We start from the raw sequence: 144,179 nt of genomic DNA on the forward strand, positions 1-144,179 counted from the left end.
GTGGTGCATGGGCTTAGCTGTTCTGTGGCATGTGGGATCTTCCTGGACCGAGGATCAAACCTGTATCTCCTACACTGGTAGGCAGATTCTTTACCACTGAGCCACCAGGGAGCTAGTCTTTACCACTGAGCCACCGGGGAGCTACTCTTTACCACTGAGCCACCAGGGAGCTAATAGCCCCAAACTGTGATCATCCCAGATGTCCTTCAACAGGTGAATGGTTAAATAGATTGTGGAACATCCAATCATGGAATGCTACCTGGCAATAAAAAGGAATGTACCATTGATACATGTGACAGCTTGGATGAATTTGTTTTGCAAAATGTTACCACTGTGTGTGACATACCACTGTGCATTACCAGTGTGTGTGACATAATAAGAAATATATATTTGGTGTCTGCTTTCCTCACTTCCTCTTTTCCTGGCACACAGCTCTTAAAAGCCTTGTAATCTCTGAAGTGGTAAGTGTATTTTTGTATGTTAATGAGATGACTTGTGGCTGGAGGCACCTAAAAAGCTCTTAAGGATGGGGGACTGGTTTCCTCTTGGAAAATCAACCATGTGATAAGAGGGTTGGGTTTGAGCTCCACTCTCCTAACACCCTGGGAAGGGACAAGAAGCTGGAGGTTGGGCTAATCATTAGTGGTCAATAATTTAATCAATCATATTTACATAGAAAAGCCTCTATCAAAAACCCTAGCCAAAGCATTCACAGAAGCTGCTGAACACATCAAGGTGCCAGGAGGCTGATGGTCCTGGAGGGGCCATGGAAGCTCCGTGTCTCTTCCCACACATCGTGCCCCATGTATCTCTTCTGTCTGGCTGCTCCTGAGTTGTATCCTTTAATAATCAGTCAGTAATGTAGTAGATAAAGTATTTTCTGAGTTCTGCGAGCTGCTTTATCAGATTATCCAACTCAAGAAGGGGGTCATGGGAACCCCTCCTTTACAACTGTTTGGTCAGAAATACAGAAGGCCTCAACTCCGGACTGGCATCTGAAGTGGGACCAGTTTTATGGGACTATGCTCTTATGCTAATTCTAATTTCAGGTAGAGAGTGTCAGAATGGAATTGAATTGTAGATAATCAATAGGTGTCAAGTGTTCAGAATAAGTAGCAGTCTAGAAAAAAAAGAGGGATTTTTTTTTTCCAATTTAGAGAGAAATGGAGCAAAGCATACAAGAGAACTCTGCATTATTTCTTACTACTGCATATGAATCTACAGTTATCTCAATAAAGATTTCAATTAAAATACATGCAATATAGTAAGCCTCAATATAGTAGTATGGAAAGTAAAATCTAAGTCTGTTTTCCATACCTTACCCTAATTCCATTTTTTGGAGAGAACATTAACACTATAATGTATAACTTTCCAGACATTTTTCTATACTTACACATTTCTCTAAATACAAACGGCACTGTACAATTTGTTTAAGTAAGCAGCTTATTTTGTTTACTTAAAAAACAGACATCATTTCATGGCACTTAGGGTTGCCAGATGGAGCAAATAAAAATACAAAATGCTCAGTTAAATTTGAATTCTGGATAAATAATGGATTCTTTAAAGTGTAAATATGTCTCCAGTATGTTGCAATTTTATCTAGTGACCCTAATGGCAATATACTTACCGAATTCTTTTGAAAAACTGGTTACATAGTATCCCACTAATACTTTGCCTATTGAGGAAGGTGCTCTTTAGGTCAGAGTGTTCATTATCATTCTCAGTAATTAATAAAGTCTCCTGTATTTGTATGGCACCTGCTGTTCAAACTTTTCTCAGATTTCATTCAGCAAAAATTAACTGAGAATTATAGCCGAAAAATCCTGGGCTTTGGATTCCTGACTCTTTCTTATCAGATATCTAAACTTCTTGAACCTTAGTGTCCTCATTTGTAAAATGGGAATAAGAATACCTATTCTGTAGGATTGGGCTTCCCTGGTGGCTCAGAGGGTAAAACATCTGCCTATAATGTGAGACACTTGGGTTCGATCCCTGGGTCGGGAAGATCCCCTGGAGAAGGAAATGGCAACCCACTCCAGTACTCTTGCCTGGAAAATCCCATGGTCTGAGAAGCCTGGTAGGCTACAGTCCATGGGGTCGCAAAGAGTCGGACACAACTGAGCGACTTCACTTCATAACTTCATTTCATTCTGCAGGATTAGAAATAATGTATATACAACCTATAGTACACAGTCTAGCAGAGAATGGAATTCAAGAGCTAAAAACATTGTAGGGACTTCCTTGGTAGTCCAGTGGTTAAGAATTCGCCTGCCAATGCAGGGGACACAAGTTTGATCCCCGGTCCAGGAAGATCCCACATGCCACAAAGCAACTAAGCCCATGCACCACAGCTACTGAAGCCTGTGCTTTAGAGCTCGGGTTCTACAAGAGAAGCCACCCCATTGAGAAGCTGGAGCACCACAAAGAAGAGTAACTCCCACTTGCTGCAACTAGAGAAAGCCTATGTGCAGCAATGGAGACCTAATGCAGCCAAATCAATCAATCAATATATACATTAAATCTTTTTTTAATATTAAAAGAAAGTGATAAAACATTTTTAATTACAGTAATTTTAAGACCCTGTGGTAAGTGCTAAGGGATAAACAGAATTAAGAAACATATTCCTGGGATTTCCCTGGTGGTCCAGTGGCTAAGACCCTGTGCTGCCAATGCAGGGGGGGCCCATGTTTGATCCTTGGTCAGGAAACTATATCCTATACGCTGCAACTAAGAGTTTGCATGCTGTGACTAAAGATCCTGCATGCCAACTAAAAGATCCTGCATGGAAAAAAAAAAATCCTGAATGTTGCAGATGAAGATTGAAGATCTGGAGTGCTGCAACTAGGACCTGGTGCAGCCAAATAAATAAATATATAATAAGAAAAAAAAGAAGCATTGTTGACATTTTGGGGTTACTTATAATTTTGAAATAATTTCAAAGTTATTAGAAAGTTGCAAGAATAGAACAGAGCAAGGAATTCCCATATACCCTCTCCCCAGATTCACTAATTCTACATTTTATCCTGTCACCACCATCATCTTCCCACCATGCTTTCCTATGAACAAAGACATTCTCATACACACCCACAATTTATCAAAATTAGGAAATTTAACAAACTCCCAAAGTAGTTTTCACATTCAAATTCCTGAAGTATTTTTAATAGGTTTTTTGGAGCTATTTCCTCTTCCAGCAGAACGATGGCCCCAAACTGAATTTTGTGTGGTTTCCCATTTTCTCTTGGATTGGATATAAGAATCAAGGCATGACTTGTAGCCTGAGGTGTGCTAACCTCAACCACTTCAGAAGAGAAACAGCACTGTAATGAATGGACCTTTGCTTCCATTGAAGTCCCCACTGATGACTCAGCCACAAATGGTGCTGACAATCAGGCATTCATTCCACCACCAGGGAAGCACAGCTCTTGCCGTGCCTCCAGGCACGGATACTCTAATGTGGGCAGAGTGGCTGCCTAGGCTTTCTCTGAAATGTACAACTGCTCATCTCTCTTTCCTGGTTAGCACCCCTCCGGACTCAAGCATGGCACACAAGGCTGGCCCTTCACCAAGAGTTCCCTGATTACTGGCTCTTCCTCTCCTGCCACACCCGTTTCCTGTACTCCATCCAACATAACTTTCTTCCAGGAGACTTGTGTTTTCTTGCCTCTGTGCTTCTGCACACAGAATTCCCCACCTGGGGAATACTCTTCCCTCCTCAAAGTTTTCTATTTTTTCCCCCAAGGCCTAACTCCAGTACAAAATATTTCAGTCCCTTGGTTAGAAATAATTGCTCCCCATTTTGAGTTTGAACCAGCATGAATGAGTGCACTTGTATTAATAGTTAGTGCTTCTGTCTGGTCCTTTGGTTGCTCTATGGATCTGGCAATTCTGAGTTTGAGCTTCCTTGTGCAGAAGCCATCTGTCTTTTCTTCTTTCCTCAGGCATTGCCCTGAACAGGGTGAGGCATAGGGCAGACTCTGGTGACTGATTATAGAATGAACAGCATGAATTACCCTATGTGGGAGGGACAGGCATTTGGCTATAGAGATGATGCATATACATGCATATTAATCATTCAAAAAATTGTAGAGGGTTTTATTATTGCTGCTAATGGTATTATTATTGGTAGAGATGTTATACTCCAAATAGCCTGACCCACCCATTTAGTGGCTCAAGAAACAAGGAGCAGCAAAATCATATCCGATCTCCTTACTGTCCATTTGAGGAAACAGGTTGACAGAGGGGCAGGCACTTCTTTCAGGCCAGGTCCCACAGCTCAGGCCCTGCCTCCCTGCACCGAACCCTTTCCTCTTGCAGCATAATTACTCTCCTTAATTCAGCAACACTCAAATGCTTTTGAATATGTACACTCAATATGATTTTGAAAAACTTTTAAGTAGTTATCTAATTTTTCACACCATACTTTTAATTATAACCTCCTTTACTTATGTAGAATTTTAAGTTAAAAATGGTTATTTTCCTTAGTACTCGTAACCATATGACGCAGACAGGCTAGACTATATTAACCCCATTTTACAGTTAAGAATGGGAACATTCTCATATTTAGTATAAGATCCAGGATATAAACCCTGGACTTTCACACGCGCAACTGCTCTTTTCCCATGACTTTTTGATACATCATTTTTAAAGTAATCTGATTTCACAATGCTTCACAGTATAAGAGTAACATCTATAACATGTAATCCTGGCAGGTTAACTCTTGGGGCAACCAACATAATTACCTCATAATCGGACACATTTTAAGGCACTGTTAATACCTCCAACCTTTGTTTCCTGACCAGGCCCACCTGTGAACAACTAACACAGCCCCTCTGGAGGCTGATGGAAACCCAGAAATACTTGACTTTACTCCCTCGCCTATCAGTATAAAAGAAACCGAATTCTAACTCAGGCAAGACAATTTTTTGGGGGTACAAGCTCACCATCTTCTTGGTTTATTGGCTTTCTGAATAAAGTCCCCATTCCTTGTCCCAGCAACTCATCTCTCCATTTATTGACTTATCAAGGTAGCTAGCAGTATGACTTTGTACTAACACGTTTGAGCGCTCCATGAACCCAAACTGCAGCAGAGCTAATCTTAAAGGACCAGGGGACACAGTAGTTAAGCATGTTTTTAGCTCTTAAGCTTGGCCTGGCACACCCTTGCCACCTACTTAGATGGCAAGTTGAAGCAACTGAGTGACAGGAAAAGAGGCAAGGCCCGTTTAGGGATGGACACCAATGACAAACACAAGCTCATTTAGACCCCCTTTTTAGGTCTAACATCTCTAGGAGTGTTGGTCAACCTGCAGGGTAGAGGGCAATACTTCTGGATTCTAGAATATACAAGAAAAGGGTCCAGTTGTGTTGCTTGTCTGGTGGCTGAAAGACCAAATGGTGCTAATTTCATCCATGCCAAACCAAGAAAATGACTCACTCTTTCCTGACTTGGGTTTTAACAAACCATCAGGAAAACCAGAAAATTCCATCTTGAAGCCCAGCAGAACTAAATGATGGGCATTTCCCTGAGTCATAGATGGCACAGGGACTCAGTAATCTACCATGGCCTTCTTATAGGTTCAAGTACGCTCCCCGGGGTTGGTCCACTGCTGTCTTGTATTCATGCTTAGGTATTCATTCATTAACCCCAGGACAGAAGATGTGACAAAGCATCCCTCCTCCATGGAATGAGTCTTTGGCTGGTCTCAGAGGTGGAAAGTGACTAACTCAGAAAACACACAGGAATTTTCCCTTGGAACTGTGGTGCCAATATCATCTTTTCCCTGAACTTTCCCCTTCCAGTTTCTGAAGATAGAGGAGAAAATAAACTCTGAAGATATTGGGTAACAATTTCAGAAAACAAAAACACATGCTTCCAAATGCACTGTGCTTTCAGATATTCTGGGTTTAGTTCAGCTGCTGGTTCAGCTGACTGATGTGTTCACTTCCATAGATGAGTTTCCGAACAGACTTCAGATTTAGATCTCCCCAGGTCACATGAGATTCCACAATAGGAAGTATTTTTATGGTTTGAGGGGTTACTTTCACAAAGACATCACTGAAAATCTTATTCAGGCTGTCTTGCAATGGTCCAGTGCCACCAGTAAACTCACCCCATTAATCCTCTAGATGACTACAACAAAGGCCAAAGAATGTTTACCTGGCACTTTCAAGCCAAGAGGTTGCACTTTCAAGCCAAGTGGTTTCACTTTCAGTTGTCTGTGGTCGGTGCACCTGGTCACACAGTTTTCGGCTAGGAATCATGCAGGAACCATTTTAGTCGCTAAAATTTGACCTCTTTCCCATTCCTCTGTTCCTTCTTTTGCAAAAGCTTTGCCTGGATGGCTCCGAGGACCTGATAAAACTTCCACTTTTTCAGGAGGTTCTCTAGAACCACAGGGATCTTCTCTCTTAGCTCCTCCTCCGCCATCTTGCCGAGTCTACGACTACTGCTCATGCGCAGGTGGGGAAGCGAGGAACCGCTCTATGTTTACTGGACCATAGAAATGTCTGTTCTGGCTCTTGGCTGGATGACCAGGACCGTCCGTGTCCTCTTAGCAGCACTGAATCACTGCGATCTTGCTAACCCTAATTCCCGGCGAAAGTTGCATAAAGCTGCCTTTACAAGGCTTCCAAACTTTTTAGAGCTGTGTCATCTTTAAAACCTAGCCCTTTAGGTTTCAACTGTGTTGTCATAATGGCTGGGGCGAGGCTGTAAACCCCGAAAAGCGCATGCTCTCCTCATGATTTTGCATAGTCCACAAAAATTTTAATTTTTGGATTAATTGTATTTATGTATTTTAGAACAACTGTTCACTGTAAACCTCAGAAAGTGAAGCAGTAACTCCTTTGAAGATATCCAAGATTGGAAATACCAGATTATTTGATACATACTATTATTTAAAAAAATAAACAAAATATATGATTTCTTTTTTAACTTGCTTAATTTCCCTCTTTTCCCTTTAACTCATATTTCAGTTCCATACATGTTATCTTAGTGTATTTTTTTTTTTTTTTGGCTTGAAAATCCTTTACTGTAATATGCTGTGCTGTTAGTCGCTCCGTGTCCGACTCTTTGTGACCCTGTGGACTGCAGCCCACCAGGCTCCTCTGTCCATGGGATTTGGCAAGCAAGAATACTGCAGTGGGTTGCCATACCCTCCTCCAGGGGATCTTTCCAACCCAGGGATCGAACCCAGGTCTCCCGCATTGCGGACGGATTCTTTGCCGTCTGAGCCACTAGGGAAACCCCTAAAAACATGTGTGTAAATTTATACTTAATACTTTTTCTTTCCTCTTGCTATAATTTTTTTTAATGTCAGGATCGAGTTATCATTACAATTGTAATTCATACATCGGGTGAAAGTCACATAAATAATGAACAAACGGTAAAACGTATTAGAAGGACTTTACAGTGATGCTAGGTTGGTGTTTCTGGTACCTTGAGTTATCTAATGGCTCCTGGGGATTTCATTCTTCGTGACAACACAGTTTATAGTAAGACGTGGAGAGGGCAGAGGTATACTTGTTTTTCGCTGGATGACAGAAGGGCCATGAGGCAAGAGGAGGACGAAAATGAGAACCTTCACTACTAGTGACTTCTCTGCAGATTAATTTTAGGAAAGAGAACTTAAGAAAGTTTAAATATGTGGAAACTCTGTACGTCCACGCCACCAGGCAAATCTTCCCGTGCCCTCAGTCACACTCCAGGTTGACTACCGAGACTTGAAATCCCCTCTCGGCCCGCGAACGACCCCGCCCCTCCTCGCAGGGACCGCACCGTCCCCGATGAGCCCCGCCCCCGCCGCACCCCCGCCCCTTCCGGCGCGCGAGGTTTGATTCCCTTGGCGGGCGGAAGCGGCCAGAACCTGACCATCCCAAAATTCTTAGGAACTTTCTGCACTCGTCGCTTTCTTCGGGATTGCAGTCCAGTGCGTCTGTCTTTCTGCCTGGTTCAGTCCCTCCCAGCCCTCCGCCCTCAGGTCAGTCTGTCCCGCGTGGGTGAGGGCCGAAGTCCCGGCAGTGCGCAGTGCGGGGGACAGCGGCTTGGGCCCAGTGTGCTGCTGGCTCACCGGAGTTTTGCGGAACTTCCTGGAGCCCCCGCCTTACGAGTTCGGCTCCCTGGATGAGATAATTAGCCTTTCCGACTCCCGTTTTTCTCCTCTGTAAGTGGGGATAGTGATCGTACCCGCCTCCGGGTTATCGATGAGGTGTGCAGTGGAAGCGCTTGCCACCTAGGAGGCTGGGATAGATGTGAATTCCCATTTCACGTTTGCACGACCTTGACGGTCTCCGAGAAACACATTCAAGGAAGGATTTCAAGTTGTTTCTGTTCGTACAACTCAATTTACTGGGGCAGTTCAGTGAAAAAGGAAATGTGTTATGTCTTATCACCCCTCTTTCAGAGTCCGAAGGCTTCCTCTTCCTTCACCTTCTCAAAGTAGTGGCTTGAGAGACTTACACTAAAAGGGGAGTATACACCGAATGCTATAGCAGTAAAAGAAGTGGCCCTCACCGAAAGACCAGTAGGGAAAGGGAGACTTCAACGGAGGGCGTCCCAGGGGAGTGATCCGGCCTCTCTCATTCCTAGGATGAGTAACTATTGAGCTTCACCATCGCTATTTCTCTTTGGTAAGGGAAAGAGGGAAGGTAGGGCAGCATCACAGGTGCCTGGAGTTTTGCTAAGAGACTAGTGTTCCTCACTTTTTTGTTCATATTTTGGTTTCTATTTCTGTGCTGTGTGGGATAAATCAGAAACGCCCTTACTGCACCTTCATGGGCTTGTCTCACCAGTGAATCTATCCTTTCAGTATATCTACTGTGGACCAAAGAGATGATCAGATCAATCTCTTACTGCCTTTGGGAATGAATGTCTCTCTGTTGGTGCTCCCAGAAGCCTCTGCAAGGGAGCAGAACTGGATGTTAATTAAATGTATTACAAGGTCACATTGTAAGACATTCTGTATGCTGCTTCTCATTTGAAATATCCTCAGCATCAGTGTCTTACCAAGCTCACTAGATAACGTAAATGTACTACACAGCAGGAAATAGCATTGCCCAAAGAAGACTATGTTGGTAAGAAAATGCCCCCAATTTGTTGCTATCCTATAAAATTTACTGATAAACTTCCTCCCACTATCTAGGCAATTCCTTGTTTCCTCAGAAAAGTTCAGGACCACAGTTTGATATAGCTCCAGTTCTATTTAGTCACTTTCTGAAGGACAATCAGATGTCTGATTGGAAGGACAATCAGGTGTCTGATTGGGGTCTAGTTTCCTTCTTCTTTATCCACAGATGGGAGGTTCCCTTCCACATTTAACTAATCATATACCTCCTTTAGCAGCAGCTGGATAACTCCAGTCACATGTCCTTATTCTATATTTCCAGACTCTAGAGGATAAACAGGAGACTTAAGAATATTTAGAACCAATTCTACTTCCACAAGCCAAGTAAAATCTGCTATCATTATAGCAGTTTGCAGTATAAATACTAGTTTTCTTATACAGTAGAAAAAATAATGTTACCTGGATTAAATAGATATAATTTAGGCCCACATTAGTTTTACTTCTCTGAAGACATGGTATGTTTAGAGGGAAGGGAGTAGATAAGAAAATGGAAGGAAGAAAAAAAGGGGAGGTATGTGATTCAGTCTTACACTGATGCAGGTCTCTGCTAGTTGACTGGAGGCCATAACCTGAAAGTTCAAAACTCATTTGGGAAAAATCCATCAAGACATTGATTAAGATGCTCTTACATCCCTTATCTGGGAAAATCAATTCCAACATCATACCAATTGCTTTCTTTTTCTGAGTGTGGCAATTTAAAATAGCCCAGTCTTTGGTATGGGATTTAGGCATGTGCATGGTGGCAATTAGAGTCTTATATTTCCTAAGACCTGTTTCTTTTCCTTTGTCTATTTTCATCACATGGTCTTTTGTTAGTCTGTTTTTTGGCTGGGCCACGTGGCTTGCAGGATCTCAGTTGCCCATCAGAGATTGAACCTGGTCCACAGCAGTGGAAGGTTGGAATCCTTACCACTAGGCCACTGGGGAACTTTTTCCATTTCATGGTTTTTAAGCTTCATAATATCTGTTGGTGTTTCCTCTTTAACCCCTGAGTTCTGAATACCCCAATATTGCATTAGTTGGGGCTCTGCTCTGTAAGGAATGTGATAGCCTACTTTTATATCAGACAACTTTCTAAACGGATTTATAGCCTGACATCCTTCCATTTCCAATATCCTGCTCACTCTCTTCTCCCTCATTAGGATCCCAAAGATTTCTTAGCCTTGTATTGACCTCTATATTTTACTGCTATTTTAACCTGTTTTAAAAATTCTTAGTCCTGTAATTCCTGTCTTTGGGGGTGTGGTTCCACTTTATTCCCAGTTTGCTCCAGTGACAAATGCCCTTTAAAAGGCTTCTAAATTAGTACTGCTGTTAAGGATATTTCTCATCCTGTATCTCAGGTGCCCAGGAAGAATAAATATGTCCTCTATACTGTCTCCTTGCCTAGAACAACTTTTGCCACTCAAATGGAAGCGGAAATATTTCATTTTATGTCACCAGCTTTCTATTAGCATCAGGACCTGACTTTCCTTCTTTTGTTTGCCTACGCTATTCGTGCAGATTCAGCTAGATTAAAAGTTCAGCCTGCTTATTAAGTTGGTCCAGTGCCAGTTCTTCCTAGAAAATGACTAATATTGTTTATTGGATCTTGGTCTTTTTTCCATTATCTTTATCTTTCTTGCTATTTTAACTTTGACATTGCTACTAAAACCATTTTTTAAGCTGATTGTGTTCTTGAGTTTTGATATTTTTCCCTCCAAAACTTCCACTCTAGGGTTCATTTCACTGACCACATTTTTTAAGGCTTTTTACTTGCTAAATAACCTACCTTTTATCTCCAAGTAAAATGACTCATGGTACTCTTTCTACCCCCTTGTGATGTCTATGTCAGAAGCTTTCTCTATCTCCTTTATACTTTAATAAAACTTTATTACACAAAAGCTCTGAGCGATCAAGCCTCGTCTCTGGCCCTGGATTGAATTCTTCTCCTCCAGAGGCCAAGAATCCCGGCGTCTTTGCATGGTTCAGCAACAACCTTTCATCTTGGGGGCTTGTCCAGGATTCTTCAGGACAAGGTGGGAGCTAACAATTCCAGCCTCACTCCTTTGAACTATATCCTGAAAAACTGGGATAGATTTGATCCCCAGGGCTTAAAGAATACACACATGGTCTTCCTATGTGATACTGCATGGCCATGGTATCCATTGGAAGATGGCGAACGGTGGCCGGTTGGAGGGTTTCTTAAGTATAATACTGTATACAATTAGACCGGTTCTGTAGAAAACAAGGGAAATGGGTAGAAGTAGGCTTCCCTGGTGGCTCAGAGGTTAAAGCATCTGCCTGCAGTGTGGAAGACCTGGGTTCGATCCCTGGGTTGGGAAGATCCCCTGGTGAAGGAAATGGCAACCCACTCCAGTATTCTTGCCTGGAGAATCCCATGGATGGAGGAGCCTGGTAGGCTACAGTCCACAGGGTCACAAAGAGTCGGACATGACTGAGCTACTTAACTAACTTTTTGAACCACAAATCATTAGGAACACATCTGTAATTTAAAAACATTAGGTGTCCTTAGCTTGCTGCAGCAAGAGGAACCCTGCTCCCTAGGGTCTTGGGCATCTCAATAAGAGGCAGTTGAAATGGGCTTATATGGTTTGGGCTTTGTGCTGGGGAAACTACCACTTTTGGAATGGATTCTATCAAAGCAGGAGCATTTCAACTTTTGTCTATCTGAGGAAGAAGAAAGTGGGAGCAATGAGGTAGCACTAAGGGTGTCATTGGTGAGAAAGCAGCAGTCTATCAAATAAAAGAACATTATCGTTTTAACTGCTTCAGGGACTTCGCTGGTGGTCCAGTGGTTAAGACTGTGCTGCCAACGCAGGGGGCCTGGGTTTGATCCCTGGTCAGGAAACTAGATCCCACATGCTGCAACTAAGAATTGACATGCTGCAACAACTGAAGATCCTGCAAGCAACTAAGACCCAGAGCAGCCAAATAAATAAATAAAAATTAATGTTAAAAGAAAATAATTTTAACTGCTTCACATAGAAACATTCCTTACATGGTTATGGACAGGCCCCGTGGGAAACATTGTTCCAGTTTTGATGAGAACATCCTAGTCTGATTATTTTTATGATTAATGGTTTCTTTGTCTATTTAAAGGACCCTTCTCTATCCTGAAATGATAACAATATTCTATTAAAAGTTTTTAAAGATTTACCTTTCAAATCTTTCAAATAAAGATTTGTCTTTATTTGATCTGGAATTGATTCTTATGTATGGAGTGAGAGGAAGCTAGTTTTGTCTTGTCTTGTTTTTTCCTATGGCTAATCAGTTTTCTCAATATGATTTATATGCCTGAGATTTATTTGTATTTGTAGTTAAAAGAGTGAAGGAGATAATCTCTTAGTAGTTCCTTTTTTGATTGTGTACTGTTTTTTGTCTTACAGGTTCTTTTTATAGTTTTGAGTAAACTTCCAGGAGGACTATGAAAGATTATGATGAACTTCTCAAATACTATGAATTATATGAAACTATTGGGACAGGTAATTAATTTTTTCTTGAAATGAATAGGTCAGCCATTTGAGAGTAGAGTGAAATGGGGCAGCCATGAGCTATTCTTCTTTTTTTAGAATTTACTTATTTTTAAGGAATCTCCATACCGTCTTCCATAATGGCTATATCAATTTATATTCCCACCAGCAGTGCAAGAGTGTTCCTTTTTCTCCACACCCTCTCCAGCAAACAACAAAATTCTGTAAAACAATTATCCTTCAATAAAAAATAAAACAGAAGCAATATCTTATAAAAAATTCAGTAAAGACTCTAAAAATGAAAAAAAAAATTTACTTATTTTTGGTTGAAGGATAATTGCTTTACAATATTGTGTTGGTTTCTGCCAAACCATGAGCTTTTTAGCCTAACTTATATAGTTTTAAAATTTTTGAAGGGATTTTAGTAAGAAAAAGTGGAGCAAGAGAGAGTGAGTTGTAGGAAAGGTCTTATAGTTCATTTTATTAAGAATAAAAGTCACTAGAGAGTTTTGAGCCAAGGAGTGATCTGACCTTTTGGTTTTAAGGATCACTCTGGCTACTTGATTGTGAAAAAAATGGTTGGGAGAGGGCAAAGGCAGAAGCAGATAGATGTTAGGAAGTTACTGCAGTAATTTAGGTGAGTGATCCTGGAGATGATGGTGACATGGATGGAGATAGAATTGAAGGCAGTGGGCTTCTGTATACAGACACACATATATGTACATATAAATGTAATTAATTGAGGCATAATACATAGTAAAATAAGCAAAGTGTAATACATTTGGTGGCCTTTTGGCTCACATATGCCCATATGTTCAGATCAGGACATAGAATGATTCCGTTCAGTGCCTGCCTCCTTTCCCCCAAGATAAACATTGATAAAATTTTTGAAGATGAAGCCAATGGGCTATGTTGATGGTTTGGGTATGGGGTGTGAGACAAAAAGGAAGGGCTAAAGATGGCTTCCAGGCTTTTGGCCTGATCTGGGAAGATGAGTTTGCCATTTACTGAGATGGGGAACACCATGGGAGGGACTTCTGGGAACTTCTTTTTAGAGGTACTAAGTTTGTTACTTTCAGATACCTGAATGTGGATATTTACCCAGGTTTTGAGCCAATTTTGAAACATAATTGCTTATTTTTTCAGTTTTAAAACTGAATGGAAGTTTCATATTATTTGTCTTTTGTCTCTGCAACTTTATATTGTCTTTTGACGATGCTAATTAAAAGGTTTAATTGCAATGTTAATTATAAAACAAATTTCTAAAGAATTATAAAATAAATTTCTACTTCTTCCTAATTGCAAAATTAAAGATATCCTATAATGGCAAAAGGGAATCTTTAGCCAGTCATTGGATAAGGAGAGGTTGGGATCATGGCTAATGCTTTGGAAGCAATATGAAAAAAAAGGGCCACAAATTTCAGGAAAATATAGCTCAAGAGAGCTTTATAAAGTACTTGGAAAGGTATTTGTGCTTGAGTTCTCAGTTTGCTCTGCTGATGATATTTAAGTTAGTTTGCTTGTCTCTTTATAATACATTTTCCTATACTTAGGTGGCTTTGCAAAGGTCAAACTTGCCTGCCATATCCTCACTGGAGAAATGGTAGCTATAAAAATCATGGATAAAAATGCACTAGGGGTAAGTTTAACATTATTTTAAAAATATTTATAGATCAGTTTTGTGAATTATAATCTGAATTTTTTCTAATGTTCTAGTTATTGCTCTTTTATTAAAATAACATTTCCACAGCCAGTTATGTATAAATCTGTGGTTTTAAAAGGACTTCCCTGGTGGCTCCACTGAGATAAAGAATATCTCAGATAAAGAATATTGGCAGGCAGATAATCTGCCTGCCAATGCAGGAGACCCAGGAGATGCAAGTTCCATCCCTGGGTTGGGAAGATCCCCTGGAGAAGGAAATGGCAACCCACTCCAGTACTCTTGCCTGAAAAATTCCATGGATAGAGGAGCCTGGCAGAGTTTAATATGACTTGTTACTTTATTTTTAAGGATGTAAGTGCTGATTAACATATATAAATAAGTTGAAGAGAATGTTGTGTTACGGTTGGAGAAGGAAATGGCAACCTACTCCAGTGTTCTTGCCTAGAGAATCCCAGGGACGGGGGAGCCTGGTGGGCTGCCGTCTCAGAGGTCGCACAGAGTTGGACACGACTGAAGCAACTTAGCAGCAGCAGCAGCAGCAGTATCACTCAATTCTGTGAACTCCTTCTGAAATATATGCCAAAATCACAAAGTGATCTGTATCAGAATTATTTTTAAATAACCTGTCAACTGATGATTCAGCTCTCCCTCAATATTTTTGTTTTCAGTGCTCAGTATTATGTTCATTAAACTAATAAAAAGATATTAAGAATGATTTTTCCTGATCATTTAAACATTGGTTACAAAATTGATTAATTTAATTCCCTTAAGCAATTTAAACTTCAGTTATAACTTTAGTGTACCTTATTTACTTAACCCAGCAAATACCTTAATAGCAGATAAAATGTGAATTGTTATTATAAGATGTAACATACTAGTACTCAAAACTTATTCTAAAGCATCAATATGATGATATTAATTCATTACTTCTAAACTGGTTTTTATATTTCCTATTGTTATTATGCTTATTTTAGTTACTTCCTAGGACTTTAAAAACATTTTGATTACTTTCAGGGTTTTAATCATCAGATTCCCACATCCACCCAAAAAAGAAGAAAAAAAGATCATCATGTCAGAATAGTTAAAGTTACAACTTCTTGGTTAAGATCTAATATCAGGTTGCATGGCCCTAAGTTAATTGGATCTTAAACCACTGATCATTAGACTGAGTCCCTTTTTATAATAAAATATTACTTGTTTACTACATGGATATCTGGATTTTTATCTTTACTGTGAACTTTAAAGGTTTTTCAACTTGGCTATCCTCCTCCCAGCCAACGTCTTATTTTGAAAAATTTCAAGCTCCTTGAAAAGTTGGAAGACTGAGATAGTGAATACCTTTTACTACATTCACCAATTTTTAGCTCAGCAGGCTTCTTTTTTAGAAAATTAATTTTTGATTGAAGGATAATTGCTTTACAGTATTGCATTGGTTTCTATCAAACATTAACATGGATCAGCCATAGGTTTCATCATGCTTCTTAATGGACATTGCAGAGACTGAAGAGGTAGCCTAGACATGCACGCTGGATAGTGTTCCTATCAGTTTCCTTGTTTGGAATGCTAACCTTCTAAAGGGAGTGAGATTATTTTATTTTTTCTGGATGTTGTACTCTTGCCTCAGATTGGACTTTTCTTTTGTAAAATCCTCAGGGCTTTTTGAAAATGTACACAGAAATAAGTTTCTGTTCTCTATTTCTGTATTGTTGAGCAAATTGTTTTGAGGCCATTGACTGCTTTTGCTACTTAGTATTAGAGTTGTTAATATTGGGGCTTGGAATATTTTCCAAATAAGTTTATTGCTCATTTAATAAAATGTTTTGTCACAGAGTGATTTGCCTCGGGTCAAAACAGAAATTGATGCCTTGAAGAACCTGAGACATCAGCATATATGTCAACTCTACCATGTGATAGAGACAGCCAACAAAATATTCATGGTTCTCGAGGTCAGTAGTAAGTTCCAGAGACCTAAAGTTATTTGTCACTGTCTTAGTCTGTTTGGGCTCCTGTAACAAGTATCACAGACTGAGTAGCTTATGAACAACAGCAACTTACTTCTTACAGTTCTGGAGGCTGGGAATCCCAAGATCAAGGCACCAGCATGGTCGGGTGAGGGTCCTCTTTCTGGTTCATAGCTGATACCTTATTGCTGTGTGCTTACATGATGGAAAAGGCTAGGGATCTCTCTAGCCTCTTTTATGAGAGCACTGATTTCATTCACGAGGACTCTGCCCTCATGTCCTAATCACCTCCCAAAGGTTCCACCTTCTAAAATCACCATCTTCAGGGCTTAGAGTTTCCACGTAGGAATTTTTTGGGGGACACAAACGTTTATTCAGGCAATTCTCTTTCATTTTATGATAGTTATTGGAGAGGTATTAAATTCGTTTCACTTGCAAGATTAAATGCTAAGTGGCTTACCTGTTTAAGTTCGATCTGTAACAATGTAGACCAAGTAGACGTGTATAATAAACTGAAGACACATTGTAAATATATCCTTTGTAATACCCTCCTCATGTGATGGTGTGCTTTAGTGGACAGAAGAGGTTAGAATTTGTTCCTGGAGAAAACCTGTGTGAAGCAACAAAGACCCAGTGCAACTAAAAAACAATAAATAAATAAATTAAAAAAAAAATAGTTCAAGGCCAAAAGTATTCCAAAAGCTGAAATACTGAGAGTGTATTTTTGAATATACCTAAATTAGTTCATTCCTTTGCTTATAAATTGAATTAACACATCTCTAAGTTAAGTATGATTTTTTATTTTAAACTCCTCTGATTTTTGCAAGTAATAATGATATTTATGTGACTCTGCTGCTCTTGCAGTATTGCCCTGGAGGAGAGCTGTTTGACTACATAATTTCCCACGATCGCCTGTCAGAGGAGGAGACCCGCGTTGTCTTCCGTCAGATAGTGTCTGCAGTTGCTTATGTGCACAGCCAGGGCTACGCTCACAGGGACCTCAAACCAGTAAGTGCCTGCATTACGGGTGCTCACCTGAGAACTTGACATCACTTACCTGTCATCACTCAGTTTCCAAATGTTCTTTCTGTTTAGAATTTATCTGGGCTTTTGCTTATTTTTTTGTTCCATTCCTAATGTATCTTTCTTTTTCCGTTTTGACTTTTGACTCCTGCTGGGCTCTTCTGGATGGACTTGTTATTGGCATTCTATTTCTTTGTCAATTTTGTGTGACATTATAAATGTCTTTGTAATCAGCTGCAGAATATAAACCTCAGGTTTTATTCCTAGGAAAGAAGAGTTTTGAGTGTTTTCTTTGAGAATATTGTCTTTGAGTATCTTCCTCTTGATACTCTTTTCCTGACATCATCTTCCTTTAATTTTAATTCCATTATGCTTCAGAAGTGAACAGTTCAATGAAATGGGCAGACTGTGCTTTTCAAGGGCAGAATAAAAATTTGATACTCTTAAGTATGTAAGGTTTGGCTAATATGCATGCTGGTGAACATGAATTTCAATGTAATTTGGTACTAGGGTTTGAGATCTAGAATTGCCCTAACAAGATATGGAGGTTTCTGTCCTTTTCCCTTTGTTTTTATCCAACTCTTTGATTCGCGTTCACTCTTTCTGTTCAAACTTGCCTTTGGCACATATCAAAGCGCTTGTAGTTGAACCTCAGAGTACCAAGGAGAAATTGGTTTATGCTAATGTGACTTGAGGGGAAGCAGGATAGTTATCAACATTCCTCTCCTCTTCTCTTTCCTTCCATTCTTGTCACTTCATTCTTTTTTTTTTTTCAATTGATTTTTTTACCCTGTACCCAACCTTAAAGTGCTTTTAGGAATAGCTAGAGGTGGGATGTAATATAAGGAAGACTGTATATAGTTATGAAAATGTCTTTTTTTTTTTTCAGGAAAATTTGTTGTTTGATGAATATCATAAATTAAAGCTGATTGACTTTGGTCTCTGTGCAAAACCCAAGGTAAGTGCAGAGATAAAAATGAGTTTATTTCCTTTGCCAGTGCACCTCTTGCCTGTTATCTTATGCTAACTTCCATTTAGTATTTAGTGAGCCTGGTTGCATCCCTTGAGAAGAATGCTAAATTTCACGCTTTTTATAAGTTCTCTTGATGATTTTAACATGTAGTCAAGGTTGAAAACCACTGCTCTAGGTCCAGGGTTGGTCCTGCTGAAAACCCCATGGGTATGCTGTGAGGGAATTTGCAGGACTGGAGTGTCAGGAAGCCATCACAGTATGAATGCTGAATTGACCACGTGTTTGCAGTTGGAGTATGTTCCTGTTAGATGATGCCTTTCTTTGTTTAGATATGCATTTCAGGGAATCTAGTGAAAATCTCTTCTTTATTATAAATGGTTATATAACTAACAATTCGTTACATTTTGAGAGAGAGTCCCCTTTCCTTATAAAAGAAGAAGGAAAAAGTCCATATGTACTTTAAAACTTATACCGTGAATTATTTCCTTAATTTGCACTCCATAGTTAAGTACTGGTGTTCTCCAGCATTCCTTCTCTTTGAGGTGACTTTGAACCTTCTCCTGTGTGGCTGCTGTTGGAGGCTTCCTCTTGAGTCCTCTAATGATGGTACTTACAGTCTCTAAAATGAACTGTCTACCCTCATTAAGAATGTTGAAATTTCAGACTTGTCTCAGCCCCTTGGAGTCCCATGATTATTTCCTGCCCCAATCAGAATTACCTGGGTGCAGAGGGAGGCAGATTTTGCCCCTTTGGCTGAATGTCTGATTCTTTCTGATTTTCCTGTCCTTCCCTTGGCTCTTCAGAGATTGTCAGTCGAGTCTTGTGTCTGGGAACCAAATGCAAGAAGGCATTTTTCTGATCGACAAGCAATAAAGATAAAGCTTACTTTGAGCCGTTAAGCTGGTTTAAGTCATGTTCATCACAGGAGGCAGTGGAGAATGTTTGTGACAGACTCTGGCAGCCTTTATTTATGGCTGCCACGGATTCAACCCACACAGACTCCATCTCACAAAGCAAAACTTGACTGGGAGAAGGTGGCCTCAGCTTTCTGCTGAGGAGCTAACGTCTGGGTGTGCTGTTACAGTTGTAAATGAAATCTTACAATTTCATAAGTCATTTGCCATTTGTGGAACTCTGTGGAAGTGTTAGGTGGTGATATCATTTGCATTATGTCTCCATATTGCTGTGGGAAACCAGAGGATCCTTATTTGAACAGATCTGGAGGCTGAGGTCATGATCTGTGTTATAACCAAGTCTAGAAAACAGACTCCCAAGGGTTTGTTTTGTGTAGTGTTTGCTCTCTTCCATCTTGGGGAAAAGAAACTTATGTATTTGTAAAGATTTGCTATTGGAGACAGGAACCTATAGAGAAATAATCCTTTTTTCTTGAGTATTTGGGAGTGGGAGGACTTGAGTGCTTGGATGTATGCTAAACTGATTATTCTGCAAATGGATGCCTAGGGAAGTATGAACTTGACTTGACTGAGCTAAGGGGAGAAGGGTTTTTTTCATGCCAGGTCTTGGTGGTGTTGGAAATCCAGAGACGAGGAAGCCACACGTGCACACACGCACATGTGCAGAGTATTGAGTTGGCGGCAGAATGTCTCTTATCATTTGGGGTAACTCTTATCTAGCATCTCTTTGCTTATATTGGAAGAATATTTATCAGGGTTTTAATTCTCTTAAGGGCTGTAGTTAATAAGTGTTTCATTTTTATCTTATTGGCAGGGTAACAAGGATTATCACCTGCAGACCTGCTGTGGGAGTCTTGCTTATGCAGCACCTGAATTAATACAAGGCAAATCATATCTGGGATCAGAGGTAATTATTCAGTGATTAATTCAATATATGGTCAATATATGTTTACTGGTGATGTGTAGTGAGTCAGGCACTGTGTGGTGAGGATGTAACGAGGTAAGAAATAAACTTGTTAATCAAAGAGTTGTCTAGTCAGAGAGTGAGATATGTACAGTAATAAGGGAAATGAACAGCTTGCAATAAATATAATAATACATAGTATTCTTGTGAAACAAAGATGTATTTCTGGTGTTTTGTGTTTAAAAGTGCCATAATTTAGACTGATTAGTCCAGGCAGGTAGAGTATGAAGCCAGGATTATAGGCTTAGTTTGCAGAGAGGGTGTTTAGCACAGAGAAGACCTCGGATAGCTGGCTGTACTTTATCCACAGCCAGCTATCCGAGGCCTGCAGTCCTGTGTAAGAGGCCCAGGCTCAGAAAGCCCTGGGCATAGCCGCTTAACTACTGGCTACTGCATGCTAGTTAGCCCCTTACACCCTTTGGAGTACTGATTTTGCTGATATTGTTGTAAAATGGAAAAGGTTTAGTTGTCAAAAGCTCTGGAAATACTGGGTTAAACAGTTTTCTTTAGTTCAGGATGTTTCTGAATCTTAATATGTTCCTGCACAATGTCCTCTGGGAAGAGACCATCACAGAGAGCATCTGGTCTCAGTTTCATGCGCCTACAGAATCCACTTTTTATGTAGAGCATCTTTTGGAACTGGTGTTATGTGGGAGAAACTTTGAGATATGCCAGTTTACTTAATTTGTAACATGAGAAGATGAGGACCAACTTGTTTTTGGTGACCTTTTATTTGGATATTCTCAAACTTACAGAATAGTTACAAATATGGAATGAGAAACTTCTATATATATTTTGCCAAGTTTACAACTGTTTACATTTTCCCCTATTTTAGTATTCTCTGTGTTTATATACATGTGAATTATGTTTTGAACCAATTGAGAGTAAGTTGGAGATATCATACCCCTTTATCATTAAATGCTATGTATATATTTCCTAAAAGCAAGGGCTCTCTTATTTATTTATTATTTTTTTGGCCATGCTGCGTGGCTTGTGGGATGATCTTAGTTCACTCACCAGGGATTGATTGAACCTGGGCTGCAGTAGTGAAAGCGCTGAATCCTAACCACTGGACTGCTGGGAAATTCCCAAGGTGTTCCTCTTTTAGTTATCAAAATAAATTCACCTTAGTTATCAAAATCAGAGAGTTTAACATTGGTACAATTTATTTAACCCACGATTCATGTTCAGATGGTGTTGATTGTACCAGTCATGTCTTTTACAGCTGTATTTTCCCTCCAGTCCAGGGTTCCATTCAGGACCATGCGTTGCGCTGTTGCGTTTCTTTGTTCTTTAATCTGGAAGACTTCCTTAGGCTTTCTTCATCTTCATGACCTTGAAATTTTGGGGGAAGCCAGTTATTTTATAAAATGGCCATCAATTTGAATTTGTTTGATTAGTTTTGGGTTATGCATTTTTGGCAGAAATACCACAGAGGTGATACTGTGGCCTTCTCAGGGCATCATAAGGAAATGGACAGACTGTTACTGAAGATTTGTCATAGTCCTGGAATCATGCTAGATCTTTTTTTTTTTTTTTCTTTCAATTGTGGTAAAATACACATGACATAATAGTTGCCATCTTAACCATTTATAAGGATACAGTTCCTATTGAAACTATTTTTCAATGTGCAGTTCAGTAGTGTTAGATACATTCATATTATTGTGCAGTCAATCTCCAGAGCTCTTTTAATCTTGCAAAACTAAGACTATACCTATTAAATAGTAACTCCATTCCCCACTCCCTGCTCCCCTGGCAGCTATCCTTTTACTTTCTATCTGTGTGAGTTTGACTAGGCTAGGTCTTGTATTATGGACTCATACAATATTTGTTTTTTTGTGTGACTGCTTTATTTTATTAGTGTAATATCTTCAAGGTTCATCCATATTGTGGAGCATGTATCAGAATTTCCGTCCTTTTTAAGTCTGAGTAATATACCATTGCATGTATACACCATATTTTATTTATGCATTTATCCATAGACGCTAGGATTACTTTTATCTTTTGGTTATTGTGAATAATGCTGGTAGACACAAATATCTCTTTGAGACCTTGCTTTCAGTTCTTTCGGATATATACCCTAATGTGGACTTGCTAGATCATATGGTAGTTCTATTTTAATTTTTTGAGGAACTGCCATACCATTTTCTGTAGTGGCAGCAGCATCTTACATTCCTGTAATAATGCACAAGGATTCCACATGGTAGATCCTTTTTATAATTTTCATTTAATCTGCACAAAAATCCCTTGGAGTGAATACTGTTACTCTGTTTCATAAGATAAAGATGATGAAGATACTGGGGCTCAGAAATTAAGTGCCTTTGCAGGATCACAACTAGCAACTGTGGGTCAAGATTTGAGCTGAGTGAGGCTTTACCGCGCACCTGTACTCTTTCTAGTCTCCTAGAAGGAGTGGTAATCACATGCCTGACGCTCACAAGATTCCTAGAGGTCTGGTGATGAGGCTCTGCTGGTTTGAATGCATCAAGGTTTTCCCATAGAATCTTGTTTTCTTATCCATTTTAATTCAGTTTTCCATCCTTCTAGGATAATTTCTCGGAGAAGGCAATGGCACCCCACTCCAGTACTCTTGCCTAGAAAATCCCATGGATGGAGGAGCCTGGTAGGCTGCAGTCCATGGGGTTGCTAGAGTCGGACACGACTGAGTGGCTTCACTTTCACTTTTCTCTTTCATGCATTGGAGAAGGAAATGGCATCCCACTCCAGTGTTCTTGCCTGGAGAATCCCAGGGATGGCGGAGCCTGGTGGGCTGCCATCTATGGGGTCGCACAGAGTCGGACACAACTGAAGCGATGCAGCAGCAGCAGGATAATTTCTTAAGGACAGTGTACCAAGGCATTGTCTGGGGGCACTTGTTAAAATATGCAGAACTCAGGGCAGTATATTTAGAGATTTTAGTTTTGTTTTCTAAGGTAGGGGTTTAGGAATCTTCTTTCTTAAATAAGTAATTTAGATTATTCTGTTGCTCATAGTTCAGATCATGCTTTATGGAATGTTCCATGATAAACATCTCTAATTCCTTTTGTAATTTCTTAGAGGAAGTCTCTCTGTTGACCTCTTCTTATGGCATTTGACGAGGCCATATTAGCCCACTCTTTCCTGTGTAGCCTCTTTCTTTGTGTTTAGTCTTTGTTAGATTAGTATGTGCCTTGGTGTGTTTCTCCTTGGGTTTATCGTGTATGGGACTCTTTGCACCTCTTGGACTTGACTGACTATTTCCTTTTCCATGCTGGGGAAATTTTCAACTATAATCTGTTCAAAAAATTTCTCATACCCTTTCTTTTTCTCTTCTTCTTCTGGGACCCCTATAATTCAAATGTTGGTGCATTTGATATTGTCACAGAGGTCTCTGAGACTATCCTCAGTTCTTTTCTTTCTTTTTACTTTATTCTGCTCTTCAGAAGTTATTTCCACCATTTTGTCTTCCAGTTCACTGATTCATTCTTTTGCTTCAGATATTCTGCTATTGATTCCTTCTAGGAGAAGGAAATGGCAACCCACTCCAGTGTTCTTGCCTGGAGAATCCCAGGGACTGGGGAGCCTGGTGGGCTGCCGTCTATGGGGTCGCACAGAGTCGGACACGACTGAAGTGACTTAGCATAGTATAGAGTATTTTTAATTATAGTAATTGTGTTGTTTGTCTCTGTATGTTTTTTCTTTAACTCTTCTAGGTCTTGGTTGATTGAGTCTTGCATTTTCTCCATTTTGTTTTCAAGGTTTTTGATCATCTTTACTATCATTCTGAATTCTTTTTCAGGGAATTTGCCTAGTTCCTCTTCATTTATTTGGACTTACATGTTTCTGGTTTGTTCCTTCATTTGTATAGTATTTATCTGCCTTTTCATTATTTATTTGAACCTACTGTGTTTGAGGTCTCCTTTTCCCAGGCTTCGAGGTTGAATTCTTTCTTCCTTTTGGTTTCTGCCCTCCTAAGGTTGGTCCACTGGTTTGTGTAAGCTTCGTATAGGGTGAGATTTGTGCTGAGTTTTTTCATTTGTTTTTTCTCTGATGGGCAAGGCTGAGTGAGGTGGTAATCCTGTCTGCTGATGACTGGGTTTGTATTTTTGTTTTGTTTGTTGTTTAGATGTGCTACTGGCGGTTGGGTGATGCCAAGTTTTGTATTCTTATATTCAAGTGGTTTCCTTTGTGTGAGTTCTCACTATTTGATACTCCCAAGGGTTAGTTCTCTGGTAGTCTAAGGTCTTGGGGTCAGTGCTCCCACTCCAAAGGCTCAGGGCTTGATCTCTTCCTTTCCTTTTTCTTTCTTGCTGGTCACTCTGCTCCAGCCCCACTGGCCTCTGCTGTTCCACCTCTATGCCTGTTGCTCCCTCTGCCACAGGGAAGAATCTTCTTTCCTGTCCTCTTAGCTTGCTTGATTTTTCTCCTTAGCACTGTTACCACCCGGCAGAACAGCTGTCTCTTTCCCGCTCCCCATCCCAGTAGAGCTTCAGCGCTTTCTCCACTTCTGCTCATAGTATGGTACCTAATACAGTTTTCCCACCCGTGTCTCTCCTGCATAGCCTCTTTACCTTAACTTTAACATCCCAGTCAGGCATGCCATGCCACCAAGACTCAATTTATAGATGAAGCATTTGACATCTTTCAGGCATAAATGGTTAATTTTTGACCTCCTACAACTTGGAAGAAGAATCAGTTGTTCACTTGAAAGTAAACTGTTCACCCAGGGTTTCCTTGTTGAGTCCTAATAATATGATGTGATTTGGTAGGCAGGACTAGGTGTGAGATTGGTGTTATTTAGTATAAAAATTAAAGTTTTTCCAAGGCTCAAATGAGGGTGGGAACTGTGACTTCTCAGCCAGTGGTCGAATGGCTATCTTATGTAACGGTTAACTCATTTCTGGGATTTTGAGATTTGTAGGGCTATTTGTACTGGCAGGCTAATTTCTAGCCTTGATCCTTGAAAAGTCACTCGTTGAACTTGACTAAGGTTTCTCTACATAGAGAGGACTTTACAGTGCAGCTTAGTCACATTTGCAGGTTCTCAGTAGTAAATTTTAAAACTTGCTTTGATTTTCTCATGCATGTTTACATAATCCTCATATGTAATAAACCCTCTCTTTCAGAATCAGAGACTTAGCCTCATCTTCTTCCTTATCATGCCCAATCCAGCCAACTGGAAAAGATTTTCTATTAAGCATTGGCAGGGAGTGCACTGAACTGGAAGTCAAGAGACCTGCCTGGGTGGCCTGCCGTTGGCTGGGTGACTTTGGATGAGCCTTCCTTTTCTGGGCTTCACACTGTAGAATGAGCTGGTTGAACTGGATGATCTCTGAGTTCTTTTCCAGCTCTGTAAAGATTCTGTGTACTGCTATTTTGAAATGTGTTCTGATTTTTTGTCTTTTGATTTTTTTCTCCTCAGGCAGATGTTTGGAGCATGGGCATACTCTTATATGTACTTATGTGTGGCTTTTTACCATTTGATGATGATAATGTCATGGCTTTGTACAAAAAGATTATGGTGAGTATTACAAGGCATAGAATTTCATTGTGAGAGTTTATTATACTGCAAAGTATATGCTTCTATTTATAAAAGTACAGAAACAGGCAGAAGTAATCTATGCTGTTAGAAATAAGGATAGTGGTTATTCTTTGGAGGTGGATAGTGACGGAGAAGGCAATGGCACCCCACTCCAGTACTCTTGCCTGGAAAATCCCATGGACGGAGGAGCCTGGTGGGCTGCTGTCTATGGGATCGCACAGAGTTGGACACAACTGAGCGACTTCACTTTCACTTTTCCCTTTCATGCATTGGAGAAGGAAATGGCAACCCACTCCAGTGTTCTTGCCTGGAGAATCCCAGGGACGGGGGAGCCTGGTGGGCTGCCCTCTATGGGGTCGCAAAGAGTCGGACACGACTGAAGCGACTTAGCAGCAGCAGCAGCAGCAGCAGCAGTGACCGAGAGACATGTTTGGTTTTTGATCTGAATGCTGATTATACTTATGTATTCAGTTTTTGAAAACTTATCAAGATATATCCTATGATAGATGTCCTTTTCTATATGTATATTATACTTCTTCAGTAAGAAGCTTAACAAAACAAAAACAAATGGGAAAGTAATCATGTAAGCTGATTTTCCTGGTAAGAATTTTTATTTTGTATCCTGAAATGATGCCTTAGTAAGTTGCTGTGTTAAATCACATTTTTCTTTTGAGTTATGTTAAAACGAGAGAAGCCTTTTTTTTGAAGGTAAAATTGGCTTTAAGGTATAATACAACCACAATGAGAAGTGTTGTAAGTTTTGTTAAAATCATATATGTTAGAGATAGTAGATCTGAGATTATGGGGCAGTGGAGGGTGACTACTTAAGGGTAAAGGGTTTCTTTTTGGGTTGATGAAAACATTATAGAATTAAACAGTGGTGATGATTACACAACTTGGTGAATTATTAAGGACCACCAAAGTGTATACGTTAAAAGTGAATTTTATGTTATATGAACTATATTCAATTAAAAAAATAAGAAATCACATGGGAAGGAAAGTAGTAGAATTCTTTTTTAATGAGTTATATTCAAAGCACACTAACAAAAGAAGACATGTAAAGAGGAAGAGCACCACATTGTGTCCATAGCAAACCAAGGTCAGACCAGCAGAGCAGCTTCTCAGTGCAGCTGGAATTCCGTTCTGTTTAACAAATATTTCCTGATGGTCTTCTTTGAGATACTGAAAAGCATGAGCAAAGATCTATGAAACTTGGTCATTTTCCCCCAGGGCCAGATTTCTTGCTGAGACAGATATATGGCTATCTAAAAAGGGGAAAAGCATACATATACATGTATCCATTTTCCCTTCAAACCCCTTCCATCCAGGCTGCCACATAACATTGAGCAGAATTCCCTGTGCTGTACAGTAGGCCCTTGTTGGTTATCCATTTTAAATATAGCAGGGTGTACATGACCATCCCAAACTCCTTAACATGTGTATGTGTGGCTGAGTCCCTTCACCGTTCACCTGAATCTGTCACAACGTTGTTAATCGGCTATACCCCAATGCAAAATAAAACATTCAAAAGAAAAAAGTGAAAATAAAAAGGGGAAAGGGTGAGGGATGCCATTTTATAACAGGTATAAGTGAAGTTAATGCAGGAGTGGATGTGGGATTTGGGAGAACATCTTACAGGAAGTGAGGTTTGAGCTGGGCTTTGAAAGGTAAGAAGCACTTGAGAAAGGCATGTGGGAGAGAGTGTGTCTGGTGGACAGTATCAGCAAAGGCATAATGGGAGTAGCATGGGCAGAAATGATCAGAAGTTTTCTGTGTATGAACCATTAGGTCTGTAACTCCCTTTTGTAGGGAGGCTGCCTACATCAGCTCCTGTGTCTGGGAAGTAGCACACAGGGTTGAAAGTGGCAGAGGCAGTTGGCTCATTGCCTGCTCTATAGAACAACCAAGGCTAAGGGCACAAAGTCCAATCACAGAGTTATTTATTTGACTTAATAGTTTTTCCTGTATCCCACCCTGGAAAACGCTTTAAAAATCAGTGCCAAAACTACAAGAGTAGTTTTGGGAAGTGATGGAGTTGTAGTAGTTCCGGTTTCTTGAAGGCTAAGGAGCTCTGATTCTGCAGGATTAAAGAGAAGCGGTGTTAGCAGTAGCTGCTGCTCATGTTTTGGGGAAGTGTGAGCACGTGTGCTTCTCCCTGGAGAGGGGGTTGGATGGGGCAATGGGCTGGAGCCTGCCAGGGTAGCCAAGACAACACCTGTTTCTCCCCATCCCTTCTCACGAAGCCGCCTCTAAACTTTGCGGGGTAGCAGTTACTGCCTTGTCTCTACTAGCAATGCTGCCTGGGACAGCAGTCCCTGGCCTCACAGAGCCACAGCCCCCTGGTTAACAGCAGGATACAAGGAGAACAGTGTTAGATCCCTTTGTAGCTTCAGCTTTAGTTAACACATGTGGGAAGGCTTGGTCTTTGGGCAGCTCATGGACAATTTCCCAGTTATACTTTTGAAAAATATTTGGTTGACCTCTTGAGTTATTCCCATTTTTTGCTACTTTTTATTTAAAGTAGCACTCTGTTTTTTGTTCTGAACATAACTTTAGTATTATAAGCTGCTAATATGTTTTAGCATACTCTTTTTAGGGGTTGGGGGTACTCCATGCTAAAGAAATAAACTGACAGACAAATTTCTCCAAACATGAAGAAAAATGGATCTGTTAGGTGTTAATAGAATGAAATCTTAAACCTTCTAGAATTTTAGAAAGCCAGTGTGGGGACACAGGGTCCTAGAGTTCTCCTCTCTGCTTCTTGTTTCATATTTATTTATTTATTTTACACAAAATTCACATTTTATTTAGGTTGAAATAAACTATACAAAATTGATTTTCTTCACCAAAAATAACAGCAATATTTTCTTGTTTCATATTTAAATTTTCACTAAAACATCTCTCTCTCTGGCTATGTCCACATAATCACTCTCAGGGTGGGAGAAGCCTTAGCTATGGACTTAGTGCACTGGTTTACAACCCTGGTAGCATAACAGCATCACTTGGGGTGCTTTAAAAAACATCAAGTCCAACCCCCAGAGAAGTTAAATCAGAATCTCATTGATATTTTAAAAATCTAGGATCTCTACTTTCTGCCTATGGACTTCGGCAAATTACTCAGCCTCTCTGTATGTCAGCTTCTTCATCTGTAAAATAGGGGATAGTATTCACAGCACAGGGTTGTCAGGATTAAATGTGTTAGTTCATTTAGTGTAATGCTCAATAAATCTTAGCTATTATGACTGATATACATTTCTAAATTTGGTTTGCCAATATTTTGTCTAGGACTTAAAATTTGTTCAGGAGTGAATAGGTAGTTTTCCTTTCTAGAACTCTTTTGGGTTTTTTTGGCTTCAAGATTTTACTAGCCACATAAAGTTAATTGGGGACTATTCTTCTTTTACTGTTTGTGTGTGTGTGTGTGAGTGTGGAGAGGCAGTTTAAGCTTGGAATTTTTGGGTGTTACGGAATATGCTTGAAAATCCATCTCCAACAGTGACTTCTTTATGGGAAGATTTTAAAATAGTGAGATCCCATTACTTCACTGAAAGCTCTCCAGTGGCTTCTTTCCTGTTTTACTCAAGCCAGAGTGGAAGCTGTAGGCATCATCCTAGGTGAATTGGCTTTCCATTATCTCAGCGTCCTCACTGCTTACTCATCTTAGGATGAAATTCTTAAATCTTAAACAGTTTCTGAACACCTATCTGTGCCAGGCACTTTTCTAGATGCTTGGGATATGTCATTTGGTTCGGTTCAGTCGCTCAGTCATGTCTGACTCTTTGCGACCCCATGAATCACAGCACGCCAGGCCTCCCTGTCCATCACCAACTCCTGGAGTTCACTCAGGCTCACGTCCATGGAGTCAGTGGTGCCATCCAGCCATCTCATCCTCTGGTGTCCCCTTCTCCTCCTGCCCCCAATCCCTCCCAGCATCAGAGTCTTTTCCAATGAGTCAACTCTTTGCATGAGGTGGCCAAAGTACTGGAGTTTCAGCTTTAGCATCATTCCTTCCAAAGAAATCCCAGGGCTGATCTCCTTCAGAATGGACTGGTTGGATCTCCTTGCAGTCCCAGGGACTCTCAAGAGTCTTCTCCAACACCACAGTTCAAAAGCATTAATTCTTCGGCGCTCAGCCTTGGGTATGTCATTATCTGTGAGTAAAACAGATGGAAGGTCCCTGCCCCCATGGAGTTTATAGTACAGTGGCAGGGAAAAAAATACTGATAGTGGTAGAAAGAGATAATAGGTATAATAAATAAGTTATATTAAAAGATGATCGACTTCCCTGGTGGCTCAGACAGTAAAAGCGTCTGCCTACAATGCAGGAGACCCAGGTTCAATCCCTGGGGCGAGACAATCCCCTGGAGAAGGAAATAGCAACCCACTCCAGTACTCTTGCCTGGAAAATCCCATGGACGGAGAAGCCTGGTAGGCTACAGTCCATGGGGTAGCAAAGAGTCGGACACGACTGAGCCACTTCACTTTCCCTTTGATGTGCTTTAGAAAAAAGAAAAAATTGAGCAGGGTAAAGAGGAATCAGGAGAATAGAAAGAGAGATGTGAAGGGAAAAAGAAGGGCTGGTTGCATTCAGTTCAGTTCAGTTGCTCAGTCGTGTCTGACTCTTTGCGACCCCATGAACCACAGCACGCCAGACCTCCCTGTCCATCACCAACTGCCGGAGTCTACCCAAACCCATATCCATTGAGTTGGTGATGCTATCCAACCATCTCATCCTCTGTCATCCCCTTTTCCTCCTGCCCTCAATCTTTCCCAGCATCAGGGTCTTTTCAAATGAGTCGGCTCTTTGCATCAGGTGGCCAAAGTATTGGAGTTTCAGCTTCAACATGAGTCCTTCCAATGAACACCCAGGACTGATTTCCTTTAGGATGGACTGGTTGGATCTCCTTGCAGTCCCAGGGACTCTCAAGAGTCTTCTCCAACACCACAGTTCAAAAGCATCAATTCTTCTGCACTCACCTTTCTTTATAGTCCAACTCTCACATCCATCCGTGACTACTGGAAAAACCATAGCCTTGACTAGACGCACTGGTCATAACAAACACCCTCTTCCAACAACACAAGAGAAGACTCTATACATGGACATCACCAGATGGTCAACACCGAAATCAGATTGATTATATTCTTTGCAGCCAAAAATGGAGAAGCTCTATACAGTCAGTAAAAACAAGACCAGGAACTGACTGTGGCTCAGACCATGAACTTCTTATTGCCAAACTCAGACTTAAATTCAAGAAAGTAGGGAAAACCACTAGACCATTCAGGTATGACCTAAATCAAATCCCTTATGATTATACAGTGGAAGTGAGAAATAGATTTAAGGGCCTAGATCTGATAGATAGAGTGCTGATGAACTATGGAATGAGGTTCGTGACATTGTACAGGAGACAGGGATCAAGACCATCCCATGGAAAAGAAATGCAAAAAAGCAAAATGGCTGTCTGGGGAGGCCTTACAAATAGCTGTGAAAAGAAGAGAAGCAAAAAGCAAAGGAGAAAAGGAAAGATACAAACATCTGCATGCAGAGTTCCAAAGAATAGCAAGAAGAGATAAGAAAGCCTTCTTCAGTGATCAATGCAAAGAAATAGAGGAAAACAACAGAATGGGAAAGACTAGAGATCTCTTCAAGAAAATCAGAGATACCAAAGGAACATTTCATGCAAAGATGGGCTCGATAAAGGACAGAAATGGTATGGACCTAACAGAAGCAGAAGATATTAAGAAGAGATGGCAAGAATACACAGAAGAACTGTACAAAAAAGATCTTCATGACCCAGATAATCAAGAGGGTGTGATCACTGACCTAGAGCCAGACATCCTGGAATGTGAAGTCAAGTGGGCCTTAGAAAGCATCACTACGAACAAAGCTAGTGGAGGTGATAGAATTCCAGTTGAGCTATTCCAAATCCTGAAAGATGATGCTGTGAAAGTGCTGCACTCAATATGCCAGCAAATTTGGAAAACTCAGCAGTGGCCACAGAACTGGAAAAGGTCAGTTTTCATTCCAATCCCAAAGAAAGGCAATGCCAAAGAATGCTCAAACTACCGCACGATTGCACTCATCTCACACGCTAGTAAAGTAATGCTCAAAATTCTCCAAGCCAGGCTTCAGCAATATGTGAACTGTGAACTTCCAGATGTTCAAGCTGGTTTTAGAAAAGGCAGAGGAACCAGAAATCAAATTGCCAAAATCTTCTGGATCATGGAAAAAGCAAGAGAGTTCCAGAAAAGCATCGATTTCTGCTTTATTAACTATGCCAAAGCCTTTGACTGTGTGGATCACAATAAACTGTGGAAAATTCTGAAAGAGATGGGAACACCAGACCACCTGACATGCCTCTTGAGAAATCTGTCTGCAGGTCAGGAAGCAACAGTTAGAACTGGACATGGAACAACAGACTGGTTCCAAATAGGAAAAGGAGTTCGTCAAGGCTGTATATTGTCACCCTGTTTATTTAACTTATATGCAGAGTACATTATAAGAAATGCTGGACTGGAAGAAACACAAGCTGGAATCAAGATTGCCAGGAGAAATATCAATAACCTCAGATATGCAGATGACACCACCCTTATGGCAGAAAGTGAAGAGGAACTCAAAAGCCTCTTGATGAAAGTGAAAGTGGAGAGTGAAAAAGTTGGCTTAAAGCTCAACATTCATAAAACAAAGATCATGGCATCCGGTCCCATCACTTCATGGGAAATAGATGGGGAAACAGTGGAAACAGTGTCAGACTTTATTTTTCTGGGCTCCAAAATCACTGCCGATGGTGACTGCAGCCATGAAATTAAAAGACGCTTACTCCTTGGAAGGAAAGTTAATGACCAACGTAGATAGCATATTCAAAAGCAGAGACATTACTTTGCCAACAAAGGTCCGTCTAGTCAAGGCTATGGTTTTTCCAGTGGTCATGTATGGATGTGAGAGTTGGACTGTGAAGAAGGCTGAGTGCCGAAGAATTGATGCTTTTGAACTGTGGTGTTGGAGAAGACTTGAGAGTCCCTTGGACTGCAAGGAGATCCAACCAGTCCATTCTGAAGGAGATCAGCCCTGGGATTTCTTTGGAAGGAATGATGCTAAAGCTGAAACTCCAGTACTTTGGCCACCTGAAGAGTTGACTCATTGGAAAAGACTCTGATGCTAGGAGGGATTGGGGGCAAGAGGAGAAGGGGACGCCAGAAGATGAGATGGCTGGATGGCATCACTGACTCAGTGCACGTGAGCCTGAGTGAACTCCGGGAGTTCGTGATGGACAGGGAGGCCTGGCGTGCTGCGATTCATGGGATCCCAAAGAGTCGGACACGACTGAGCGACTGATCTGATCTGATCTGATCTGACTACACAGACCTTTGTGGACAAAGTAATGTCTCTGGTTTTTAATATGCTGTCTAGGTTGGTCAGAACTTTCCTTCCAAGGAGTAAGCGTCTTTTAATTTCATGGCTGCAATTACCATCTGCAGTGATTTTGGAACCCCAAAAAATAAAGTCAGCCACTGTTTCCATTGTTTCCCCATCTATTTGCCATGAAGTGATGGGACCGGATGCCATGATCCTGGTTGCATTATTAAATATTAAATAAGGTAGTCAGAGGTGAGATTAATCAAGGTTTGGTTAGAAGGAGGTGAGAATGTTAGTCAAATGGTCATCAGGCAGAGAATATTTCAGGCGAGAAAGCAGAGCAAAGGCTAGTAGGTAGAAGGATGCCTTGGGGAGTCAAGGGAGAGCAGAGGGCCCGTGCCACGGGAGTGGAGTAAAGTAGGAGAGCCACAGAAACGAAGTCTCAGAGGCTTGGAGCTCCAACTGCCTTGGGCTCTGTAGCTTTCAAAGATTCTGGCTTTTTCTCTTAAGTGAAATAGGGAACCACCAGAGGGTTCTGAGCAGAAAACAGACATGGTCTTGTTCAGATTTTATCAAGACCACAGTGGCTACTGTGTGGAGATAGGCTATAAGGAGCAAAGAGAAGAGCCAGGGAGATGGGTGAGGGGAAATGTGGTAGTGATTTTCAGATGAGATGGTAGCCATTGAGGTAGTGAGAAGTGGTTGGATTCTAGGTGTCTTTTCTTGTTTAATTATTTTTAAATGAACACAGAGTAAAACAAAAATTTTATGTGTAAGAATTCTACAGATTTTAACACAGAGAGATTCATGTAGCCACCTCCATAGTCAGGATATATGTTTAAACTAATCTGTTGTCTTTTGAAGGTATTGCTGTGTAATTTGCTGATGGATGGGATGAGGGGAGTAACCTGAGCAACTAGAAAGTTGGAATTGCCATCAACTGAGATGGAGAAGATTCCTGGTAGAGCACGGATGATAAGGAGTTCAGTTTTGAGCATAACGAATGTGTCTATTTTGTCTAAATTTTTTAGTTTATTGGCATAATGTTGTTTATTTAACCCCTTACAAAGTGTATATCAGATTTTTATGTATTTTTTATAGATTATACTATACAAGGAATCTTTTTTTTTATATCTTTATGCTACCCCTTTCCCAGTTTTGTCATACAGATGGTAGCATACCACAAACACTGTTCTCTAGCTTGTCTTCTAATGCTATGTGGTGGAAATCATACCATTTCATACCCAGCTCAGAACTTTTCATAGAATTTTTTTTTCTTTTTAAAAAAATTTTTAATTGGAGGCTAATTACTTTACAATATTGTGGTGGTTTTTGCCATACATTCACATGAATCAGCCATGGGTGTACATGTGTTCCCCATCCTGACCCACCCTCCCACCTCCCTCCCCATCCCATCTCTCAGAGTCATCCCAGTGCACCAGCCCTGAGCACCCTGTCTCATGCATTGAACCTGGGCTGGCTATCTATTTCACATATGATAATATACATGTGTCAACAATTCATGTTTCAAATCATCCCACCCTCACCTTCTCCCACAGAGTCCAAAATTACGTTCTTTACATCTGTGTCTCTTTTGCTGTCTCTCATATAGGGTCATCGTTACCATATTTCTAAATTCCATATATTCATAGAATTCACTTCATAGAATTTCAGTGTATTGTACTTTATCTAAACCAGCCTTAATTTATGTACCTTAATTTAAATTATGTACTTTAATTTATCTGAAATAAAAATTAAAAAATTTTAAAGATAAATTATATACCTTAATTTATCTAAACAATCCTAGATTAATGGGTATTTAAGTAGTTTCTAAGTAGTCATTTTGTACATTGTGCATATATCTATAAGAAAATTCCTTAAAGAGTTAGGGGTCAGTTGTTGTTCAGTCGCTCAGTCGTGTCTCACTCTTTGCGACCCCATGGACTACAGCATGCCAGGCTTCTCTGTCCTTTACCAACTCCCAAAGTTTGCTCAAACTCACGTCCATTGCAGTCGGTGATGCCATCCAACCATCTCATCCTCTGTCATCCCCTTCTCCTCCTGCCCTCAATCTTTCCCAGCATCAGGGTCTTTTCCAGTGAGTCAGCTCTTTGCATCAGGTGGCCAGAGTATTGCAGTTTCAGCTTCAACATCGGTCCTTCCAATGAATATTCAGGGTTGATTTCCTTTAGGATTGACTGGTTTAATCTCCTTGCAGTCCAAGGGACTCTTAAGAGTCTTCTCCAGCACCACAGTTCGAAGGTATCAGTTCTTTGGTGCTAAGCCTTTTTTGTTGTCCAGCTCTCACATCCGTACATGACTACTGGAAAAACCATAGCTTTGACTATACAGACCTTTGTTGGGGAAGTAATGTCTCTGTTTTTTAATACTCTGTCTAGGTTTGTCATTGCTTTTCTTCCAAGGAGCAGGCTTTTTTTAATTTCATAGGTGCAGTCACCATCCACAGTAATTGTGGAGCCCAAGAAAATAAAAGTCCATCACTGTTTCCATTGTTTCCCCATCTATTTGCCATGAAGTGATGGGACCAGATCCCATGATCTTAGTTTTTTTGAAGGTTGAGTTTTATTTTAAGCCAGTGTTTTTGCTCTCCTCTTTCATCAAGAGGCTCTTTAGTTCCTCTTTGCTTTCTGACATAAGTGTGGTGTCATCTGCATATCTGAGGTTATTGAAATATCTCCCTGCAATCTTGATTCCAGCTTGTGCTTCATCCAGCCTGGCATTTCACATGATGTAGTCTGCATATAAGTTAAATAAGTAAAGTGACAATATACAGCCTTTACATACTCCTTTCCCAATTTTGAACCAGTTTGTTGTTCCATATCCAGTTCTAACTGTTGCTTCTTGACCTGCATACAGGTTTTACAGGAGGCAGGTCAGGTGGTCTGATATTCCCATCTCTTTAGGAATTTTCAATAGTTTTTTGTGATCCACACAGTCAAAACTTGGATCTAACAAACCTACAAATTTAGTACTAACATACAAATTTCAATGTTCTCTACTTTTATTTATTTATTGAATGCAGTAGTGGATTCTGGGTGAATCCTTTGGGAGAGAGGACTTACCTTAAGATAACATAAAAGTGTTATATCCTAATAGTAGATGTTAGATCCAAGTTTTGATATTTGGGGTAAATCAAATATTTCTGCCATGCAATGAGTAGAAAATATCTAATTCTTCTTGTTCAGTAGAGATTTAGCCTTCCTAATTAATATTATTTACTAATATGAATATTTAAATTAATACCAATACTAATATTTAAATTAATATTATTTACTAATACTGTATATTCTTTGTTTCTCTTACTCTGAATTTCATTTTTTAGTTTTTCATGTATTTGCAAGTTGAAAATTGATTCAAATTAGGACTTTTATGCATTATTGTGGAATTTAATTTCACACATTATAGATTTTGAAATTTATTGTAATCTTGGCTCAGAACTATTGTTCCGAGTCACAGTGTAATACAGTCTGCTGGTTGAATCTAATTAAGGTGTCGTATCACTTGCATGCAGTATGTATCTTTGCCTAGAATGTTCTAAAATTCCTCAGTTGGGAATAGCACTTCCCTCAGTCCTTGGTTTGATTGAAAAAACCCAGCAGTATTTGACACACTGTATGTAACTCTTGTTTAAAAGGCAGACTTTGTTTAGCTTTTGTGTTTTTTGACTATTCTAACCAAAATGCTAAACTGCAGTTTCCAGCATGGTTACTAATAGACTGAGTATTAATCTTATTAATGTCACCTCTCTTCATTCCCTATCACTGCATTCAAAGACAAGCATGACTGTACTCCAGGTCTGGGTACACAAACATTAAGGAAATATAACTAATTTAGTAAATGAAAGTTGAGTAGCTTGAAAGTAAAATTGCTTTCTAACAAGTATGGTTTATAATTTTAAAGGAAATGAGCAAGTTATCTCTTTATGAGATAATACTTTAGAATTATAGAGCTGACTCCAGGACTATTATGTGTTGGAGAGATCGCCTGCCTTTCTTAGTACTGTAAGGAAAATGAACGATGCCAAGCTCACCGATATTCCCAGGATTATCTTGCTTACTAGCACACAAATCTTTTTTCTTTCCTCCCAATTGGTTTCACCCTCTATTACCTGTTTCTTGCTCTCATTTGCAAGGTCAGCTCTTCAGTAAACAAGAATTCTCCAAAGACTGGATATAAACCAGGGTTAAGGGGCACAGGCTTGGTTGACACAGGGCCTTTTGTGGAGGTGCTCTTCCCCAGCAAAATTGTTCCTCTAAGGCCTTTGCTGTTTGATCATTTATAGATACATACTTTCAGTACTTAAAGATGGAACCTTTCTCCCTAGATTTCTCCCTTAGATTTTCCAGCACAGTACTGTACAATAAGTATTAAATCTTTGTTTACTATCTCTGCCCCTTTATTGCTCTGTCACAGTGTTTCTCAACTTTGGCACCACTGACATTTTGAACTGTATAATTCTTTGTAGTGGGGGACTGTCCTGTGCATTGTGGGGTGTTTAGCAGTATCCCTGGCCTTTACCCACTAGATGCCAGGAGCGGCCTCCAAATCATGACAATCAAAAATGTCTCCTGACACTGCCAGATGTCCCCTGGGGGACAAAATCACCCTCGGTTGAGAACCAGTGCCTTATAACATTGAGTAGGTATTTCATCTCCCTGGCTGAGACGTAGTTTCCTCACCTGTGTGATGTGGTTGGTAATCCCTGCCCACTGCATGGAGTCAAATATGTATACAAGTGCTGTGTGTGTTTTTGAGTACTGTGTACAAATGAATGGTTGGGGTAAGCCTGGGAGCAGAACTCAGCTCTGGACTCTATTTCAGTGTAGAGGATGAAGCTGAGAATGTTAGGTCATGGTGCTGGGGCACCGGCTTCATGCTTCCTTTGTTGATGGTGCTCTACAGAGCTGTTCTGTCCAAATAAGGAAAGTGGGTGGGTGATGTGAGCAGGACTTGAGTAGTTGATTTGTTCTTACCAAGTAATCCTGAGATCCTGAGGCAGCTGTGATGGGGCAAAGCACTATTGAGAGGGCAGGTGCATCCTCAGAATGACTCTAGCCGTTTTTACGGTACTGAATATTTAGCACCCTGGCATGTATGGCTTTGGCCGCCATGCCATCTTTGGTCTGCTCTATTTCTCTGCACTTTGTAGCCCTATCTCCCACTTATTTTTATTTCAGATTGAATAAACATTTATTGCCTCTTGTGCAAGCCACTTTGCCAAGTGCTTTCCCATACATTCTCTTTTATTCCTTTTAGTGGAATAACCCCACATACAGTAATGCCCTGTAAGTAGCATCACTGTACTTGTTTCACAGACAGTAATAGTAGTAGCAGTAATAGTAGTGAAGGCAGCCTTAATAGTACAAGCTAGAAGGCAGTGGCACCCCACTCCTGTACTCTTGCCTGGAAAATCCCATGGACGGAGGAGCCTGGTAGGCTGCAGTCCATGGGGTCGCTAAGAGTCAGACAGGACTGAGCGACTTCACTTTCACTTTTCACTATCATGCACTGGAGAAGGAAATGGCAACCCACTCCAGTGTTCTTGCCTGGAGAATCCCAGGGATGGGGGAGTCTGGTGGGCTGCCGTCTATGGGGTCGCACAGAGTCAGACACGACTGAAGCGACTTAGCAGCAGCAGCAGCAGATACTGAGTTCTTAATTCTGTGCCTAACCCTGTGCTAAGTGCTTTTTATGTATTAAATCATTGAATGCTAGCAGCAGTTTATGGAGTTGATACTATTATTGTATTTCTTTTCCAGATGAGGAAACTGAGGCACAGCGAAGTTACATAGCCCACCCACACAGCTAGTAAGTGGTAGGTCCTACATTTGGATATAGACAGTTTGTCTCCAGAGCTTACTCTTAGGAAACAGGGTCAGAAAAATGACATAACTTGTACAGGTTCAAGGAGCAGATAAGACGCAGACTGGGATTCAAACGCAGAGTATGACTCCAGGCTCTGCCTGTTTCCAGTGCACCAAGCACCATACATCTCATTCACTTGTCCTCCCTGCCTACCTGTGGGTAGTATTGCTTCTATAAGTACTAGCTTATAGCACAGCACAGGGGATCTATTAAAAGAGACTTCATGAATTCAAGTTAGGTTGATCAAAGGGATGAGAAATAAGAGGCAAAGGGAAACTTGGAATCAGCCTGGTGGCTCTTGTTATTCAGTTCTTTGGTCTGAAAATTCATTTTTATATCTGATTTATGTAGAATTCTGTTATTTTTAGTTAAGAGTACTTGTGTTTTGGATGGTAGTTTTGGGATTTAATGGCATAACATTTATTATCATAGTTCTAGTTAGGAACTGTTATTTGTGTGTTGGAACAGACCAGAAAGTGCTGGAATCTGGAACCAGAATTGTCCTTGGGTGGGTAGGTGATGCTAGGAGAGAGGTAATGCAAGTAAGTTAAACCCTTATGGTCTGTTAGTTTTCTATAGTTGTTGTCACAAAGTACTACAAGGTGGTGGCTTAAAATGGCAGATATTTATTCTTTCAGTTCTGGAGACTAGAAGTCTAAAACCAAGGTGTCAGCAGGCCACGGTGTCTCTGAAGGATCTGGAGAAACTCCTCTTTTGCCTCTCGCTGGCTTCTTGTGTTTGCCTGCAATCCTTGGCAGTCCTTGGTTTACAGGCGTGTCACTCCAGTCTCTGCCTCTGTTTTCATGTGGCCTTCTCTCCTGTGTGTTTGTGTCTCTGTGTCCAAGTGCCCCCTTCTTATAAGAATACCCCCCAGTTATTTTGGATTTAGGGCCCAGCCTAGCCCAGTACATCTTAACTTGATTACTTCTGCAAAAGCCCCTCTTTCCAAATAAGGGTGCGTTCACAGATTTCAGGTGGACTTAAGTTTTGGGGGGACATTGTTCAACCCTGTGCAGTTGGTATCCAGAGAGTAAGCAGTAGATGATTCTGCATCCAGTCAGCATGAGCAGAGACCCTCTGGAGTACATGGAGGTTCTGACCCGTGAGCAAGACAAAGGACACTTGAGGCTGTGCAGGTTGTGATTGGAGACTCAGATCATGACTCTCTGTGATCAGTGTAAGTAGATAGTAGAGTCCTAACCCCAGGGTGTGTCTATTTTCTACGGGACCCTGGTAAGAGTAAGCTATGGTATTTAAGCTACCAGGCAAATGATCAGTTTGCCAAGAAAGAGAACGTGTCAGGTACCCAGGGTTTGAATCATGAGAGACATCTGGATGCAGGAATAAGGAAAAGCTGAGATAAGAGAGTGGGGCCAGCCAAGTCACGGCCTGTCCTGTGTGACTTGATGCTGAGTCCCAGCAAGGTGGCTGAAGCATCTGCAAATCCCCCCTTCCCAGGAATAAGCCTGAGCCTAGGCAGCACTGAGCCTTCAGTGCTTGGTGGATGAAGGGTGGTAAGGAAAAATGAATTAGAGGCTTCTCATTACAATTCAGAAACAAACTGTCAGCACCTGACATTGGCATGTGTTTAGGTGCCCTGGCAAGGCATAAATAGGCATGGGATCTCCGGGTAGTAGTGAGTTCTTTAGATAAAGGAGAATGAAAAATTTAATAACATTAAATGTCATTTGTAAAATGAAAGCTCAATGCCCTTCCTAGGAAACACTTTGTAGGTCAACCTGTCTGTTCTCATCAGAGAGGCTGAGTAAGAGGTTGAGTTGCTTTAACATTAGCACCTTTTCTTTTTAAATAAATTGCTTGATAACATTTCTTTGAAACTTTGACTGTTTCTTTAACATAATCAAAGTCCAGCCTGTCATGTAGGTCTCAGATTCTGAGTGATCTGTACTGTCCATTTCTCCCCTCACCTTTAAGCTGGACTGATTCCTGTGAGAATTGTGTCCTAGACAGTTCATAAGGACAGAGAATGCAGTGCTGCTGCTAGTTAATGGCTTCTCCACCTACCTGCCTCTACCGTTCCAGCCTGGTTCAGTTATTGCTGGGTGTGTGCGTGTGTGCGCATGTGCATGTACGTACATGCCTGCGCATGTGTGCGCATGCCCTTGTCCGGGGAGTTTGTAATTTCCTTGGTTCTGTCTCACTGCAGCAAAAATTTGAAGCAACGGAGGGACCAGTGTTACAGCTCAGTTTTATTTGGCAAGCAAAGGAAAATACATCCTCGAGGCATGAGGGCTGCTGCTGCTGCTGCTAAGTCGCTTCAGTCGTGTCTGACTCTGTGCGACCCCATAGACGGCAGCCCACCAGGCTCCCCCGTCCCTGGGATTCTCCAGGCAAGAACACTGGAGTGGGTTGCCATTTCCTTCTCCAGTGCATGAAAGTGAAACGTGAAAGTGAAATCACTCAGTCGTGCCTGACTCGTAGCGACCCCATGGACTGGAGCCTACGAGGCTCCTCCATCCATGGGATTTTCCAGACATGAGGGTGGGCCGACCCAAAAGATGCGAAGAGAAGAGAGGCCAGCGCGGCTTAATTTTGGCTCCTCTTTTTCAATGTTTTTTCTCTTCCCCCTGAGCCTGCCCTGTGTAAATTGGGCCAGCCTGGAGGGCTGTTTGTTTCACCTGTTTGTTTCTCCCGTCCTTGGACCTTCCTTTGTTCTGTTTTCCCGGGCTTTTCCCTTCTTTGTCCTTTGGCCACCACCGTCCTGGACTACTTTTTCCTATTCTAACTACCTAACACCCGCATCTCCCTGGACCTGTAATAGATTTCTAATTCAGGATCCTTATTCAGGTAATTTTGTCTTTGGTTAGTTTTGGGGACCCTCTGGATTCTCTCAGACTATGTTCCTTAGTCCCCCATAGTTATCACAAACAATTGTGTGATGAATATTACTATTCATAACAGTAATAACTTTTTTATGCCAAATTATTTGCTTAGGATAAATTGCTAGGAGTGTAATTGCTGGATCAAAGATATTTGATCTTGAATGCTTTTTATACGTATTTCCACAGTACTCTTCAGAAATGTTTATACTCTCATTGTATATATAAGTACTCTTGCCCCTAAACTCTAACATTGGATAATTTTTTTTGAAGTTTATCCATTTAGATCATATTTTTGTTTAAATTAATTACTTTTTATTACTAGATTAGTTGAACATGTTATCATGTTTATTGACCATTTAAAAGCTCTTGTTTCTGGAATTATGAATATTCTTTGTCCATTTTCTTTTGGAGTATATGCTTTTATCCTATTTCTTCATTTATTCAACAAATATTAATTGAGCACCTTTTATGTTAGGGCGAGACAATGTTCTAGGTCAACAGTATAGACAAAATCCCTGTGATTTTTTAAAGAGTTTATATTCTAATGTAAATAGAATACATTAGAATATTTTCTAATGTATAAACAAATGTATGACATATTTATAAACAAATAAATATGTGTTTATAAACAAATAAACATGTAGTATGACATTTAAACAATGAATATGCTGGGTGTGTGTGTGTGTGCACAAAATAAATAAATATGTAGTATGACATATAAACAAATAAATATGTAGAAAATAAGCAAATATGTAGTATGACAAGTGGAGATAAGGACTGTACAGAAGGTGCCTTGAAAGGGCGGTAGAGATGATGGTGCATGAGGATGCTATTTATATAAGGATGGTTTGGGGAGACCTCATTGATACCACTGGTATTTAAGGGGAGACCTGAAGAAGGTTAAGGTACAAGCTCTGCTGATATTGAGGAAAGCATGATAGTGGCGGGAACAAAGTGTGCAAAGGACCTAAGGCAGGCCTGTGTTTGACTTGTGGCATGATCATAGTTTGATGAGTGAGGGAGAGAGTGAGGAGGTGAATTTGAGAGGTAGCAAGGAGTTGGGCCTGGAGCCAGAGTAAGGAATTTGGATTTCATTCTGAGTGAGATAGAGAGCCTTTGAAGAGTTTTGGATAGTGAAGTGACATGACCTGACCAAATGTTTTGAAAGAACATTGGTGCTGATAAGTAGAAACTAGACTGTGGGGAGCAGTGAAGGGCTCTGGAATACTATCTGGGAGCCTCTTGCAGTATATCAGATGAAAGAGCCTGGAGGTGTGGGGCAGGTAGTCAGGGGTTTCTGGATAAAATAGAGAACCAGTAGATTTGCTGATGGTTTGGATGTGAAGTGTGAAGGAAAGAGGTGCTAAAGATGGTCCAAGGTTTCTTCTTGTTTTTGTAAAATATTTGTTTATTTATTTGTCTGTGCTGGGTCTTAGCTGCCACACTCAGGATCTTTGATCTTCACTGTGGCATTGAAGTTCTTTAGTTGCAGCCAGCAGGATCTTTAGTAGTGGCGTGCAAACTCTTAATTGCAGCCTGTGGGATCTAGTTCCCTGATGGGGATTGAACCCAGGCCTCTTGCATTGGGAGTGTGAAGTCTTAGCCACTGGACCCCCAAGGAAGCCTATGATCCAAGGTTTCTGACCTGAGGAGTTGCCATTTGCTGTGAAGGGGAAATGTTGGAAGAAGAGGATTGGTGGTGATCTGTGAGAGCTCTTTACATGATAAAGTGGGTTAGTCTTTTGTCATTTAGGTGGAAAGGCTTTTTCCCTACTCAATTTGTTGTTAATTAACTTTGTTAGTTGTGTTTTGCTGTACAGAAATGTCAGCTTTTAATTTTGTCATCTGTTAATCTTTATAGTTTTTGGTATTGCTGTCATGTCTAGACAGGTTCTAAAAACGAATCACCGATGCTTTCAGTATTCTCATGGTTTTGTATTTGCATTTAACTCTTTAATCTGGGTGGAATTAATTTTGATGTAGATTGTGAATTACAGTTCAATCTTAATTTTCTCATACAATTAACCTGTTGTCCTAGCATCATTAAACAGTTTGTTCTCTGCTAAGAGAGATGATTCTGTCATTTCCTTTGAATTGGGAAAGGGGGGTGTGTGAAAGGCTGTGTGAAGAGGTACTGTTCTACATGTATTAGTGTTTAGCAAGCCCCAGTCTTGTTTTGGTTGATGACTTAGTGACTGTAATGTCTAACAGGTTATAAACATTTGTCTCCTGAGTCTCTTCCATTCCCTAAACGGGTGGCTTTATGCAGTGGTAGTTCTTCAGTGATAGTGAATTCTGCCTCGTAGATGATATGTGACCTGTTTGTAACCACAGCCTGTGTCCAATTACCAAATATGCTTTTCTGTGACCTAATTTTGTCAACTGACAATTCTTCTGGGATTATAAACTAAAATTTGCTTTAGCAATATGAACATTGACTACAGTGTATACTTCTGGTCACTAATAATACTGTGGATTCCAAAGGCCTGTAAGATATATGTTTGCCATGTCTTAAAGTTGGGTGAAGTCTTCAAGCTTGGAAGTAAATCTCTAGCATGTTGTTAACTGTAGAAATTTTTGTTAAGGCTGATTGAACCTAAGTCTCTTTAATGCTTTTCTTGTTTTTTGTAGAAAGGGAAATATGACGTTCCAAAGTGGCTCTCTCCCAGTAGTGTTCTACTTCTTCAGCAAATGCTACAGGTAATCTTTGTTATTTATTTTTAAATAATAGAAGTCTATTGCAGCTATTTGATTTTAAGATGTCTGTGGTGCTACTACATTTGTACATCACCTTTAAAAAATTCTATTCATTATATCTATTCTGCAGATATTCTCTACTAGTGCTTTCTTTGCAAATGCAAATTTTTTTTTTTTTTTTTGGCCATACCATGTGGCATGTGGGATCTTCCCTGATTAGGGATCGAAGCCCCATCCCCTGTAGTAGAAGTGTGGAGTTTTAACCCCTGGACCTCCAGGGAAGACCTACATTTTTTTTTTAAAGACAGCTAATATATGTCTTTGGTGATTTGGTTTTTCTTCCCTTTTCTTGAGAATTGTCAGTTTAATTAGCTCTTGCTCCACTGTTTTCTGAGTTCTTGCTCCATTCTTTGTATGCTAGATATATAGTGGATATGGAATAAATGCTTGAATGAGCTGATGTACAACTGAGTGGGCCCTTGATCTAGTGCTGTGGTTCACAAACTTTAGCATGTACCAGAATTGCCAGATGGGCTTATTAAAACCCAGACTGCTGGGCTTCAAATGGAAAGTGTCTGATTCTATAGATCTGGGGTAGGACTAAGAGTTTGCATTTCTAACAAGCTCCCAGATGACACTGATGCTGCTGGTTTGGGGGGGCCACATTTAAGAATCACTGATTTGGTGTAATGATCTCCGAAGGTGAAAGATGGGAGTGCTGAAGGCTAGTTATCCTCCCTACCGATCAATAGGTATGCCACCTAACCTGGTTCTGACCTGAAAATGGGGATTCTGAGCTTGTCCTCACTGCTACATAGTGTTATGTGGATAAAATGAGATTAATAGGAAACACTTTGAAAATATGAGTACCTTATTAGTGCAGTATGTTTTTCATTATTATGTATTTCAGTTTTCCATCTATTAAGCCATCTCTGCTTTTTATTCAAAATTTACTTCAAGCTCACCCACCTTGATTAAGTAGGCCAGACCACCAAATCTCCATAATGAGATTGAAAACACCTCATCCTTTCTTCTAAGCTCCCCAAAACTTAATCTGTGTTGATTAATTTTCCTTTCCTCACATTTGAAAATTACAAATGGAAAAGAAAGGTATGCTTTTCAACTTGTTCTATGTGATTGTAAGCTCACCAGAGGTAGAGATTGCATATTCAGTGTGAATGCCCTGCATTGTGGCTGCTTGAATATTAAATTGGTGAATATTTCCTGTGAATAGGTTTTCCAGCAAAAGACTATTACATCATACAATAGATTGACTGAACTTCATGAATAATGTCCATACCAATGAAGTTCATGTTTGTTAAACATTTATCTTCTAAGCCGTGTTGGTTGCTATAGTTCTCTTGCTTCTATTCCCTTTTTAAAAGAATTTATTCCAAGGCCATTTTAAGGTCTTTGACAGCATTTTTGTGATGATAAAAGTTTACATCTGTTCTGATGAATTTTGAGTTCTCAGGAGAAAAAGGTGTTCTATGCTCTCTATTTGAAATGTTAATCTCCAGCTACCTCTCAATGGCCACTAGGTGGACCCAAAGAAACGGATTGCTATGAGAAATCTCTTGAACCACCCCTGGATCATGCACGATTACAACTGTCCTGTTGAGTGGCAAAGCAAGGCTCCTGTAAGTAGAATTAAAAAACAAACAAACAAAAAACTTTGTGTGGATTCAGGATGTACAGTGATGTGTTCTAAGTATAAAAGAAAATATATTTTGTAGGCTTATTCGTCAGATTGCTGTTTGGGAGACTGTAACTGAATTATACATTCACCTGTTAATCTCTCGGACAGTGATGCCTAACCAGGCCGGCACATGAGAATCACAAGGACCTTAAAAGTGCCTGTGCCCCCTCCCACAACGATCAGTGGATATTTAAAAAAGCTCCCAGGTGTCTCTCACATAGTCAGGATTGTGAACAGTGCTCTGAGAATCTTGGGCGGGTTACTTAACTTTTCCAAACCTGTATATTCGTCTGTAAAAAGTAGGTTAAACCTGTTCTTTGTCTACTTCCCAGAGTAGTTACGAGGTTGCAGTGGTTCTCATACTTTTAAGTCTGAGGCCCCCTTTATGCTCTTAATATTAATGTATTAAAATATTTATTTGATTCACTTAAAAGTAACAGTACTATACCTGTTACAGTTTATCACAGATAAATATTTTTATGAAAAATGACTATTTAAAAAATAAATGTGGTGGGAAGAATAGCATTGTTTTACATCTTTGCAAATTTCTTTAAAGTTTAGCTTAAATGAAGGCACTTGGATCTCACCTGCTTCTGCATTGTCTGTTTTGTTATGTTGTTTTGATTGGAGATCCTCCAGGGTCTGTAGACCACACCACACCCCGAGAACTGGTTTAATATATATATAGGAAAGAGCTTTAACACAGAGTGCTATGCAAGTTTAAGCAATTATATTAACAAATATTCCTACATTACTGTTTTAAAAATATTTTTTAACAAATGGAAGTTTAAACTTGATAAAAATGTGAGCTTTACTAAAGAATATGTGTAATTGAAAAAATTATAGTTAATTTAAAATATTGTTAGTTTTAGATATACAGCAAAGTGATTCAGTTATGCATCTATATATATTTAAAATTATTTTCCATTATAGGTTATTATAAGATATTGACTGATAGTTCCCTGTATTACAGAGTAAATCTTTACAGTTTATTTTATGTAAGGGATAGCCACATTTTGTATATTAATGAACTATTGCTACATTAAAAAAAAAACAAATTTAGTGATTTAAAACAATAATAATTTACATTTTCTGTGGATCGGTAATTCGGGGCTCAGCTGGGCTGTTCTTGTGTGGGTCTTACCTGAGGTCACTCGTGTGGCTGCAGTCAACTGGCGACTCTAACATGGCTGGATTGTGTAAGATTCACTCAAAAGACCAGCTGTTGGGACTCCCCTGGTGCTTCAGTGGTTAAGACTCCATGCTTCTATTGCAGGAAGCATGGTTTTGATCCCTGGTCAAGGAACTAAGATCCCACATGTGACATAGCATGGCCAAAAAAACCCCCAGCTGTTTATGCTGGTTATTTGTTGGTCACATTGTGTCCGCAGGCTGCTCTGGGCTTCTTGATATGGTGGCTGGATTCCAAAAGAAGCAAGAAAGTGGGCAAGCCCTAACACTCAAGCATTTTTCAAGCCTCTGCTTTCATTGTACTTACTAATGTTTGGCCAAAGCAAGCAACAAGGCAAAACCCAGAGCCAGTATGAAAGGCGTAGGCATCAAAGTTGGTACAATTCTTATCCCCTTTTCATAGACAAGGAAATCAATAAGTTAAACATAACTATTTAAGAAATATAGTGAGAAGAGCAGCACTGCTTTATGTCTTTGAAAATTTCTTTAAAGTCTAGCTTAATAGAAGATACTTGGGTATTCATCTGCTTCTACACTCTGTTTTGATACATTGTTTTGGTTAAAGCATATGAGGAAAAGGTAGCCTCACACAGGTGTGTGGTTAGAAAAACATTTTAATGCTTTAAGGAGACGTGTTTTAATAGCCTTATCAGATAATTAGGGATGTTTTTGGTAATCTGAAATGTCTACAGTGAAGTGGAGTTTGTGCCTGGGTCAACAGAATAGTTTGGAGACACGCCACATTGTAGACCTGATACAGCTGTAGGGTATTTGCTTTCTGGAAGAATCACACCAATAAATATAAATACTTGGAAAAATAGGCTGTTTGTTTTTAACCCCTTCTCACTAGTCTATCCCCTATTAGGACCACACAGCCTGATCTGAAATCCCTCCTGATTCTCCTGTGATTGTCAGTCTCTGAAATTTCTCTTCTCCCTTTTTCCTTTCACCCTTTAAGACATCTTCAGTATCTACTGAGCAAACACAATTAGAGCAGCAGCTTAATGCTAATAACTGAGAGCCTACAAACAGCAGAACGTATGCTCTCCTAGCAGTGTGGCAGCAGGGCCGGGGGGCTATGCTGTGCCCCTTGTGGGATGGTGACCATGTGTGGTGCCAATGCCTGTGTTCAGCCATTGGGGGTCATCATTTCTCCATGTGTGGGAGGGCTCTACATGTCTTCTCGGCCGTGATCCTTAACAGGGGAGGATATGCTACTGTTTGCAATAGAATAGATGCCAAAATGAAGAAAATCTCTAATTTCAACAGCACGAAGATTATTTTAAATTGGGGCATTGTATAAAGTAAGATACATAGTTTTGAGGTTTTGAGTGTTCTGAAAATGTATATGATTTCCCTTACATATTAGTATAATAATTGCTCATATATATTGAATACCTACTATAATAGAAAAGTGTGCTGTTATAGTACTATAGTATAATAATAGAGCCCTTAGGATACTACCCTTAAGGGCTTTATGTTTTTAACTCTTTTAATTCATTTAACCCTCATACAAACCCTCTGAAGTGGGTACTGTTATTGTCCCCATTTGCAAATGAAGCAGTTGAACACAGAATCATGAGATAACTTGCCCAACATCAAATAACTAGTAAGTGTAGAACCAGGATCTTAACCCAAACAGAAGGGCTCCAGAACATAATGGATCTGACAGGTCAACAGTTGAAACTCAGGTCCTGTATTCTGTGTAGCCGTAGCCTCTGTGATGAGCGTTACTTGTCTGGTTTCTGTTGGAATAGCTATTGGAACAGAGTCTCAGAGAGGTGGCATTGTGGTGTGGTAGGAAGAACCCTAGGCTAAGGGTGAAAAATGCCCATCTTGGGCAAATGGCATAAATTTTTCTGAGTCTGCATTTTCTCACCTCTAATGTGGGTATTCTAATGTCAGTCTCTTCTGTATGTTTGGATTATGTTTTGTCATTTATAGAGAGCTTTAAATGTAATGTCATTCATCTGTTACATCTGCCTTACTGAGCTATTGCAGGGATCAAATGAGTTATATACAGGAGAGCTATAAGGGATTATTGCTTTTTGAAGTATTCTCTTGTCTGCCTCAATATTGTCTTTCATCAAGGGTGAGCTATAAAAAATAATTCAGATTTACTTGGATATTTAAGGTAGAGATGCTGTTCTGTAACTGTATGCATGTTCTCCTATCATTTTCACACGTAGCTGTAGTACTCAAGTATTGTATCAAATAGAAGTTATATTCAGTTCCATTTTCTGCCCTACTGAACAGGAAATGTAGTAGGCACGGATAATCCAAAATAATTGGCTAGCTTTTGGTACACATTTTTGTACTTAGTTTAACTGGAGCGTGTGTGGCTGAGAATTCAGAGTACTTAAAGTAGTGAACCTTTTTGAAAAACCCAGCTTGAGAAACCATATTTTTCAGACTTTGGTGTCTTGTCCCACTCTTTTCATTCTTTCCAGTTCAAGAGCCTAGCAAAGAAGATCGCATCTCCTTCCTACTCTTCCTTCCTTTCCTCCACATACCCTGTGGTAAAAGTACAGAGCAAGAGGCTATGGGGGAGAGGTTTTTGTTTTTATGAGAGTAACTTAAGATCATGGTGGGAACCCCAGAAATCCTGTCTTTCATGCTTAAGCAGTGGTATCAACAAGAAGATACCCAGCTGAGTTGTAAAGTGTCCCAGCTTCTGAGTCTGAGTTCTTCCTGAAGTGGGAATCTACAGTTAGGGGAACTGCTAAGGTCAAAGCATCACAAGGAAAACTTACTTATGGCATTGTTGACTTTCCTAGAACCATCAGTATGAACCTTTGTGGTTGACTTTCCTAGAACCATCAGTATAAACCCTTGTGGTCTCTGCGTTCTCCATGGCCCGTGAGGTACAGCCAGTCATACAGTCGTTGTTTGTGCCGCCCCTGTAGTTTCATGGTGGCAGCATGGTTTTCCCTTGAGTCTGTTCTGACACCTGTGGTGTCCAGAACAAGGAGGGTCATGATAGTGCTCTGCCTTCTGCTGGGCAAACCTCTCCTGGATCTTGAGGGTCAGTGACAGCTTGAACTATATGATCAAAAGAAAGGACCAAAATGGTTGGGAGGAGTTAATCATTGAAACAGTTGTTAAGGGGACTGGAAAAGAGAATGCTTGGAGAAGAAAGTTGTTGATAATAGGAATATTCAAATTTATGAAAGGCTTTTATACCAAAGAGGAAATAAAATTAAGACTGTTAGTAAAAATAGTTAGCCATTTTTTGAGGGCCTCTTTGTGTAGTATTCCACATAGCTTGCATGTGTTACATGGCAGGTGCCATCTCTATTTTACAGGTGATGAAACTGAGACTAAGGGTGGTGTAATAACATGCTCAAGATCACACAGTTCTTTTGTGATATAATGATTAAAACCAAGGTCGTCTACTTCTAAAGCCTGTCAGCTGTTGGACTGTAGCGATTCACAGTGGGTAGGAATCAGAAGGAGACAAATCTTAGGCGACGAGGAAGAAGCTAACCATCCCAGCTATTCTAGAGATGAAGACTAAGTAGAAAGTGAAACCTCACTTACTGGGGCTGTTGTGAAGTGAATTCTTACACTGGAAATGTGACTTTATAATTACATTCCTTATAATTCTCTTCCTGTGTGATTTTCTGAACTCCTGTTGCAGGGACAGGCCAGACCCTACCTGCCTTTTCATTCTCAATGATCCTTGTTTGGTTCTGAGAACCTATTTCTGGTCCCATCTCTGGTGAGGTCTCATTCTGCAGGGGTCAGACTACTTGGATCATTTCTGTCCTTAATCAAAATAATGTTTAGAGGCAGTATTACTTCTTCCTTTTAACAATTGTGCTTTGCCAGTACCTTCATCATAATGATGATTGTGCAGCATCTGTGGCACCATCAGAAGGGCTCCTTGGATTGTGCTAAACCCAGACATAACCTGGGAAACTATATGCTACAAGTCTGACCCACTCTTTACCCAGTCTCTTGTGCAGCCCCTAGTTTTCGATGCCTAGATGACTGCTCTTTGATGCAAATGTTGGTCCCTGTCTTGCAGTAGGGGAGGAGAATAGAGTCCCTGGGCTGCACAGCAGAATTGTAGCAGTCGATCAGATGATGATGGGGACATGAAAAGCTAGGAAAGAGAGCTCATCACCTTCTTGAACTACTTATTGTTATCTGCTTATATCTCTAAAAATTGTGGAGGATGTTTATTCTTACCTAAGAGTTTGACAAACTCATGTTGTTTTTACATGTTGGTGTTTGATTTTATAAGGTAATTATGATAATTTAAAGGTTTCAAAACCATATATATTTTATTAATGTTAATAAAATCGATAAAATTTTTTTCTAGCTTATTCACCTTGATGAAGATTGTGTAACAGAACTTTCTGTACATCACAGAAACAACAGGCAAACTATGGAGGATTTAATTTCACTGGTAAGAAATACAGCATGAATTTGAAAGTATTATCTTTTGTTTCATCTTTTTTTGTTGTTTTATCAGTACATTAAAAATAGCATAGCATTTTTCAGGCCTAAGATTTTATCTTGGGTGAAAATACTGTATTGTACTTAGTTTATGTTTGTGTATATTTTCAACTCTTTTCTGATATCTGCTAGATATCCTCTTTAGAAATGAGGTTGAACAAAGAGAATTACGGTGGGAAAAAAAATTAAGAAACAGATCAAACGAATCCAGAGAATTTTCAGAGTTCCAATTCTGACAACTTTAAATTCTTTAACACAGAAGTGTGATTCTGCTGTAGCAATGAGATAAACACAAAGCAGTTTTCATTTTACCTGAAAGCATCCCATTAGCATGACATCATCCCCAACATTATGGATCAGATACATGTGATTTCTGGTGTTGGGTCATTTTTAGCCATTTTAGATGCTTAATCACTAGATCCTGTAAGTAGTTTCTCCTGGAAACAGAGGCTGTCTCTGAGTACAGTCTGACATGATGGCAGGGATCACACCCAGCTTACCTCCTGGTTCACTACCATGTCTTTCATCACCTATGAGTTGTGTTTGCTTTTTCCTCTTTTCTAACTTGAAAGGTAAAGACCTTAAGCAGATTTTTTTTTTAAAGAACTAACCAAAGCTTTGCTAAGCCACAATTTTTTTCAGTGAGGAGATACGAAAGAATTCTTTTGAATGACACAGTAAGTCTTTTGAAAGACAATTTCAGACAAATGGAACATATCTGGAAAACAGAGTGATAATTTACTTTTTCAGTGGAATGAAAGGAAATGGCAAGAATTGGGAACTGCTGCTGGGTATGTCAGTTCCTTCTTTTTTTTTAAGTGTGTGTTTATTTGGCTACACCAGGTCTTAGTTGCAGCATGTGGACTCTTAGTTGTGGCATGTGGGATCCAGTTCCCTGACCAGGAATTGAACCCAGGCCCCCTGCATTAGGAGCAGGAGTCTAGCCACTGGACCACCAGGGAAGTCCCAGGGCCTTCGTCTTTTACAGTGAAAATTTGAAGTTTTCACATAGACGAGTTTCATATAATCAAGACTTTTTCTTTGGGATGATCTTTAATAGAAAGCTATATTTTGGATTCAAGAAATTGCTTTTTCAACTGTTATTATAGAAATTTTCAAATATCTATAGAGGGACTAGTATAATAACAATGATTTTCCATGTACTCATCTTCTAGCTTTAATTAACAGGTATTAACATTTTGCCAGTTTTATCTGTATCCCAGCACTGTCCTCCATCTGTCCTTTTTAGCTAAGACATTTCAAAGCAAATCCCATGTATCCTGTTGTTTTATGCAGAAAAACTTTGGCAGGAGATTCACAAACTTTAAAACCTGAATCTGAAAAGTAACACACTCAAAACTTCAATAATCTTTGGGTAAAAAGTCTTTAAAATAGTGTCCTTTATGTGGTGTATACATATAATTTTCAAACTTGAAACTGAAATGGAAATAGGAATTATGAAACTATAACGAAGCATGATAGAGATGGTTTTCTGGTATTACATCTCTCTAAATATCTCAGTTGTCTTGAAAGCTGGGCATGACAAACATCAAGAATGTGTGAGGAGAGTAATAGTTTTCTTCATGTGTACTTTCCCTTCATTCTTAAATGCCTGTTTGTACTTATTTTCTAGTCCTAGGGATGAGTAGACAACCTCTTCAAAACCTTGGCTGAACATTGGAATCACCTAGGAACTTTGATCCTGATGCCTAAATCCCAGCCCCAGAGATTATTATTTCATTGATCTGGGGTGTGGCCTAAGCATCAGAATTTTTAAAGGCTTCTCAAATGATTGCAGTATGTAGACAGGGGTTGGGAGGTACTACTCTGGGTTCTTGCTCTTCAAAGTGTGAGCTATGACCCGCAGCATCACTTTGTGCTTGTTAGAGATGCAGCATCACTTTGTGTACCTCAGACCTACTGAATCAGAATCTGCATCTTAGTAGAACCCAAGTGATTCATTGTGAAGCATTGGTCTGAGTCAGTGGTTCTCAACTGGGAGTGATTTTGCCCCTCCAGGGACATTTTTGGTTGTCACAACTAGGGTGTGTGTATATGCCAATATTACCTGGTGGGTAGAGGCCAGGGATGTTGCTAAATATCCTATAGTACACAAAATAGGCCCTGGCCACAAATTACCCAGGTCAATTATCAATAGTGTTGAAGTTGAGAAATCCTGGTCTGGGAAGTCTCAGAGAATTCACATTGATTCTAGGTACTTTCCAGTTTAAAGAGCCTTGGGAAAACCAGGTTTGAGATCAGCCATGGTTTGTTAACATTTTTTTTTTTCTGGTGTCTTGGGCACTCTGCTGTTGCATTTCAGGCTGGCTAGACAGGACAGAGATCAGTTTAATGTGATCCATGCTGATCTTTGTGTAAAGAGAGAGAAACAATATTATTCACAAACATTCAACTTTTGGAACTACCACTTATATATTATATACCTGAGCATTCTTAAACTGCTTTTTGTATTGGAAGTGACAATCTCTCATGTGTCATGATTTTGAGCCATCTTGTTTTAACCCTCTTGAGATTTCCTCCAGTGGTGCTAGAGCTTCCTCTTCATTGCTTTCCTCACTTTCCCCCTCGTCTTCCAGCTGTGAGTGGCTCTGGATTGTGGAGCAGCCAGTTATCTGGTTGGGGAACTTCACTGAAGGTCCCATGTGCACACAAGAACCTCCAGACCAAGACAGATCCTTTCCCCTCACCCCTGTGGTGTAAACTCTCATGTGTTCTGGTGATGGAGATTTCAAGATTGAGGGCCCCATTGTGGGAATATAAATGTTGTTCCTTTCTCAAGACCCTGTTTTCTGGACACTGTTCTGTCTTACCCTTTCCTTACATGCCCTTTCTCATGCCCTTAAGACAGATGTCTTGGCTGACACGTCAGCCTCAGCAGGTGTTGTTCTGCACGTAGAACAAACTTCCTTATCTTCAAAGCCTTACTACATGACTTCCTTGTCCAAGAAGGAGACTCAATAAATATGCACTCAGGATTTTCTCGGACAGTTGCTCTTTCGTGAGCTCTCCCTGCACTGTCTCTCATAATCCTGTGTGGTTGTGAGAGTTAATTCAGGACGACACCGCTATACCCCAGGAGCAAGGTCAGGGAAAGGAGACTGGGCCGCTCCTCAGTTTATCAACCCTGTGATCCAGTAGCTGCCTGTCCTCAGCCCAGGCGCCCAGGCAGTCCTTTAACATTTGGTTTGCGTGAACAATAATTGGGGATTTTAAAATGTTTTTCATTTCCTGGAAGTAGAACCTTCTTTATAACACGTAAACCTTTTGCTTTACTCTCAGACATTTGACTTTCTAAAGAGGGAGCTGCTTAAAAGATAAGAGAGACATTGGTTGTGTTAGACTTCAGGATTGACATCACCTGGAAAGCATAACTAATGCATTGATTTATCTGTTATTAAACACAGAACTCCCCTGTGCATATTATCATAATAAATAGTATGCCAGTAGCTATGGCAAAAAAGTTATTAAAAGGATGCTTTTTTTGCCTAGGGAAATAGAGAGTTTCCAGGATGATTATTAAGCTCTGAGGTATGTTTAGAAACCTCCACCTAAAACTCAGCATTTTCCCAGTGTTGTTTACAATGCCTGGGTTATACCATCGTTGACAAGCAAGTGGCAACTTATTTCTGAAACCTTGTCTCTAATCAGTTTATGGCATCCCTTTCAAAAAGGCATTTATCACACCTGAGACCATAGATGTGGAAGGTGCAAAAAAAACCTTTAACATGGGAATTATCTGGCAGTCCAGTGATTATGACTTGGTACTTCATTCCTGGGGTGTAGAATTCAGTACTTGGTCAGGGAACTAAGATCCTACAAGCTATGCCTCACGGCCAAATAAATAAATGAATAAACGTTAAATAAATGTTAAATAAATAAAATCTTTAACATGACTTTTGGAGAGTAGAAAGTTTTCACCCAGTTTCCAAGTACCTTCTCCATGAAACCTTTCCCATCCTTCTTCTCCCCAACCTATCTGAATGAAAGGCAACATTCCATGATAATTTATCACAGTGTTACACCTCTTCCACTAGATTGATATGTCCATTATGTGAATTTCAAAGTATATACTACAATTGTGGTTATCTAAAATGTTAACAGATAAAACTTATAAAATCAGAGGTGATAGTAGACCTCTTTGGGTCATGTGAGAGATGACATGTGAGACATGACCCCTTTGTGAGAGATACATAGCATAAAATACTATTTAGTTTTGAATTTTAACACTTTTGTAGGGCAGAGAGTTTCATAGTCTTGAGTACATTATTTAGAAATTTTTAGTTTTTCGTGAGGATTGAACAGACATGTTTATATTCAACACCTCCTAAAACCTCACTAAAATAATAATAAAGGACTAAAAAGGCAAACATTTCACAATGAAAAGAATGAAAGAGGAGATAAAAGGAATGTCAATAAAATTTTAGAAGTTATAAAATAGCTAAGTGGCAGCTGACCTAGCATTTTGGAGAAAACTGAAAGCAGAGTGCATGGAGTGGGAAAAGGCAGTAAGCAAATTGTTAGGGCCCTGGACCTCCAGAAAGGCTCAGGAACCAGAGGTCCTAGGAACCTCTGGGTCAGGGAAGTGAGCAGGTTGGCAACCAGGAAGATTGGTTGGAAGTCTCTGTTAGGAGCAGTTAGACTGCTAGGTCCCTTTCTTTACCTTGTGCTGCATGATAACCTTTCCCCCACTCCAGCAGAAGACTGGAGAGACACTGAACAAGACATGCTCTTGTACCAGATGCAGCTCAGGTGGGGGTAATGAGCCATTCTGAAATGGATGCATTGACACACACAATCCCCTTCCTGAACAGTGAACCACCATCTCTAACTCCCTTCCCTCTTCAACTCTGAGAATGCTGGGATCAGGATTTTATCCTAACTGCAGTGGGGTTGGGGAAAATACTGGGAGACTCATCTCTAGGGAAAAGCCAAGAGAAAAGACCTATTAAACCAATGGTTGGGAGTTCATCTTCCTGCCTGTTAACCTTAAAGCAGGGCTTCCCAATCCCTGGGCCATAGACTGGTATGGTCCATAGCCTGTTAGCAACCAGCCCACACAGCAGGAGGTGAGCAGCGGGCTGGAAAGTAAGCAAGTGAAGCTTCATCTGTATTTACAGCTGCTCCCCATCGCTTGCATTACCGCCCGAGCTCCTCCTGTCAGATCAGCAGCAGCATTAGATTCTCATGGGGGTGTGAACTCTACTGTGAACTGCATATGTGAGGAATCTAGGTTGTGTACCTATTAGAATCTAATACCTGATAATCTGATTCTGCATTATGGTGAGTTGTAATTATTTCATTATGTATCACAATGTAATAATAGAAATAAAGTGCACAATAAATGTAATGTCCTTGAATCATCCAGAAACCATCCTCCCCTCACCCCCCCATCTGGGGAAAAATTGCCTTCCGCAAAACCAGTCCCTGGGGTGAGAAAGGTTGGGGACTGCTGTGTTAGAGAGAAACCCCCAAGGTAATGAACTGCCCCAAACTACACATAGAGTCTTTTAGCTGTGTAGTATGCTCTTTGCTTCTAAATAGAGACATATCAGCCAGCGATCACCAGACCTTTGAGGACAGCCTCTAACATGAAAGTCAAAGATCAAAACAATGGGGTCGGGGAGAGAGTAAAGCAAAAGTGTAGATACTCAGAAAAAATCAGATAATGCAGGGAGTGGGAGAAAATGGCTAAGAAACAATAATTACTATTCTTTGAGATAAGAGAAGCTATTTCTTTTTCGAAATAGGAATAAGATGACTTAACAAGAACATTTTAAGAGATAGCTCTTGAAGATTTAAAATACGACCAGAGAAATGAAAAGCTCAGTAGACATATTTCAAAATGAAGTTAATGTGAAATCTTTCAAAGGTAGAACCTAAAGACAAATATATGCACAAAGAGAAGAGAAGGTAAGAAAGGTCCAACATACACATAATAGAAGCTGCAGGAAAATAAAAAACAGAGGAGGGGAAGGAACCATCAAAGAAACAGTATGAGAAAAAATATTCCAGAAGTGAAAGTATAAGTAACTAGAGCTTGGCAAAATGGATGAAAATAAATCTGCACAAAAGTCTATTTTAGTAAACTTCCAGAAAACTAGGGGTGAAAAAGGAGATCCAGATTTTCTAGAGACAGGAAGCAAAAGGTCATACACAAAGGTTTGGGAATCAGAAAGACTTGATTTTTTGATAACTGTACTAAAAGTGAGAAGACCATGGGACAGTGCCTTCAAAGCTGTGAAAATTATTGTCAGCCTAGAATCCCATACTCAGCCAAACCAGAATCAAGTGTGTGAACAGCATAGTCATTTACCAGACATGCAAAATCTCAAAAAATTTACCTCCCATTCATCCAATAATTAAAAAGTTTAATAATTGGCATGGCAGGGATTCCCCGGGACTCTACTCACCTTTTGGCCTTTTCTGATAGATGTCAGGGTACCAACTAAATATTTTGGACATTACCTTTACTTAGTTGTAAGGACTATTTACATGATTTTAATAACATAAATGTGATTTAACTGAAAATTGTGATAAAATTATAGTAGGAGGATATAGGAAGGAGATGTGTTGGGGGAAAAGGAAGGAACTGAAATAGAGCTAATTTCTTTTTTCCATAGTAAGAAAGCTAGAGACAATATCTGACACTAAACCAAAATTTAAAGCTGTATAATCAATTGATTTAGAAATACAGAGGAAATAACTGAAAGTGTTAAAAAGTGGTACCTTTTAGGGAGTGGAAATTGTGTGTGGGTATGGTGTAGGGGATTGCTGTTTTTCATTGTATGCTTTGTAAAGCTTAAAAAAAAATTCTAAACTCTGAATGTCATGACACTGGGGAAAAATATTAATTTAAAATAAAGATGATGTTAAAAGCAAGTTTAGTCTTCTAAACAACTTGATTTTCTTTTCTCCAGTGGCAGTATGATCACCTCACAGCTACTTACCTTCTGCTCCTAGCCAAGAAGGCTCGGGGGAGACCGGTTCGTTTAAGGCTTCTTTCTTCCTATGGACAGGCCAGCTCAACGCCAGTCACAAACATAAAGGTGAATGTTAGAACCTTTTGTGTGAGTGCTATCCACTCTTGCCATGTGCTTTCTCTGTTCATGAGTGAATACATGCCAGGAAGGTTAACTTTGCTGATGTCAAGGACCCGGAGGCAAGGCATTTTATGATTTAAATATTTTTGTTAAGGGAAATGAGAAATTCTGAGCTTGAATGCTAAAATTTTGAATGTCTGCCTGGCATTAAAAGAAAAATTTCTCCCTTCCTCCTTTTTTCCCATGAAAGTAACTCCTGATTGTTGTAGAATAATTTTAAAGCCACAGATAAGCTAAAGGAGAATATAATTTATCTACAAAGCTACTACCATGTATAGATAAAATAGTTTATATTTTACTGTCTTTCCAGTCTTTTTTAGTGTGCTTGTTTATATCTTATGTAAATTATAGGACAAATTATATATGCTTTGTGTAAATGAAGTGTTTCAGTGAATATTTTGATACTCATTTATGTTAGGGGTTTAGGATGTTTTGAATAGTAGGTATAGCTCACGCAACTCAAATTTCTTGTATGACTTGTAACAATTTTTTTCTATTTTGTCGTCTTTATCTCATTTTCCTTCGTCATGAATTTGTAGAATGGTGGAAAAGCCTTAACCTATTTGGAAGCACTGTGTCATTCCTAAGTGCTCACATCTGTCTCTGTTTTCTATGTGATTCTCTGTATTTCCCATGGCTTAAAATTCTACCTTCCAAATACTTTGCTGAATGGAAAGTGGAGCTTTGTAATATAATCGTCCTTCCATTAGTTCAGGTTGCAGTTTAAATGATTTTAGCACTAGAAAACTGTACTTTTGTTATTCTCAGAGAGAGGGAGTGTGCCCTCTTTGTGGAATCCAGGATGTTTGCTCAGCCTCTCAGTTGCGTTTGAGTCTTTGCGACCCTGTAGACCGGAGCCCGCCAGGCTCCTTTGTCCATGGGATTTCCCTGGGCGAGAATACTGGAGTGGGTTGCCATTGCCTCTTCCAGGGGATCTTCTTCTCCCCGGGATTGAACCTGCATCTCTCGCATCTCCTGCATTGGCAGGCGAATTCTTTACCACTGTGCCACCTGGGAAGCCTGGAATCCAGTATAGCCCAAATGATTATGTGAGTGCAGTGATTTTTTTTTAAATTGGAGGATAATTGCCTTACAATGTTGTGTTGGTTTCTGCCATACAACAATGTGAGTCAGCCGTAAGTGTACCTATGTCCCCTCCCTCTTGAATCTCCCTCCTACGCCCCAGATATTTTTTTCTTTAGGTCTCAAAGCTGTGTTTTAAAAATCTTCAAATGCTACCCCTTTCATAATCTTTTGTTGAATCCACCCGTATCCCCACCCCCAGCAATTCCTTTAACAATTCACGGAGATCTCTTTTTTGGCACTTGTCAATCATGTACTGTACGTTTAGTGGTTCTTCTGTCCCTGAGAGGCCTAACTTGTCTCCCTTCTCTCCCTAGTTGGTCTTTTGACCAAACTAAAAACTGAAAGTGTTAGTATAAGGGGCTGTTGTGTGAAGAAATCTCTGAAGTGAGATAATCTTACTGCTGGGCTGTTTTTCTTTTTAAAGAATTTTTAGTTCTGTATTGGAGTATAGCCTGTTTACAGTGTTGTGACAGTTTCAGGTGGACAGCAAAGGATGAGCTGTTTTTCTAGTCTGTTCTCAGAGTTATACTGGGTTGGCGAATATCCCATGCCCAGGCAGATCTTTCACCTGCTGGCTCCATGAACCATCCCATCCCTCATCCTGCTCACAGAGCAAACTCTGTCAAGTCTGATACTCAAGTTGGTACCTTTGGGTTCAGGAGGACGCAAAAACCTAAACTTTGGTTCTGATCAAAGTAATTTCAGAGAGATGTTAGATACCTCCATACTTAGAATAAACCTCAGCTTAATTTTATTTATTTTTAATTTTTTGGCTATACTGTGTGGCATGCGGGATCCTAGCTCCCTGACCAGGGATTGAACCCAGGCCCTCAGCAGTGAAAGTGCAGAATCCTAACCACACTGGACTGCCAGGGAACTCCCTAAGTTTTTGAGTTTATGATACCCTAGTTAAAAGCTCTTAGACATTTTCCTGAGCCATTAGATTTTCTTATATCTGGATTGGCCTGGTCTCAATTGATATGCTTATATGAGTCGAGTATCTAAGTAAAAATGATCTGGGAAGGTATTTAATCTTCCATCTAATGAGCAGTTACCCAATAATTTAATTATTTGGGCATTTATATTATTGAGTCAATTTTTATAGCCAATAAAGAGAGTTTTTAATGACAAGAAATGAAGTAGAAATCAAATTTTTTTTTTCTCCCTGATCTTTATGCAACTCACTAAGGCTTGAAGCAAGCTATATAGTCTTTCTGCTATTCTCCTCCCTGATAGAATCACTGTTTTTTTCTCTAGAGTGTTCTTTATAAAAAAGTAAGTAATTCTGAACTGTTAATCAATGGATGACACTTTCAGTGAAATGATAATACAATCTGATCTGAGAACCACAAAAAGACCACATATTTTCAGCATCATTAGCATTTTCAGGCCCTGTGCTAGCTCTTAGAAAACAGTCTGTATGAAGGAGAGTGCTTGCTGTCTAACAGATAAGATAAGGCAAGACACGTATAAATAACACAATATCATAGTAGATGGTGGGTGCCAGGTAAGCACTAGAGATGTGTGGTAGAGGCTTTATGGAGCATGGGAGTGATCACTATGTGTGATTCAAACTGGATCCGTTGTTAAGTTTTGGAAAGTGGAAAAGAAGAAGCACAGAATTTAGGGCAAGATGAATGGAATTAGCAAAAACTCAGTCTCCTAAATGTGCTTGATGTATTCATTTGACAATGATTAGATTTGTTTGGTTAAAATAGAATTCAAGGGGGAAAAGTAAGAGAGGGAGAGAGAATGGGTGATCTGGAAGGGTAGCTGAAAGCTAGATTGTAGAGAACCTTGAAATGCCAGATCAGAGGGTTAGACTTTATGCTATAGGTAATGGGAAGCTGGATTTTTGAGCAAGCCATGACAATGACAAATCACCAACTTGACTGATTTTCAGAATTCATCCATTTGTATATAGGATTATTCAATCAGGAATATGTATGTGCTTTTACTCCCTACTGTAGCCCTCATTCATACTATACTGTGCTTCTCCCCACTGAGCCTAGACTTAGTATTTTTCTCAGCCTAGCACTCCATGTAACTAGTTCTAGTTGATGGTAATTGACAACCCTGGAAAACTCTGTCATCCCTGGTTGAGAGGGTGGAAAGACTAGTGGTGGGGATTGTGTTGTCTGCCTGAATGGTTTAGATATGAGAAGATTTGTCCTTGGATTAGAAAATTAGAAAAGAAGGGATTTTTGGGGTGTAAGAATTCAAGAACAGTTGCCTGACCAGGCTAAATAGATGTTGAAGGAAATAAAAAATCCAGCTATACTGCATAGTCTTAGAATTTAGGTTATATCTAATGTATTCCTAGTTTATTTAGCTTCCCAGATGGCTCAGTGGTAAAGAATCTGCCTACCACTGCAGAAGATGCAGGTTCAATCCCCACTTTACTATTCTTGCCTGGGGAATGCCATGGACAGAGGAACCGGGCAGGCTACAGTCCATGGGGTTGCAAAGAGTCAGACATGCCTGAGCAACTGAGCACAGACAGTTTATTGAGGAGGAAGAATGAAGGAAAATAAGTGATTCTGTTGGTATTATTAGCATAGGATCCCAAATATCTTGTCTCTAGGAGATGTTTCATAAGGCTAATTTATTCCTAGTAGAAATTGCTAACTGCTCAGTATGTTCTTCCAACCAAGAAACCCCTATTTCAGAGTCCCTTCCATTTTCTACTTTGTCAGAGAGGTTCTTATTTGTGGATTTGCAAAGGAGTCATTTGTCTGGTGTTGTAGTCATTATCTGATAATGATAAGCTACTTAGCCGTATAACATAAGAACATTCCAAGGCATCTTGTTTGAGAGTCAGAGATTCTCCTATCTAATAATTTGAATTAAAGACTTTTGACTTCTTGTTTTCAGTTTTGGATGTGAGCTCCTTGTATATACTGTCTCTCATTTGTTTCTGCTTCCAGGGCCTTGCCCTGTGCCTGTAATATACCCTTAAAAACTTGAATCATGGTGGCATTGTTTTCTGAGTTCTTCTGTTTTTGAATAGTCAAAGAATCTGAGTCTAGAAGATATGAACACGAGTGATGAAAATTATGTGACCGGATTAATGACCTATGAATGGTATGAAGACATTTCATCAAGAGGTGTGGCTACTCCACAAACACCACAGGTTGGTTATTTTTATTATTTAAAGTAAAATATGTTATCTCAGTTATAAAAAATGTCTAGACTATATAACATGAGATCTAATTTGTGCTTGCAAATTTCATGAATTCCTAAATCATTGAAAATATTAACAGATTGTTGGGATATAAATGAAAGGAAGCCAATCATTTCCAAGTTGAATTCTTTTCATTTTGGAGCGCTTTACTGCTCTTTTTTTTCCCCTTTCCTCCCCTCCCCTCCTGTTTACAAAATGAGGTATAATTTAAATGTCCCTGTTCCACAGACTTATCAATACTTGTTACTTTTTGTGTTTAATATTTTCTAATCTGATGAATGTGAAGTGATATCTCAGTGTGGTTTTAATTTGTACTTTTTTTGATTAGATTTGTATCTTTTCATATGTTGATCAGCCAATCTTTTTTCCTGTTTTATGAAATGTCTTTTTGTGTCTTTTGCCTATTTTTCTATTGGATTGTTTCTTTTCTCTTGTGGTATTGAGGAAATTCTAAGTTTAATTCTAACCCTTTGTTGGTTGTGTATTGCAGGTGTACAGGTATATTATCTGAGTTTGTCATTTGTCTTTTTGCTTTGATGGCAGGAGTCATTAATTTTAATGCGTTGTCAGTATTTTTCTTTATGGTTTGTAACTTTTGTATCTTTTAAAAGAAATCATTCTCCAAAAGTTATAAACGCATTCACACATATTGCTTCTCAAGTTTTAAAGCTCTTTCTTTCACATGTAAGTCTTTATTCTATGGAGAATGAATTCTCTTGTATGGTGTGAGGTAGGGAATCAGTTCTTCCTCTTATAACCAGTTGTGCCAGCGCCATTATAAAGTCCAGTCTTTCTGCACTGATCTACAGTGGCACTTTTGTCAGATATCAAGTTCTTATATGTATGTCTGCTTCTGAGAAATATTTTGTTTCATTGGTTTATTTGCACCAATACCATCTATCTTACCTCTTCAGTTTTATAATATTTCTTTTATCTGGATGGCCAGTTTCCTCCCATCTTAGGCTTCTATAGGGATATCTTGGCTGTTTCTTGTTCCTTTTCATTTCCATGTACATTTTAGAGTCATTTTGATAAATTTTTGGTAAATTGATAACTTTACATACACTTAAAAATTGAAATTACATTGGTTCTAAGATTCAATTTGGGAAAAAATCTCAAACCCCTCATCTGTAGACATAGTATACCTTGCTATTTATTAGGTTTTAGTTAATTGCTTTTGATAAAATTTTATAAATTTCTCCCAAAAGATCTTATATATCTTTTACTAGATTTATTCCTGAGTACTTTTATTTTTTATTGCTATTGGGAATGTTAGGCTTTTTAAAGTCACATGTTCTAACTGTCTAATACTGGTGTATAGATATGAAATTGATTTTTGTGTATTGATCTTAAATTCAACAGCTTTCATAAACTCTTAAATTCTTATACTTTATATATTCTTTCACATATTATAAAAAGCCAGCTGTGAGTGATAGTTTGGTTACTTCCTTTCCAATTCTCATGCCTTTAGTGTCATTGTATTACTGTACTTAGTAGTCCTGACAGTATAGCAGACATCCTGTGTTCCTCCCAACTGTAGAATGATGCTTCTAATATTTTACCATTAAGTATGGTGCTTGTTTTGTCTTTTTCATTCCCCTTCACCCTCCCTTTCTCTGTTCTTCTTTCCCTTTTCTTGTTATCCCCCTTTTCCCTCTCTCTTCTCTGTGCCTCCCACTCCATATTTTTCAGACTAAGAACATTTTCTCATCTATCCTGGTTTGCTTAAAAATTATGAATCTCAGTTGCAGAAAAAAAGATTAGATAGAATTCATCTGTTGAGATAATCATCTGGCTTTGTTCTTTCCATTTGTTAATGTAGTATATATTATATTAATAGATTTTATTTTAAAACAATTTTGCATCCTTTAGATAAGCCCAGTTTGTCATGATGTATTGCTTTCTTTTTCACATGTTGCTGGGTTTAGTTTACTAATAATTTTCATTTAGAATTTTTGCTTCTATGTTCTTAAGTGAGATTGGCCAATTCTTTCTTAAATGACTTTTTTTTTCTTTTGAAAATTTTAGTTTTGTTATGCATAAGTAATACATGGGTATATTCATCTTGTAAAAAAATTCAAACATTATGGAATTATGTTGAATAAAGAGTGAAAGGCTTTCTTCCCCTGTTCTTGCATCCCATCCCATCTTATATTAATCATATCTGATTGATATTAAGATTATAATTTGTCTTTTAAAAAGATTTGGAACATAGTCTTTTTTATTCCCTGATGGTATTTAAGAGCTATTAATTATATTTTCCTTGAGTGTACGATGGAGCTTATGTAACTATCTGGGCCTGGAATTTTTCTGTGAGAAGCTAGTCAACTACTGATTCAATTTCTTTTGTGTTTATAGGACTACATAGTATTTCAATTTCTTCCTGTCAGCTTGGTGAATGTTGTTTTTCTCGTGTCCCTTTCATTTAAGTTTTAAAATGTTTTGGCATAAAATCAATGGATACTATGGTCCCATGGACTTTTCACTCATTTTCCTCCAGTAGTTAATTTTGCATAACTGTGGTACAATTTTTTTTGGCTCCATACATTTTCAACTTCATAAATTACATTTTTAGAATGTAATGCTATTGATATTTGTTTTGATTGACTCACATTTCCCTTCATTTACTTACCCTTCTTATCTCTCAAATCCTTCATTCTAAAATTATTTTTTTCTTCCTGAAGTGTATCCTTTAAAATTTCCTTTAGTGGAAGTCACAACTGATGGCAAACACTCTTTCTAAATTAGCTAAAATTGTCTTTTTCACTTTCATTTTTGGAATGTAGTTTCTCTGTGTATTGATTTCTAGTTTATCAGTTATTTTACACTCTTCATTTTGAACATATTATTCCACTCTCTTTTTTTTTCCCCCTCTGTTCTCCTAGAGATAGTTTTTTTTTTTTTTAATTAATGAAGAATTGTTTAATTGCTAAGTCATGTCCAACCCCATGAACTGTCGCCCACCAGGCTACTCTGTCCATGGGATTTCTCAGGCAAGAATATTGGAGTGGGTTGCTATTTCCTTCTCCTCCACTGTCTTCTTGCTTCTGTGGTTACCATTGAGTAATCGGTGTCAGCAAATTTGGAAAACTCAGCAGTGGCCACAGAACTGGAAAAGGTCAGTTTCATTCCAATCCCAAAGAAGAGCAATGACAAAGAATACTCAAACTACCACACAATTGCACTCATCTCACACACTAGCAAAGTAATGCTCAAAATTCTCCAAGCCAGGCTTGGAGAACCACGAAATTCCAGATGTTCAAGCTGGATTTAGAAAAGGCAGAGGAACCAGAGATCAAATTGCCGACATCCGCTGGATCATTGAAAAAGCAAGAGAGTTCCAGAAAAACATCTACTTCTGCTTTATTAACTATGCCAAAGCCTTTGACTATGTGGATCACAACAAACTGGAAAATTCTTCAAGAGATTGGAATACCAGACCACCTGACCTGCCTCTTGAGAAATCTGTATGCATGTCAAGAAGCAACAGTTAGAACTGGACATGGAACAACAGACTGGTTCAAATAGGGAAAGGAGTATGTCAAGGCTGTATATTGTCACCCTGCTTATTTAACTTATATGCAGAGTACATCATGAGAAATGCTGGACTGGATGAAGCACAAGCTGGAATCAAGATTGCCAGGAGAAATATCAGTGACCTCAGATATGCAGACGACACCACCTTTATGGCAGAAAGTGAAGAACTAAAGAGCCTCTTGATGAAAGTGAAAGAGGAGAGCGAAAAAGTTGGCTTACAACTCAACATTCAGAAAACTGAGATCATGACATCTGGTCCCATCACTTCATGGCAGATAGATAGGGAAACAATGGAAACAATGACAGACTTTATTTTTGGGGACTCCAAAATCACTGCAGATTGTGACTGCAGCCATGAAATTAAAAGACGCTTGCTCCTTGGAAGAAAAGCTATGACCAACCTAGATAGCATATTAAAAAGCAGAGACATTACTTTGCCGACAAAGGTCTGTCTAGTCAAAGCTATGGTTTTCCAGTAATCATGGATGTGAGAGTTGGACTATAAAGAAAGCTGAGCACTGAAGAATTGATGCTTTTGAACTGTGGTGTTGGAGAAGTCTCTTGAGAGTCCCTTGGACTGCAAGGAGATCCAACCAGTCCATCCTAAAGGAAATCAGTCCTGAATATTCATTGGAAGGACTGATGCTGAAGCTGAAACTCCAATAATTTGGTCACCTGATGTGAAGAACTGACTCATTGGAAAAGGCCCTGATGCTAGGAGAGATTGAAAGCAGGAGGAGAAGGGGATGACAGAGGATGAGGTGGTTGGATGGCATCACCGACTAGCATGCCATCACATGGCATCACATGAGTTTGAGTAAACTCTGGGAGTTGGTAAGGGACAGGGAGGCCTGGCGTACTGCAGTCCATGGGGATCACAAAGAGTCGGACACGACTGAGCTACTGAACTGAATCAGTGTCAGTCAGGTTGCTTTCTAGTTAGTCTTTTCCCTGTCTCTTTTTAGGATTTTCTCTTTGCTTTTGGTGTTCTGCAGTCTCATTGTTAGGTGTACTGTCTGGGTGAGTAGTGTCTTCTAGAGTTGTACAACCTGGTAAATATGGATTTCTTTTTGTTTGCGATTCATTGTGTTTCCTGTATTTGAGGATTTGTATCTTTAATTAATTTTAGAAAATACCTTGAGTAATTACTGCTTTTTCATTGTCTCTATCTCTGGAACGTGTAATAGATATATGTTAGACCATAGAAGGAAATGGCAACCCACTCCAGTATTCTTGCCTGGAGAATCCCAGGGACGGAGGAGCCTGGTGGGCTGCCGTCTACGGGTTCGCACAGAGTTGGACACGACTGAAGCGAGTTAGCAGCAGCAGACCATAGAGCTTCGTCTTCCATTTATTTTAAACTCTCATATATCCCATATCTCTCTCTCTAAGCTGCATTCTAGATCGTTTCAGACTTATTTCACATTCACCTTCTTTTTCATTTCTATCTATCTGCTGTTTGACATGTCCATTGAATTTTTCATTTTTATCATTGCATTATTTCTAGGGATTTTTATTCGTTTTCAAAATTGCTTTACCTTTTTTCTTTTCATGTTTTAAATTTTTTATTATTTTGAGCATATGAACATGTTTATGTTCTATACTTGATAATTTTAATATCTTACATCTTTTTGAGTCTGTTTCTTTTGTTTATTTTTACTCCTGACTTTTGCTCATGGTGTTTGTATCATTTGTGATTTTTTTTTTAATAGGCTTATTTTTCTTGGAACTCTTTGGGAATGCTTTGAGGCTTGGATTAAGGGTTGAGGTCTTGGGTTGTGCTGGATTGAAGCTTTTCTTTCAGATAGGAATTGTGTTTCCTTTTGTTATGTTCCTGGAATACAACCATTTAGGACTAGAACTATTTTAAATCAAATTCTAAGGCTGAAATTTCTGGGATATGAATTTGAGCTCCAAACCTGTGTGAAGACTGTCCTGTGGTTACTTAACAATTGTTAAAGGAAACTCTTTTCTTCTTCAGAGCCATAACCAGGACAGACAGGTTTTTTTGCCAACTCCTTTACAGGGCAGGTTTAAATTTATTCACCCTTTTATTTTCCTTTGGCCCCTCCTGGCTTTACCTGGAAGCTTTGGCTCTAACTTAGCACCTTGCATAGGTCTCATCTCCTGCTGTAGATTATGCGAGAGAGTGGGTGGATGCCCTTAGGGCAGCAGACAGTTTCAGCCTTGATTACATTTCTGCATTCATGCTCCTGTTTTTCGTTTGACCTCTGAGGATTTTCCTATCTTTTTTGCAAGCTCAACCATAAATTTAAAAGGATTAAGACATATTTTCTATGTAACATTTCTGTTAGAACATTTTAACATAGTTTTTCTGTGCTAGTCATTGACTAAACTTTATTTCTTGGTACATATTAGAAGCAAACTGGCAGTCTAGATATGGGAAGCAATTCTTAGGGATTTATTTGTGGCCATCCTCAATTGCCTAGAATCTGGGTGTGTTTGATTAAATACAGTTTGAAACATGTTGAAAATTACCTGTCAATAGAACAGCCTAAAGTGATCTACATGTACTAACTAAAGAGAACTGAATATACATTTTCAAATTTCCTGGTATCACCCATAATATGCTCTTGATAGTGTTTCATTTTAATAAAAATGGTGCAAGGTAATTTGCAAATGATTAAGGCATGTTGTAAAGAAATTGACTTTTCTTCTTCAGTGTGCTTTATCCAGTAACTTTTTTTTTTCCAGTTTGCCAAGCATTGGACAGAATCAAATGGCCTGGAATCTACATCATTAACTCCAGTATTATGCAGGGCATCTGCCAATAAATTAAAGAACAAAGAAAATGTATGTACTCCTAAGTCTGCTGTAAAGAATGAAGAGTGCTTTGTATTTCCTGAGCCAAAGACTCCAGTTAATAAGAACCAGTATAAAAGAGAAATACTCACTACACCAAATCATTACAGTACACCCTCAAAAGGTATTTGCTGTTTAGATTAAACAGTAGCAAAATATCTCGAAATTCCTTCTTCTTACCGTGCTAAATAAACATATAGCAGATCAGAAATGGGTAGCATTGCCCTCAGGAATTATATAGGAGAAGCCAGGCTGTTTTTTAAGCATATGTTATTTGCATTAGTTGGAATGAAAGCATATTAATCAACTTCAGATTTTTCTCAAATGTTATTAAGTTTTTCTCTTTTCCACATTTATAGAGTTGAATCATAGCATCATAGAATATCAAAGGTGAAAGGCAAGTTATAGCTGATTTAATCCCCCTACCCTTTTCATAACGGAGGAACCTGAGACTCAGATGAGTGAAGGGATCTGCCCAAGGTTGTACATGTAGCCTGAGACCTTGCTTGCCCCTCTGCCCCCACATAGAATGACTCCATTCAAGTCTTTGCTGAGCCCTTCTTACTGGTCTGGAGCTCCAGTTCTGGTGTCTGATCCTGTTCTGCCTGTTCTATTACTGATGCCCTTCTGGATACCTAGAGCTGTGTCTATATTACAGCTCTCTCTCATTTACCTTGATTTCCTCTTCATTGGGTGACATCTCAGAGTTTTCATAGCTGATGTTATCTGGGCACATTCTGTTTTGTCACTCTGTTTAAAACATAGTGCCTAGAACTGAATCCAGTTTTCCAGTACTAGGTCTCACCAGGATGAGACAGTGTCATGAGAGGAGGCGCTGTCTTACTTTACTGTGACATGGCATAGTACCTAGCTGGAGCCATACTTGGTATCTTGTGCCTACTAGGTGCCTGCATGCATGCCAGGTTGCTTCGGTCTGCCTGACTTTTTGCAACCCCATGGTCCGTAGCCCTCCAGGCTCCTCTGTCTATGGGATTCTCCAGGCAAGAATACTGGAGTGGGTTGCCATGCCCTCCTCCAGGGGATCTTCCCAACCCAGGGATCAAACCTGTGTCTTTCATGTTTCCGCATTGGCAGGCAGGTTCTTTACCACTAGTGCCTGGTATATAATGGGGGCCATTTCTGTTGAATGAAGAAATGGATAAATTAGAGAGAGCCTGAAGGGATTTTATTTACTGTGATCTAGTCTTTGTCACTTTAAAGAAATGACACCTAAACTTTATCAGTTGTCTTTCCAGCAATTGTGACCTACTCATGTGTTATGTTAAAATCTTAATGAACCTACACTGTGAAGCATTGCCTTGTGAATGGCTGCCCACATCCTGCCATTGTGTTTCCAGTTTGCTAACTGACTAACTGATAGCCAGTTCTAGAGTCTACTTCTTATACATAAAGATATTATGAAACACTTGGTGAGAATATTTGCTGGAAGTTCTGTTGATAACATTATCCAGTTGAATCAACACTGTTCCTAAAATCATGAGGCTGGTTTGGTGTGATGTGTGAAAGCCTGTGGTTATTTATGAGTGTTAATGAGATAATATTTGCATATAGTAGGATCTCAGTAATTGCTACTCTTGCATCGTATCTCTTTCTCTTCTCTTATTTCTCTTAATATACCTGCAAGGTCCGTTGTGAGTTGTGAGTTGGGCAGGGAACTAGAATGGACCTTTTAACTCAACCCATTCAGGGCTTTTTTTTTTAATTATTTTTTAAAAATAGTCCCTTCTATTATTGACTTTCAATAAAAAAATGTATGTAATCCTGAAAGTTTTGAAAATATAGGTAGTTTGGAATTTATAATCTTAAAGTGTCATTAATTTACATATCTTGTCCCTGTGAGAGATTACATTGGTCAGAAGCTATTTTTGGCCATTTTTCTTTAAACATAAGGGCTGCCAAGAGAAGCAGTGGCCGAAGCCCCAATTGATAGCCTCCATCAGCACTTTGCATTTTACTTTTGCTCTGAGTCATATTTTTAATATTTATTTTTTATTATTTTGCTGCTCTGGGTCCTCATTGCAGCATGGGGGATCTAATTCCCTGACCAGGGATCAAACCTGAGCCACCTGCTTTGGAAGCATGGAGTCTTAGCGACTGGATCAAAAGGGCAGTCCCTCTGAGTCATTTTTTGACCTAAGAATTAGTTTTATTTTTCTGAATCCTGTCTAATCCATTTAATGAGAGTTTGTTGAAGGTAACTATGTATGGTAGTAGATACCCTCAGTACACAAAGATGAAAACTGTTTTCATAGGTATTGTTGATTAATCTTATTTTATTGTTCTTGGGGAACCAGTGAGAGTAATGCTATATAGTCATAAATAAAACCTCTGATCTCTTTTTAAAACCTTGATATCTTATATTTCTAAGCAGTATACAACTTTTAGATCATGAACAAAAAGTTAATTAGCAGTAACCAGATTGTTAACACAGATTTGTCACAAACTATATCAGTTACAAATACACTGCTAGAATAAAACCCCAAATTCTGGAATATGGACTATAAAAATAACTAAAGCTCACAACCTCTTTAATAACTTTTGTCAGCTTTCACAGGGAACTGTTCTCTTTGCCTGACAGGAGTTGAAAGGGCTATGAATTGAGTTAACGCCTCTCAGTAATATATCAATTAAAGGTATAAATACACACTGACTTTTATTTATAGAAAGGAGAATCAGTAATCATGAAGTCTTATTTATATGTTCTATTTAGATTTGTCATGTGATATTTATAACAAAATCTTAAGCATGGCCTCAGTTTTACAGTGAAGAAAAAGCAGAGTCACACTTGTAAAGCAAAATGATTTTGTTTTTATTATAAATCACATGGAAACATTTCTTTAAAGAATTAGAGTGTTAACATCACTGGGCAAGTGATTACAGTATTTCTGAGCCAGTGAATGAGGTGATACATGCATTATTGATAAAAATTTTGAAACCATAGCATGTAAGCTACATATGGTTTGTATTTTTTGTTTTTCTAATAGCTGGAAACCAGTTCCTGAAAGAAACCCCAATTAAAATGCCGGTAAATTCAACAGGAACAGAGAAGTTAATAACAGGAGTCATTAGCCCTGAGAGGCGGTAAGTGTTCAGTTTTTAAGACTCGTTTGCTCTTCAGTATATGTAACCAGATTTCCTTTTTTCATATATGATAAACCCAATTAAGGTAAACCAGCATGTGAATTCTGTCAGGGACTGTAGGAATGTCTGTATAACCATTGTCTGTGGTCGTTACTGAAGATGTTGACACTGCCTTCCTCAGGGGGCAGTTGTGGGACTCATCAGCAGGAGGATCGACACCTTAACTTAAAATACAGCAGGGGCTTCTTTGGTGACTCAGTGGTAAAGCATCCCCCTGCCGGTGCAGGGGACATGGATTTGATCCCTCATCTGGGATGATCCCACAAGCTGCAAAGCAGCTAAGCCTGTGAACCACAACCATTGAGCTTGTACTCCAGATCCTGGGAACTGCAAGTACTGAAGCCTGTGTGTCCTAGAGCCTGTGCTCCCCCCAAGAGAAGCCACCTCAGTGAGGAGACCATACACTGCAGCTGGAGGGTAGCCCCTGCTCACCACAACCAGAGAAAAGCCCGTGTCGCAGTGCGGACCCAGCACAGCCAAAAATAAATAAATAAAAAAATACAGCCGGCTGGGAGGCTGGGGCCAGGGTTCCTGTGCTGAGGCCCATCTTTCCCTACACTTCTGCCAATGGAGTACAGATGTCTACTAACAGAAGCAAAGAGTCAGACACGATTGAGCATGCACGCATGGCATTATTACTCATTTTCTTGATATAATGAGATTGTGGTTATGTAGGAAAATATTGATACATTGATGTGTACTGAAGTGTTTTAGAATAAAGGGTTGTGATATCTTCATATGGGTTACTTTGATGGCTTATTTTTAATATATTTATTATATATACATAAAGCAAATGTGACAAAATATTAATATAATATTAATCTAGAAGGATATGTGGGTGGTTGTTATATATTTTGCTCAACTCTTCTACAGATTTGACATTAAAAATAAAAAAGGTAGGGGAAAAAATAATTTTGGCATTTGGCTCGGTGGACAGGTGATGGCTGCTTTGGGTGGGAGATGGCTTTCATGCTCCCTGAAGAAGAATAAGATGGCCTGGCCTGGGCATACCTGGCACCTATCAGGCAGGACAAAAGCATCTCTGTGAGGGGCCAACAGGAGGAAGTCCAGCTCCTACTCATGAGGTTTTTTGCTTTTTTCCCCTCAGGTGTCACTCAGTAGAACTCAATCTCAACCAAGTACATGTAGAGGAAACTCCAAAAAGAAAAGGAACCAAAGTGTTTGGGAGCCTTGAGAAGGGGTTGGATAAGGTTATCACAGTGCTTACCAGGAGCAAAAGGAAAGGCTCTGTCAAAGATGGGCCAAGAAGACTAAAGGTAGGTGGACTGAAGTTCTTTAACATGGATTTTAGAAGCTGACTGATAATTGTACTATTTTTTTTCCAAAGAAAAGTACTGAATGCATGAATTGATTAGTATTTTTAATTTACTTATTCATCTGTTTAGCTAATATGTATATATTTTTTGAGCACCTAAAGTATACATGTTACTGTGCAGTAGGCTTAATGCAGAGGTAAATTACATACAGTTTATCTTTTAGGGGGACAAATAACTAAAATTTAAATATTCAAGTTCAGGTAGGGGGATTAATCTCAGAGGCAACATGGAGATGAGGAAGCGTGGGGCATGTTTGAGGAACTGTCTTAAGGGTGGGAACTTGTGCTCAGTTGTCCTATTTCTGGTACATAGAGGAGTCCCTGACACATGGGTGCATTTGTAGGCCCTCACAAAATATTTGAATGCAGAGGAAGTTAATTTGAACTTTGAGTGTGGTGTGTGTGAGGAGAATAGCAACAGGCCCAGAAGGGAGGCTGGGCGCTTCGGGGGAGAAATGTTCTGAGATCCCATTTATGTTCTATCTTAAAGTGAGAGAAGATAGGACTTCTCCATTAGTGTCTGTTGCCTTGTAGAACTTATGTAATTCACTGGAGTTTTATGTTTCATATGACTGTTTATTAGGCATATTTTATCCTTTTATTCTGAGATTTCTCTAGTTGGAGACAGTTGTGAGGTATTTCAAACCCTGACACTGGGATTATGAAAATCATATGTCATTTCTATGAGAATAGTAAATAAAGAAGATGAAGGAAACTTGTCCAATTATATACGTTATTGAGATGCTAAGCAGTTATCAAATACTAATGGATAACATCATTGAAATGTTCACCTATGTAAATTGTTTGGAACTCGAATGCATTTTTCAGTAGGAACTGCTATGATATTGGCTTTCTAGGTATTTCCCAGTGCTTCCAGAATGTAGGAGAGAACTGACAAGATGGGAATGAGAAGCCTGGGTTGTAGCCTCAGCTTCATACAGTGTAGCTTGGCTAAGACATTTTATCTCTGACTTTCTCAATGTCTTTATTTGTAAAAACTGGAGAGAATGTCTCTGGCAGCTTCACAGAGTTGGGATATGTAAACAAGACTGTGTGAAATGCTACATTGCATATGAAATGCTTTATTGATATAAGGTGTTCCAGTGTCAAGTATTATTTTCGTCAGTGTTGAGCATTTTAACCCCAGTGTAGCAGAACCACAGTTCTAATTAGCACATCTGAGCATCTGAAACTTTATCTAACTTTGGATCTTTAACCCTTTCTAATGTTTAAAGTGTTTCAGAACTGAAGGACTTGCTTTCGGAGATTAGCCTCATGTTTCCACCCGGTTGTTAAGTTAAAAATGATAAACTTACAGAAAATTAAAAGGATGGTACAAAGGGATTTTCCTGGTGCTCCAGTGCTGCCACTGCAGGGAACGTAGGTTTGATCCCTTGGGGATCTAAGATCCCACAAGCTGTGAGATGGGGCAAAAAAAAGATGAAAGATGGTACGAAGAACACCTTAGTTTTTTAAGATAGCAAGTCGTATGTAGTTCAGCCCTCTTTTAGGAAGCAGTCTTTAAAAATCTTATTTTTAAATAGATAAAATAAGATCACTTCTTTATTTTACAAAAGGAATCACTTGAATTGTGATTTGAGTGTGTAGTTTGTTATTATCTTGAAAAGACCAAGTTAATTTGGTGAAAAAAGTCCTGAGTTGGAAGCCAAGAGACAGAGGAGCTTGTCACAGCTGTGCCTCTTGTTCCTTTTATAACCTGAAACTGAGGTTCCTGAACGCCAGTCATTTGACAGTCACCTTCATATAGGCATATCAGTGTATAATCTACACTGTTACTTTTCTGATACTTTCTTTATATGATGCATTGTAGTATATGTGCTGCCAAAGTGAGCATTATGTGATGCAGAATTAAAATAGATTTAGAGGTATAATTGACATGCAATAATCTGCATGTATTAAAAATGTACAATTCATATACTTTGGCATGCATAATGCACTTGGAAACCACCACAATCAAGATGACTAACTTTTTAAAATCTTGTGTTTATTTAAAAGGAAACCATATATTATTAGTTTTTGCTAATTATATTTTTCTAAATCAGATTGAAACAAATATATAAAAATATTTATCTGGGACTTCCCTGGTGGTCTAGTGGTTCAGACTCCATGCTTCTGTGGCACTGGGTACAGTCTTGAACTCTTGTCAGGGAACTAAGATCCTGCATGCTATGCAGTGTGACCCAAAAAAAGTATACATGTGCCACTTAGGTTATAAGTCCAGTTATAATTTTTTATCACATTTTGGGAAACCCCATCTTAAGAAACTTGTATTTCTTCTTTGGGTCATAGGTTCTTCATTTGAAAAGTAAGGTAGTGGGGTTGTTTCCAACCTCAGCATTTTGTTATTTATAAAAAGAACTGAAATCTTAAAGACATAGAAGGTATAATTTTGTTTGACAATAAAGGTAGTACTAGGAAGGCAGGGATTCTTGTCTGTCTCTGGGACCTATTAAAACAGTGCCTGGGACCTAGTAAGCCTTCAATAAATAGTTGTTGGATGAATGGATAGACAGTTACCAATTAGGAATGAAATTATTTCTGAGAAATATGCTGTGAGTGAATGAGAAAAACCTGTTATATTCATTCCTTCATAGAATTGTCATAGAATCAGCTCCTGGGATTCTATAAAATTCCTTAAGTAATCAAGAAAGAATTAAGGAAACACATCCAACTATATACAAGTGAAATTTTCTAGGGCATTTGTTTTCTCACAGTTTACACTGCAGGAATCTTTTATCACAATAGAAGAAGGGGGAAATAGGTAGAGCTCAGAGAGATAGACATTATTTTCATATTTATTTACTTATTTAAAAAGCTGGTAGGAGAGGAAGATGCAAGTATAAAAATGATGATATGGAGGTGATTACTAATAAACATGATTTCTGTAGGCTCTCCCAGTGCCATCTCAGTCCAACTTGCTAAGAGTTGATTGTAAATTCTGTTTGTCTTGAAATATTTCCACTTGAAATGGTACTATATTGAGGAGTTGGGGATCTCTAAATCAGGTAGGATGGTCTTTGTATTGATGTAAGGATTTACTTCTCACCCCTCCTTTTTCTTTTTTAAGCCTCACTATAATGTGACTACAACCAGATTAGTGAATCCAGATCAACTCTTGAATGAAATAATGTCTGTTCTTCCAAAGAAGCACGTTGACTTTGTACAGAAGGGGTAAGAAGCATGTTTTTATCCATTACTTGATGTCTTTTGAACTTTGAGAAAATATAGGTTGAGTCCCTTCTCTTATTAAAAATACGTATTTCTTCCATTTCATTTTTTCCAAAAAAGCTTTTATGATAGTGTCTGTGTTTATAATTTATTCTTTTTGTTTTATATGGGCTTTCGAAGTTTTTTAAGTGACCATATTGTCACCACTTTCAAAGTTAGACTTTTCAAAATAGAAAAATCTGAATTTTTTCCAGTTTTCTTTTGCTTTTTCTATTTTTCTTTAATGTTCTGCTTAATAATAGTATTTCTAAGTTGTAATCTAAATTTATGAGATACCTCAAATCAAGGAGATATATATAGATATATATATACACACATACTCCTCTTTATGATGTCTATGTGATAGGATTGGTTTTCCGTTCTTTAGAAAGTATGTCACTTTATCTCTTTCCCACTGTTGAAAGAACTGCCATCAAAACCTCCTGGGTCATGATCTCATGGTTTGGACAGTCAGAACTCTTCTGGTTACCTAAGATGTTCATATTTCTAAGCATTTCCACTTAGTTGTGTCTCTCTAAAATTTCATTATTAAAGCACTAATAGAAGAATAAAAGCACTAAACTAGAAGAATGAAAAAACTGACTTAAAACTCAGCATTCAAAATACTAAAATCATGGCATCCAGTCCCCATCACTTCATGGCAAATAGAAGGGGAAAAAATTGGAAACTGACAGATTTTATTTTCTTGAGCTCCAGAATCACTGCGGACATGACTGCAGCCATGAAATTAAAAGACTCTTTGCTCCTTGGAAGAAAAGCTATGATAAACCTAGACAGCGTATTGAAAAGCAGAGATATCACTTTGCCAACAGAGGTCTGTATAGTCAGAGCTATGGTTTTTCCAGTAGTCATGTACAGATGTGAGAGTTGGACCCTAAAGAAGGCTGAGTGCCTAAGAATTGATGCATTCGAATTGTGGTGCTAGAGAAGACTCTTGAGAGTCCCTTGGACTGCAAGGAGATCAAACCAGTCAATCCTAAAGGAAATCAACCCTGAATATTCATTGGAAGAACTGATGCTGAAGCTCCAATACTTCGGCTACCTGATGCAAAGAGCTGACCTATTGGAAAAGGCTCCAATGCTGGGAAAGATTGAAGGCAAAAGGAGAAGGGGGCAACAGATGATGAGATAGTTGGATAGCATCACTGACTCAATGGACATGAATTTTAGCAAACTCTGGGAGATAGCGACGGACAGGGAAGGCTGGTGTGCTGTAGTCCATGGGGTTGCAAAGAGTTGGACACAACTGAACAACTGTCACATTCACTATTAGAAAAACCTCAAAAACGTGTTTCTTACTAACAGGTTGGTGGCTTCAGCTTAATTTATATGAAAGACAGAAGTTCTGATGAAATGCACAAAATAAAATATTCTTCATCTTCCCTCTGCTTTCTTTTGTTGTGAACATTGTGGAAATGGCCTGATGTTCACAGGTTACACCATTGAAAGATTTGCCTAAAGGATGCCAAAAGATTTCTTAAGCATGAATGGCTTGTATAGCTATGAATAAAGCACTTTTCTTTGGAGCAAGGGAGAATTCTGATAAAGCCTTTTCAGCTTTTTTTTTTTTTTTTTTTAAGATTCTGGTTCAGCTTTTGGGAAAACACTAGTCATACTCCATCACTAATGCATAGCTAGGTCATCTGGAAACTGTAAGCAGTACTACATTGCTTAATATGAAATCATGGTTCATTTTCCCCACTGGCCTCCTAGAGGCTTAGAAATCTCTTGTATTATACAGAATATTCATGATTCTCCTACTAACTGGCTTCTTATCTTGTTTTTCACAGCTATACACTGAAGTGTCAAACACAGTCAGATTTTGGCAAAGTGACAATGCAGTTTGAACTAGAAGTGTGCCAGCTTCAAAAACCCGACGTGGTGGGTATCAGGAGGCAGCGGCTTAAGGGTGATGCCTGGGTTTACAAGAGATTAGTGGAAGACATCCTATCTAGCTGCAAGGTTTAATTGATGGATGGTTTCCATCCTGCTTGATGAGTATGGGTGTGATACAGCCTATGTGGAGCCTGGTGTGATTGGTTTGATTTTTCAAGTCCACTGGAAGTACAAACTCATGTCTAAAGAGCTGTCTCAAAGACCAATATCTTTTTGTTTTTAGACAAAAGATACTATTTTGTGGGTGAACCTAAGGCAAGCCCATCTGTCATTAACTATTACTGTCTTTTTAAATCATGCGCTTTATATATTTAATAACTGTTTACTTTCTTGGAATCACTTCCATACATGATTGTAAGCTCTTAACTATGTCTTCTTTTTAATGTGTAATTTCTTTCTGAAATAAAATCATTTGTGAACATAGCAGGCTTCTCCTCTTCTTTGTATTTGATTTTGATCCAAATAAAACCTCAAATGGCTTCTTGACTATTAAGTAGAGACTATTTGGAGTATGTTTTATCTGTTATCAAATATGCCTTGGGCAGAAAAACAGATAAGAATTCATTTGCATAATTTTTTCCTGTCTCCGATTTAAGTAGGATTTATTGAGATCGTTAACTAAGTCACAGCTGTGGTTACCAGAGTTAAACAACACATTTAATATGTTGAATAAAAGAGTGTTGACTTCAGTAAGTGTTTTCAGTCAACAATGATAAGTATCTGAACTATGAACCCCTATGAAATGTTACTTTATAGTAATTTTCCAAAAGTCTCAAGGGTGGCCTCAAATTTGTCTTTTTATTTCATTTTACTGGTCTCTAAAGGTCAGCACTAAAGTTATATTTGTATGGATTTTACGAGTTAAACTAGTTGGAGAAAAAAATAGTGTTTCTAGTCAATAGTGAGGAAATGTTTTATCATTCATTTGTTCAGTAAACATTTACTAAGTGCTTATAAGCATTAGGTTCTAGGACTGAATATCAAACTGTCTAATAAACTCAAGTTCAGTCTCTTAGCAGGTTGTGTATGTGTAAGTCACTTCAGTCATGTCCATCTCTTTGTGACCCTATGGACTATAACTCGGCAGGTTTCTCTGTCTATGGAATTCTCTAGGCAAGAATACTAGAGTGGGTTGCCCTTCCCTGGTCCAGGGGATCTTTCTGACCCAGGGATCGAACCCCCATCTCTTACGTCCCTGCATTGGCAGGTGGGTTCTTTACCACTAGGGCCACCTGGGAAGCCCATTAAAAGGGCTGCTGCTGCTAAGTCGCTTCAGTCGTGTCTGACTGTGCGACCCCATAGATGACAGCCCACCAGGCTCCCCAATCCTTGGGGTTCTCCAGGCAAGAACACTGGAGTGGGTTGCCATTTCCTTCTCCAATGCATGAAAGTGAAAAGTGAAAGTGAAGTTGCTCAGTCGTGTCCAACTCCTAGCGACCCCATGGACTGCAGCCTACCAGGCTCCTCCGTCCATGGATTTTCCAGGCAAGAGTACTGGAGTGGGGTGCTATTGCCTTCTGCAATTAAAAGGGCAGATGCATATAAATCAACCAGTACTTAAATCTACCAGTACTTGTAGTATAGAGGGCATGATCAACTTTGTCTGGAGGAGTAAGGAAACTTTCCTTCCTTCTTAAAGGAAACTGTATTTGGTCTTAAAAGATACATGAGTTCAATAGAAAGAGAAAACAGTATGACATTCTTGGCAGCATGAATAGTATGTACAAAGGCATGGAATGATAAAATGGCTTGTGTGTTTAGGGTACAGGTGGAAGGTGCTACAGGGAGGATAGCAGGGGATGAGGATTCAAAAGTTTAGCTGGAAATAAGTGATGAAAACTTGAAGGAACTTGAAGCCTCCACTAAACTGTTTTGATAAAGGAGTGCTATCAAGGAGTTTAAAATTTTTTTATAGCAGCTTTACTGAAATACAGTTCACATCCTATAAAATAACCCCTTTAAAGTGTACAGTTCAGTGGTTCTTAGTATATTCCTATTTGTGCAACCATCACCACAATCTAATTTTAGAACTTTTTCACCACCTGAAAGAGAACGCTTGTAACCATTAGTGGTAACTCCCAATTCCTGAACCTCCCCTGCCCCCGCCCCGCACCCCCCACAGCCCCTGGCAACTGCTAATCTACTTTCTGCCTCTATGGACTTGACTACTATGGACATTTGATATAAATGAAATCTTATATGTGGCCTCTGGGGTCTAGCTTCCTTCAGCTTAGCATCATAGTATTTTTAAGATTCATCATGTTGTAGCATATTTTAGGACTTCTTTCTGTTTTACTGCTGAAAAATATTCCATTGTATGGATATATCACATTATATTTATCCATTTATCAGTTGATGGATATTTAGGTTGTTTCTGCTTCATAGCTATTATAAATAATGCTGCTCTGGATATTTGTGTACAAGTTTTTGTGTGGACATAGGTGTTCAATTCTCTTGTGTGTATACCTAAGATTGGAATTGCTGAGTCATCTAACATTTTGTAAAACTGACAAATTGCTAATCATTTTATGATTCCACCAGCAATGTATGAGGGTTCTAATTTTTTCACATTTATAGTCTAGCATTTCTTATTGTCTTTTTTATTTTAGCCCTGCAAAGAGATATGAAGTGGTATCTAGTGCGGTTTTCATTTACTTTTCCCTAATGACTAATGATATTGAGCATTTTTTTTCATGTGCCTGTTGGCCATTTATACATCTTTTTTTTGAGAAATATTTATTTAGATCCTTTGCCCATTTTTAATTGGGCTGTTTTTCTTTTTACTGTTGAGTTGTAAGAATTCTATAGTTCTAGATATAAGTCCCCTTTCAAATACATGATTTGTAATTTTTTTATTTTTGTGTAGGTTGTCTTTGTACTTCTTGATGGTGTCTTTTGAAGAACGGAAGTTTTAATTTTCTAAAACCCAATTTATATATTTTTGTAAGACAGAAGGATTACTCTTCTGTTTCTATAGCAGATGGCAGGTCTAGAACAGTGATTCTGAAAAACTTCTGACCATGAACCATAGTAAGAAGCACATTTTGCTTTAGGATCCATCACATGAACACATTTTAAAAACACTGCTTAACCTTAATATAAGAAATAATATTTTATATTTTATTTTCTTTTTTAAACACCTGGTCTAACAATTGAAATCCTTAAATTGGAGTTTTTAGTATATTTACCTTTAAAATTTTTTAAAAATTAAAAAAATTTTTTGGGGGATCAATTTAGTCTAGAAATGCTATTATTAGTTCTGCTACCCATCAGACTGGATCAAGTTAAAATAGGTTCCCTGATTGCTATTTAGGCTAAAATCTTCCTTTTCTTTAAGAAAAAATGTTAATAGTTGCCATATCATCTAAAAATCTGTCACTTAGCTCTAATTCTATAGAACCATTTGGAGAATTAAAGGGATATAGGTGTAGTTAAGTAAATGAGGCTGGGTTAGTTCTCAAGAGGCAAATACGGTTTAGATTGTTGACACTAAACTAAATCTACATAGTTGTCGGTTGGCTTTGTTCTCCATCGTCCAGCCATAGCTGGGCTTCTTGTAAGGCCTGTGTGATTTTATGTCCAGAGGAAGGCAGTGTAAAGGAGGATGAGGGAATTTGTAAAGGATTGTTGAAGGAATTGGGAGTTTGAAAACTGGAGGACTCACAAGGGGAGAGGATATGTGTCTTGTTTTAGTGAGAATAACAGGCAAAGTCCAGTGAAGAGTTGGAGGTAGAGGTTATATTTTATTCATCTTTGTGTCTCCAGCATGTAGTAGTCTCTGGAATATAGTAGGGACTCAATATATGCTTATCAAGTTCAACCACAAGTTGAACTCCTTTTTTTGGCCACACTGCATGGCATGTGGGATCTTAGTTCTTGGACCAAAGCTTGAACCCATTCCCTGTGCGGTGGAAGTGTGGAGTCTTCACCACTGGACACCAGGGAAGTCCCTGAACCATATTGAACTTAAACTCACAATAAAGAGCTTTCAGAAAAACTCCAAGCTACCAGACAAGAGAAAAGACACTTAGACTATTGCCCTTTCATTGGAAGTATTCAGACATGTTGGACAGCTATTTGTGAGATGGGTCATAGAAGGGGTTTAAGTATGAGCTGAACCAACAGTCCTGAAGTTCCTGTCTACCTTAGCATCTGCAGTCCAGTAACATCATGGAAGATAATCAGTTGTTTGGATGTTGGCAGCAGAGAGAGACCCCCCAGAAGCTTTTGCAGCATCATTATAGGTAGTTTTGAATATTTTGGAAGTTAGGAATGATAGAATGGTGACTGAATCTCAGGAGCAGTAAAAGATTGTGTTTGTTGACTGTGATAGAAACAAAGTGAAGGTTATAGAGCTGTCCAGTATTGAGTGCCCACTGTGTGCCAGATACCATGCCAGATGATTTGTGTGAGGGGTCAGCAAACAGGCTTGTGGGCCACCCTGCAGTCTTTTTTGGCCAAGTTTTATGGGAGCATGGCCAATATAAAATAGCTCATATTGTCTATTTTGTTTCTCAGTGGCAGGGTTGATTGGTTTTTATAATGTATGACCAAGAAAACAGAAAGTATTTACTATCATAAAGTATTTACAGAAAAAGTTTGCTGACCCCTGATTTAGATCAGTGTTTTCAAATCATTGTAACATGTATTACACACATTTGCAGAGTGCAAGGGAGGTGGTATCCCTTTTCACAGAGGGGAACACTGAGTCTCAGAAAGGCAAATTAACAACTCTCTTCAGGTTGTATAAAGCTTAAAAGTGTGTTGGATTTGAACCAGGCATGATAGGCTCCAAAGTATAGAGGTAATACCTCTCTCCTGAAATTGTACCATGTAGGAAAGCATGATTATATTATAAATATAATATTTAATATAAATATATAAAGCATATATAGGCTATGTATTAAAATATTAGTTTCTTATAGCAGCAATTTTACACAAAATGGTTAAGACATAGGAAAACATCACTATTTCAGACTTCACTACAGTGTAATAAGTGTATTACAGTTGAGTGTGTTACATGATTCTCTTTAGTAAAAGTAACGAGTTCAAAGTCTTCCCGAGTAAGGAGAATACAGTCTACTAAGGGAATAAGAATTGAATGACTTTCAGCTTCTGGATTCCACAGTGATTTCATGTATTTTTAAAGAGCTTATTTTTATAATTATGACTATTGTGTAATACAGGCCTATAGAATTATATATTTAAAAGCCTTTCTTAAAAGTAGGATCCACTTCCTTTTCCAGTTTCTAGAGGCTGCTTGCAATTCTCAGTTTGTGGCCATCATCCTCTATCTTCAAACAAAGATGATTACATTGGGCCTACCCAGACAATGCAGGATTATTTTCCCATTATAGGGCCAGCTGTTTGGCAACTTTATCTGGAAGCTTTATTCTTTGACATGTAATATATCATCTTCATATATTCTAGAAATTAGATTGCAGTGTCTTTGATTGGAGGGCATTCTGCCTATCACAATGGTCAACTGATTTTTGACAAAGAAGTCAAGACAATTTGATGAGGAAAGGACAGCGTTTTCAACAAATGGTGCTCAGATAACTTGATATCCACATGTAAAGATGAAGTTGGACTCCTACCTCACACTATAAGAAATAAAGTGTATCAGTGACTTAAATGTGAAAGCTAAAATGATAAAAATGCTTTAAAAATACAGGATTAAACATGACCTTGGATTTGTTTTGTTGCTGTTCAGTCTTTCTGTTGTGTCCGCCTCTTTCCCTCCCCATGGACTATAGCGTGCCAGGCTCCTCTGTCTTCCACCGTCTCCCAGAGTTTGTTCCAATTCATGTCCATTGAGCCGGGGATGCTATTAATATCTATCTCATCCTCTGCTGACCCCTTCTCCTTTTGCCTTCAATCTTGGATTAGGCAATGGTTACTTAGATGTGACATGAAATGCACAAGCAACAAGAGGAAAAGTTGATACTTTGTCAAAATTAAAATCTTGCTTCAAAGGACACCATCAACATAATGAAAGGACAACCTACAGAATGGGAGAAAACATTTGCTAAACACTTTTCTGGTAAAAGACTTGTACCCAAAAAATAAAAGAATTCTTAAAAGTCAACCATAAGAAAATAATACAACTTAAAAAATGAATGAAATATCTGAATAGATGCTTCATCAAAGATAAACAAATGGCAAATAAATATATGACAAGGTGCTTAACATCATTTATCACTGGGAATTTCTAATTAAAGTGAGATACTATTGGCATGGCTGAAATCCAGAAACTGATAATATCAAATACTGACAAAGATGTGGAGCAGCAGTAACTCTTATTCATTGCTGGTAGAAATGCAAAACGGTACATGCACTCAGGAAGACGTTTTGAAACTCAGGAAGGAGTTTCTTACAAAGTTAAACATAATCTCATTATATAACTCAGTAATTGTGCTCTTAAGTCTTTACCCAATTGATTTGAAAACTTAGGTTCACAAAAAGATCTGCATGTGAATGTTTATAATAACTTTATTCATAATTGCCCAAAATTGGAAGCCACAAAAATGTCCTTGAATATTTGACTGGATAAACAAACTGTGGTACACCCATACAGTGGAAAATTATTCAGCAATAAAAAGAAATGAGCTATCAAGCCATGAAAAGACATGGAAGAACATTAAACATAGATTGCTATGTGAGAGAAATCAATCTGAAGAGACTATCTACTGTGTGGTTGCAGTTGTTCTGGAAAAGGCTAAACTGGAGACATTAAAAAGATCAATGTGATGGGAAGGAGTGTCGAATAGGCAAAGCACAGGGAGTTTTTAGGGTGGTAAAGCTACTGTATGATACTTTAATGGTGGGTACATAATATGCATTTGTCAAAATCTATCGAACTTTGAGCACAGTGAGTAAATATTTGTTGTAATCTATTCAGGCTGCTGTAGCCATGAACCATAGACTGGCTGGCTTAAACGTTTATTTCTCACAGTTCTGGAGGCTGGAAAGTCCAAGATCAAGGTGCTGGTAGATGCTTGCTTCCTGGTTCAGAGATGAATGTCTTCTCGTGACCTCACATGAAGGAAGGAGTGAGTGAGTTCCCTGGGGACTTTTGTAAAGGCATTAATTCCATTCACAAGGGCCCCATCCTCATGACATAATCACCTTCTAAAGGTCCCATCCCCACATAGCATCACATTGGGGATTAGGTTTCAACATATGAATTGGGGAGTAAGGGACAGACACAAGCCTTCATTCTATAGCATGACTGTAATATGAATTTTTAAAAAATCATTTAGAAGGTGAGATAACCCAGGAAGAAAGGTACACTGTGACAAGAGGGTCTAACTGTATTACAGATGTATGAAACAACCTCTTTAAAGGGAGAGGAGGCCTAAGTAACTTTGGAAATGAGGGAAGTGTGTAAGATTCAGTGCAAAAGGAACCACACATAAGCACTCTACTCTCAATGATAAAGTTGTTTCTCATGGGAACACAGGTTAACACTTTTGATACTTGTGATATTCTGATACTTCTGATATTGGAACTGAAGTAAATGGATTTTGGGTGGTGGAAGCCAGATTTCTCACCATTGGAGTAAAAATTTACAGATAAACAAGGGAAGGAAACTAGAATGATCTATGCAGTGTTTACCTTAATATAGATACAGATGTTACATATAGAAATATATAAACCTATATATAAACACACAAGTTCATATTTGTATGTATATTTCTTCTTTCAGCTGAGAAAGTTTCAAAGACACCTGGTAGCAGCAAGCAGACTTAAGGCTCAGATCTTAGCTCCTAATATTATTCTCTAATAAAAGGAACCAGGGCTCCTTGGAGAACTGGCTGATTCTAGGACTGGGGCTGGAAATATGGAAGATGAGTCTGGATCATCTCTTACTGCCAGAAAGTGGGAAAGTGCTAATGACAATAGAAACACCCACATTGATAAGGGTGTGTCATTAAGTGGGAGCATTAGAGTTGTTGGCAATTTTAAAATATTTAAGATGTTTAAAATGGCCATTATTATAAAAGCTCTGTTAATGGCCTAGCTGGGAGACTGAGCGATTGCTTGGCCTCTGAGAGATTCTGGTACTCAATTGTAAAACGGAAGAAATAATGCCCTCCATGAAGAGGGATTGCAAGAATTGTTAAACTATGTGTACAACTCAGCACAGGGTCCCCCTAAAAGGTCCACAGACAAGCTTCACGACGTCCTCCGCACTGGAATCTGTGGAGTGGCCTTGCCAAAACAGATCTGATACACACGCCCAGCCCTAGTCCTTCCTCTACCAAATTTAACACCCCCAAATGATTAGCCAGTTAACCTCATGCCATTTGTTGAATATTTGTTATTGACTCACTCTATGAAATTTTTGATCAGCCCTGGGTGTTTATTGGAAGGACTGATGTTGAAGCTGAAACTCCCAATACTTTGGCCACCTGATGCGAAGAGCTGACTCATTTGAAAAGACCCTGATGCTGGGAAAGATTGAGAGCAGGAGGAGAAGGGGACGACAGGATGAGATGGTTGGATGGCATCACCAACTCAATGGACATGAGTTTGCGTAAACTCCGGGAGTTGGTGATGGACAGGGAGGCCTGGCGTGCTGCGGTACATTGGGTCAACAGACATGACTGAGCAACTGATCTGAACTGAATTAATTTATTTTAATTGGAGGATAATTGCTTTACAATATTGTGATGGTTTTTATCATACATCAGCATGAATCTGCCATAGGTATGCATGTGTCCCCCTATATTGACTCACTTTTAACTTCATTTAGTTCAGCTACTCAGTCAACATTTATTGAATTTGAACTTAGTACTAGGTGGGATGTGGGGAAGAATCCATGTATTATCCTGCCATCAAGGTGCTAAGGGTCTCAGTGAAAACTACACTGGGCAGCACCAAGATGCATAGAAGTTCACAATGGCTTTTTGGTATCTCCTTCCTGCCCAGTCCTCATCTAAGTCAGCGTTACAGGAGGCACCTGTTCCTCTTATGGAAGGGCCTGGCTATGACCTCTTATTCAAAATCTGAGGCATTGTGAAGACTTCTCTGAGCCCAGCTGTGGCATTTGTACCACTGTCTATGAGACTGTGCACTTTAGCAGGAAGAGCACTGGATGCCAGGACTCAGGCACTGGGAGAACTCAGCAGACCTGGCACAGTGGTGTGACCCTGGGTAAGTCACTGGCTGTCTCCAGGTTTGGTTCTATAAACATGACATGTGCATGGAAACAGACTACAAAGATGTACAGACCTCTTTCAGGGTCCCTCTTAGCTCACACCAAGGTTTGATGTGTAATTTGGAATGATGGATTAAAATTTAGCCAAGAAAAGTAGCTCTGACAGAGTGGCTACAAAAACCTCAACATGTGACGTAAACATAAGGATGCTCCGACCCGGACAACATGCTGACTCTGTATTCAGATGTCCATTCTGCTGATCTGCTTATTTTTCTGAATTCCCATTCTGGCTTATACACTCTAAAAAGCCTCAGGCATTTGCTTGATGGAGAGAAATATCTTCCACAGAAAAGTATTTTGAATTACCAAACACAGAGTTATAGAGCAGAAAGGTGTAATTCCATAGGAGACTGAGAAAAGTTTGGTGGTTAATGGGAAATTTCCTGTTTTTGGGCTGTGTCACACAGTATTTGGGATCTTAGTTCCCTGACCAGGGAACCCCCTGCAGTGGAAGCCTGAAGTCTTAATCACTGGACCGCCAGGGAAGTCCAGTGGGAAATTTCTGATATGTTTCCTAAGTAATGTAAACCATACAGAAGGCCAGGGTGAGAGTAGAATATTCAGAGCTGAGAGTGGAATTCTTTGAGTCAAGGGTGCAAAAAAAAAGGCAAGTGAGTGTCCCTCAGGATTTAATCTTTTCATTTTATTTTTATATTTTAAATGTTAAATTTGATTCTGTTTTGGGCTAGACATTAGAATCAGGAAACACTGATTTGTAGAATTTCAGGGACCCTTGAGATAAGTCTACTTCCTTCTCCCCACCCTTGCCCTGTCCCTGCCATGCCCTTAGCTGAGAGGAGGCTCTTTTTAGAGAGGGAGATGGAAAGAAATCATAGGGGACAAGTCCAGGGTGACAAGATCCACCATCCATCATGACTCCTGACCACGAACAGTTGGCGCCTTTCTCTTTACTCTGTGGGTTTTTTTTTTAATTAACCTTTTTTCATTTTTCCTACTTTAGAATTTCACATTACAGTCCTTTGTTCATTCTCCTCTTTTCTCTCGATAATGAAAATGGATATAATATGAACTTAAACTCACTTGCCCTGGGTCATTGCCAGTGCTTAATAAAAGTGTATTAGTATTTGTAGTAATGGTAATAACCCACAGATAATGATGTCGCTAAAGACCAAAGGGTCCCCTTGCGTGAGAAGCCCCCCTTTCCTGTCGTCTAGCTTTGCAGAATTTAATGGAGACCTTGACTGCTTCAGATAGTCATTGTCCCTTTTAAATTATCAAGGTTTCATGGAGACAAGCGTTCTTCACTTAAGGGTTTTCCAGACTGTCTGATGTGCTGGGCTCTGGGTAACCTTGTTCCTATGCCATCATATGTCATGCTGCCTCTCGGAAATTGTTCCCTGATGTTTGCAAAAATGAACTACTTAAAGGAAAACTAAAAAAAATTCCTTTTATTCACTTACACCCACACCCACACGCACACTTTACTATTGGAAATGGTTACTTTCAGATAAGTGGGTCAGGGTCATGAGGGGAATTGAAGCTATGTGATGTGAGGAATGGGGGAAGGAATGGCCAGGCTTCATGGAGACAAGAATGAGATGTAACAGGTATCTTCAGAAATCTGAAGATTTATGGAAGAGAGATTTGAACTTTTATGGATGGACCCATTGGGTATAAAGAAGAATACTACCAAATGCACAGGTTTGTGCTTAGTTGCTCAGGCATGTCCGACTCTTTGCAACCCCATGGACTGTAGACCAACAGGCTTCTCCATCCATGGGATTTCCCAGGCAAGACTACTAGAGTGTTGCCATTTCCTTCTCCAGGGGTATCTTCCTGATCCAGGAATCGAACCTGGGTCTTCTGCATTGCAGGCAGATTCCTTACCAACTGAACTACAGGGGAATCCTTGTAGGTTTGCTATGAGGGAGGCCTTTCTCCTTCGCTATTTGGGAAGGAAAGATGCTTGCCTAGAAATGGCCAGTTCCCTATCCCTGGAGGGCTCCAGTAGAAACAAGACAGTCCCTCAGCTGGAATGATGTGCTGTGCTCAGTTGCTTCAGTCGTGTCTGACTCTTTGCAGGCAAGAATACTGGAGTGGGTTGTGCCTTCCTCCAGGGGATCTTCTCAACCCAGGAATCTAACCCATATCTCTCCAGCATCTCCTGCATTGCAGGCAGGTTCTTTACCCACTGAACCCTCAGCTGGGACTGTGGAGGAAGGCTTATAAACATTTGGTGACTTTTGAACTAAATCATTTGTGAATCCCTTGTAACCCTGAGAAGCAATAATTCTATGTGGTTCTTGACAGGAGAATCTAGGATCTGATTTTTATGTTGCAGAATGGGAGCCCCAGGGCTTTCTTGGTAGAGAGTTCAAGTCTAGGATCTGGCTTTAGGAAGGAAGAAATGGCCCTTTCAATGGCCCAGCATATCCCCAGGCCTCAGGGTGATACTGTCTCACTCCAGGCAAACTGCAGCTGGATCTAGCCGCTGTTACTACTTTTCTATGGGAGAAGAAACAATAAGCCATTCAAGTCAAGAGAGAAGACCTTTGAAAGAGGGATAAACAGTGGTGCCTGATGCTACAGAGAGGACAAGGCTGCTAAGGAATGAGACAAGGGCGTTAGATTTGTCAAGGAGGAACCAGGGGCAGCTTCAAGAGTGTGGTGGGGCAGAAGCTTGACCTCAGGGCCACAGGAACACTGATGAGAAGTAGAGGCAAGAAATTCAGACCACATGCTCATGGATTTGATGGCAACAATTGGATGGAGCCTAGACAGGTAAGACCTATGAAGATGAAGATTGAAGGCACAAAGGAAGGAGAATGAAGATGAGGACAAGTAGTGAATCTTGGAGGCAGAAAGGATGTTGGGTAGGAGAAAAAGAGAATTTCAGTATGATATTTCTGGTTTGCAAAGTGCTTTACAAATAGCAATTCTTGACGCAATTCGATCTTTTAAGTAATAGTATTCTACACTCTTCGGATATCATCTCCATTTTTTCATACCCACAAATAGACTCCAAGCAGATGGGATGAGGTTTAAAGAGAAATGCTATGGTCAGAAGGGGATATTAGAGTGTGGCTATGGAGGAAACCGCCCAGAGGTAGAGTCCCCAAGCACACCACCACTGAACACCACTGCTGAATTCAATGACTACCTTATTCCTGTTCCCTGACGCTGTTGACCACTTCCTCCATCTGGAACCCCCTTCTGCTTTTGGTTATATTCTCTTCTGGTTTTCCTACCACTCCTCAATCTTCTTTCCAGCCTCTTTTTCTGTCTGTCCCTTAGATATTAGTTCTAGGCTTCTGGCTTGGCCATTTCTCTTTCTGCTTTTCACACGTTTCTAGATGTTCTCATCTGTCCTGTGGCTCATGATGCTTCCCACATCTAAATCTCTGGCCCAGTCCTCTTTCCTCAGCTCCCAGCCTCTGTGTCCGACTTTCCATTGTCCTCCATTTGGATGTCCCATAGGCACTTAAAAGGAAACATTTCTAGACCTAAACTTATTATCTCCACAAACTCTATTTTCTCCTATAATCCCCGTCTTTAGAGTGACCATACATCCCAAGTTGCCTGGGATAGTCTCAGTTTAAATCTGTTACCCCAGCATATTAATAATATTTAATAATATTAATTATTAGATAATATTAATTTCCACATTATTTATTATTCATCTCACTCCAGTAGACTGAGACTCTGGAGAATGGAGATGGTGTCTTTTTCACTTTGATATTCCCAGTGTCAAACGAGAGTCTAGCCTATAGTACACACTCTATATATGTCAAGTGAAGACCATGAGGGCTTCCCAGGTGGTGCTACTGGTAAAGAATGTGCCTGCCAATGCAGGAGATGCAGGAGACTTGGGTTTGACCCCTGGGTTGGGAAGATCCCCTGGAGTAGGTAGGAAATGGCAACCTTTTCCAGTATTCTTTCCTGGAAAATTCCAGGGACATAGGAGCCTGACGAGTTACAGGCCACGGAGTCACAGAGAGTTAGACATGACTGAGGGACTAAACACAGAAAGACCCTGAAGATGAAATTAAGGGATAGAATTGGAACCATAGAATATCAGAGCTGAACGGATAGGCCTTTAGACTTGTCTTCTCATTTTATATAAGTAAATTGAGGCCCAGTGTGGTCAATGAACTTGACCAAAGTCACATGGCCAATTAGTAGCAGGGTCAGTGTTAGATTCCATATCTGTCAGAATTTATCTAAGGCTCTTGTCTAGGTTGTTTAAATTTTCTTCACTCAATAGAGGGACAACTTAGCAATCAACCTTCATTAGGTCCTCTGTGTGTATTCTAGGGATTTGGGGTGTGGCATGGAGGGGCAAGGGCTTCTCTGGTGGCTCAGTGGCAAAAAATCTGCCTGCAATGTAGGAGATGCAGGAGACACAGGTTTGATTCCCGAGTGGGGAAGATCCCCTGGAGGAGGGCATGTAACCCACTCTAGTATTCTTGCCTGGAGAATCCTGTGGACAGAGGAGCCTGGCGGGCAACATACAGCCCATGGGGTTGTAAAGAGTTGGACACGACTGAAACAGCTAAGCACGGATGCACACATGGAGGGACAAGTATAGAGTTCTTACTTCCAATAATGTTCAGAACAGCTGAGCAGACCTTTCAAGGCTTATTTGAGAGGCATTACACTGGTTTTCTATTGGAGACATTTTAACCTTCTTAACATTGCCAGACCAAGTGAAAATAAAATCTGATCTGACAGGAGCACAGGTGGTGTTCGTGTTTTTAAACTGAGAATCAGATGCTGTGAAATATCCTCAGCACAGCAAGTGGGAGGCTGTGATATCCTTTACTGCTCTGACTTTTGTGTTGGTAGATGTGGGGATTCTAGAAAAGAGGTTATCTGACTGCCTCTTACCCTCTTTTTTAGTTCACTTCTGATTCTTCTCTTACCCTGGTCTTGCTAAGACATCATTTGATTTTGAAAAAAAAAATTCTCTTTTTGCAACTTTGTGTTCCTCTTATGCAAAATGAGTAGGTTAGGCTATATACTCTCATAGCTGCTTCTAGCTCTGAATTCCATCAGAGAAGGCTCCTCTGTCCAATCCTTGGAGCAGACTTGGACATACATATCATATATATATATATATATATATATATATATATATATATATATCCTTCCCTAGTGGCTAGGATGGTAAAGAATCTGCCTGCAATGCAGGAGACCCCGGTTCAATCCCTGGGTCGAGAAGATCCTCTAGAGAAGGGAATGGCAACCCACTCCAGTATTCTTGCCTGGAGAATCCCATGGATGGAGGAGCCTGGCAGGCTATAGTCCATTGGGTCGCAAGAGTCATATATATATATGAGATGTATATATATTTGTCGGAGAAGGCAATGGCAGCCCACTCCAGTACTCTTGCCTGGAAAATCCCAGGGATGGAGGAGCCTGATGGGCTGCAGTCCATGGGGTTGCTAAGAGTCAGACACGACTGAAGTGACTTAGTAGCAGCAGCATATATATTTGTATGATGTATATATGTATATATACACCCCCCCAAAAAAATCTATGTCTCTGCTTTGTTCTTGGCCAGACTGAATTTCTCTCCTATTCTTACACTTTGTACTTCAATTCATCAATCCTTAAATGTCCAATCCTCTCTCTTTTCTAAACACTCTAATAAGCTTATTATTTCAACCATTTATATTTAACATTAAAGTTTAATCGTGAAGTTGTTAACCATAGAAAATTATTAAATAAGTGAGTTTGGAATGAGCATGGAACAGCTGAAAAAAAAATGAGTGAGTATTTCAAAATGAACACTTTGGAAAAGAAATTTATGCATAGAAAACAATGGAGAATTACAATTAAGAGCTCTGGGGATCTCAAACTGATTTGTCCAGCTATTACATAGTCATTTCAATTTAAATTAAAATTGTAACTATTTTCTAGTCTACTAAAAATATGAGGTGTCACATTAAGAGTTTTAATGGTGCATTCTCTGGGGAATGCAAAAATGCGAGATTGTAGCACATAAATAACTATATAGTGAAGAGTGAATAAATTCTCTGCCAAAAAAATGAATATGATAAAAACAGAAATGACAGTGGATTATTTTATTCCCTCTAGTGAAGCGCAGCTCAGACATTAGAGCAAAGAAACAGTTCACAGGGTGTCTAATTCTGTATCATTTTGTCAGAGCTGATGAAAAGAACAACACAAAAAATTTTAACTGGTTGATGAACTCAGGCATAAATGAGGCCATATATTTTGTTCCCAAAGTAAAATATTTTTTAAGCCACAGAAAGTAGGTTGATATTAATATTTGATAACTGATTCATAGAAAATTGGATTAGTCAAGGTTTTAATCACTGTAGAACATGTTTAAGGCAATCTAACTTCTAGAGAGGGAAAAAAGATTAAGTCAAAAGCAAGAGGTGTGGCTTCCTGGAGTAGGCTAAGCCCTGCTGTGTGTGTGTGTTCGTGTGTGGTCATATGCTAGAATGATTGGTTACAGTGGGTGGATTCTGATGATACAGCACAGAAGATTTTGGATTTTATTGTAATACAAGTGACTTAAAAGAATCAGCCTCTGAACATCTGGAGGAAGGAGAGAATTAACTGAAGTAAGAACCAGGGACAAGAGAGTTACTATTTGTTTGAGCTTCCTGGTAGCCAAGATAAAAAGGACCCTAGTAGGTTTTATAAGTCTTGTTATATCAGTGTTTTCCTATTCCTAAGTTCTTGGAAGAATTTGTTATTTAGAGCAGTGGTTCTCAAACTGAGTATACTTAATAATGATGCAGGATGTTAAAAAAAAATACTGATGCAGGAACCCTGCCTCTAGAGATTCTGTTTAATCCAACTGGGGTGGGACACGTGCACCTATATTTTTTAGAAGATCCCCAGGTGTGTCTAAGGCACAGCTAGGCCTGGGGCTCTGTGGTGCAGAAACTTAAGGAGAACAAATGAGTAATCACTGTTTGGCAGAAGATGCAGAAACACTTAATACAACCAATTATCATATTGATTTTTAATACAAGAGGGGTATTGATTTGTAATTCAGTGAAAGCATTTATAAAACAATTCAAATTCAGTTTTCTTACCACATCTGTGCTTTCTGGAATTCATTCCTGAAAATCAGACATTTTACACACAAACACCAACTGGGATTTAATTTTCCATCATTTTAAGTGGGAAAAAAATTCAGCGTGTCATATGCAACCCAACCCTCTCAACCAAATTTTACTAAAACATAAGTAAAACGCAGTCAACTGCCTGTTTAAATTTAAGTTACAAATGATTGTATTAGGATGTAAAAATGCTTACAACATTATATGATAAGTCAGGTTGTTAATAGTTGTGCAGAGTGACAAGGCTTCTATTAGGGCCACTCCATCTGAGACACACCTCCTTTTTGTTGTCTCCTGATCTGCTTTTTAAAATTTCGTATGGCATTCTGATGATCTACCAATTATATTTTAAAAAAAACAACAACTGGAGACTTCTCATTTATCCTTTTGTTAATAATGTCATGATGAATTTTTGTGATTAATTTTTAATTAAATTTTTTCCTTTATGAATACTGACTGAAATATATTGAAAGGTATGAATGTTTTATGAAATTTGGGTATTTTTATTCGAAGAGGCATTCTACCAGAATAATGTTAGACAATGAGACATTGTATATTTTAAAAGTCCAAGTTGGATGAGCAGGGATGAGAATTAAATTGATAAGAATTTTTTTTTTTTGGCAGCAAGTAACATAACATTCTCCCCCATTAAAGTAGGTATTCATGGCAAGAAGTGGAGTGGTGGATGGTCATAGCAACTTATTGTGATCAAGGGCCATGGCTATTCCCACCTGCTTTACACTTTTCTGCTCTCATGGCGTTGGTGATAGCTCCTCTCAACGTCACAAGAGGACTGCAGCAGCTCAGAGCTCCATGTCTTCTACCAACAGAATACAAAATTAGGAAGGGAAGCCCGTGAGAGGACTCATCCTGTTAAGTTTCTCTTACATCAGGAGCAAAATCTTTCTCACAAGCCTTCAAGCAGAATTCTTCTATCATCTTATTAGCTTAAATGGGTTATGTGGCCATCCACAGCTAAAAAGAAGGCTGAGGAAGTGGTTATCTTACATTTGCAGCCTCTATCATGCAAGGAAGATAGGGGAGAGGAAGGCCCAGTGGGAAGGTCAGTAGAATCCAAATTCTACCATTAATGAGCTGTGTGTCCTTGGGCAGGTCTCTTACCCTCCATAAATTGACAGAGTTTTCTGACAGAGCACTTTTGCTTGAATTTGAAGATGTTACTCATAAAGGTTTGTCTTAATTGGGAAAGAGAATCTTTTTGGAGATTCTCAGGGTACCTTGGCATATAAAAATCTCTAACAAGTTCTGCACTGAAGACAACAGTTTAACTGTCCAACCCAGCATTCCCAAAATATATTTGACCATAGAACCTTTTCTTTTAAATCAGACAGTTGTTAATATGCAACCAGTATTCTGTGGGGCTTTTCAGGAAACACTCCCCTGCTAGACTGAAGTTTCTTGAAGATAGGATCTTCATCTTTAAATTTCCCAGAGTACTTAGTAGTCTGTCCAGACAACTGCCATTCATCCTTCATAGCTTCAGTCTCACTTCCTCAGGGAAGATGTCTCATCCATCAAACTAGGTTGGAAGATATATGTATATATACACACATATAGATATATACATACATACAATTTTATCTATCTATATCTCCTAATCTACTTTGGTATGTGTCCTGTATGAATATATCCTGTCCTCCTCCTTTATACCCCCTAGTTGCAATAAATTATCAGGTATGATTATGTATGATCAACCTTACCAAATAGCCTGTAAGCTCCCTGAGAACAGGGGCAGTTTCTTGTTCAGTGCTCTGTCTCCAGTGCGTACCACAGTGACTAGCACATAGCAGACACTTAGTACTTATTTTTGGATGAATGAATGCTTCCCACATGGTGGACTATAGACGTCTTTGGTAATGGAAACCTTGTGTTTTGTTCCTAGCACTAATCCCCCAACCTTTTCTTCTAGGATTGCTCCCTGCCCCCTATTCTATTCATATAGTGGTTCCTGCTGACAGTTGGTCCAGGAGTGGGTGCCTAAGCCAGTAAGCCTCCTCCTGGGGCTTTTACACTTTGGGATGGAAGAAGGGCCAGATTTCTTCCTTCTAGTGGTTAAACACAGAAGAGGTGAAGGTCAGGATCTGTTGGCAACCATATTTCCTTCTCTTTGAACCTGAGAATTATAGAAAACTGCTATGGAAATTGAGAGAGAGAGAAAATCATAGATAACCAACCAGAGAAGGGAGATGAAAAGTGTGATGACCAAGACTGAGCTTCTGGGTTTTTTTCCTGGATCCTAGGCACATTCCTGTTCCTAGGCTTCATGAGAATCTCTTTAATCCTTACACTAACTTCCTCTTTCTTGTTTAGGTTCATTTGAGTTGATTTTCTGCTTCTTGTGAATCCTAAACATTAATAGTATAATTTGCTAAATGAATTATTAATAATTATTGAACATGGGTCAGATGTAAAAAGAAAGGGGATATAGGGATTCTGGGTTCATGAGTGTATATAAAACAGTGAGCAGAGGGATTGAGTTGAATTCAGACTTGGTGAACTAGGACACAAGCAGAGCATGCTCAGATTCAGGAGAAAGAAATATTCAGTCTATTTATGCACACAGTGGTTTCAAGGATCAAATGAGTTAAAAGGTGTAAAGGTGCTTTAAAAGTGACATAGAAGGAATCTTTTCAATAAAACCAAAATATGCATTCTGGTGATAGAAGGTGGCAAAAAGACAACGGAAACCCCAAACCACAAGCATCTCCATGATACCTGATGGCCGTCGTTCTGCAGCCGTCACCATCCCCTCTAATGCCCAGACCTCTCCTGCTTCCCTGCAAAGAGCACTCAGCCCCACGCTGCCACAGCACCTGGCTCGTCTGCTCTCTGCAGGTGTGTTCAAAGTCATTCTGCTTTGTGTTACTTGTCTGCCCTGCCTGGAGACACTCTCAGACTTTGTGAAGGACACCATCAGGGCCACCGTAGGGTGACTCTGGTGACTGAATAATGCATGAAACCAGCAGTGGGCAAGGGGGAGCCTCCCCAAGTGGATGGTGGGTTGAGGACAGGGTTTGGTCTCCATCTGTGGGGATCTGACTTTCTTATCCATGGGATTTTTCAGACTGATGGATCAGTCCATGTGGATGAAGTACCCTTAGTAGGTTTCCTGAAGTGTTTCTTAGCTGTACTGGTGACAAATTAGACAACAGCACTTAACAGTTTACAAAGAATGCTCATGTCTCATTTATCTCATTTGGATGTCACAATAGCTCTGGGAAGTAGAGGGGTCAAGGGTTGTTATCTATTATCTGTTGACAAGGATACTGAGACCCCCCGCCCAACAAGAAAACACGATTTGCCAAGAGAAGACCAATCTTTTAGGGTGACTTTAAAAGATACTACTAGGTTAATTGAATTCACATGATTTTTCTGTTCTTAAAGCAAATTAGAATGTTTCTCCTGCTCTGCCTTTCCTATTTGAAATTAGAAAAAATTGTGGTAAAATATATATAACATAAAATTTATTATTTTAACCATTTTGGTGTAAAATTCATGACATTAAGTACATTCAATGTTGTATTAATACAATGATCACCTCTATCTAGTTCAGAAGCTTTTTGGTCATAGCTCACTGAAGCTCTGTACATTAATCAACAACTACCCATTCCCTGCTCTCTCTGGCCCCTGGCAGCCACCAGTTTGCCTTCTATCTCTGCAAATTTGCTTATTCTAGGTACTTGATATAAAAGAAATCATACAATATTTGCCCTTTCATGTCTTGTTTTCTTCATTTATCATAATGTCTTCAACGTTTATCCAAGTTGGAGCAGGTGTCAGGATTTCCGTCCTTTTTAAGGCTGAATAATATTCCATTGTATGTATACACTACATTTTATTTATCCATCCTTCCCTCGTTGGACCCTTGGTTGCTTTCACCTTTGGGCTATTGTAAATATGGTGCTGTGAGCATTGGTGTGCAAGTAGATGTTAGAGTCCCTGCTTTCACTTCTTTTGGGTATAAACCTAGGAGTGGAATTGCTGGATCATGTGGTAATTCTACGTTTAAGTTTCCGAGGAACCGCCCTACTGTTTTCAACAATGGCTGCACCACTTTCCAGTCCCAACATTCTTTCTGTTTTTCAGCCGAAATTCATCCTCTGCCACAGCTCTCCAGCATCTTCCATTCATCTCCACTCCCCAAACATCCACCCTGTATACAAAGTGGTTGTGCCTGTCCCACTTATTAGAGGAAAAAAAAAAAAAGTAGCATTAATAGTTAAAAGTGTGGTATTACAGCAGGGTCTGGCAGTAGGTGATTGATGGCCTCCATTACACCCCATTAGATATTTTATTCTTGTTAAATGAAGAGCAGCCAACTTTGTCAAGTATTTTTAGTTCCCTCTGGTCTTATTGGTCCGATCTATTCTTCAGGACGGCCTGTAAATGGCCACATATGGCTGAGTGTCTGCAGGACGGATGGCCGTGCAGCTGGCGTTCATTGGCCACCAATTTACCCCGGCCCCCTTCATTGTGAGCCTGACAGCACAGGGGAGCCTTGTAGATCTAACCAAATATATCTATTTTCTAATTGTCTATTTATCACCTTCTGGGGATTTGTGGGCCTCCTATCTGAAGGGAAAGGGGGGATGGCCTTGAACAATGATCCTTGTCAAGGCTCTCGCTCGCTCTAAATTAGGGCCTAGTTGCTAAATAACTAATTTAGTCCTGCTATCAAGCTGAAAAAGTGGGTATTCAGCGCAAAGTGCCAGCTGGGGAATTGATTATGTCTTCTCTCAGCGAGTGTGATAAACCTGCCGCCGAGCCACTGTGGAAGGCTGGAGACGGCTCCCGGGGGGCGGCGGCATTTCATCACCGAGAGTCGGCAGAGGGAGCAGGTCGGGGCCCGGCGTGGCAGCTGAAGTCTGGGGCGCTGGGTCTGTCCCGCCATGGCGCCCACAGGGAGTCTGGCTCTCTCCTCATCCTCCTGGTCTATGGCTTCTGCTTGGAGCCACAGGGACCTTTGAATCTGTGAGCAAGGTGGGAACTGGGGAGGGGAAAGGAAGGGCATCCTGACAGCCCCAATTTCCAATTAGAGTGAGATTATTGAAGGTAGTGCAGGCCTGCGGTGGGGGAGGTGGGAGGGAATGAATAGGAAGAGGAGGTTCTTAGGAAAATATATTAATAACAACTACCAGATTTTGAACAGAGAAGGATGCCAGGTAGCTGAGAATAGAGAATTATGGTTTACTGTTTGGGGAATCTAACAACAAAAACAACACTAGCAATCAATTACTCAGTCCTTCCCTGTGCCAGGAGGCTGCAAATCCATGATCTCTTTGAATCTTCTCAACATCCAGGCAGATTAGGGTTCCTACCCTGATTGGTTCTTGGGGAAAAAGAATTTCAGCAATGTTACCAAATCAACTTGTCACAGGCCGACCTGTGCCCATAAATATCTTCCCCACCCCAAATTTTTATAATGCCTGGAATGTTTCCATTGTTCATTCAGCTGGTCTTTATTGAGTACCCTTCTCTTCTGGATTCCGGGAATCAGTGTGGGGCTTCAGTCAGACCAGGTCCTGCCTTCATGCAGCTGATTTTCTAGTGGGGGAGACAGACCACACCAGTGGTTCTCAACACAATCAGACCTAAAGACTTCTTTGGAACTCAAATCTCTTGAATGACTCCTTTATCATTCTGAAATTAAATTCACAGATAACACATTCTACTTATTCACATAATTTAAAAAATCAATATAGCACTTCACTGTAATGTAATAGAGAAATAAAAGGAAAGGAATTTTAATCAAACTAACATGAAAGTGAAAGTGTTAGTCGCTCAGTCGTGTCCAACTCTTTGTGACCCCATGGACTGTAGCCCGCCAGGCTCCTCTGTCCATGGGATTCTCTAGGCAAGAATACTGGAGTGGATTGCCATTTCCTTCTGCAGGGGATCTTCCTGACCCAGGGATCAAAACTAGGTCTCCTGAAGTGCAGGCAGATTCTTTACCATCTGAGCCACTAGGGAAGCAAACTAATATGTATTTCAATATTTAAATGTTTGATCATAAGGATATACCAGAAAGCACCATGAAGCTCACTTACTTATAATGAATGTTTGAATTTAAGAATAAAGAAGGGATAATGTCTAACTGAGTGTTGACATTTTCTCTTTGACAATTTGAAATAAGGACTAAAAAAAGATACTAGTAAATATACTTAGAGTTGCTTTGAATATGACAGCTACAAATACAAACTGATACATGTATAGTAACAGTGACTCAAATACCATGAATGCCACTGATGACATGATTTTCTGAACTGAGGAGACTCCAAGTTGAAGAAAGGCAAGTAATCTCTTGCTTTCCATGGGAAAAGTCAGTATCAGTTAAACCAAGCATACAAGCCTTTGGGTGTAAGAGAGAGCCTGAGTCTAGATTTAGATAATTCTGAGTGGTTTTTGACTCACTCGGATGTCTGGTTAAAGTTCAGATGCTATAAGGGTGTGAGACAATCCATGACTTGTTTCACACACACTGAGGGTTAGCTCTGCCCTATTGAAAATTGCTGAACTACATAAAAGACAAGTAAATAAACAAGAAAATAATGACTAGTGATAAATACAACGATCAAAATAAAACTGGGTAAAGCACTTCCCTGGTGGTCCAGTGCCTAAGACTCCATGTTCCCAGTGCAGGGAACCTGGGTTTGATCTGTGGTCAGGGAAGTAGATCCACATGCTGCAACTAAGACTCAGGACAGACAAATGAATAAATATTAAAAAAAAAAAAAAAAAAAGCTGGGTGAGAGGCTGGAGAGTATTTGAGGAGCTCCTTTGGATTAGGGGGTCAAGGTTTCTGGTCTGGGTGAAGCGGTGCCCCTAAACCCACTGCTCCTGGAGAGGAGGAGGAAGAAGATGCATATCTTTTGGAGGATTCATTACTCTGCGCAGGGAGGAGGGGTGGGGAGGAGGGTCAGGAGTTTGGCCAGGCTGGAGATCCAGAAGACCCAGGCTGGCTGCTGCTTTACCAGTTATTGAGTGACCTTGGGCAAGCCATTTTTTTTTCTTTGTGAGTTTCAGTTTTCTCATCTGTCAAGTGGGGAGAATTATGATCACATTGTTTTCTTTTCGAGTTAATGAGAAGATTTAAAGTGATGGGAGTAAGTGCTTTATGCATTGTAAAATTCTAAGAGGACTGTTTAGTGATGGGAAAAATTACAAACAACTCAAAAGCCTCCAAAAATTTTTTTGTTCTTTTTTAGAGCATGTCAGTTAGTAGGTTATGTATCATTAAAATGATGTGCATGCCTGTTGTCGCATCCGACTCTGTGCGACCCTATGGAGTATAGTCCGCCAGGCTCTTCTGTCCATGGGATTCTCCAGACAATAATACTGAGGTGGCATATCATGCCCTCCTTTAGGGGATCTTCCCAAACCAGAGATCCACCCTATGTCTCTAGCTAGCGTCCCCTGCATTGACAGGCAGGTTCGTTACCACTAGCGCCACCTATAGGAAGCTGTTCACAGGGTGTTAAGCGAGAAAAGTTACAAAATAATACGGAGGGTATGATGCACTGTTTGCAATTCAGAGAGGAAAAGCAAGCAAGCAAACAAAAAACCACCAACAAACAAAAAAGAATTGGAAGGATACCAAAATAGTAACTAATGTTATCTCCGGGAATTAGAGGTGATTATAATTTTCTTTTTGTTCTTCTGTATAATTATATAATGAACTGTATTGTTTTTGTAATAAGAAAATCAAGTTGCAAACATGATTTTTAACATAGTTGTTACACACCAAGTCCCCTGCTAGAATCTCTGTGTGTCTGGGTGGGTGGCCAGTTTGCCATCTTCTTTTTTGCATTTCATACATGCAAAGGTAAGCAGTGTGGCCACTTGTTGCCCAGGGAAAACTTGTGTTGTCCCAAGGAGCATCTGGTTCTTTTTATATTATGTTCTCTGCCCTCAGAGCTTGCGTCTTGAAGCTTGAGGTTCTTACAGATGTACAAGGTTCTGGGCTAGGTACCATTATTTTAATTCTTATGACAGCCCTTTGAGGCAGACATTATTATCCCCATTTTATAGGTAAGAAAAGCAAAGCCTTGAAGGATTAAGTGTTTCATTACTGGTCATATGTCTCTTGAGTGGAAGAACAGGATTTAAATCTGGGATGTCTAACTCTGAGCCACTGGGCTAAGTTTGTAACCACTTGGGAGATTAATTATTGGCCAAGTTTTCATGTCTCTAAACATGTAGTTTAAAAAGGCCAGAGCTTCAGTGTCCTCATGGCTAAACAGCCACCTCTCAGCCTGGCTGGGAGACTTAACAGGGTAGCAGAGGAGAAGGCTCCAAGGCACAGTTTATACCAAAGAAACATGTGATAAACATAGCTTCCTTTCTTGGGCTTGGGTCTGGATTAAAATGAGGCTGTTGTCAGCCTCTCTGCCTAAACTGGAACCCATTGTACTGGTGGGTCAGTCTTGGGCGAGAGTCCAATTAAGGACTCTAGGGACCTGGAGGGGGCAGCCCCTGTGAAGCCCAAACCTGGGAGAGAGGGTACTGAATTTAGCCAAAGACTCCAACACCCAGTTATTCATCCACCACTCAGTCACTCACCCATTACCTCTCAGAAAAGAGAGATTTACCTTCTATTCAAGTCCTTACTAAGTCTCTTTTGTTACAGGGCTCACTCTCAAACACTTAATTTTAACCCACAAAGCACTATTTGGGGATGACATATTAGCTCCTGATAACTTCAACCAATGCTGTGCTCCAAATGCTTAGGAAGGTCACTCGGGCAGAAATGGAGACAAAAACACTAAGTGTAGATTTAGTCATTTTTCCTTATAATTGTAAGTGTTGAATGTTGTAAACAAGCCTTTTAAAGATTGCTTTAAAAGACAATATTCTCTAAGTGGTTACTTTGCAGAGCTCGTGAATAGAGAATGGGTACTTGGGGTTAGGAGTATACTTTCCAGTGACAGCATCATCCTAAGATGCAAACTGGCCTGTATCCTAAATGACTTGAATGGAAGTGAAGATGATGTTCTCTGGAAAGCTGTGTCAGATGACCTGGGAAGTGGTTCTAGTGGTGGCAAATATACCAATGTCAAAGATGTATGTGAAGAGAATGAATATAATTGTTTCATGAATTAAATGTAAACATGGAAAAACAATATTTCTAAATATATTTGTAACTCGTAAGACTTTATATTAATGTGCTAATTTTAAATTAACATATTAATTTATGATTAATATATTGGTATAGTAATATGTCTTGTGTAAGTTACTTTACATGTATGTGAAATTAAATTTTAAAATTTATTAAATAAGTAGCATTCTAGCTCATCTATATTCCTAAAAGTTTATACATACAAATAGGTCAAACGCTTTGTTTTGGCAGAAAGAGACTCACAGACTTACAGACTTAGAGAATGAACTTATGGTTGTGGTGGGGGTGTTGGTGTGGGTTGGGGTAAGGGGATGGATGCGGGGAAGGGATAGTAAGGGAGTTTGGGATGGCCATGTACACACTGTTATATTTAAAATGGATACCCCACAAGGACCTATTGTATAGCACATGGAACTCTGCTCAATGTTATGTGGAAGCCTTAAATGGGAGGGCAGTTTGGGGGTGAATGGATTCATATATATGTATAAATATGGCTGAAGTCCCTCTGCTGTCCACCTGAAACTATCACAACATTGTTAATTGGCTATACCCCAATATGAAATAAAAAGTTTTTTTTTTAAGTTTTTAATAAAAGCTTTGTTTTGGAACTTACTACTGGGAAAAGGCAGATCTCTCCATATTTGAGGCTGTCACATGGGTAGACATATTAACTGTAAGCCTACAATGTACCAGGTATGGTATCAGGCACTCAGTGAGGGAGTGTTGGTGGAAGAGAACCCAGAGTCCCAAACCAAATGAGTCTGAGAGTCTGATCAACCCCTTCCTGACAGCCAGATTGCTGGAACCCAAAGGAAGGTGAACACTTGCCCAGAATCACAGAAGAAAACCCAAGTTCTGTGGTGAGGAAAGAAATGATAGCAGATACCCAGGTAAACCTGGTCTGGTAGCCAAAGACCATCCTTTTCACATAGTAATGTCCCAGGCCCTGAACCAGAGCTTGGCCTAAAGAAAAGCAAAGAACCAGTGCTTCCAACGTGGGATACCTGTCTCTGTGCAGAGGAGGCATCCACTTGCTGGGACAGGCCAGTGTCTAAAGTAGGGTTAACATCAATGGAATTAGCCATTTTTTCCTCAATACTCCCTAAAATAATTTTAAAAATCTATATCCCTTCTTGAGCATTTAAAAGTTGACATCTAGAATATCTGAAGCAATTTTAAATACTTTAAAATAAACAATTAAAAATAATTACAAAAGATGTAATGTGTGATATACTTTAAATATAGACATTGTAAGATAAAACTCTCACATTGCAATTTTGAATGTATCCAATAAAATACAAATATCATAGCAATTTGAGACCCATGACCATCCTTTTAAAAAATACACGAATGAGCTCTTATTTAACAGTAGGAAATTATATTTCCAATCCACTTCCTCCACAGAATTTTATTCTAATGTAATGTATTTTTATGCTTGAAAGTCTTTTATTGATTTCCCTATCATACTTCTCTGCAACAAAAAGATGTATATAAATTGAATTCTTTTATTTTTTGTGACCATAAGCTTCTAAGAATTAAAAAATTCTTCTGAACTATTACTTCAAGTATTAGTAATACAAACAATAAAAATAACATGAATGTACTGCAAATTTTGATAATTATTAAACAGTTAAATTTTACTGAAAATGTTTCTTTTAATGAGATGGATTGGGGAAGACCACCTCATACAGCCACTCAATCTGTGTCTCCAGGGAGAGCCATTTACATAGACTATGATGTAGATGGCAACTCCAGAAATTATGCAGTGGACAACCTGCACAACTTTATATGGTGGGCCTGGTGAAGGATAAAGGTGACATTGAGAACACCATTTGTTGGCTTATCCCTTTATTTGATGTCTCAGAAGCTGGGACTCAATGGACAGTGCATCATAATAAGATTCAGGGTGAAAAGAGGCATGAGTCTGTACAGTAGAAGGGGTATTATAGAAAAGGGAAGATGGAAAATGAAAACTGGCACGATGCTTCCACCACAGGCAGATCAGTTTTAGGAAATGTTTCCTATGGAAGCTGAGGACCAGGAAATAGATTGCCTTAAAGTTATCCCCTGGAAAGCCATACCATCAGGAATTGTGAAGCTCTGGGGTACTGCCACTGTCCAGCCTGCCGTGCCTGTGGAGCTGTCCGTGGTCCTGACCAGATTGGAGGTTTTCTGCCATTCGCTAGCTCCTTTGCCTTTCGGCGGGCCCTCTCAGCCAGGACCATCAAATCCACAGAGCCCACCACAAAGTCCAGCTCTGACTGTGGGCCTGATAAATGCATTGAAGTAGCCTAAGAATATAATATCACCAACTTGTTTAGGACTGAATAAGTTCCAGGCACTAGTCTCAGCATTTAAATAATCTCATTTAACCTTCCCTCAAACCCATAAAATACATACTGTTTCTCATATGAGAAAACAGAGGCTTGCATAAGGTAAATAACTTGCTCAAAATCACACAAGTACATGTGGGGAAGGGAAGTTTCAAACCTAGTCCAGGGCAGTGAAGCTCTGAAGACTGCACCCTTTTCTATCCCACCATGTGTCTTTAAAACACGAACAGAGAAGGGGACTATAGTGCTTATGGCCTCCTGTGAGCTAAGAGCTTTTCACATTATCACATTTAAGTCTCACTACATCATACAAGGCAAACACTGTTATCTATTAGTTACAGATGAGGAAAATGAAGCCCAAGCTAGTAAGCAGTAGAGTCAGAGTTTGACCCTGGGTCCATCCATTACCAAAGAACAGTCTTATCTGCCCTCCCTTAGGCAGCTTACTGAGCTAGGATGTCAACTCTCCAGCCACAACTGAACGTAGAGTCCATTACCTTTTACTATAAGTCCCTTGGTATAAACTACCTTGAATTTCCCTACCAAGAATAAGGGAAATAAAAACAATAAATTCACCATTGGAAAATTTGGCTTCTGAGTCCTTTTGGCCCAGCCTTACATTTTCCACAATTATTTCATTTCATTTAATTCTTAGAATGCTTCTTAGGCCTGACCATGTGCCAGGTACCCACCTAGATGCTGCTAAAGGCATTGGGGATGAAGGAAAAGATGGTTCCTGACTTCAGTTGCTGTCATTTGACATGTCTTCTTAAATTCCAGAAAGACAGTGGTCAACACAGAGCCCCAGGATCTAGAGGAAGAAACTGATTCTGATGGGGGATCTAAGAAGCTTTATGAATATGGTGGAATTTGAACTGGATGTCATTGCTGTTGAGTTAATTCAGTCACAACAGGCAGCTTATTCTGAAGGATCTAGAGAACTATGGCCATATGGTCTTAGCTTGGAGTGCCTGAGTCTGTCTGTCCTGCGGATTGCAAGTTCTTAGTTCACATCTATACAGAGCTAAAGCATGATAGTTTACTGGGCAATAAGCTGTTAAACTCATTATAGCAGCATTTTGTGAAAATAATTCTAGCTAAATACACCTTGGTTTCTCATAGGAATATATCAGGAGTTAGTTCTTAGCCAGGCACATATTTCCCTTGCAAATAGGGCTGCTGAGTGGAGTCCCCTATAGGCTCTGCAGACCTCAGGAGCTCTGTGGGTATTTTTCAAAGTTGACTTCTGCAAAATCCTGTGGCCTAGACAGATAGCCCCTTCCTGACTGCTCCTGAGACAGCTCTGGGAGGATAGTGCCTCCCTGGTGTTCTCCTGTGATAGTAAGTGGAGTCTCTTCATCAGGGCCCATCTTGGCCTTTTTCCCTAAGCCACACCCAGTGATGGGGGTGGAGGGCCTGACAAATGATCCTACACTCCTGCAGAGTGGGCACCACTAGTCATAGGGGCATTGTTCTGCAGAGGGACCCTCAGGGTATGAGCTGGGGTAGGGCAGTCCAAATCCTCAAAAGTATCTCCTCAAGAACCAAACTATAAAGAGATGCTAGCATTTCCCCACGTGGTGCACACTGACTGAGTGTATTTTTTTCTGCAATCCTTGGCCATTTGGTTTCTCTGAGGAAAGTTAGCAAGCTTTTGAGACACACTCCATTTCTCATTTTGGGGGGGGGGTGCGGAATCAGACAATCTGTCATGATGCTTTACTTTCCTTCTATTGCCATTAAAAGGTTCCCCCCCAACCTTTTTGGTGAACTTTTGAATCTTAAGACAATGAATTCTGGTCATGTCTATAACATCAGCACTGTTTCTTGAGTTCCTACCAAGTACTAGGTGCTTTTCCTGGGATATTTCATTTCATTCTGCAAAGTAGGCAGTGTTGGCCCCATTTTACTGATGGGAAGAGTGAGGTTTGTAAAGGTAGAGTGACTTGCAAGGTCATAACTGTTGGGTGGTAAAGTCGGGATTTGAACCCAGGTTTCTCTGACTCTAGAGAGCATGTTCTCTGCATAGAGACTCTTGAGCCGGCTCATCTAGGCCTGTCTCATGCCTGTCAGCACCTTCTGAAGTGTAGTTTCAGTTGCTAAATTGCAGTGTAGAGTAAATGGAAGCATGACTTTCCTTGATCCACATGTAGCATCAGTGTAGCATAAAGGATTTGTACTCTCATTGCTGTGTGGCTTTGGACAAGTCATTAACCTCTCTGGACCTGAGGTCCTCGTATAAAGAAAAAGCATGGAATGGATGATTTTCTCTGGGACTTTGAACTTCCAAAGTCCTGTGCTTCAAATGCCACAGTAAATTTAGGGGCTTTGTGGAACTGCAGCCCATCTGATATTCTCCCCGACTTGACCTTTTCTTAAATTCATTTCATTAATTCTCTTATTCATAAGAACGCATTTTCATTTCATGGTTCCTATGTTTAGTGCCTTCTCCTGATGATGTTTCTCTTCCCCGGTATAATTTTTTGTTCCATTAATTTCCAAGGACCATTTTGCCAGATCAGAGTGTTAAGAATCATTCACACCTCTTCCATTTGTCTAACCAACCGCTCATCCATTTCTCTCCAGAAATAATTGTATATGGTTCAATAAGTTTATTGTTCAAATCTGTTTACACTTCAGGATGCATCTCATCAGGATTCGTTTTAAAGGGTGGAAGCCAGTTTCCAATTATCATTATTATATCTGTTTCTCTAAGTTTTCCAAATACTCTTTTTCTTCATCTTCAGGAGCTGTTTCTTTAAAATTTATTTTTCTTTCATATTGAGGACAGACTTAAAAGCACTAGTTCTTTTCAACATTTATTTACCTCTGTTTCTCCAACTCACTGTGGCTAGTGAATCACCTGAGCCTGATTGTGGGCTTTCTCAGTATTCAGCATGACTCTGACTTTATTTTGAGAAGTTCCCCATTAAGAGGGATTTCCCTGGTGGTCCAGCGGGTAAGACTTTGCGCTCCCAATGCAGGGGGCCTGGGTTCAATCCCTAGTTGGGGGTCCCAATTGCCACAACTAAAAAAGATCCCAAATGTAACAACTAAGACCCAGAGTAGCCAAATAAATAAAGAAATATGAAAAAAAGAGAAGTCCCTCATTAAGAGATCACTGGGTCTTTGTAACTCTATTAGGCTGTGGACACAGTGGGCAGGTGACGTCTGAGAAGGGAGAGAGGGGAGAAAGAGAAGCAGAAACTGAAATCTAGGAGAAAGAAGAGGGGAGATTTTTAAATGGCATTGCCAGGTTTCAGGACAGACAGCAAACCCGTTGCCAAACTAGCCCAGGTCTGTCTACTCCTGAACCCTCTCAGAAGTGGAGGTAGAACTTGGGGATCTGGGACCCAAAGAATGGGTTTTGGCTCTGTTCTGCCAGAAAGTCATTGGGCAGTACATCTCTTCACCTCTGCCTCAGTTCCTTAGTTGTGAAAGTGGGGATAAAAATAGTTCTTGCTTCATAGGGCCATGTGGGGATTTATTCATAGTCCATTTATCCAGTTATTTACTGGTTCCTACAACATGCCAGGCTGAGCCCCAAGGATATAGCTGAGGGCAAAGCCCAGACCCAGTGGCTCCATGGCTGGAGTTGTGGTCAGGGTGGGATGCTCTAGATTGATATATTCGTTTCTCATGTAAAATCCACCAGTACCACAACAGAGTCCCTGAAGTACACTGGGGAGCCCTGGGAGTCAGCAGGTCAGGAGAGGGGAAAAAGTGGTGAGCAGAGGCAGGAGTGGCTGGGGCAGAGAGGAGGGGGAGCCCGGTTCCCTGTGAAGCTGGTTGGGAGAAGGCACCAAAGATGCCAAAGAAGCACTCGGCTCTGGGCAGCTGTGCCCATGAGTACTTGATCTGTGACTGCAGTCTTCCCAGGTCCTGCAGCCGTCACCCCCTGAGGGGGAACAGAGCTGTTTAATACCTCCAGTCCAGCTGTGGGGACAGCAGTGACAGACCTAGAAGGAAGGATCTAGGGTCAAGGGTTGGGTCAGGGGTCCCTGTGGTTGGGGCACCAGTGTCTGGACCCACCTGAATGGGGGCCCAACTGAATCTGAGTAAGGTGACATGAGGTCACAAGATTTTCCGATACTATCTTCTAGTGTGGTTCATAAACTTTGGCATATATCAGAACCACCAGGGGAGTTTATTTCAGATGTAGATATCTGGCCTCCATCCCTGGAGGCTGATTTATCAAGTCTGGGCCAAGGCCTGGAGTCTGCATTGTATTGGGTTGGCCCAAAAGTTCATTTTGGTTTTTTTCTAAGAGTGTATGGAAAACCCCGGACAAACTCTTTGGCCAATCCAATAATAAGTGCCTCAGGTTGGGGTCCCCCCGCCAATGAGAAGTTCTGCCCATGGGCAACTTGACTTTCTAAACAAACTTGGGCCTTACATGGATTCCAGCAACCTTGGTCAGCAAGGCTAGGAGGCTTCTCAATGGAAGGGACCCTTTTTCTTGGGTCTGAATGTGCTAATATTATCACCTTCTCAGAACCTGAAAACATTGAGCTTCTTGTCAAAATTCATATAGCAGCATGAAGTGGGAATTAAGGAGACAATAGGCTGAGCGCCAAAAAATTGATGCTTTTGAACTGTAGTGTTGGAGAAGACTCTTGAGAGTCCCTTGGACTGCAAGGAGATCCAACCAGTCCATTCTGAAGGAGATCAGCCCTGGGATTTCTTTGGAAGGAATGATGCTAAAGCTGAAACTCCAGTACTTTGGCCACCTCATGCGAAGAGTTGACTCATTGGAAAAGACTCTGATGCTGGGAGGGATTGGGGGCAGGAGGAGAAGAGGACGACAGAGGATGAGATGGCTGGATGGCATCACTGACTCGATGAATGTGAGTCTGGGTGAACTCCGGGAGTTGGTGATGGACAGGGAGGCCTGGCGTGCTGCGATTCATGGGGTCGCAAAGAGTCGGACACGACTGAGCGACTGAACTGAACTGAACTGAACTGAGCCTGGTAATTGATTTTAGTGAAGCTTCAAGAACCCAGTCAGATGTGCCGTCATCAGCTGTGGCAACAGCCCAGGCAGTCCAGTGAACATCTGGATCTTCCGCCTGTTGACAGCAGACACTAAGGGAAGGGGGGACATAGGTGGCTTCCCTAGTACCAAAGAATGGAGGGGCCACTGATTCAGAGGGGACTCAGCTGTGGGAATCCTGCTGGCTCTAGGGGCCTATTTAGGGTCAGGCCCTGGAGGAGATGGAGGAAGAGGGGTGGAGGACTCTTGGACTTGGTGGCAAGGTGATCAAGCATCCTGGTTTGTCAAAGACTTTGCTAGTTTTAGCTCTGAAATTCTCATGTTCCAGGCAACCCCTCAGACCAGGGACAACCCAGCTGCTTGGTCACCCCACTTGTTGACAAGGGAACTGCATTCTTCTGGGGTGATTGCAGGTCCACCATTACTGTGTGATCTTGGGCAAGTGTCTTAACTGTGCTAGGTTTTAGTTTTCTGACCTGTCAACTGAGAATAATATTGCTTCCTTCATAGGAGGATTTTTCAGGAGAAGTAAATGAAATATGTGTAGACCCTTAGCATAGTGCTTGGTACTTTATTCATTTGACAAATATGTTTTGGCCACAATTGTCATATTTACCATATTTCTTTGAATCGAAGATGCATCAGTTGTCTGGTGCACAATGATGGATCTATTAAGGAAAAAAAAAATGCTGCCAATTAAACTTTTGACCTGTGGTTGGTTGATTGCAAGTTGTAACTCCCTTTCAGAGATGTGAAAATATGAGGAAAGGTCCATCTAGATTCAGCGAACCAGGTAGCATGCTGGAAACCCCTGAGGCCACTGTGGTGAATTAGGCACTGTAGTCTCGGCCTTTGCTCAATTTGTAGCTCAGGGCAAGCATCCTGAGATAATTTTCTAAAACACCCTGAAGTGTAAACACATCTTCTTGAAGAATGTGGCAGGTATTCTATTTATTTATTTATTTACTTGGCCATGCTGTGTGGCGTGCGAGGTCTTAATTCCCCAATCAGGGATTGAACTCACAGAGTCTTTTTTTTTTTTTTTTTTAAACTTCACATAATTGTATTAGTTTTGCCAAATATCAAAATGAATCCGCCACGGGTATACATGTGTTCCCCACCCTGAACCCTCCTCACTCCTCCCTCCCCATACCATCCCTCTGGGTCGTCCCAGTGCACTAGCCCCAAGCATCCAGTATCGTGCATCGAACCTGGACTGGCAACTCGTTTCATACATGATATTTTACATGTTTCAATGCCATTCTCCCAAATCTTACCACCCTCTCCCTCTCCCACAGAAGCAACCTAGATGTCCATCAGCAGATGAATGGATAAGAAAGCTATGGTACATATACACAATGAACTCACAGAGTCTTAACCACTGGGTGGCCAGGGAAGTCTCCAGGGTTCAAACATCACAATGTGAAGGCAAGTTTTAGGCTGTCCAGTGTGCCAGAAGAGAAAATTCGTGAGTTCCCCTTGGGACATGATTGCTTTGTGACCTAGGGCCAGTGTTTGGTGGAAATCTGAGCCTCATGTATGCAAAAAGGGGTTGATTCAGCTCTGAGGTCCTCCCAGCTTTGCCCTTTGGGGACCCTAAATGTGTAAACGCTTCCTTTCCCAATTCTGGGAAGCATTTCCTTGAAGTTAGGTGTCCTGACAAGGGAACATAGCCTCACTTAAGTTCACTGGGAGTGGGGGTGGGGTGCAGTGGGGTGGTGGTGAAGGTGCCCGGGAGTGGGCAAGGGAAATTGCAGGTGCCAGAGAGTGGGATTGGATGGGAACCAGGGAGAGCATCCCACTGCTGTTTTCTCTGAAGCAACATGTTTCCCCTGTTATTGTCCCTATATGGGGAAATTCCATCTGTTGGGGAATTGCGAATAGGACCATCATAGCATCTCCCCTCACCCCTTGTATGCTTGATCATTTGATCATCTTCCAGAGGAGAATCCTGTAAGGTCAGAGGAGAATTCTGTAAGGTCAGGTGTGGGGGTTTTAGCCCTGTTATGGGGGAGGTGTGGTCACTGCAAACTCTGGGGAGGGTGCTGGTTTCTACTTAGGGCCCAGAAGCAGCACTGCATTAACTGCTCTGGAGAAACCTTGGGCTGAGAATGCTGTGCCAGGAGTGTGGTCCACGGGGCATTCAGGAGCTCCTTTATGTATCTCTTTATCTGACTCCGATGTTGGCTGAGGGGGAAAACGCTGAGTGGTCTGAGGTAGAGCTACCCTGGTGTCTCTCCTGCTGGAAGTCCGGGGTGGTCGTGGGAGTAGAGGGGTACAATTAGAAACCTTTCCCAGGATCCTGGTTGAGGGTGGAAATTCCATGTTGAGGTGGGGTTGGAGAGCTGGTCTGGTAAATACGCATCACTTGAAAATATACTGTGTTTTTTCCGACTTTGTTGTTGTTTAGTTGCTAAGTCAGGTTCAACACTTTCGTGACCCCCATGAACTGTAGCATGCCAGGCTCCTCTGTCCATGGGGTTTCACAGGCAAGAATACTGGAATAGGTTGCCATTTTGTTTTCCAGGGGATCTCCCAACCCAGGGATCGAACCCACATCTCCTGCATTGGCAGGTGGATTCTTTACTGCTGAGCCACCAGGGAAGCCCCTTTTCCGACTTGACAAGTAATATTTTTTCATTGTGGAAAATTTGGGAAAATACAAATAAAAGATAAAAGAACAAAATAAAAATCATGGCAATCTTGCAATCTATATTCAGCCTCCTTTAAAATTCTGAAATGTTTTTTCTCAGGATCTTTTTCTAAACACAGGCCTAATCTGTACACGTGAGGGACAAGGGCAAGCATACTATCGGAGTCCCATATACCACATGTTTAAATCATTTTCCTAAAGAAGTTGTTTTTCTTCTAAAATATTCAAAATTATTAAGATGAGAAGGCGAACTTCAAATTATAATTAGTAAATATTGAAAATTTAGATAAAATTATTCCAATAAAGCTGAAAACTTTAATTAATTTTCAGATGCTTGAGTAAATTAAATATTCAAAATAGTAAAACTTGATGCTATTTTTAATGGCCAAGGTCCATCTAGTTGTCAATATAAAGAATTGGCATCATGCTTCATGCATATTATATCTAGACCTACATGCATACAAATTTAAGAGTAAAATGAATTATTTGCTATTGTAGAACATTCCTCAGCTGTTATGTGCAGCTGTTGCAAATGTGTTAATTAGTGAGTACTCCTGGAACCACGAATTACAAGAAGAAGAGCAAGGAAATGGACACTTGGCACTACTGGGAGATGATACTTTGTTATGCAAGAAAAGATTGCATTTCATGCTATCTGAGAGGAAGTATTTGACAAATTAATTTGTCTTTTCTTTAAGCACATCCACTGCTCAAATCTTGCCTCCGCTTTGAGGCAGTGTCCACCTCTGATGCCAGCAGCAACTCACCCTACACAGTATTGTGGCACTGGGATTCAGTCCCTTTCTGTTTTAAAAATGGAGGGCGGGGGAATTTCCTGGTGGTCCAGTGGCTAAGACTCCACACTCCCAATGCAGGGGGCCTGGGTTCAATCCCTGGTCATGGAACTAGATCCCACATGCCTCAACTAACACCTGGCACAGGTGAATAAAGAAATAAGTAAAATATTAAAAAAAAAAAAAATGGAGGGCGGGAGATGGAGATGTAGTTCCTAGGGCTTAAATGATGTTAATTGCAAATTGGTGTTTAAGGTTATGCTTTGTAGCACCAAGCACCAGATCCCAGGCAACAGAAATGCCCGTGTCTTCTGGAATATCTATTCATGTGTGAGTGTGTTTATGAAATGTAGGGTGTAGAATGCCCTAAATTGTGACCCTAAACAAGGACCATCTTTGCTTAGGTATCAGGATAATTTTGGAATATTAGGAACAAACTCAGAGAAGGCAATGGCACCCCACTCCAGTAATCTTGCCTGGAAAATCCCATGGATGGAGGAGCCGGGTGGGCTGCAGTCCATGGGGTCACGAAGAGTCGGACACGACTGAGCGACTTCACTTTCACTTTTCACTTTCATGCATTGGAGAAGGAAATGGCAACCCACTCCAGTGTTCTTGCCTGGAGAATCCCAGGGACGGCGGAGCCTGGTGGACTGCCATCTATGGGGTCGCACAGAGTCGGACACGACTGAAGCGACTTAGTAGCAGCAGCAGGAACAAACTATAGGTATTATTTCCCCAAGTTTTATATATCATAAACATTTTCTTTGTGTCTTCTTAAAATTTATTTTTAATGATTGCAGAATATTCCAAAACCAAATATGCCATCAATGATTAAACTGAGTGTGCTTAGTCACTCAGTCATGTCTGATTCTTTGCAACCCTTTGGACTGTAGCCCACAAGGCTCCTCTGAGACCTATACTGTTGAAATGTATGTTGTTTCCAATTTTTCTCTCTTATAAACAACACCACATAATAAAGTGAATGAAACCAAAAAAAACAAAAAAAAAAACAAAAAAAAACCACCACCACAGTGAACATCCTTATGCCTATCTGAGGTCCATTTCTGGAAGAGCTATCATTAGGTCAAAGAGGGGTCAAAAAGGATATACATTGTGTACATCAAATTCAATGAAGGAGGGATCCCTTTAAAAGTTCATTGTTGAATTAACTTGTTAAGGATTGATTCCAGGCAGACCAATAAGGCAGGCAGCACTAGATTGACCCAAGGAGTGGAGTCTGGAGACCTGGATCCCAACTGTGTGTGAGCTTGGGCAAGGCCCTTCCTATTTGGGTGCTAGTTTCTCCATCTACACAAAGAGCTGGACTAGATATTTCCTCAGCCCTTGCAATCAGAAACGCTCTGATTCTGGGAGTCTGCTGGATGAGTGGCGCTAAACTCAATCCTCAGAGGCTGTAGCCATAAGACCACGCTGACCCCTGCTGGCTGGTTGCCAGATGCCAGTCTAGTTCCTGCCTCCTTCAGGCAGAACCCCTGAATCTTGGGGACTCTCAGCAACTCAGCGGCCTGCTGTGACACCAGCAAGCTAGGAGAAGTGGCTGCCGCTCCATCTCCAGGAATGGCATTCTTCAGGCTGTGTCCTTGATGCCTTATTCATTTGCACAACGAATGTTCCCAGCTTCCTCCTTTGTGCCAGGGCTATGTGAGGGGACTGGGAACTCGTTTTTCACCCTTGAATGCACAATCTAGAAAGAGTAGAATGGGCCTCTTTTTACTGCCATACAGAGCAGAAAGAGAGGTACAGAGAAAATCCTTCAGATGTTTAAGAATTTGGCTAAGGCTAGGCTCTCAAGCCTCTGCTATTCATTTGTTTGGATAAAGAGCCCAAATGGCTGTGCTGGGTTGAATAGTGTCCCTCTAAGATTCATGTCTGCCTAGACCTGTCATGTCGTAGAGGGCCCTTGTAGTCAGGTCAAAATGGCATCACACAGGTGGACCCTAATCCAATGACTGATGTCCTCACAAGAAAAGGAAACAGACACAGAGAGACATAGAGGGGAGAGGGCCCTGTGATGATAAAGGCAGAGATGGAGTGATGCAGCCACAAGTCGAGGAGTGCCAGGGATTGTCAGAAGAAGCTGAAAGCCTAGAGCCTTCAGAGAGAGCATGACCCTGCAGGCACCTTGCTTCTGGGCTTTTGGCCTCCAGAACCACGAGAGAATACATTCTGTTGTTTTAGGCCTCCCAGTTTGTGGTGATGTGTTATAGCAAGCCCAGGAAACTAGCACAATGGTGACTTCCTGAGGACGAAAGTTGGCACACCATGGAGTGCTAGGAATCTAGTAGTGTGTGAGCGTTATGAGTGTGTGTAAGTGTGGGAAGCCGGAAGGACTGAGCTGTACCCCTAGTCCAGCTGCTGACTGTGCTGAAGGCACAGCCTAAATAATGTAATTCTAGAAATGAAACAACAGCCACTTCTCCACCTCTCCTAGCTTGCTGGCATGACCCTGGGTGAGACCCTGTCTCCTCTCTGGGCATTGGGTTTCTTGGTCTGTATAGGAAGGATTGGACTAGACTGGTGGTTTTAATAATTCATTCTTCAGCTGTTTCGCTTCCTAAAACTACATTCTTAGAGACTATGCCAAGATTTTTTTCTTTCTTTGAGAAACAGAACTCTTTCTCGCAAACAAAAGTAACCATTGTGCACTTTACATAGAAGAGTACACAGTTTATAACTGGGCCGGTTGCATGATCTCGGGGCTGGATGGAGCACTTCTGAGAACTCCTGACCCACTCTAGAGTGTCACGTTGTGCTCAGTCCTGCACTGGCCTCTGGCATTGAAAGGGTGACATTTGACATCAGATGATTGCAGACCACAACCCAGAACTGAGTCACTTTCTTCATTATTTAACTGAAAGCTTTGTTTGACCTGACCTAATAAACCCTGGGAGTTTATTTATACTGTCATCACAGAACTTTTCAAGTAAGTGCATTAGTTTTTTCATGTCTGTTGTAACAAATTAACCACAAACCTGATGGCCTCAAACAAAAATGTATTCTCTCACAGTTTTTGAGACTAGAAGTCCAAAATCAGTTTCACGGGGCCAAAATCAAGGTGTCCACAAGGCCACACTCCCTGCTCTAAAGGGAGAATCCATCGTTTGCCTCTTCCAGCTCCTGGTGGCTGCTTGCATTCTTCGGCTCGTGGTCACATGACTCCAATCTCTGCCTCTGTGTTCACAGTGCCTTATCATCTGTGTCAAATTTCCTCTGCCTCTCTCATATAAGGATCTTTGTGACTGCATTTAGGACCCACTCAGATTACTGAGGGTAATCTTTCCATCTCAAGGTCTGTAATTTAATCATGTCTACAAAGTCTACTTTGCCATGTAAGGTAAGATTTACCTGGCATTAGGATCTGATATTTTAGGAGGGATATGACTCATTCCACTCCAGAAGTGATGTGTTCACAGTGAGTCAGTGGCAGAAATGTATTCTTTCAGTCTCCCACTCTCTTTTTCTTATTATTGTCACCCCCTACCTCTGCCCAGTAAAGAAGCTGTAGAAGGAATTTGGAGCCCTTTTTTGGGTGAGAGGTAGAGGAGGAGACATTGCCATCAGTCTCCTGGGCAGTGTCTTCTGATCTCAGGGCACATGAAGAACAAAGTCATTCCCATGGAGAAGCACAAAAGAAAGCCCACCTTCCCTCTCTGATGTAAACCCCTCAATAACCCTCTGAGACAGAGATTATTAGCACCACTTTACAAATGAGAAAACAGGCTCTGAGAGGGAAAGGGCCTTGCTTAAAGCTACATAGATAGTGAAGGGTAGTGTTGGATCTGAATCTGTTACTATGTGAAGACTTCAGAGTACCCACTGGGGTCTGGGTTTCTGTTACCCTGAGCACAGGGCTGCAGCACTGGATTTGAGTCTGGAAGCATAGGCTCCTCTTCTAAATAGTTCTATGAGCAACTCATTCTAATTCTCAGAGCCTGTGCTTGGGATTGAGAGCCCTTGATCTCCCTCCTGAGTTGTTATGAGGTCCCAAGGAAATACTGTCTGGATGGCCTGGTACCCCTGCTGCCCACAGAGGAGGTGCTATGGGTAAGGTTTCACTGGATCAGCAAGCTGTGAACAGTCTTCCAGGAAGAAGGTTGGTGAGATGGAAGGTGCTGCATACGGCTTTCCTGGGGCTGGCACAGGCAAGGGCAACTGACCCCTCTGGAAGGCAGCAAGCAGGATGTGCGTCCAAGGTGACCTAGCTCTCGCTGATGGCCATTTTATTTAACTCAACAGACATTCACCAGGTAGTAATTCTAGGACAAGCCCTGACTAGGTGACAAACTCAAAACACAGTGGCTTCTGCACCAGTGACCTCTCAGGTCACAAGGAGAAATGGGTGTGTACATAATCTAAGAGAAGACAGCATGTGGTCAGTACCAAGAGAAGAACACAAATAAGTGAGTGGAGGCCTGAGAAGGGCATGACCAACTCTGACCCAGTGCAGGGGTTTCATGAAGGGCAGTGGAATCATGATCCTCTATGTGGTCCTAGTTCTTTAGTATCGCCAGCTTGATCCTCATTCCATCCCTTGGGAGACAGAGTAAGGATAGTTACTAAATAACTTTTATTGCTGTAAAATTAAGAGTGTAAAGGCCACTGTAGAATATGTAGGCAATGCAAATAAACAAAGAGAAGAAAATAAAAATCTCTTAGAAGCCCATTGCCAGTGCCTCGCCATTGTCCATATTTTGGTGTATTTTCTTCTAGTATTTTTTCCTCCATAGATTTTACTCTAGATTCTGTCTTATAGCCTGCTTAAAAAAAAAACAAAAATACCTTAACAAGGAATAATTTTGTGTCACTAATTGTTTTGACAGCTAAATTGGATACATAATGTTCCATCAGATGGTTGGAACATCCTTTACCCAATCCCTAAAGATCAGATATTTAGATAATTTGTCCCCTAACCCCCACTATTATAAGCAGATTCCTATAATTGGGATAAAATTATAGGGATAAAATTCCTAAAGTTCTTACATCTTTGTTCACACAGTTCTTATTTCCTCCAGAGAAATGCCTGGGTTTGAAGTTACAGTGTCAGAGGGTAAGCTCATTTTAACAGCCAAGTTTGCCCTCTACCAAGGTTGTTCTGATTTATATTCTCAGCAACAGTGTTTGAAAGTGCCTGTATCTCTCCACAGTCACTGATGCTGGCTTTTATCACATTATAATATTTGTAAATTTGATAATAAAAAATGTCCTCTAGCTGGTTTAATCTATATTTCTAAGTTGATTAGAAATTTTGAACATTTCTTCAGTGTTTACCAGCTATATGCACCAGGATGGGGAACAGGGTTCCCCACTTTGATGATGAGGAAGCTGAGGTTCAGTGAGGGTAAGTGACTTGCCCAAGGTCACTTTGGCAAATCAGTGCTGGAACGGAGTCCTCCACACTGAGCTTGGCAGTCACTCTTTAGTACTGTGCCCACTATGTCATGCTGATAGATGACCCTCTCCTATGGTTCTGGGGGAAGAAAATCAAGCCTGCCTTTTTTCAATTTAGTCTTGATTCTTAAAATAATCTATCCTCTAACACAGTCGTGTTAGCAGAGAAAATATGTTCCGCCACTTACCGCTAAAGGAGTGGAGATCCACAGTGGGCTATGACCCTTTAAGAGTGTGCCCTCCATCCTGATAAATCAGGTCCTGGAAGGCTGTGTGGGATATTAGTGCTGACGTGTGTGGGGACAGTTAGCACAGTTATTAACAGGACACCATGGCTGGAGACAGCTGGCTCAGCGTGCACCTGAGCTCCTGGCAACCCCAGTCACGGGCTGTCTCCTGAGAGTTGCCTGGACTGGGAGACTGTCTGCCCACCCAGCCATGTCCCCCAGGATGGCTCTACAGTTCCCATCTCTCCACCCCGTTCTGCTCTGTTCATCTTGCAGCCACTTGCAAAGCCTGGGGTTAGAAAGAGCTGAGTCCCAAACCTGGATCTGCCATGAGCTTATGTGGTGCCCTCAGCAACCCCTTGCTTCACTTTGTCCCTCTCCAGCCAACGGCCTTTCTGAGTCTTGGTTAGCCTGCTCTCTCCATCTCTCCACTCCTGTCCACCCTGGCCTTTTCTGCTGGCCACCTGAACACCCGAGAAAGTGCAGATCCATAGGACATGGTGCTCAGTGGGACCTTATTATCCTCTCACCAGTCTCAGGCCACAGGCTTGGGTTTTCAAGAAAGGAGACTTTGTCTTTCTTCACAGGGCATGCTTTCTCTTTTGAGCTGTCATTCAGCTGCAAAGCAAGAAGGTAGTCTCAGTGAATTCCAAGTAATCTCATTGGTTTGGGGTTTCTCTCCCTACTCTTCAGCTGATGAACTGTCTAAATTTTGGGTGGGAGTTCACTTAGGGTCTTTGCAAAATGATCTGGGGGCTGTCTGTGCTCTGGGAGACACCCACGGTAGCTGTCAACCCTTGAGACAATCAGTGCTGCCGGCCCTTGTGGCTGATGCCCTCAGCCTTTGATTCCACCATCCCTCCCTCCCAGTTCAGACCTTTTCAGGAGTATTGCAATCTCAGCTACATGAGAGGCTGCTAAGGGACATGGGAAAATCCTGCTGTTCTCTCCCATGATAGGAAGCTCCTTGACGCTCCCCAAGACCCTCTCTGCTCAGGCACACCACCCACAGCTTTCTCTCTCTGTCCCTGCTGCCCACACATGAACATGGGTTCTCTCCCAGGTTTGTGCCTGCCTGGCCTTCTCCGGGGAAGAGGCCCAGGTCTCCCCAACTTTCAGATCTCTCCAAACTCACCTGAGATTTCTGTTATCCCTGTAACCATAGGCTCAGCCAGGGGAGAGGCAGACTTCTAGGCCCTTCTCAAGGACCCCTCCAGTATCTAATCTTTGATCTTCTTCTCTTTCAGTCCAGGGAGTTTTTAATGTCCTTTGGGGTAGAAAAAAATGACTGACAAATAAGACATCAGTCCCAGTCCTTTTGTTTTAAACATGTCCCCCTTGTTCCTCCCCATTCCCGCCCAATATTTATTTATTTGGCTGCATCAGATCTTAGTGGGAGCATTGCAGCATGGCAGGATCTTTAGTTGCAGCACGTGGGGTCTAGTTCTCTGACTAGGGATTGAACCCAGGCCCTCTGCATTGGGAGCATGGAGTCTTAGCCACTGGACCACCAGGGAAGTCCCCACCTTATTCTCACCTTGTTCTGTTTAATTGCTCTCTGCTTCTACTGAAATCACCTCTGCCTCTTCTGTAATGTGAGCAAGGCAAAAACAAATGTTACTAGGAAATATGGAAGCAAACACCCCAGCAAATGGCCAGAATGTTATCTGGCCTCATTGAGACAGAGCACTTGGTGAATCTAGGATGCACCTGGCTTTGTCCACTCTGCCTTTCTTGGAGCCAAGCTCAGACACTAGAAATTCAGTTTTTGTTTAAGTAGAACACATCCTTGAACATATGTTTCCTGCTCCTCTTCTGCCCTAAGGCCAGGCCCGAGACAGCCGGGGAGTGCCCATGGCGCTGGCAGCTGTCCAGATCATTGGACCTAAGAGTGCAATAGGCACCACCCCAGTCCACTGCCCCTTCTCCAACATCCTGTTCGGCCTCCTCTGCCTGCCTCCAGCCTGCAACAAGAGCAGAGGCCCACCCTCAGGTCCCATTTGTGGCAGGGCAGAACCTCCCTCCATGGCCAGACCTGGGTCCTTGGCTTCAGCTTTGGTCAGCATCTCAGATTCAAATCTGAGACACACAATTTATTTTATTATTGTGTGTATGTGTGAGTGTGTTAAACCCTTTGTTTCCCTTTATTATTATTATTATATAAGCAATGCACATTTGTTATAAAAGTCAGAAAATATGGATAAACAAATAGAAGAAAATAAAAATCATGTACAATCCCAATATCAAGGGATAACCCTCCTTAACATCTTGCAGTCTATCCTTATCTCTGCATTATTATTTTTTTCATTTTTATGGAAGAGGAATCAGACAATAGGGAACTATTTTTTATCAAAAATAATCCTGAAATCTTTCTGTTCTACCAAGTATAGTTCTGTGATATCATTTCAGACAGCTAAGTAGTTTTCCAATGGGCCTTGAAATGCAGCCAACCATCTCTATTAATGGGCATTTAAGTGTTTCTAATTTTGTTACATTATTAAAGTAAACAATATGAAATTTCTGACATTTGGCTATTCTTGACCTAAGAGATGGCAGTTTCATAGGGTTTAACCAAACATAAATAACACCATGATAAGCGTCGTTAAGACTGATCTTCACATAATTTTTTTGGCGACTTGCTTGTGTTTCTAGACTTTCTTAGAATAATCCATTTGCTGAGTCAAAAGAGATGCATGCTTTTAAGGGATTCCCTGGTGCCTCATTCGGTAAAGAATCTGCCTGCAATGCAGGAGACTCAAATTCAATCCCTAGGTCAAGAAGATCTCCTGGAGAAGGAAATGGGAAGTCACTCCAGTATTCTTGCCTGGGAAATCCCACGAACAGAGGAGCCTGGTGGGCTACAGTCTGTGGTGTCACAGAGTCGAACACGACTGAGTGACTAATGCACTTTAATATACTGACCTCTGGCCTATGTTTGATGTAGAACAAGAACCCCAGGGAAAGGGCTGAGGGAGAATTTCTGGAGCTGGCTGTTGGGTGTCCTGGAGAGAAGCCTGGGCTTGGCCCCAGATGAGGGGGTAGAAGTCCCAGCTGCATCCCTCACTAGGATGTGACCCTGGACCAGTAACAGCACAGGTCAGATGTAATCTGGAAGGCCTGCAGCAGGGCTTCCTTAATGGGACAACTGCTGCTTTGTTGCAAAGATAATGGTGGTTTGGGCATTCTGAACCCTGTCTGTCCTCTGTCATCCTTGAAATTCCTTTGCTTGAGCTAAGGATCCTCTGAAATGTGAGATCGGAGACCCCCTTCTCCTGGAAAGGTGCCTCAGAGATGAGGGCTTTTTGCATGACTCTCAATTGCCTCTGTGGTTTTGAGTGTTTAAGGATGGGACTTGGCCTGGAGGATGGACCCAGGCCTGGCTGTGGAGGGAGGTTCTGATGGATTTCATGGTGGCAGGCCTCCTGAACCATTGAAGCATGCAGGCTGAATTTTTAAAATAATTGTCCTTTTTAATGATGTAAAATATGTCATCTAGATTAAAAAATAAACACACTTTATTACTTTCCCAGTCCCTTCTTTCCTCCCAGGGCCAGATGGGGATTGCGTGAATATTTCTGGCGTATTTCACATATCTAATAACGCCCTTAGAGGTTCTTCCAGATCTGATGAAAATGTGGAATTGAACTCTGTCCATTGACACTATTCACAGAAAAAAAAGCTAGTGGTAGGGGTGTGTGTGTGTGTGTGTGTGTGTGTGTGTGTGTGTGTGTGTTGGGGGTGGGGACCCATCCTATTTTGGAAGCAGCTGGGTCTACAAGTCCAAAGGCTTGGATTTTTTATCTTGAGTAACAAAGGAAATTGTTTCTGAGCCCCCCTGGTACCTTCTGGCGGGTAGGGGAAAGAAAGGAAAAAAGAAATGACTGCAGCTAAGCAAAACTAGAGCAGCTTCTGGAAAGAGCCAGGCCTTCCCCGACAGCTTTCTGTTAGCCCTCTTGAGCTGCGGCGAATCCAAGAAAATAATTAAAGCTTTAATTTATTTATACGTCTTCTCTACAGATATTACGGATCCGACAATTGCCGCCTCCTAATTTATGCACACGGACCCCTCCAGGAGCACGCGCGGCTCGCAGAGGCAGAGCTCGGGTCCCGGCCGCCGGCCGCGGGAAGGAGCGGAGGCCCCCGCGGCCCCGGACGGGCTGTCAGCCCCGCGGCGGCGGAACAATGGCTAGTGTGGCCGCGGGCCGCGCGGTCCCGGCGGCCGTCTCGGAGCGGGCGCACCTGGGTGATGGGCACCTCCCGAGACTCCCCGGGACGGCGGGCCTGACAGGCGCGAGGCGGCCCTTTAATAGACTGCGCGAGCGTTCTCCGGGAGAAGTCTGCGGCGGTCCCCGAGGAGAGATCATCAGGCAGAGTGGTCCCCGGAGCAGGATTTATTAGCAGACAGGATGGGGAAGTTGATTAGCCTCCGCGGCTGAACGGACATCCTGTCAGACCGGCCTCTTAATCCAATCACTTACCTGTCGAAGGGGAGCCTCCCGCCCGCCGCCCCGCACCGGCCTTCCCCGCTGCCCGCGGGGTCCCTGCTACCTGCCCGCTCCAGAGCTGGGTGCTGCGGCCGGGCCCGGGGCAGGGACCCCCACCGCGCGCTGCCCATGCCCGGGCCTGGGCTCAGGCGACAGGCGTGCCAGTCTCTCCTTTTTCTCCTTGGCCCACCAGGTCCGCTCTCTGAGTCTGTCTTGGTGTGGCGTTCACCTCCAGGTTGCTTTTCAGGATTCACAGTCCTGATGGTGACCCTCTCCTGCGTGGAAAATTTGCCTTCTGTGGCTCCCTATTCCTTACTCAGGAAAATACCGCTCCTGAGTCTTGCCTCATTTGACCCTGATTCACCTTCCTAGCACCATCCTGCTTTGGTCCCTCTCCTGGGAGTCTCTGCTCTTTGCAAACCCAGCTACTTGCCTCAGTTCCTGGAATGCACTCCTGCCTGCTGTCCCTGCCCTTGCTCCAGTTTGGGGTCTGGCTAGAATGCTCTCTCTCTTTTTTTTTTTTTCCAAATCCAATTTGTCCTTGGAGTTCTGGCTCACAAACCTCATCTTCCCTCATTACATCCCTTCTTCCACGGCCAGGTCATCTCTCCCTCCTGTGAAACTTTGTCTGTGCCAGGATGCGGACTCTAGCCTGGGATCATGCCTCCAACACTTCCTAGCTTGGACCTTGGGCAAGAGACCTTACCTGGCTTCCCCCTTCTATAAAACAAGACGATAACTGTAAGTTCCTCATTGGGCTGCCACGAGGACAAAATGAGAGGATGCGTTCAAGAGCTGGGAGTGATGCCTGGCACACAGCAGAGCTCAGTACAATCTTTTACAGATAAGATGGTTAAGTACTTGTTGAGTGAAGGAAGGAACTGCTGCCACAGTGTGGACATAGTATGATGTGCCATCTCTCTGAGTGACCCCATGAGGCTCCCTTTCTTGTTGATCTGACCATGGAAGGAGGAAGAAGGTGAAGGACAGGGCCCCCTTCTGCTTTGTGTGGCAGGCATTGAGATGTGTGTTCTCTCCAGCACTTGTCAAGAGTTTAGGAATTCAGACCCTATTGATCCACTGCATCTTCAAAGCCATCAATCATCATTAAGAAACAGGACCTGAGTCCCTGGATGGGGCTGCTGGTACTAGGTAATTTAGAGGATTTTACACACACACACACATACACACACACACACACAGATGTGGCTAAAAGAAATCAGCTAAGACAAGCACTGAACATTCAACAAGCAGTTGGGAAAAGAACTCAGGGAACTTGTAGAGACCAAAGGTTGTTGGCCAGGAATATATCAAATTCTGCTTCCTAGTAGAATTGTAGATTTTTGTGGTTGATTGTAATTGACTTTGAGCACTTCACTTTGGTAAATGTGGATGCTGAGGTCTCACCCAGCCCCTCACCCCCAACTGATGCCTGTGCTTTCTGGCTGCTCACAACCCACCAATCTTGCCTAGGTCAATGTCAAGGTCACTGGTTTCTGATTTGGGCCATCTTCCTTATTTCTCTTTCAAAAAACCGGAATAATGTTTTCCAAGCCACAGTCATCAGGCAACATTCCTATGCCTTGGTGTTTTTCAGGGATTTCTAACCATGCCTAGAAAATGCTGGCATGGCAGAACATATCAGTGGAATGGGATTCAGAGCACCTGTGGCCGAGTCAGGCCCCGATACTGATTAGTCATGTGACCTCAGGGGGAATATTTAACCTCCCTGAACTTCAGTTTCCTCATCCATCAAATGGGAATATTATTTAGTCTCCCATCACCGGAGGAGAAATTTAAGGGTAAAATGAAGAAATTGATAGAACATACTTTTACAAGTACAGTACTATACAAGATTAAGGCAGAATTACTACCATGAGATTTTTCCTAAAATATTGATTGCCCTCAATGCTAGGTGCTGCGGAAGTAGAGGTGGCTAAGCCTCAGGCTGGGTTCACAGGCTTACGGGGGGCGATGGGGGGCACAGATGCGGTGACACTGGTTAAGGCACCAGGCCAGAGGAAGTCAGCGCTGGACAAAGGTGTGACTAACGTGCTAGGAGAAAGGAACGAAGCAGCCCCACCCCAGCCTTGGGGACCAGCGGGGCTTCAGGAGGCAGGGGACTGGAATAGCTGGGGAAGAGGGTGACACAGGGGATAGCAAGGATAACAGCCTAGGGACATGAAGGTGGTCGTGAGGTAGAGAGGGGTGCAGATGATGTGGGAAAGCTGGTGGGAGCCAGATATGCCTGGCCCTGTGGTCAATGAGTGCAGCCCATGTGGAAGGGTTCTCAGTAGGGAAATGACAAGCTCAGGGGCAGTCTGGAACTTTGGGAAGAGGGCAGGCTGTGTGTGGAGCAAGGGCTGGAGGGGAGGCAGGAGGTGGGCAGGAAGTTACTGCCATGTCCAGATGAGAGGTGGTGAGGCCTAAGGACCTGGGAGCTGCGGGACCTACTTCTGACCACTTGGCTGGACTAGAATGCTTCTAGAGACAGAGAGCTCATTCTTCCCTTGACATTGCTTTGTGTCTTAGAAAATCTCTGATTGAAAAAAATGAATTCCTTTTTAATGAAGTCTTAAAATAAGTGGGCACTTATTCTTTTAGGGGCCCCTACTGATCCTCAAACTGTCTGCTTCTTTGGTACCTTGAGTGCCAGGCCTAGGGGTGTGGTTTTTATTCCCCAGGCAGAGGAATCCCTGGAGGCCTCCAAGTCAAGAGGATGGTGAATGCAGAGCTTTGCTTCAGAAAGAAGACTCTGGCTGGGCTGGGGCCGAGGCAGGACAATGTGCTTTCAGTCTCTCTGCACCTACTCATACCCACTGCGCTCATTAGCAGACTTGAGGGCAGATAACCAGTGATAACTATTTCTCTTACCAGGCAAACAGGTCCAAGGCCAGTGGTCATGGGTATGGACTGAGTGGAGGCACAGGCAAAAGTTGGAATCTTAGGGTCATCCTGGGTCTAGGGGTCATGAAAGGCAGTGCTAAACTCTGTGGGCCTGCTGGAGTCTGTCTCTCTGCAGAACTAGAGATGGCAGGCAGATGCAGCAAATGGGGGTCTTGGGGTGAAGAGAATCTCCAGCTCTCCTCTCAACCTGATGTGGGGAGGCAGCCGGAAGGCTGTAGCAGATGGCTATGGTGAGGACTGGTGTTCCGTGGGAGAGGCGGTCAGCTCTCTACCCTGAGATCAAGGCTTCACCCGCCTCAGGACCCCTTCTGACCTTTGCGTTCTCCAAAAAAAGAGTCAAGGTGATGACAAGACACATCTATCGCATCTCAGCCATCATTGCAGTTGAAAGATGGGCCCGGAGCAGGTGGACTGCTTCAATTATGATGGATGAGGACAGTGCCAGCTCTCGGGAGAGCTGCGGGAACCTCGCAAGTGCTCACTCAGCTATGACTCCTCTGGTAGCAATTTGACAAGATCAGAGCACTTTATGGAAGTGGAAAGTTTGGGGACCTCGGGGTTTGCTTGGCCCGGGGACTCTGTCTGCTGAAGCCTTCTGCTAGCAACACGGGGTGGGCATCTCTCCTAGGAGGACCAGTGCGGGGAGTGGGGAGGGGCTCAGCCTCTGAGGCGTCCTGGCCTGGGCTCCACCTTGCCTGCTTCAGTCTCCCCCAGCTGCTGACCAGGGGACACCAAGGTGGCTACAGCACCAGGGGACACCCCACGAGCCAGCTGGGCATCTCCCTCGAGCCAGGCTGGAGATTCAGACTTTCCTCACGGCACTCTCCATGGAGACTTTGGGTGAGGGGAGGCCTGGGACCAGACAGCCCCACCTGTCACTGGCTATGAAGCTTCACTTGAACTTTGTCTGTTGGATCATCTTGTTTGAGGCTTGGCTGGCTGGGGGATAAGTGAGGTAATCTACAAGGAGCATCAGCTTGTCCCAGCTGTTCAACTGATGTTGCTTTTCTCCCTCACTGAGTCTGTTGTCCTTTGGTGTATTTCTTTATTCATTCTGCAAATGTGATGGAGCTCTTCCTGTGTGCCAGGTGCTGGGCTTGGCCCCAGGAATTAGGTGTGGTCCTCAAGATGAGGAGCTCACAGATTTATCCAAAATTGGATCAGGCAGTCCTCTAGCCTCACTGCCCCTGGTGGTTGCTGGGTGGAGGCGTTCACCTTGCAGAATGATGACGGGCACAGCCATGGCTTTAGTGTCCCAGCCTCTGTGCCTCCCAGGCATCTGTGGGCTTCTGTGCATCAGATCTGCTCTGAAGCCAGGATTTGGGGGCTCTTCACTTTAGAGGGTCACCTTCCTAGATCTGGGAGCGAACGCCCAGCATGGGCAGCTCAGCTCAGACTAGTGGAGCTAATCAGAGTCTGTCCTTGGGATTTTATACACTAGTTGAAAGAAGACCTCTTTCCTTTCTGTTGTAAAGACATAAAATGTAAGCTAGAAGTTCCCTGCAGATGTGGTTCTGGCCTTGGGGGAACAGCTGACTCATCAGAAAAAACCTACTTGGAGAGAAGCAGAGAAGTGGAGAGAGAGAGCCCTGATTGCACTTGAATCCTTGGCTCCAATAATCTCTTAGTCCGGCGTCTTTATTTTGGTCTCACTTTTTGAGTGAATGCCCATATTTCCCTTTTGGGTTAAGCCATTTGGAACTGGGTTTCTGCCACTTGCAACCAAAGGATTCTAACTCTTATTAGTATATGTAGCGCAGCACCTGGCTTATAGCAAGGGCTCGGTAAGTGGTAGCTCTCAGAATTCAGTTAGGCTCTGTGCAGCTTAACCTTGGTGCAGAATTTCCATCTACATTTACATCTGGCTATCTTGTCATGAGGACTTGTGCACTCTCTCTGCCACCCAGCCCAGAATCTAGGGTTTCCTCCCTGAAGCACAAAGCTGGTGGGTAGCCTGAGGCCCGAACCTGCCTGGAAATGAAGGCAGCAGCACCAGCCCATGTAAAACAGCACCATGAACAGTGGCAGCCCAGATTGCAACCGCCTGCCACAGGACGCAAACACAATCAAGCTGCCGACATCCTTCCCCATGTCGGGGCCTGATAATGAACAAGTAATTTATGTCCAGGAGTCAGTGGAGCCTGTCGCAGGCCAGGGCTGAAATGTTACTACGAGGGATTCCTGTGAAGGTCATTGCCCTGCTCTTGTCGCTGTTCAGGGTTGTCTGTAAATGGTGTCCCCTTGGAGGCGTCCCCTTGTTCTCCTGGCTTCTTTGGGGGGAGAAAGATGCACCTTTGAGACGCTAGGTGGGGAAGAGCCCCAGGCTGCTTCTGAGCCACTCCCTTGCAGTGGCTCTGGAATCTGCAAAGTCTGACCTCAGGTCACTCAGATGAGAAAGGGAGATCCAGGGTATACTGGTGCTTGAATGGCTGTGAGGGATCTGTGAGTAGGGAGGGCAGGAACTAAGCATCCGTCTTTGAGAACAAAAAATGGCTCCCAAGACTTTCTGTGTGAACTAATTTGAATATCTAGAGTCAGATAAGACTGGAATAGTGTTCTGGGGATAAAGTAACAGAGTATCTCTTTTAAGAGCATGGAAAGAGGAGAGATAAAGGAGAAGGTGCTGGGCTAGTGAGTAGATGAATCAGTCAACTCCTTCCTGTGGGCCTTAGTTTCCCTACCTCTTAGTGGGTCATCGAACCCTCCACATTCCGGGATAGAAAGCATGCTTTAACAGTTCCATTTCTTGGATGAGGAAACTGAAGCTCAGAGGTTATGCAACTTCTGGGTTCTAGTGTTGGGTCTTTGGATAACCCAATGCTCTGTCCATTACCCAGCCTTGCCTGCTGTTTACAGAAATCGTGGGACAAGCAGTCCCATGTGGTCCTCCCCCAGCAGAGACCCTGAGCCCCCTCTTTGTCCCTCCACCATTTCAGAGCAAGGGTTCCTCAGGAGTTGTTAGGCTTCTTCTTTGGGGGCAAAAAGAAGTGGGGAAGTCACCCGCTGTGAAAGGTTCTGTTGCCTGGAGAAGATTTGTCTGCTTCTGTGTGTACTGCCCCAAGCCTTGGCCAGGCTCTGTGGAGGGTCTGCAAGTGGGATCACCCTGGCCCCCGTCTCTACACCATGGGGTTCCTTGTCAGTGGCTTCCTTTCAGCTCCATTCCCACTCTCCATGCTCAGTCTGGGGTCCCCGGTCAGTACACCCTGGGCTGAGTGCTGCAGTTTTCTTCTCTTCCAAGGTGAGGACTACATCTCAGTTTACTTGAAAGTCCTATGAGGGGATGAAAAGTAAAGGATGGGGCGGGGAATTTCCATCCAAACAGGACCCCTCAGCTGTGAGCTGAGCCTGCTCTGGGCCTGGAGCCCCATGACACGTCACAGGAGTTGGGCAATGTTCACTGGATGGATGGATGCTGACAGCCTGTCTGACCTCTGTGCCCTGGGCCCCAGCTTGTCCCCTCAGATTCCCTTGGTAGAACTCTGGGAAGATAGGACCTGGATTATCATACCCATTTTACAGATGAGAAGGTGTGGCTCAGAAAGGGAGAATGGAGGGGACCAGAAGCTGACCTGTGGGGCCCTTTCTCCTACATCTCTGTCCACCCCACCTCAAACAGCTGGTGCAGAAGGGGCTGCCTAGATGCACAGGCCTCCAGGGCTCCTGCCCAGACCCTCCCTGAGCAGGGCAGAGGGCGGCAGTGTCCTTCTAACGAGCACTCTTCTTTTCTGCAAGAATATCCTCATCAAAAATGGTGTAGGCTTTGATTTTTATGGGGAGGTTTGTAAAAGGGATATATATCTATTTTAAAGTGTTGGAAAAATAAAGCAGAAAGGGGGGCAATTTCACCTGTCTTTCCCATCTATCTGGTGGTCCTTTCTCTGCCTGTTTCTCCCGACCATGTCCTTCTCTAGCTCACTAACAACCTGCACCCTCCAGAGTCAGATAGACAGGGCCCAACTCGCAGCCCCACTGTGTTCTAGCTGTGTGACCTGAGGGAATTTAGCTCACTTCTCTGAGCCTCTCTACCTTCATCTGTAAAACGGGAGATAATAATTAGGGAGACTGTTGAGGTCATCTGGACTGGGACACAGGTGTAAACCAGGACTGTCCTGGAATACCAGGACAGGCACTTGATGTACAGGCACTTCGTGGTAAAAGGGGTAGCTATTCATGGGTTGTTAGCACAGAGCTGAGTCCAAGTTCTCAGCATAAGAGCTTTACTCTTATTGTGCATTCTCTTCATCTTAGGAACCACTGTGGCCTACTTTTGAGACAGAGGAAGAATAAAAATGATCAGAGCTGGGATTCCTCACCTTTCACACATGCATATTCTACACAGTGCTGGTATTTGACTTCTCTCCTAAGGTTGGGCTTTGAGAATGATCCTGATGAAGCCCTCTGACCGTGATGGAATGAGGTGATATGTGATCACATAAGGTCACCAGCCAAGATCCTGGAAAGCCAACATCTCTGAATCAGGGATGAAGGTCACATTTGTAGGTTTACTCCTCCAGCTTCCCCTGCTAATACCTCCCATCGCTTACTATAAGATGTGGGTTATTAGGGTGGCAGGTGGGTGCTAGGAGAGATGGTATTGCTCAGAGAGAAGTTAAGCCTAGACAACGTTTCTGGAAAACTCCTTCCTGGGATTTGACCTTGGGGGTGACCACACCTGCTCCTGGGGCCTGGGATTGGACAACCAGGCCAGTCTCTCCTGACATCACACCCTGTAGATTTCCAGGGAAGCTACTGAGGGGGTCTCAGCAATTCAGAAAAAATCACGGAAGAACATCAAGACAGTTGGGCACCCCACAACCCCGGGTGTTGTTAATAGCATTTTGCATTTCAGGCCAGGTCTTCTAGCCTGATGGGAGTGTGCATGTGTTCTGTAGGAAGAAATTTACACATTTCAAGGTAGATGTACCCAGAAGTACTTTTATTTTCCCTCTAAGTGGGATTTTTTTTCTTATGCCCCTGTTCTGCCTGATGCAGAAAAATCAGTCTAGTGATTTCTTACTGAAGTTATTATTTTCAGGGGCTTCTCAGTGATTTGAGGTTTTAGAGTTCTATCACATTCAGGATTGCTCCCCTGTCAGGGTTTCCTCTCTGTCCCACCTTCTGGATTGACTCTAAGTGGCGGGAGAGGCGCTGATATGTTGCCTTGATCTCCATGGTCCAGATGCCCCATGTCCTTCTGGCACAGCTGTGTGGGTCTCTTTGGGCTGAAACCAATACACCCACCCCCAAGGGCCATCCTGGCCATGAAATTCTGACCCAACCCCTTTCAGACAAGCTGAGTACCCTACTTGGAAGCTGAGAGAATTTTCTGGATGCCCTGCCATGCTGTCAGGGGCTTCAGGAAACCTCATGGGGCTGGGGGGGTTGGGCTTGGCACAGTACTGGCCTCTCATGTCTGGGCACACTCTATCTGTGTTCTGTTCTCCAGCAGGTGGCTCCTCCACAGCACTGGTGTAGGCTCGGGGCTCTCTGCTCTGGGGTCTCTACACTTATTTGGGGCTTTTAGCATTTCCTCCCCTCCTGGAAGATTTAGCCCAAAGCAAGTAGGTGGCAGGTCCAGGACTCCCACACCAGCAACTGACCTATAGTTTCACCTGCAAGCTCCCTCTCCCCCGCTTTAAGCCTGAGTGCCTTTTGTGTAGTGTGAGTGAGCAGAGCGTAACTGGTGGATCATGCCCACCACCTAACCTATCCATCCTATACCTAGACCACAGCTCCTGAACTTAAAACCTAAGGACTTGGGACTTCTTTGTTTTGGCTAGGCCACGCACGGCATGAGGGATCTTAATTCCCTGACCAGGGACTGGATCTGGGCACCCTGCCGTGGAAGCACAGGGTCTTAACCACTAGACTGCCAGGGAAGTCCCTGGGACTTTTGGTGCTATTCTGACAACTACCCTCTTGGGTAATGGGAAGGGGGTAAGTCATGATATACTCTGATGGAGGGTGAAGGCATGGGGTAAAAGGAGTGGAGGAGAGACAATGAGAACAAACCAATTAATATTTCAAATTCATGTCTTATCACAGGGATATAAAAGTTAGGGCACTACTGTATTTGTTTTATTAACTTCTTTTGACATCATGAATATTTACCAACTGTCAGCATGTATTCCTTCATAATATCATTTTTAATGTCTGTACCACATTTCATTGTATATGAGTTTCCTAATGGAACCATTTCTCTATTATTGAATGTTCAGGTTGTTCTTAATTTTTTTTCTCTCAGAAAAAAGAAAGCTGGGATGAGTTTCCTTGGCCATAAACCTGTGAAGGTCTCTATTTCTTCAGAGCACGTAAGAAGTTTGATTTTAACATGAACATTTGAGGAAATTCCCACCTTATCCCCACACAAGCTTGTGTGCACGTTTCTACACACACACACACACACACAGACACGCACACGTTAGAGCCATACATCATCCCAAGACTGTGTCCCACGCAGAGCTTGGCACAGAGCGCTTCTCTAGTGGGAGTGTTTATGGCCATAAGACAGTGGTAGTGGCAGTGGAATCGGGCTGAGGAGAGAGATGCCCCAAGCCCCCAGTTCTTGCCTGGCTGTGAAAATTCTCTAGCTGGGCGTGACCGTGGTGCACCAGGAGGCTTGGTGAGTAGAGTTGTCAGATAAAATACAGGATGCCATGTTAAACTTGAATTTCAGATAAAAATGAATATTCTCTTTTTGTATATGTCCCAAATAAGCATATGTGCGTGTGTCTTGCTGTGTTTGACTCTTTGAGACCCCGTGAACAGTTGTAGCCCAGCCCTCTCAGCTCCTTTGTCCATGGATTTCCCAGGCAAGAATACTCTGGGATGGGTTGCCACTTCCTACTCCAGGGGATCTTCCCGACCCAGGGATCGAACTCAAGTCTCCTGCTTCGGCAAGAGGACTCTTTACCGTGAGCGCCACCTGGGAACTTAAGAAATTCTTTGTTGTTTATCTGTAATTCAGGCTTAAGTGGTCTTCCTGTGCTTTTACCTGCTAAATCTAGCAACCCTATATGTAAAGAAAGCAGTAATGCCACAGTGTCAGAGGCGTCATTACCATTTTTTGGGCCATTGCTTCATGAGCAATGACAGATCGAAGTGTGCAAATCCCCACTGTACCTAAATGCAGATAAGCATGACAGACGGTAAGGGCTCCAGAGGAGCCAACGGGAGCATTTCCAGAAGCAGGTGAGTGATGGGCATGCTGGAAATGAGCATCTGGGCGCTGGAGCTCAGGCCTTAGCTGCCGTCTCTGGAGTGTCAGTTTCCCCAGAGGGTCTCCTTTGCAGGAGTGAGGCTCAGATCCCGAGGAATAAGCCTGGAGGTAGTGACTACATTCTCAGTCTCGCCCACTTAAGTCCATTCTGCCAATGAGGGGCAGAGTTTTAGCAATATTATGAGAGGCTGGAGTGAGGGTTGGCCTGGAGACCAACTTCTATTTGGAACCCTATTTTTCTAGTGATGGGGGGACTCTGTGGTCCTACACTAGAAGGAAGGATGGAGGGATCAGAAACATTCCAGCCCTGGCTGCAGTGGTCTCTGGGCCATGGGGAGTGGGGAAGAGAAGGATGGGGGAGAACATGCATATTAAAGGAAATTGGGGAGTGATAATATGGGTGAGCTCCCTTCCCTCACATCTTCTCTCCAACTACCAGACCAGCAGGGGAGGAAGTATCATTTACTATGTCCCAACTAGGAGCCAGACTCTTTGGATAGACTCTCTTGGGTAATTTTCCAACACTTGTTTGATATTATTCCATTTTATAGAGGTGGAAACCAAGACTCAGAGAGATGAAATAACCTGCCTAAGCAGAGTCAGTACCTGACCTACATCTTTGTAGCTCCAAAATCTTGATTCTTTTTTCTGGGCCACATTGGAAATAACTCTCTGGGAGCTCCCATCAGAGGTCCCAGGACCTGACTTCAAGATTCCATGTTCATGACTCTGAACTGCCCAAGGCTCCCGATCCAGACTGTCCCAGTGTGGACTGGCTACTCACTTATCTGCCAAAGCACTTGCTCCATGGCTGCCAGTGCTAGTAGCTAATGTCGTGTTCCCAGGAGAGGCCCAGGATTGCTGCTACTTTCCCCCAAAACTCGCCAGCACCGCGTTCACCCCAGATTTACTGTCTCTGAACTCTGAGCCTTGATTTGCATCTGTTCATGAGCCCCCTGGAAATACTGGTGACCCCAAGTGGAGAGCTTTTGGAGTGTGTGGTGGGGCAAGAACTAAGTCTGGTCTCTCTTCCTCTCTGGCTCCAAATGCATCCATGGAAGGGAGCAGGGAGAAAGCCCCACAGGCTCTACCGAGCTACAGCAGTCCAGGCAGGAAGAGTTGGTGACAAGACATCCATTTGCATCAATGCTGATTACTCTGGACTGAATTCATCCACCTGGGCTGCTTAATATCTGATGCCTCAAGGGAGTGATGGTGTAATGCCAGCTGCTGTAACAAACAAACCTCCAAATATATAGTGGCTCAAACACAACAGACATTTATGTCTCATGCCTGTAAAATACCAGACAGGTGTTCTGATAGGTGTAGGGTTGCCAGATAGAATATAAGATACCTAATTAAATTTGAGCTTCAGATAAACAACAAAAAATTTTTTAGTCTAGGTCCCAAATGATAGCTATCTACCCAGTGATCTTAAGGGCCCAGAGCTGATACAACAGAAAGGTGACTGGGATTACCACTCTCCTCAGTTTGTTCCCAATGTATTATACTAAAAATTACTTGTTGCTGCTGCTGCTGCTCACTCGAGCTCAGTTGTGTCCAACTCTGCGACGTTATGGACTGTAGTCTGCCAGGTTCCTCACTCCATGGGATTTTTCCAGGCAAGAATACTGGAGTGGGTTGTCATTTCCTCCTCCAGGGGATCTTCCTGACCCAGGGATCGAACACGTATCTCCTGCATCTCCAGCATTGGCAGGAGGATTCTTTACCATGGCACCATCTGGGAAGCCCCCCAAATTATTCATTGCTTATTTGAAATTCATATGTAACCGGGTGTCCATGTTTTCGTTTTTGCTAATTCTGGCAAGTCTGAACAGGTGGGTGGCCCTCCCTCCAAGCTGGTTACAAGCTCCCTCCCCGAGCCTCCGTCACTTTCTGGGCCTGCCACCTTCAACCTATTGTTTCCAAGGTTCTGATATCTATTTGCATGAAGAAGGGAAAGAGCATGGAGAGTTGTGTGGGGAGGTTCTTATGGGTCAGAGCTGTAACGAAACACAGCTCTGCTTTCATTCTATTGGCTAGAACCTTGGACACGACCACGCCCAATTACAAAGATGTCTGGGAAATGTAGTCTAGCTTCATGCTCAGGAGAGAGGTGGAAGAAGGTTTTCTGAGCTGCTGGCCAGTCTCTATCATTAAAAAAAAAAAAAAAAAAAAAAGGCTTTTAAAATAACATGCCTTTTCTAGGGTCATTTTTTTAAGACTTCAGCTTTACTTCAGTAAACATACACTCCAGGAGGAAAGAGACCTGTGCCTGAGTTTGTTGATGATAGTCCTTTCCTCTGCTTCCCTTGCAGAAAACAAACAAAACATTTATTTCATCTGTGTTGAGAAGAGTTTTTTTCTAGACAACATCTTGGTAATGGACTGTAAAGTTATATCTTCTTAAACAAGTAGCAGGAGGGAGAGTCATAGTTGAAGCTTGGCATCCAAGACCTGGGACAGATCCTGGTAGAGCCTCCTACCACCTACCAGCTGTGGAACCTTGGGAAAGTTACTTAACCTCTTTGAGCTGCAGTTTCATCATCTGTGAAATGGAACTATTGGCATTTACCTGATAGTTTTCTGTGAGACCACAGCCTGGTCGGACACAGGAGTCATCTCCCTAGGGTTCCCTGGGGATCTGGCTTGATCCTGAGATGAGCCCATCTGGGTGACCGATTGGAGGGTCCTCCAGGAATCTGCCTGTGTATTTCAAAAAATGGGCTGACAGACTTGGCATAATGACAGGCCTGGAGTCATCAGCAAGGAGGAAAGTCTGTCTGAGAAATTTTCTCCTGGTCCAAACCCATCATGGACTCCTGTCTGGGGCCTGTGAAAAGGAAGTTATAGTGGGTAAACATGGAAAAGCCTGTTCTTAAAAAAAAAAAAAAAAACTTCTGCAAACCATTGGAAGATAAGCCTCCTTGCAATACTAAACTGGGGGCAAGGCAGTCCCCAGAGGGACACTGACAGGCTGTGGACCACCTAGGATGTTCTGGCACATCCACAGTGGAGATGGTGTCTCCCAGTGGAAGGTGGATTAGAGGTGGCCCCAAGGCAGTGGTGGGTGTCCTCCCATGAGTTAGCAGGAGCTGAAGGAGGAGATGAAGTGGTAGCTGATGGGACTTGCTGGTAAAAACACATGAGTTTTCCGGAACTTATCAAGGCAGTGCTGGAAGCTGCTAGATGTTTGGAGTTCTCAGGTGGAGTGGGCGCACTGACTATCAGTAGTGATGTGACTGCATTTTAAACCCAGCGTTGGTGTGATTGAAATAACCCAGGGCACACCATTTTCTTCAAAACACCCTAAAAACATATATATATATATATATATATGCCCTATATAAAGCAGGACATTGCCATTTGTGACAATATGGATGGATCTTGAAGGTACTAAGTCAAATAAGTCAGGAGAGAAGGAAAAATATGATAAATGGAATGTGAAAACAATGCAAAACAGAAAATGAAGTTGTAGATACAGAGACTAGACTGGTGGTTGCCAGAGGAAGGGGTGGGTGCAATGATGAAGGAATTTAAAATGCACAGACTTCTGGTTAGGAATGAAGTCCTAAGGGTGTAATGTACAGTATGGCGACTATCATTGATAACACTCTATTGTATATTTAAAAATTGCTAAGACAGTGTGCTGTGCTTAGTTGCACAGGCATGTCAGATTCTTTGCGACCCCATGAACTATAGCTTGCCAGACTCTGTCCATGGGGTTTCTCCAGGCAAGAATCAGTTCAGTTCAGTTCAGTTCAGTCGCTCAGTTGTGTCTGACTCTTTGCGAACCCATGGACTGCAGCATGCCAGGCCTCCCTGTTCCTCACCAACTCCCAGAGTTTACTCAAACTCACATCCATTGAGTCGGTGATGCCATCCAACCATCTCATCCTGTGTCATCCCCTTCTCCTCCCACCTTCAATCTTTCCCAGCATCAAGGTCTTTTCAAATGAGTCAGCTCTTCACATGAGGTGGCCAAAGTCTTGGAGTTTCAGCTTCAACATGAGTCCTTCCGAATATTCAGGATTGATTTCCTTTAGGATTGACTGGTTGGATCTCCTTGCTGTCCAAGGGACTTTCAAGAGTCTTCTCTAACACCACAGTTCAAAAGCATCAATTCTTTGGCACTCAGCTATCTTTATAGCCCAACTCTCACATACATACATGACTACTGGAAAAACCATAGCCTTGACTAGATGGACCTTTGATGGTAAAGTAATGTCTCTGATTTTTAATATGCTGTCTAGGTTGGTCACAGCTTTTCTTCCAAGGAGCAAGTGTCTTTTAATTTCATGGCTGCAGTCACCATCAGCAGTGATTTTGGAGCCCCCCAAAATAAAGTTTGCCGCTGTTTCCACTGTTTCCTCATTATTTGCCATGAAGTGATGGGACCAGATGCCATAATCTTAGTTTTCTGAATGTTGAGTTTTAAGCCAACTTTTTCACTCTCCCCTTTCACTTTCATCAAGAGGTTCTTTAGTTCTTCTTTGCTTTCTGCCATAAAGGTGGTGTCATCTGCGTATCTGAGGTTATTGATATTTCTCCCAGCAATCTTGATTCCAGCCTGTGCTTCTTCCAGCCCAGTGTTTCTCATGATGTACTCTGCATATAAGTTAAATAAGCAAGGTGACAATATACAGCCTTGACATACTCCTTTCCCTATTTGAACCAGTCTGTTGTTCCATGTCCAGTTCTAACTGTTGCTTCCTGACCTGCATACAGATTTCTCAAGAGGCAGGTCAGGTGATCTGGTATTCCCATCTCTTGAAGAATTTTCCACAGTTTATTGTGATCCACACAGTCAAAGGCTTTGGCATAGTCAATAAAGCAGAAATAGATGTTTTTCTGGAACTCTCTTGCTTTTTCGATGATCCAACAGATGTTGGCAATTTGATCTCTGGTTCCTCTGCCTTTTCTAAATCCAGCTTGAACCTCTGGAATTTCACAGTTCATGTATTGTTGAAGTCTGGCTTGGTGAATTTTGAGTATTACTTTACTAGCGTGTGAGATGAGTGCAATTGTGTGGTAGCTTGAACATTCTTTGGCATTGCCTTTCTTTGGGATTGGAATGAAAACTGACCTTTTCCAGTCCTGTGGCCACTGCTGAGTTTTCCAAATTTGCTGGCATATTGAGTGCAGCATTTTCACAGCATCATCTTTTAGGATTTGAAATAGCTCAACTGGAATTCCATTATCTCCACTGGCTTTGTTCATAGTGATGCTTCCTAAGGCCCACTTGACTTCACATTCCAGGATGTCTGGCTCTAGGTCAGTGATCACACCATCGTGATTATCTGGGTTGTGAAGATCTTTTTTGTATAGTTCTTCTGTGTTTTCTTGCTACCTCTTCCTAATATCTTCTGCTTCTGTTAGGTCCATACCATTTCTGTCCTTTATCGAGCTCATCTTTGCATGAAATGTTCCCTTGGTATCTCTAATTTTCTTGAAGCGATCTCTAGTCTTTCCCATTCTGTTGTTTTCCTCTATTTCTTTGCACTGATCACTGAGGAAGGCTTTCTTATCTCTCCTTGCTATTCTTTGGAACTCTGCATTCAAATGGGTATATCTTTCCTTTTCTCCTTTGCTTTTCACATCTCTTCCTTTCACAGCTATTTGTAAGGTCTCCTCAGACCTTTTGTTTTTTTGCATTTCTTTTTTTGGGGAAGGTCTTGATCCCTGTCTCCTGTACAATGTCACGAACCTCCATCCATAGTTCATCAGGCACTCTATCAGATCTAGTCCCTTACATCTATTTCTCACTTCCACTGTATAATCGTAAGGGATTTGATTTAGGTCATACCTGAATGGTCTAGTGGTTTTTCCTACTTTCTTCAATTTAAGTCCAAATTTGGCAATCAAGAGTTCATGATCTGAGCCACAGTCAGCTCCTGGTCTTGTTTTTGCTGACTGTATAGAGCTTCTCCTCCTTTGGCTGCAAAGAATATAATCAGTCTGATTTTGGTGTTGATCATCTGGTGATGTCCATGTGTAGAATCTTCTCTTGTGTTGTTGGAAGAGGGTGTTTGGTATGACCAGTGTGTTCTCTTGGCGGAACTCTATTAGCCTTTGCCCTGCTTTATTCTGTACTCCAAGGCCAAATTTGCCTGTTGCTCCAGGTATCTCTTGACTTCCTACTTTTGCATTCCAGTCCCCTATAATGAAAAGGACATCTTTTTTGGGTGTTAGTTCTAGAAGGTCTTGTAGGTCTTCATAGAACCATTCAACTTCAGCTTCTTCAGCGTTACTGGTCAGGGCACAGACTTGGATTACCGTGATATTGAATGGTTTGCCTTGGAAATGAACAGAGATCATTCTGTCGTTTTTGAGACTGCATCCAGGTACTGCATTTTGGACGCTTTTGTCCAGGCAAGAATACTGGAGTGGATTGCCACACCCTCCTCTAGAGGATCTTCCCAACCCAGGGATCAAGCCCAGGTCTCCCACATCGCAGGCAGATTCTTTACCTTCTGAGATCTTTTTAAAATTTTATTTATTTATTTATTTTTGGCTGTACTGGGTCTTTGGTGCTGTGCATGAGGGCTTTCTCTAGCTGCGGTGCACAGGCTTTTCATTGTGGTGGCTTCTGTTGTGGAATACAGGCTCTAGGGCAGGCAGGCTTCAGAAGTTGTGGCTCACAGGCTCTAGAGCCCAGACTCAGTACTCATGGCACATGGACTTATTTGTTCCAAGGCATGTGGAATCTTCCCAGGCCAGGGATCAAATCCATGTCCCCTGCATTAATCCATTAGCAGGTGGATTCTTAAGCAGTGGACCACAAGGAAAGTCTGAGAGTAGATCTTAAAAGTTCTCATGACAAGAAAAAGAAAATTGTGACTATGTGAGGTGATGAATGTTAACTAGACTTATTGTGATGATCATTATTTCACAGTATATATAAATATCAAATCATTGTTGTACACTTGAAACTAACATAATGTTATATGTCAATTATATCTTAATTTAAAATTTATAAGTATTTTAAAGAAAAAAAAGAATAGCTCCAACTACATTTGATTGCATTTTGCATGGGTCCCCTTGACTCCCACTCACCAACTGATTTGCTCTTCCCTTCGGGGGGCAGTCTGTGCCCTTTAGTGGGAAATGGTTTGCTGTCTTTGATTCAGATCCAACCTCTCTGTTCTTTTCCTGCCTGTGTCCCACACCCCTCTGATTATGGAAAGATTGTCTTCTGGTCTCTGAATCATTAATTTTGGTTGTGTAGCTCTTGCCTGGCAGAGCTTTTTCTGCTCTGAAAAACTCTGATTATAAATAGTTCAATAATACATGTCCTCCTGAGTTTAAGACTTGGGCTTATGTAATTGGAAATCTGGATGTGAAGCAAGTTAAAGTTGATGCCATAAAGACAGTAAAATAATTAATCATTTTGCTCAGTTTAATAGATTCAAGGGCACGGGAACAGCCTTGCAGCCAGGGTGAGTCCTCAGGAGCACCATTTGCTGTCATGGTGAGCTTGGTAGGTGCTGAGGAGAAGGGTCCCAGAAATCAGCATCAGGGATCAGAGGATGGGGCCACCCCAGGATGCACCCCCCAAAGCTTGCTGAAGCCCTGCTTGTAAAGGTGTCAAGCGTCTGTCACCCTGTGTTCTGCCCTCCCTCTGCCAGTGGCTTCCTGTCCCGGGATTCTGGTGTAATGTGTATGTCCTCATGCACACACAAGCTTAGTGCAGCCTACGCAACTGACTCCCTGGATACAGTGCTCTGATTAAGATAATCTCTCTGCAGCCCACAGAGGACTTTTGCATCCAAGCTCTTGTTCTATCCTTGTAAGGCTCTGTGGAGCAGGCAGAGCAGTTATTCTTTTCCTCTCCACTTGTCCTAAGGGAAAACGGATGCTCGGCTGGGTTCTGGGGGAAATGGTCCATTTCACACTTATCTTTCTCAAAGTCACACAACTGGTTGGTGGAGCCGGGTCTTGCATTCCCATCTGGGTGACTCCTCAGCCTGTGCTGTCTTGGCTCTGCCTCCCTGGCTCCCTGAGGGACCAGGAGCACAAGAGTGTGGGCTGAGGAGGGACCACTCCAAGGGCAGGGACCAGCAGCAAGCTGGGAGAACTAACATTATTCTTGCATCTGTAATGGGCCAGGCACTATTTGCTATTCAACCACTTTTTCACATGACTTCATTTATTCTTCAAATCACCCTCTGAGGTAGCTGTTATTATTGTCTCCATTTTGTAGATAAAGAAACGAGGCCTAGGGACTTCTGTGATGGTCCAGTGGCTGAGACTCCAGGGGCTTGGGTTCGATCTGTGGTCAGGGAGCTAGATTCCACATACCCCCAACTAAGAGTTTGCATGCCACGCCTAAAGATCCTGCGTGCTGCAACTAAGATCGAAGACCCCGTGTGGGGCATACTCCCAACTAAGATCCCGTGTGGGGCATACTCCCGTGTGGGGCATACGCCAACTAAGTTTGCGTGCCACGCCTAAAGATCCTGCATGCTGCAACTAAGATTGAAGACCCCGTGTGGGGCAACTAAGACCTGGCACAGCCAAATAAATAATAAAGTAAATAAATAAATAAATACTTCTTTTTTTTTTTTTTTTTAATTTTATTTTATTTTTAAA

General features: G+C 41.3%; 1 protein-coding gene across 2 annotated transcripts; it reads left to right on the plus strand.

Annotated features, from left to right (window-relative positions):
* The first annotated feature begins 7,816 nt into the window (after positions 1-7,816).
* Positions 7,817-79,565, plus strand: MELK (maternal embryonic leucine zipper kinase). Of its 2 annotated transcripts, XM_025281733.3 has the most exons (19): positions 7,817-7,979; positions 8,403-8,628; positions 12,512-12,607; positions 14,149-14,234; positions 16,088-16,204; positions 17,084-17,227; positions 18,132-18,200; positions 19,944-20,036; positions 25,495-25,593; positions 44,329-44,397; positions 45,936-46,034; positions 51,612-51,698; positions 58,687-58,815; positions 62,966-63,088; positions 69,392-69,623; positions 72,505-72,601; positions 73,770-73,938; positions 77,086-77,189; positions 79,037-79,565. In XM_025281733.3, the coding sequence occupies exons 3-19, from the start codon at positions 12,550-12,552 to the stop codon at positions 79,212-79,214; spliced, it is 1,953 nt and encodes a 650-aa protein (XP_025137518.3). In that variant the 5' UTR covers positions 7,817-7,979; positions 8,403-8,628; positions 12,512-12,549; the 3' UTR covers positions 79,215-79,565. The 2 variants fall into 2 exon arrangements, with proteins under 2 accessions (XP_025137518.3, XP_025137517.3); XM_025281732.3 differs by lacking the exon at positions 8,403-8,628.
* The last annotated feature ends 64,614 nt before the right edge of the window (positions 79,566-144,179 follow it).

The sequence above is a fragment of the Bubalus bubalis genome, chromosome 3, assembly GCF_019923935.1.
Source record: "Bubalus bubalis isolate 160015118507 breed Murrah chromosome 3, NDDB_SH_1, whole genome shotgun sequence".
In the NCBI taxonomy this organism is placed as follows: Eukaryota; Metazoa; Chordata; class Mammalia; order Artiodactyla; family Bovidae; genus Bubalus; species Bubalus bubalis.

Bases quoted from the DNA above. Each gene is read 5' to 3' on its own strand.
- MELK (XM_025281733.3), top strand. From the start codon at position 12,550: ATGAAAGATTATGATGAACTTCTCAAATACTATGAATTATATGAAACT. The intron at 46,035-51,611 runs GTAAGTAGAATT...ATTTTTTTCTAG, and splicing joins AGTGGCAAAGCAAGGCTCCT to CTTATTCACCTTGATGAAGA. The intron at 73,939-77,085 runs GTAGGTGGACTG...TTCTTTTTTAAG, and splicing joins ATGGGCCAAGAAGACTAAAG to CCTCACTATAATGTGACTAC.